This window comes from Clavelina lepadiformis, chromosome 3 (genome assembly GCF_947623445.1).
Source record: "Clavelina lepadiformis chromosome 3, kaClaLepa1.1, whole genome shotgun sequence".
Lineage (NCBI taxonomy): Eukaryota > Metazoa > Chordata > Ascidiacea > Aplousobranchia > Clavelinidae > Clavelina > Clavelina lepadiformis.
In genome coordinates, this window is record NC_135242.1 from 22,534,911 (window position 1) to 22,635,893 (window position 100,983).

Below are 100,983 nucleotides of genomic sequence, written 5' to 3' on the forward strand. Positions count from 1 at the left end.
ATTCATGTAACGCTGACGTCACAAGGGGTGCTTTTGCGGTCCTCGTGAATAGCATGGTTTATGTTTTTTATTGGTATAACAGAAACATGATATCGGTTTATGGTTTATATTTTATAGTTTTCAAGTTCTTTGAAAGTTTAACATGTTTGCTTTCTTAGGTTTGGTGGCTTCACTTACCTCCCATCATTATGACAACTCACCATGATTAATTTTATGTTATAGCATCACAGCAATCAACATCTCGGATATCTTATGCCCTAGGGGCCTTTTTCCTGATCGTTGATTGTTTGTGAGCGTTTTGTTCCTGGTTTAGCATGATACAACAAGGTTAGCACCGTATTTTTGGTTCCAGCAGTCAACGGTGACAAGAGAACAACAACAACAACAACAACAACAGAACGATACGATTTTTACCAATACGTTGAACATGTAACACCACGACCTTATATAATTAATCAATCGGTGTTTGGTTAACATTGATGGTAAAAACACCAAAGCTAGGGCTTTTCAGCTCACATGTCACGGCAATTAGGGACAATTCCGCCAATTACCACCAATCAGTTTCAATGAAAGCTGTTCAAATAAACTAAAGGATTTCAAGTACCGCCTGGTGGCGTTACTAAGCAATCGTTATCATTTGTATCAAGAGAGTTTATTTAAAGAATTAGCCTCCGAACATCTTTTTTTGTTTATTTTTTTGTCACAGCCTCATTTTGAAACTTTGCTGTAAGCCATCAACTTAAAAAAGAATTATTAGCTGATTGTTATGAACTCCTAACTGGAGTAATAATATAACAGTGTTTTTATTTTTTTTAACTTTAATTCTGACTTTTAAATTAGAGAAATTAGGGAAATCATTTGTGATTAACTTTTACAAACCCAGATCATGAGCAAGCGCTTGCTAGGGTTGTTGTTTTCTGTCTTTATCTTACTTCGAAACATTCTTGTTGGAGCCAACATAGGTCGGAAGATAATGTTAAGTACTCTCAGAAAATCGGCAAATATAAACGGTATTTTCGTCTGCTGGTTCGCAAGTGGCCAATTAACGCCGTACAATCACATTTCCGGGTGCACAATCTCCAAATTGTGCACCACTTCAGTTCCTTTCTACGATCATTAATTAGACCACTTCATTCGATAGATCATTGAAAGGTTTTTGTGACGAGATAAAAGGTAATTGTTAACAGCTTGAAAATGGCATACTTCGCCAAAAACGTGGCTAAAACAAAGGAAAAACGTATTTTAATTTTTCATTTTTGTTTTCCTATTTCTGTCAAAAAATCTTTTCACGTGCAGGTAGATGACGGAATCAATGCTGTTTGACCATTGCAACGGTGCATTGGTTTTTAGATAATTTCAGGACAATCTTCAAACAGTAGATATCAAAAATAGTGGAAAAATTGACAGTTTCACAAAACTAACCGAAATTTAGGTAAGCCTTATGTAATAAGAACAGCTTTACATAAACGCGGAACTCTTTTTAAAACAAATTTATCATAAACTTTTCATCTCTCTTTTAATCTTTTTTGGACGTTATGACGTAACAATACAAAACGTTTCGTCACAATGGCTGGTTTTGTTTTGCCAATTGGTGTCGTAATGTGAGTGGATAGCTTTTGTGTTGAGACGATATCAAAGCAACTAACGTCCGCTCAATTGCGTATGAAAACCAAACATCAAAGATATTTGTAACAGGGATTTCATAATGTTACTTTTTCGGCCCATAGCAGCTCATGTGAGCTACTTCACGACAAATTGTAACTAAAATATAATATACACGTGAGGCGTAAATCAATGTTGAAAAAACTGAAACTAAATGAATTTAAATGTGATTAAATTTATATTTTCAAAGTAAATCAAAATGAAAAATCGAGTACTTTTGAATGTTGTTTTCCGCCAAGCATGTATGATGTAACTAGTTTATTGTGTTAAGCTTATTGTTAAGATCAAAGAGAAAGCTATCCGTGTGGACCAAAAAACAACAAATAGTCATAAGAAATCCAAACAAGGATATGAGGCGAATAATTCTCAAAACTACTCGCCGGCGTGGGAGCAAATTTTACTTTCAAAGGCTCCGATCTTTTTCCAAGCCTAGACTTCTATTAGCAGTCTTAACATATAAAAGTATCTTTTCAAAACGCCTTGTATTTCTACTTGTGGTTTTAGTGTGTTTTAGTGCATTTTTTTCTTGGAAAAATAATCTCAGCACAGCATTAGCCTACATTAGCTTAACATATTTTACATTTTTGTTACATACGTTACAAGTAAAATTCAAACAAAAATACGAAAGCTTTTACTGATTAACAAATAGTACATTCTCTGTACGAGCGAACAATGCTTGGAGTTACGGTTTCCTTATTAAATTTTCCATCGATGGTATCCAAAAAGTCAATGAGAAAAGTATTACTTTTTTATTTGACCACAATATTGTAGGAGGTGACTGCCTACTAAGAGCATTGCTTGTGCATTGCAAACAAGATATAGTCATTATTAGTCAATACCGGTACAACACATAACCAATCTATAACACTAAACGATTTTCGATGACTGGGTTTCAACGTATCTATTGGTATGTAAAGTACAGTAATCGTACGAAATTCGTGGATTTTTCAACGTGAAGTATCAACTGTCTATGGTGTAACTTTATCTGTCCGAGATGTCAAACGTAATAAGCAAAACACACGCAGCCCGTTAGAATCGTTGTAATGTGTTCACCATTCAGCCCAGTACCGGCATTCTTGGCTGAATAAATCCGCAAAACAGGCGAGCACGTCGCACAGTGTAACAGAGGCTGCTCCTCTCTTCTCTCATTCGTCAAAGAGAATATGTTTTTCGCTTCCTGTAACGAGAGAGCTCCTGTTTATGGCAGCCCAGCAAACCATGCGTCGACATGCACAGTCGCAAGCAGCAGTTAACGTGCAGATGGCTGTGTTAGAATCGGGTCGACCGCGTTTGTATTATTCGCTTGTGTGGACATTCTGATTATAACTATGCACATTTTAAATTGCTAAAACAAAATGCAATAAGTAAGCTAGGTATCATAGCTAGCTAGGTATAGCAGTGATAAAGGCAAAAAGTAGTAAAATATTTAAGCCGTTCTAAAGTTTGTAAAAGATTAAGACTTTTTACAGATTCTTATCTTGACTTTTAGGTTATGCATTTTTGAAGTGGTGGTAGACAAGTTGCGTTAGATGCATCAGTTTTAGTTGAATGACCACCAGACAGATATATTGTACAAAATACGAAGCACTAAGACTGAGTAAAAACATATAACAGGTCACTTTTGTACAGCAGCCAACAAAGCAGGGAAACCTGCTGTTCCGTTTTGAACATTAAAATCTTGTCAGAAACTTTTCTTCAAATTTGTTAAAGTTACGAAAGAAAATTTCTATTTCAGATCGAAATTGTAAAGACTTGTTTGTGGTTAATTATGATGCAGTTTGAGAACCCGATCCAAGCCAATTACTCCGCCCCCGGTACGGGTATGACGTCAACACCATCCTACGTCAATCATCAACCAACCCCGTTTTACATCGATAATATCCTGGCCCCAACTCCCACTGCCAGCGAAGAAACTGACGCTTCGGCCACTCCAGGTGCGGCCAATGGCCTCAGCAATGAGCAGGACCATAATGGTTTAGTGGCGCTGGCGTCCGCATCACCAAATGGCCACATGAACAGCATGATGCAACACCAGCAGGATCTTTTGGTGCCCCAGAATGGTCCCTGTTTGCAGGACTCCGTGCCGCCCAACGACATTAACGGTCTAAGGCCCGGTAATTCCCCTTATATACCCAATCATTCTGCCGCTGATAGCACGGGTGCGAACGTGTATTTGAACCCCACGTCGCCAAATTTGCCCCCTGGCAGCTCACCCCCACGTCATAATATTACTAGACCCATAGTTCCGACCCCTATACAGGCTGTGCCGCCTCCTCATCATTCAGGAATGCTAAATTATCCAGGTCCCGGGGCGTTTTCCAGACCATCGACGATCTACGACTCACCCAGCGGGATTCAGGCCGCTTATAACCCGGCGCCACTTCAATATAATCCCGGTCATTACGCCACCTTGCCACCACCGCACGCACCGAGAATGGACCCATATTCTTACCCAAGTTGGATTGTTGATAGACCAACTTCGTTCAACAAAGGTATGAAAGATAAAAGTTTTTCACACGGTTTCCTTTTAATAATGTCTTTATGTTATGACGAAATATTACATCGGAACTCAATAACCACGTCATGGATATTTTAAATTAAGTTTCGGGTTTATGCCAGTTCCGTCAATACTGTGGACACATGGTGGACAAAAACTTTCGAACAATATTTTTTGTTAATATTTATCACCGTGCCCGTACTAGGTTGCAACACAACCCGAATAAATGAGAATTATATCGCAGCAAATTCTAAGAAAATAATAACATTTTAGAAAATTGATTTTAAAATTACAATTTTAGATACTGTTTTAATTTTTAGCATAGAGTCGCATTTTATTTTCAAAAAATTATTTGATCCGTCTCCTTAAATATGGCGGCGCTTGTTTTTCTCGGATACGTTCACCTGAAATCAAAGTGAACCCGGTCGGATGAGATCAATTGTGACATCATAGGTGAATTTAGAAACAGAGGTGATTCCACTGAAAGGTTGTCGCTAATATTTAGCCAGAGTGACAACTACCTGTTCCTTATTTGAGGAAACACTCATTATATATAGGTCATCATCCCTAATTCATTTTTAGCACCATGCCTTCAATCAAATCCTTTTAACGTATTTATGATGTCAAAAGAGAGGTTATAGATCAATCATATTTCGATGTGGAAGTATTTATAGCTTTGTTCTGGGATAGACTTTAACGGGAAAGGAATTATTACGTAATATTTACCTTGTTTGCGTGGTTCTTATAGTTTTTATTGTTTGGTTTTAAAAACTTGGAAATAATGTGATCACGTGGTCTGATAATTTATTTCTATAAAAACTATTGGAGGTTAAGTTGTCATATATTTTCATAAATAAAAAAATTCATTCTGCAAATTTTTTTACGTTTTTTTCGTAATTGGTAATAAATATTGCCTAAATGCTAAAACCCATTTTTGTTTTGTAAAGTATCGGAAATATTCTCCATCTACTTCCAGCCTAAATGTTCATTAACTTTATAAGAAAAGTGGGCTTGACAAAAATAAAGTCAGACTGTACAAAATACACCGAACACTATAAACTTGCGCATTGGAAACAAGTTAAAAGCTGTATAGCTCGTGTGGTGTAGGCTCGGTATAAGTCTTGCAAACTGCAGCCTATGCGTTTACTTGTGGAAGCTTAAAGTGTTGAATTACAGGATGTGGTCTATGCCAAACCAGACCCTTTATGAGCTTAATGGGTTATATGGCAACCTTTCCTTCTATTGCGACAAAGTTCTTTCAATAACTTATTTGCATTAATGCATATTCATCATCCTTAATAAATTGAATCATAATCAGAATTGCCTTCATGGCTTAGAATGTGGGTTGGCAAGTTATAAACTCTTGAAAAAAATGAAGCAGTATAACAGCAGCCTATACACCAAATCAATTTAACCCTTTCTCGAATATTCAAGTTGTCGCATATACCTAAAAAATAATATTTACGTCACAATGGCAAACGTCGCCTGAAGTTGCAAACGACAGGAGTCTTTCCCTGGTCCAAGAGCGTACATTGGTGCCGGTGTGTGAGAGAACATGACAAAATGGTGATGTCCGGCCGCCAAACAAAGTTATAGACAGCACGGCACCGGCAACCCTAGCTAAGATATGAAACCTTGTTACAAGATAAACGAACAGAGCGGCAGAATGTCGCGAGCTGTTACAGGCTTCGACGACAATTTTATACATTCTTGTTTGTCGATGCAATTAGTAGCTAGAGCATCGTTTTGTCGACTTTGCAACAAATATAACTTGCTGTTTAAAATTTTCCTGGTGGCATTTAGTTTTTTTTTTTGAAGTTGAAACAAGATAGAAAAAACTTCTTTCATAATCTGAGAAAATAGCTTTTGCCAAATTAATCTTTTTTTTATCAAATATGCAAAGTGTCTTTCCCCAAAATCAATTTTTTTGCAAGCAGTGGTAATTTATGGTTGGACAAATTGTGCTAAAACTTATTTCAAACTCTGCCCCCTTTGCATGACATCTTAAACATGAAATATTTTCTTAAAACAACTGAAGGAGTAAACTTATTTTTGCGAAAGCTCGTGTGGAAAAATCAAAAATAAAATTAACCTTCAGAGTGCCAACCTATATCTTGTTATGTATTTTATCTTAAACAATGCACCTTTACCTGTCGTTTTATCGTCATAATAGTATCTAATGTTGTGAGACAGACACTCATTGTGATGTAACAAAGTTGTCAAATGTCCGGTCGATGTTCAAATATTTTCCAACGCTCAATTGGCAAATATATGCTTGCACTGAACTCGAATAAGCAATCGGGGTATAATGTCACATATTGCTACTTTTAATGAGCAATCAATCATTTGGAATTACAGGAACGTCCATTAGAGCAATACAAGATTCTATGTGCTTACATAGCGCTCGTTCAAAAAGCCATAGTATTTAAACAACTCTGAATTCGTTTGCTTTATGATTTTTGGAAGAGATAAGAGATAGATGCGAACCAAAACACGATCACCGGTATTGAAGTTTTGCATTCACTGGGTTGTATTTGTAATGGAAAATATTATCCTTCGTTTGGATCCGGCAGGAAAAGCAGAATAACTTTTATCGAAAATCTAACGATAAATTACCAGCATTGACATCACTATTGGCTATATAACAAGGCAATTAATCGTCACAAGTAGCCTTCTATGACGACATAATGTCCCTGTAATGTTTACCAGTCATAAATTTCTATTTGAAAGTCCCATTCCAAACTCATAGGGCGTCTCGTTATCTGGCAAACCAAACAAACCCGGACACATTTAACCAAACATTTTACCATTTACCCATTTAATCCTGTAATTGCTTTTATGGGCTCAGTTGGTTGGCCGGTTTTATTTTCCCTGCTCTTGAGGTATGAATCTTGAAACTTTTCGAGTTTGTCTTAGATCGTATCCTCAAACGTTGTGGTTTTATCGCAGGAAATGGAACGAAATAATCGAGGACATCTTTTCATCTTTATCGATGACAAATGTTTTCTGTAAAATGTGACCGTTACATAGAAAATTTTGTAAAGTTTTCTATCTCTTAGCCATGACAAGAATGTATATTGCTTTAGAGTGACCGATTTATAAACTCAAATGACATCGGTGTTTACGGTTAAAAACAATTGTTAAAAGCTATTAAGCATTCGTTAAAACTGCCTATTTATTTAATTAGTTAACTTTACAAAAAGTGTGTCTCTAATTACTTGCGGGTGTAATTGTTGCAACTGCAGTTTTGCTTATTTATCTTTGTGCTTTTAAATGGACTTTACGTTTAAACCATGTTGAGCCGAGATCTTATCGACGCAGAAAAATGTAAGCAACTTTTCCCATTTTTCTTATATTACTGCTCAAAAAAGTCGTAACAATTTCAAATTTACGGCGTTGTTGCCATAATGAAATGGTTCAGCCCAGTTTGCCGGCGTAGCACAGACCTGACAAACACCGTGTGGCGCCCCCTCGGTGTTCTATGTCAACTTGAAGCAGACAAGATACATGGAAGTTATCGATCTGACCGAAGTTATGTTGTGCCAGCGATCCCAATATAACTTATTATAATCTGTAACTAGATCGCTAGGGTCAACTTGATGTTACCGAAACCGCAGAGGGCTGACACACAACGAAGTTATGGTTTTAAAATAAACAAATGTACCCTGTTACGAAACCATATGCTCAATCACAGACATTTCATAAGTTTCATTCCTCAAAGTTTTTGACAATCATCCGAAATTCTTGTCTTAATAAAAAAAAGAAACTTGACTACATTATGCGACTCAAAAAACAAACACTTTCTTTCATATGTTTAAAAAACCCTTGTACGATTACAATTACCGTTTTTGTGTCTGTTAAAAGATTTGTTTCATAAAATATTGGAATTGGTAACTTTTGCGAGAGTTCATCCGAGACTTTTATTTCAGTAGGTCGTCCGGTTTTGTGGGGTTCATTTGTTCACCGGAGCATGCACAGGAGAAAGGGAGGGCAAGTCCGCTTTTCCAACGACCAAACCGCGGAGCTGGAAAAGAAATTTGACGGACAAAAGTATTTGTCTCCGCCGGAGAGGAAGAAGCTAGCTAAAACTCTGCAACTTTCGGAGCGGCAGGTTTGAAAACTTTAAAACACTTTTCACCTTGACTAACAAAGTTCTTTGTGGTTTTCATGTCATTTTATTTGGTGTTTTGGAGCTTTTTCTGCCTTCACATGTGACCAATATATCGTTCTCGCAAACCGCTTTTCGTTGAAGCTATTTCAAGCTGGCATTAATGGCATTGCCTTAAATACCTATAGCTTTGCTTTTGGGTATCACACATCTCCCAATCAAATCGGAAACTGTACGGATGAATAAGTTTCGCATTTTTAGCCGCCGTCTGCCGCGCTTTCGCAATCGAAAAAAATTGAAAATTGCGAAAGCTTTCGAACGAAGCGATGTGAAATTACGCCATTCCCGCCCAGATGGCTGAGGAAGGGGATGTCACGTGACCCATACTTGCTTCCTTTTCAATCGAGCTGGGATGACAGGCGAGGCATTATGAGCGCATAGAGTCACATTATTCTACCGATAAACGGCGTTTATTGCGCGAAAAAGAAACCGCACTAGTAGGATAAGTCGACAGCTCCATTCTCGTTAATCTAACTTTTGTTACGTCATATACGATGATTAGTGCTGCTGAAAATGTAGAGACTCATTTTACGCATTTTACAGGTTTGTTTTAGTTGCTTTGATATCGCAAGAAACTGTGGAATGCGCGACAATTTGATACATTTCAGGTGCTTGTTTGCAGCAACTTTCGGTTGCTTTTTGACATCTGCTTTGAAACGTTGGTGAAACCTGCATTGAAGTTATGTTAAAAAAGTTCTGCGACTCTTGTAACCGTCATGCATAAGACATTTGTTTGAAAAAAAGAAAAATTGATTCTGAATTATTATTACCCAAACACGTTTTTCCTTAAAACGCTTTTGTTTTTACGTGTTTACAGCAATTGTAATGGTCGAAAAACAACAAACCCGTAATAAACCGGTTAAAACCCAGCTGCACAACCGAGGACCAGTTTTCGAAATGATTAATTCATTGGCCGCTAACAAGAGATGCCTATTTCCTGTTATAGAGGCAAAAGGAACGCGCGAGGTCGCGGATTCTATTGTGGGAAACAAAATATTGGTTTATGTGGAAATTTAGGCTTTGCGTGTGCGACTGGTTCAGCAGCATGTTCGATTCTGGTTTCTATTTTTACGATACAAAATGTCTGCTGACTCGAGCTGTAGTACTTCAAATTTTGTTCAAATATTCTCTGCGGTGATTATCGTAAATTCTGCCCGAATTGGCAGCCAATGCAGCAACCTTGGTGAAATTTGCTTAACCACTTGGCTGGTAGTGGAGCGAGTAATACTCATTTTATGACGACCTTGAAGTCAACATTTAACTTCATTCGAATGCTACAGAATGACTCATCGTTGATACGTCACGGCGCTGTCAACCAAAACGCGGAAAATTCAATCGCTTTATCAGCTGTTTTGGCGCGATTTTCAAATTTAAATAACTGCTGTGATGTCTGGCAAGTTTTATTTCGTTTGATGTAGCAGTGACTGTCTCTTGTACAGTTTATACGATGAGTTGAATTAGCGAGATCGGAAAACATATATGACGTAAAATAATCCCGTCTATTTCGTAACAACTCAATCGAATTCGAACAATATCAGTCTGATTAGACGTTATATAATTTCCTTATGGCCAGTTGTCAGACGCGTTACGTTAATTTCGTGATAATTCGAACACGATGTGTGATTACAATGTCGGCTAATTAATAAATTCAATGAATCATCTTTACCCGCATAAAGTAGATTAATAGCGCGTAGGAGCTGCTCGGAAATGATTACATTTTAACAACCCAATGCGGCATGATAGCTGTAACATGGAGACGTATTAGCCATTATATGCGGATATATTTGATGCCAACAGCCTATACGATATATGGCGTTGCTGAATGCTTTGCAAAGTAAATGTTTTTCGTTGTCATTCATTGCGCGTATTAGGGTTTGATAGCATTTAATATTGATGATAAGTAATCTACTACTTATTCACATTGAATTTATGACTTGTCTTTGTAATAATTACTCTATCGCTTTGCTCTATTTTCGTGCGCCACACAAATTTGCGTTTTAAATCAAATCAAAGCCTTTTTAGCAAGAAAAAAATGTAAGTGTTACGTTTCCATTTCATCTTGAAGTTGGGAATTTTTTTTTTTTGAAACTAAGGCCTTAAAACATTTTACCTTTAACCCTTTCGTAAAAAGTCGAGTCGCTTCCACGCATCCACCAACTAAAACGTCACAAATTGGTTTGTAACAAATAAAAAAGAATCGAAAATTTTTACGCAATTACTATAAGAATCATGACTTTCATGCAACAAGTAGATTGGTAGCCGCCGTTTTATCCCGTTTCTCCGCCAACTTATTTTGGAGTTGAAAGTGTCTCACTCTTATGACATCATAAACCGCCATTTTGTTTGTCGCTCATCCGAGTGTGACGTAGGCTTTGGAATTTTATCGGCTTGGTCATGAACATGGCGGGAATCTGTTTAAGTGATAGAATTCCTAATCGATAAAAATCTGAATTTGAACGAAATGGGAAAACATTTTGTTTTTTATTACCGCGCAATCGTCGAAGTAAGCACAATCAAAAGTACCAACTCCATCGTCACTGGCCTGCATGGTCTGACAACTGCTTGCGGAAACGCGTTTACGTGACGTTGGCACTTTTGTCAGATTGAACCTAAGCAAGCACGGCTCAGCTTGCCCTATTTTCACTGTGATTCAAGCACACTCACCGTGTTGGACAGTTTGAACCGATGTGAGTTTGCAAACAGTTCTCATATCGGCTGGGCCGGGCGGTGCGCGAATCTTGTTCTAAATTTGGCGGCGAGGAAATATCTTTTTCCACTTCCTTCAGCGTGGCCCGTGCAAGTCTGCGTGCGGCTGGTGCTGGAAACCGGTGAGCATCGAGCAGAGAAAAACAGGAAACTGCAAAGGGCACAGAACACACCGCGATACTGGATCTGGCACGCGACGGGTTCCGGTCCGCACGGGATTGACGCAGGGACCGAGAACAAATCGCGTTCACGAACTCAAATTTCTTCTCTACGCGCCCGGGCAGAGCTCCTCAGGCCGTAAACAACAGGAAGTGTCTAAAAGTAACCCAGAGTAACTTTCCCAAGTCTTATAAAAGTTTTTCAAATTTGACCGACAGCAAAAGCATTCGGACTTCGGGCAATCGAAAGCATTCCACAGAATTTTTAAATAACCGTTTCATTTCTACTCTGATTGGTCTGCAGCGTTCCAAAGGTCAAAGTCAATCGTTTTAATCGATAAACAAAAGGCAACCTAATTGGACAAGTTGGAGATTCTTGTTTTTTTACCAACAATTTATCCCATTTTCTTGGTTTTTTAGCGATGTTTGACTAAAAATCTAATATTTAATTTTTGTATTTACTTTTTGGTGTTCTGTATTTGTAATGCGCCTCCTACTTTACTTCGCGCTTGTAATCGAATGTGTTGTTACAATTTAGGTCAAAACCTGGTTTCAGAACCGCAGAGCGAAATGGCGGCGCTTGAAACAGGACGGAGGAGAGGGCGATAAAGACGGAGAAAATGCGGATCAAAGCAAAGACGAGAAGAGACGGAAGAAAGAGGAGACGGATGAAGATAACGTCTCCGCAGATGATGAAGCCTCTTCTTCCCCGCTACGCAGCAGTGAAAAGGCGGAAAAGGATGGAAATGCGGATGAAGGATCGACAAAAGATTCTGTTGGGAGCTGCAACAACGGACAAAATGACTTTTCAATGCAGAAACCGGCCCCTCAGAGCGATCCCTACTCACCCAATAATCCGTCTTCTTATAACGGTTTGCCTGGCTCTGCCCACGAGTCCGAATCCTCCCTGGTTCTTGGGCCGCAAGTGCAAAGCGCCGCTTACCATGGCCCCAATAATTCTTACCCTAAAGTACACCCCATGTCCTCGCTCGGGCAACACTATTACACCAACCAGATGCCTCTTATGCCACAGCCTTATCATCCTGCCCCATATCAACCGAGCCAAGAGTACCACTCATCCATACTTTCGCCCCATTTAAGCCAGCCCCTTTCGTCATCAATGAGCGCTCCGACCCAGTACGAACCTTACGCCACTTCCCACATCAATCCTGCAATCGGTCATCATCCCATTTTATCATCGTCCAATTGTCTAGCCGTAGAAAACGGGCAGCAGTGATAATCAGATCGAACATAAACGTTTCATGTTTTGAGAAGGAAAACCTTTCAACCATAATCCAGATTGTTATTGTACCAAATTTGGTTTTACATTCTTAACAATTGCTCTTAAACGATAAAAAGCGTTTGCTATATGCTTTGAGCTACACAAGCAACAAGCTTTTTTGTCTTTTGGTGCACTGCTGCTACTAGTTCAATTCATCTATAGAGACACAAGAAACACTTTTTATTGTATTTTTATCCAATTGTATTCTTCACAATACATTGTGCAAATCTTCACACACATGAAGCATTCTTCAAATTATTTACCTTGCCTGTACAAAATGGACATAATATAGTCGCCAGTGATGTTATTCTTTCTTCTTTGTTTGTTTTTAAAAGAAGTGTGCTCTTTTGTATTTTCCGTTGCATTTTATTCAACATATTTCATGAAAGGGTAGCAACTTTTTTACTGTTTTTTTTTAAATCGTAATAATTTTTAAATCGTCATAATTTGACAACAATAAGTTAAAACATGTTAAAATTAGCTCTAACTCGACTCGAAAAGGAGTCTTTATGGTGCCACAGACATTTTCAAATGATTATTATTAGATGTCTGCTGAAGGTGCTGCCATAATTATTTTGTAAGATGACGTTTTGTACATTGTGCTGAAAAGATATCAAATAAAAAAAGAAGTTAAATGTTAATTGCACTCTAGTGAACAATTAGGCCCTTACACCCGCATTTATACCGCGTCTAAAGAGGCCACATGCTGTAAGTATACATTTTCACCCAAATACTTTCTCTTGTGCACTTGTAGATAGTAGCGTTACGAAAATTGAAGATGATACCTTAGGTTAGCTGTGTTATTGGGAATATTCTAACACAGCTATTAAAGTATAGGGAAGGCACTTTTCCGAATTAAAGCTTTCAAGATATGGTTTTATAACAATTATGAGCATGACCTTTTAAAAAGAACAGCTTACGCCAATGACGATACATCGTATGACAAATCACTCAAATATGAGGCCGCGACAGCGTCACTTAGTGTTTAATAAATTGATGATTTCGATTCGCTTGGTGACAACTGCCAACACCAAAACCGGTGGAATTAGTCATGCTTCAGCTATTACCAATTACGGCGGAAAATAGTTTTATATACTGACAGTTTATCACCAATACAAACAAAACACGCTGTTTGAAATGTAACGTATATGGTGATATGGAGTATTAACATATTTTTATTCCATATATACAAATATAATAATAATAATAATTATAATAATTTTATATAATAATATACCATACAGCATACGAATACACTTTTGTACGATTCGTATTTTAATTGTTTGATCTCCGAATCAAACCAAGTGATTGGTTTTTGTTCTCTAAGAAAAACGCTTGCAACTGTTCATATGTACGTCATATCCATAAAAACAGTTCCAATGCGTCAGCCCTCTAACATCGAGGTTTTAACACGAAAAGCCGTTTTCAAATGGAAAGGTACAACCAGAGGCCTTTGGCTGATTTTTTGTTCGTTTCTAAACTTGATCAAAAATAAACAAACAGCAAAGATCTTCGAATCACGATTTAACTTCTTCAGTTTGTGTTAATAAAGTGACGTCATAAAAAGCTAATTTCTGCTTTGTGTGATGGCGGTAATGACTAAGTTTTAGGTCAGAATTCGTTTCTTTGATTTTAATGTGAATACGGAGCATTTTAAAAGCATTTTTGCTTGAAAACCTTGGTGGAACAGAATTCCACCCAAGAAAGATTGTAACCAGACATTTAAATGAAGTAATTAGCATTTACATAACCTACAACTACGCTTAATCGTGGAGATGGTGAGTCGCCTTTTTAAAGGTAAAATATAAAGTTAAACTGTTTTTGAATAAAATACGCTTTCTTAAGAGGCACTTTTTCTCGTATTTTTTTCTCATAAGAAATCAGGTTTCTCAGCAGATTCGGTTTTACCTCACGTATTTCGTGACGTAATTGCGCATCAGTTTACGATAGCCAACGATGATTATTGAGTAATTAAGGATTTAATTTTCCCTTTTTCGACCCACGCTAACAAAACATTTTCAGCTGAGATTGGGAATTTAGACTCGGCGTATTAACTGCTGTTGTTTATTCATCAAGACTACGGATGAATACAGGTGTATAGATAGGCTAAAAGTAATTTTGAAAAGGTTTTCAAAAATTAAGTAAAGTATAAACTTACAACTAATGGAAACAAAAATGTTAAGCAAGCAATACAAACATAACGAACAACAGGGCAGATAGTCATAGTATATATCGTTATATCACATATAGTTATCCAGGAAAGCTGCTTCTATTACCTTGTGATGAAAGTTTGAAAAATTTGCCTCGATTTTATAGAAATATATATTTTAAAAGCATATGAAATATATGCATACTTCAACCTCTGATATTATAGCTTTATTCTTGGCTTTCCTTGTTAGAAATGCTAATTACTTACTTTGACGTACTTTACAACGGCAATGTCCAATTACTTAAATATTTTATGATTTATTTTTACTGTATTTTGAATGTTTTCAGATAATTTAAGCAAGTTTAAGTAGCATTGCCTTCTTTTACAAAGTTCGTGAAAGCGAAAATTCCATCCAACTTCCCAAGTTACCAATAGTCCTTTATGGATCTCGCTGTTTTGACACAAGTTATAATTCTTTTAAACGTCGTTTTACATGCTCAGGGATTCTCTAGTCCTTTCTCAGAATTATGGACTGTATCACGTGAGTAGACATGAATGGCTTCATTGTAAGGGTCACACGGGTTGTTTCTGACAAATTGAATTCAAGTTAAATTTAGTATCGTGTTAAGCCGAATACAGAAGTTAATACAGTCATAATCGTCGAAACATAACATTTATTTGAAATCCCAAGCTAACAGATGTATCTCTTCAAATGCAGGCACCTTTGCAGACGGTGGATTTGAGGGAGATGTAAAGTTACCAGTCTTGCAAAGGACAACTTCCGGATGGGAATTGACTTTGCGCTTCGACAAGCCAGTGAAAGGACTGCAGGTACTTTTAGTTGGCAAGATTTTTTCAAGAAATGTGCCAAATATTATACTACTAGAAAATTACCAAACAATAAACAAAACACTTTTAGATCTGGCGTGGTGAAATAAATGATATTGCACCAGACTTTACCTACTACGTCATAACCAACCAACCGTGGAATGCGTATCTACAAAGGGGATCTACATTCGACTTCCACGTTTTGGGTTATTCTCAAGGTGGTTTGCCTTCGTTGGAGGTTACTTTCCAAAATGAAGTCTTTGGTAGGACATCGGCCCCTTCCGCAGGAGTGGACGAAAAAGATGAAAGTAAGAAACTTTGACAAAGCTGGAAATTTAAGCAGAAACTCTTTGCTAAGCCGCTATTATTACTCAAATTAAAGTTACCATGCAACCCATGTTCATGAAAGTTCAGAAAGTGACTCTTTTAACGTTAGTATCAAAGTTGATTTTAGGTGTTTAAGGTTTTATGGAAGTTGAATTCAACGGTTAGAAGGAAAATTCAGGTTAGGTTTAAGTTCTGAGCCCATAGGCTTATAGTATAAGCCTACTATGTTATAAAATTTCAGCAAAGTTGATAAAAACTGTAAAAAGTAGCTTCGAACGCACGATGTTTTCCGGTGAAGTAGTTGCAGCCAAAAGTTTCGCTGCCTGACCTATTGGTAGATCGTAAGTCGTACCAGTAGACCATGCAGCTTGCTGTTAAACGTGAAGGTAACACTTGACCAAAATGTTGATTTCAGTACTTCAAGGTTTAATTGAACTTGTATGTAGACTAGAAGATAGATTAAGGTCGGTAATTGCTATGTTATATAATAACCTTCAAATTAGGTTGAACTGAAACAGCGTTTCGAAGTAGCCCAGCTCCAATCATGTTATGGTCGAAGTAACATTGTAGCCTATGTCAGGGGAGACTTTGATGTGATAGGCCGTCCGCCTGACATTACAATTTTGAAACTATTAGTGATTTGCTTTTAGACTTTTTTGTCGACTATGACGAAGTAATTCGGCTATCACTGAAGTTTTTTGAGGCTAAACGTTCCGGTAAAATGCCAGAGGATAACAGGATCAGTTGGAAAGGAGATTCCGGTTTATACGATGGTGGTGCAGAAGGCTTTGACTTGACCGGTGGTTATTACATCGGTAAGACTTACTAAAACAAGCTTTTCTGCTTTTTCCTGGTGGTTTTAAAAAGGTTTATAAGTTTAACCTTTAAGTTTTCCTACTGTCTGTGTCCGTGCAATCATTTCATAGAGGTATTAGTCTACTTTTAGTATGCAAGCCATAGCGACGTTTTTGATGATATGCTTGTGACATCATAATACTGCAACGTAACAAGCAACCCTTGAAGTTCGTTTGGCGGAAAAGTGATTTGAATTTGTAGAGTCCAGTTAAAATTGTTTGGCAAATAGCCTTAATAATTACAATTGTCGGAAATCAAACCCGCAATAAGGCCTCGCACTCAGTAGGTTTCTAATTTCGTGCAATATTTAATAAAAGATTGATGTATGTCACATTAAACCATCCAAAGGTAATTTTTTGGAAATTTAGGCGGAGATTATATTAAGTTTGGCTTTCCTATGGCATTCGCGATTACACAGCTGGCTTGGGGAGCTCTGGAATTTGCAGGGGGCTACCAAAAAGCCGGAGAAACAGTAAATCTTCTGAAAGCGATAAAATGGGGAACCGATTACTTTGTGAAGGCTCATGTTGAAGAAAACGTGTTGTTTGGAATGGTAAAGTGACTTTGTATTTTAGTAATACAGTATAGAACTATAGACCACTAGCATATTAGCATAATTCAAGCTCTCTATTCTATAATTCATAATTCATATTAGCATAATTCAAGCTCTATTCAAGCTACTATTTAAACCTATATGGAGCTTGTATTTGAATAATAATGTACAACGATTTCATATTTCAAATATTTGTTGACTGAAATCTGTTTCCCAAAACATAGTCTGTAGCCAATTTTTTGATAAATGTCAAAGTTAATGTTTTAATTATGAGACCCAATCAAGCTCACATTTTTCACATGATTGATAGGTGGGCGACCCCAGCATAGGGCATGGGCTATGGGAAGGTGGATTTAACATGAACTGGAGAAGACCAGCTTTCAAGTTGACCTCGACCGACCCCGGATCGGACCTGGCTGCCGAGACAGCCGCAGCCCTGGCAGCAGCAGCACTTCTGTTCGCAAGACATAGTGAGTCTTCAGTGAAAAGGCTAAAATGCTGAACGTACAGAAAGCGTAATTATGACGTCACTCCTATACCTAATGGCTTATGTCTGATGGTTGATACAAATTTGATCTAAAATAATTTAGTCGTTTTTGTTCTGTCATGTTCATTTCGTGTATGAGGAGTTTTTGGGACCAATGTAGTGACGTAACAAACCGGCTCAGCTTATTTGTGATGACGCAATATATCTTAATTTCATTGTTTGATCGTAATATTTTCAAGGCGTACGAGCTACATGATATCATCTTTTGGTTGGTTATTATGATGCTAATTATTACATAACAAAGAAATAACTAACTACTTTAAAATACAAAATAACCAAATTGTTTTACGTCACGTTCAAAATACGTATAATTACTTATTTGTGACGTCACAATATTTATACAACACCGAGATTTAGGAACACGTGTTTCCACCGACAGCCGACAAGTTCAAAACCGTAATGATATGATTATAAAACAATGATGTAATTTTGCGTTTTCCTGCCCTAAATTATAGTAGATTATGATTCTTTAATAAAACATTTCATCTAACGGCTCCATTAAATAAGCGCGTGTAGAAGTGCATAATCACCTTGACGTGTAGAGCTCTGTAATTAGCTGCGTAGGCGAGTGATCATACGGTCAAAGTTTTTCAACATCGGCCGATATCTTTGTATAGCTCTATACGATATAAAGTAATGTTGGTTTTTGGGATAACTGCCCCTTAATTTGATCAATATAGTATTGCGTTTTAGCTATAATGTAGACACTGCAAGCTTTATGTCATTTTTAAACGTCCGTTTCGTTGATTTCGACAGACGAAGCGTATTCTTTTGGCTTGATACGTCATGCCGAACAGCTTTATCGCTTTGCTGACACCAACCGGGCAAAATATGACGCTTTTTCCATCCCTGGAGCTCGCGCTTACTACCCGTAAGTACTAAAATTCGTTTGTTTTTTTACAAATTTTAGCCTTCACGAGATGTTTGCCTCTTTCAGGTTTCAAAAAACTCTTCAGTTTTTATAGATCGCTTCATATTTGTAAGTTATTAAGTATGACAGCACGAAATCAACTTCTTACATCATAGATCAAGCGATTACGGTGACGAACTTGTTTGGGCAGCTCTCTGGCTCCATAAAGCGACACACGAAAAATCCTATCTTGATGACGCAATTGTTAAATACGACGAATTCCGGTTAGCCAAACAGAACACGGACAAAGGACTAAATTATGACAATAAGATACTTGCTGTGCAGGTTAGTGTGACGTCAAAAACGATATTATAAGCAAACAAATCGATAACATTAATTTTAATATTTTAAAAATTGTTTTATAGTAAAAATACTTCGTGTTGAATACGTATTCTGAAAATGAAAACGAGAAAATATTTTCCAAAGTTATAACAAAAAACATTGCACTATAACATTGTGTAAAGTTGCAGACAAACAAATTGAAGAGAAAAAGTTGTATGTTTAACTGATAATTTGTGTGGTTTTGCATGTGATCCTCTTCATTATAATTAGGTTCTTTTGTCCGAATTGACCGGTGAATACAACACTTACATGTCCCCCGTACTTCGATTTTGCGACAAGTGGAGCTCACCCATCGCCCCAACCACCCCAGATGGTTTACTTAGCATGCCGAAAGTGAAGGCCCCAATGGGGTTCGTAGGTAATTAGCCTATGTGGTTGTCTCTGACGTCAAAACCGTCAAACTGCAATCATATGCAGCGTAAAATGTTTACGTTAGAAGTTGATGTGATTAAACTTATTTTGCTGAAATAAAATCAGATGATCAATGCATAAAATCAACAGCATTGGTGTGAATTCGGTTATTCCTATATTTCGCAAACATTTAAAACACTTTCAAGGCAATATCAAAAAACGTTATCAAAACATTGTATAAGAATTTTGTCTAAAACAAAAAATGAATATTTTTCGTCGTTTCACAGCGAACACGGCGTTCCTTTGCGCGGTGGCCGCCGACCAATCTCTGAACGCGACTGAAGCGGAAATCTACAAATTGATGGCCGCAAATCAGGTGGCTGAGATCCTGGGACGAAATGAGGGCCGGAGCTACATGGTGGGGTACGGAAAAGATTTTCCCTCCTCCTTGCACGACCGAGAAAGGTATGGATGAACTTGTTAGGGTTTAATCGATTTGTCCAGGTAGGCCAACTTACATTCAGAAGATTGGACAAAAGGACAAAAAGCACTATTTAGAAAGTTTGAACAAAATAAACAAAACAATCTGCCACGTAAACATACATTGTTATTATGCGTCATTTTAGTTTTATTTGAGCGGTCTGATATTAGTAAACACAACCATGTAAGTTAGTCTTTACCTATAACCTCCATTACATATTTCTTGATGTCTTTTTGTATGCTTCGGCATTAAAGCAATTAAAATTGTTCTATAGTTCCTGTCCCAGTCCATCCCGCACGTGCGGATGGGACTTCTTTAAATCCCCCCATTACGAGAACGCCAATCAACTGACGGGCGCCTTGGTAGGGGGTCCAGATGCGAGCGGGAATCTTGAGGACACCAGGTGAAGCAGAACTTTTTTTGAGTAGAAAACACTTGTACTAATCTAATACTAATTTACTACACTACTATCTTAAGTTGAAAACACCAATGATTACTTAATACTATAGTTTATGTTTGAAAACCTGAGATTAATGTCTTCCCAGAACAGAAACACACCTTCATTGGCTATTATACCAACATGTTAGGCTTAAATTCTAATTTTCTTATTCGTTGATACGAATCTCTCATTCGACGAGGGTTTATGGCATTCATTCATAATAATCACCTTCTTTTCAGGAAAAATTTTGTCGGTAATCAGCCGCATATTCTGCACAACTCAGCGTTTCAATCGGCCGTTGCCGCCCTCTCGCAGTTTAACCTGGGATTATCTAGCGGCCCCTTGGTGGCGCTTGACCCCTCTACAATCCAAGAATTAGTTTTTCCAAATGAAGTCGTTGTCCAATTCGACGGTTGGTATTTTGCTGTTTGGATTCGGCTCTCAGCCGCCATTTATTGCTTCATGATGTTTCATGTTCATGTTTGATCATCATTAATTAAGTAGCCAACATATGTGTTTAGTATATATGTCTAACGTAAACTTATTTGTTGAATTATTGTAAAATTAGTTTCCAAGGTGTCAGCCTACATTGAATCTCAACTAACACCTTATACGCTATTCATCAACAGCCTGTATATCGGATCCGTGTGAAAACAACGGGGTGTGCAATAACATCGAAGGCCTCAATTATCTGTGCCAGTGCCCGGAAAATGTTTTTGGGAGAAATTGCGAAAATCGTAAGTAATGGTCATATTAATTATGCACAAATTTGCGGTCAGTCCAATGCAAAAACAATTTAACCTGTAACTTTTTTTTCAATACTGCGTAACAGGTCTGACCCCGGTGATGAAATGGGTGAATACCTGGAATATTGGGGCCGAAGTCAATTTTCAGTTACCCAACGTTCGTCCAGTGAAGCCTTGGCAACTGAAAATAAACTTCCCAAGCGACTGCCCATTGCAAGAAATCGAAGTAATAAGTTATGACTTAACAAGACAATTCCTATTACGTAATACCCCTCTTTATTTCGTCACAAAAGCTTTTGCTGACGTCGTAATGCTTTCCAGGTATGGAACATCTGCATAAACGTACTGGACTCAAGTAGGGAGAACGGAGAGCTGTTCCTCCAGCAGATAGACTGGCAACGAGACATGGACTCGCTCGGGATGAGGTTTCAATTCACCGATCCACGATTTGTCCGGAATTGCTTCCGGGAGGAGTCGTTTCGATTTCTCGTTGTAGAAGAAGGTCGGTGAAATTCGATTTAATTTTATGAAATATGACTGGCATCAACTCATCTTGACTTGCTTTGATTATAACCTTAAAGTTATAGTTATTTGGCGACATAAACCCTTCCTTGTTTCTGCGTTTCTAGAAATTGCATAACATTTTGGTGAAGTTTTGCACCAGGACTTCCTATACTAACAAAGTTGTGCTTCATTATCAAACTTAACGTTCTTAACGTTACAATAATTTTCATTATTCGATTCTGATATTTTGTATACGCGTTTGCGGTAATTTCATACCATCTTTCACACGTACCACAAATTACAATTTCTTTTTACGCGCAGGGTCTCAGTCCCTGGTATACAACGGAGCCGACGACTGTCCTCGCAACTTACCGCACGCGTTCGAAGGTTCCGGAAGCGGATACTTCGACGAACTCCAAGAACACAGCTCTTCCACATCAACCGATCACCGCACAAGCACAACGAACGTTTTCAGCGGCATCGAGGAACTTTTTGTCCCGACTTTACCGTCGCGTGAGTCGATCTTGTGTTGTGACTTTGGTCTCTGACTGTTATATTTACTTTTATTCTTACACGTTCGTTTTACGGTATGGCGAAATTTACTATGGTGTAGAATACAATTTGTACGATAGAGTTTGTCCCATTTCAGTTTTTAGACCGTGCGGTACAATCGAGTTCGGTTGAGTTCGGTTTTAAAAATCTTATGATTCGAAAATTTGTCACAAAACTGGATCGTTTAATTACCGTAACAGCTTACTTTTTTATTTTCAGTCGTATCTCCACCACCAGTAGTGCAGCCTACCCTGGTGCCAACCGAAGCACCCACCGCGCCTATATTTGAGTTACCGTCAGAGGTCGCGCCAGGGCAATTAGTGGAGCCCACACTGATTCCAACACCCAGACCACCTCCCGCTTTCGGCGGTAGTGAGTCAACGGAAGTTCAGCTTTCAGGTCAGATTTTAGAGTTAGCACTCGTTTAGGAGTTAGCATTTATTAGCATTTTGGGGTTAGCACTTGTTTTACTTGTCAGCAGTTCGCAATAACGACAATAACCTCACTAATAACAGCATTAAATACAAATTCAACGCTCATCTTTATTCCAACAACAGGGTTACCTGCCAAGCTTGTCTGGCAGTCGACCTGGGTCACTGGAGGTCAAGGTGAAGTTCACGTCGAAGATTCGCGTCCAAACGAAAACGGGGAATGGATTCTTCGGATGCAATTTCCCCCCCAGTGCCCCATAATTGGAGCCCAGTTCTGGGGTGCCTGCTCAATCGCTTCGTTAAATGACCCTCAGAACGGGGTCTTTGTGTTTGAGCAGGTAACTTGTTGCTGAAAACGACTGTGAAAACTTTACTTTTTTCCTGTTTTTAAACTTTAGTCGACTTCAAATATTCTTGGTATTTTGGACTTGCTACTTTATTTTACTTCACTTTTGGAAGGTTGTAAATTATTATATCAATTGGCCGCTCTTTTGTATCTATTCCCTGTTGGTTTCCTTTGGACGGATCTAACGTTTTTCTTTGACACTGTAAATTATCTTTTCTCGTTTAGATTGGTTGGCAAATTTATCAAAGTTTTTTCGGCTTCACGGTTTACTTTCAATCAAAGAACGGTTACACATCTCAAGAATGTTTCCTCGAAAGCGGTTTTACCTTCACTTATGAAGGTAAATATATAAAAGTTTCATTTGTGCCTTTTCGCGACATTTTCGGAAACTTCTAACGCTAGCTCTGTTGTCAGTTAACAAACTTAAACTCTGAATTGATATAAGCCACAAATACCATTTAAAATGACTGCATTTATACAGTTAGCGTCAAGGCTCATAACACAGATGTCAACAACTGCCCAAAAGAGTTCAGAGACATAAAACCCGAAAATTCTTCTCAACCGGACAATACGCTGGGCCGCGGTCTCATTGTTACACATGGAACATTGGTAAGTGTTCATTTTAGAGCTTAATTAGACTGATTTAGAATGCTTCTTTACACTCTAGGCGTTTAAAATAGCAAGGAGCTAACGCATTGTATGAGCCGTACGTCACTATAATTTAACCTTTATATACGCCAACTGTAGTCATCTTGAAGAAGCGTAGGCTACGTTGTAGGTTATATGGTTTGCTTAAACCGGGTTATTCATTGCTCCTCAAAGATTCCTCCTGATGTTGCACTTCCACAAACCACTCAACCTCCTGTTCCTTCGGGTGAGCATTGATCAGACATCCCAGCTCAATTTGCAAGAAATAGATAGAATTTGCAGTTTTCAAAAATTATATTATTTTGAACTGCATCAACCAGGTCCATTTAAATCTTCTTATTTCGTCACAGTTGAGCAACTTGAAGCTGACGTCATGTCCGACACCGAAATCGAGCTGAAATGGAACCAACCCGAACAAGGGAACGTCGAGGTATGATGACGTCACTTACTTTTTTGTATACGTCAGCAGTGTTCATGACAACCAATCTAAACAACCTAAATTTTATATTTTTTTCTTCTCTGAATGACTGAGTTAAACTCGCCGAGGTCATGGCAGGGCTTTCAGCCGCATTTACTCATAATCAGTCTTTACAACAAGAGTTTCCATTTTATTGTATAGATTGTCTACAATCCCTCTCCAACAGAAGACACCGATTCAAATGCGCCGGATGCGATCGTAATAAAGAAGTCCGCTCTTCCGGACTACACGGACATCAAATCTGTGGAGAGGCGGTTGCAGGTGCCAAAATATTCCTCCTCCGTTCTTGTAGGAGACTTGCTGCCGGGAATGAGATACCACTTTACCGGGAAGTTGGTGAAAGATGGAAATGCTGGACCTCCTACATCGCTCTTTGTGACGACACGTAAGAGCATTTGAGTCGCTTGGTTTTCATTGAAACTTTTGACTGATAAGTTTATATGCTTAACAAAATGGCTTATGCTTTGGGAAATTTGGTATCAATTGCCACGTATTACATGGTTAATTATATGTTATCAGCCTTTATGATACCAATCGGCTATAAATAGCAGCGTAAGAAGTTGTGTGTTTTTGTACCAATTTATCGTATATGGAAGGTTAACATACGTATCAATAATAATTGCTTTTCTGCGATCAGCGCCAAAAGATGTACAGAACTTCCGGGCGGTGTCGCTAAACGACTCCACCATAGAAATCTCATGGCTACACGGGGCAGGAGTCCACGAGACCTACAAGGTGACCTACTTTCCACAGGTGAGCAAGAAAAAAAGAGATTAAGACAGACACCTCGAATATTGCTTAAATTTTGTTTGGTTTAATCTACAATCCCATTTTTGTATTTTCGCATATGTCTAAAACATGTCAACAACAACAGTTCATGCAAAAGATGTTTTGTTTTGTCATAATTATCCTGTTTGTTAAAGGGAGACACCGGATATCCGAAATCTCCTTTCAACGTTCCTGGTGGATCGACCAGCGCTGTAATATCTGGTCTTAGCAAGGACACAGACTTTGTTGTTTCGGTAGTGGCAAAGAGCGGGAATTCTATGAGCGATGGGGTCTTCGAGTTCGTAAAAACAGGTTAAAAAACGCCTGCTTAGCTGAGTTGTTATGTTATGCCAGAGATTATTTGGTCTCCTTAAGCACTGGCATTACGTTCTCCGTGTTATGTCCTAAGTGTTGTTAAGTGAGTTTTTTAAGACTCAGTATTAGTTTAACTACGTGCAAGCACAATGATTTTATGCAAAATATAACTGGCATGTTACTGCTTAAGCTCTTGACATACTCTGAAGCTTAACGCAACAGCAGCATCAAAAACAAATATTTTTTCAAACATTTGAACACTTTCCTGCGCATTCAACGAACGGTCACGAATGAATGTTTTAAAGCCGTGCAATTAAATCGATTTTCACAAACCGACTCGTTGCAGTGGCCGACCAGTGTTCCAGCGCTACTTGTTCTTTCAACGAGATCTGCATAAACCAACCTACTGGGCCCGTGTGCGTCTGTCAGCGAGGATATGTTGGACCACCTTGCGTCGGTGCGTTTTTTTTTTATTCCAAACCTTGAATTTGTGGAAAGTGCTTCTTACATACACTTATTACGTATTCTTCGTTATAATGCTTTTCTATGACGTAATAATCATTGGTTTTAAATTAAATTTTTATCTTTCATCCTTTAAAATTCAATACGATGCAATTTGTTTTACAGATGTTGACGAATGTTCTGGGGTGAACACGTGTCATGCAAACGCTACGTGTCAAAATACGATTGGTTCATACAGTTGCTCTTGTAAGCTGGGTTTCAACGGAAACGGGGTGGCATGTTACGGTTGGTTGACTGCTCCGAAGACTGTGTTTTGATGTCTATGTTCATTTCTGACCGATTACTTTTTTTCCAGATATCGATGAGTGTTCGTCCGGGAATTCCCCATGTACAGGACCGTGCACCAATACAATCGGTTCATATTTCTGTTCCTGTCCAATCGGCTTTACCGGCCTGGTTGAAGCTTGCGTGGGTAAGTGCTAAAATTGCATCATTCCTCAACGAATAAACAAAGTTCATAAATTAAACAACAACATTTCTAAGGAATATTTTAAAACCTTTCTGCAAACAGTTTAGAGCTTGAACGGCATAAATTATGCAAGAACATTTAAATTTTTATGCACGTTTTATGAGCATAATACAACTTCAAATAACGCTTCAACCCCATTTCGTTAAGACATTGACGAATGTACATCCGGGATATCAACATGTCCAGTCCATACGACATGCGTCAATAACCACGGTTCTTACAGCTGCTCGTGTGGTGAAGGTTTCTCTCTGCTGGGAACAGAATGCATTGGTAAGTCGCTGTTTGTCATCGATCTATTCGATCAGCGATCTCAAATAGCTAATAAATGACAACAGACAGAAGTTCAATGCTTGTCTGTGTTATTACTTCCTGTAGCCTGCATACTTCTTCTGTCCAAACTTTAAGTCAGGTCTTGTAACTCCCGGCCTCTCTGTACAACCGAAGTATTTCAAATCGTACATAAGTTAATACAATTTTATGTAGTAACTTATCGTATATTCGGCTACTTTGTCACATTTGGAGCAGCTTGTAGTTCGAAGAGTATAAATAAAATGTTTTCTGGTTTGCTATAGTTGAAGTTTATTTGCATTCTGTCGCATTCTGGGTTTGGTGACCTCGCTAACCTTCCATCGTTGTAGCACCGCTGTAATTCACACATTGCCGTCAGGGCTTCACCACTTTTTCCCATTCGTTGATTGTGTGTGGGCGTGATTCTTGTTTGACTCGTCTACAACGAGGTTAGCGCCATACTTTTCACTCCCCACAGTCAATGGCGAAATATATACAATACAAAAAAACAGCCAAAATACATTTGTACATATTGGCAGCAAGACTTCCGACTTTCAGTCTGAAAACTTCTTCAATGCATATTTTACTTAACATGCAATGATCATTTTACTTTTCAAGATATTGACGAATGCGATGCGGGAATCGTCTCCTGCCCCGAGCATTCGATCTGCAGCAACACGGACGGAAGCTACTCCTGCGTCTGCACGAAAGGATTCCTCAACATCGAAGGAAATTGCGCAGGTGCTCACGTGCTATAGTTTATACTTGTGGTTAAATGTTTCCTTGTATGATTTTGACCGAGTTAAGTACACTTTGACTTTTATTATTCATTACAAGAACTTCGGCTTACTGCGATTCCTGCAATCGAACTGTGAACATTTTGAATTAATTAAGTATTAACTAGTTCGTTAATTATTTATTAAATTCGAATGAAGTAAGTTATGCGTTGAGACACACAATTTTGAGAATTTGAGTTAACATTTTTCAGCCATTTAAAAATTATACAAACTTTTTGTGCTCTAGATTTGGATGAATGCTCTATTGGCAGTCACGAATGTCACGTGAATGCGACGTGTCATAATACTATTGGTGGATTTTACTGTACCTGTGAAACCGGGTTTCAGGGCAACGGACAGGCTTGTGACGTTTTAGGTATACACGTCATTGAAACTTACAATTTGTTTTATTTCTTCATTGACACTACAGTAATTCACTACTGTGCTTGCTTGCTACTTTACTACTCTATGTTCATCAGCCTATGTGTTCCCAACTGCTTTCGTTTAGAATATAGATCATGAAAACATGTTATTGCAGCTAAAGTACGTCAAAATAAGTCATTTCGGAACGCTTGTACATATAAGTAGTAACAACTTCAAATCAGATCATTATATTTGAAACTCTCCTTGGAAAACTTTCAATTAATTTTTTGAAACGTCTTTTGGATTCAGATGCTGACGAATGTCTCACTGGCGCCCACTCGTGTTCGGTGAACGCGCGGTGCACTAAGACACTAGGTAGCTACTCCTGCTCCTGCTTGCCAGGCTACACTGGGGATGGTAGGACGTGTCAAAGTAAGTTAATTTAACCGTTAATGATTTGATTTCAAAAGTTATGTTTATTTGTATGACTGTAATACTTACGGTGTATGTTGTATAACTTATTGTTTTTTCTTTTTTTGTTTAAACATAACAACGCTGCCTTTGCCTTCTCTGTAGGCTACATTCGGTATTAGGTATAGTTTCAGTAGATTCGACGACGGCAAACTGTGATTCGTCTTTCTATGTATTTAGGTTTGTTCGGGGGACCTGAGGTGAACGAGTGCACGCTTGGAACCCATAACTGTCATGTCCACGCTAGGTGCACTGACACTAGTGACTCTTATGACTGTACATGTCAAACAGGCTACGTTGGGGATGGATCAATTTGTGAAGGTAAGATTTATGAGAAACACAGTTAATGGTGCGAAAAAAACATTTTTGAAATTGTTAACCAATTTCAGATAATTCAAAAAAGTTTTGTTTAAAATTTGAAAAACAAAGATCATTATGACGTTTATCACTCCTTTCTCCACCAGACATCGACGAATGTTCCTTCTCGCAATCAGCTAACCTCTGCCCGATTGCAAACAGCAAATGTTTTAACTTGGAAGGGTCGTTCAGATGCGAATGTGACGTTGGGTGGAGGGCCGAGGAAAACACATGCGTCGACACGGATGAATGCGCACTGGATACGCATGACTGCCACGAGAATGGAAGTTGCGTAAACACACCAGGTAGGATCAATTTTGTTGCATTTTTTGGAAATTTTGCAAAGGTTTAGATTAAGTTTTTCAACGCGTAATACAATAAAAAACAAGAAAAATAAATAACACTCTGGGAATAACAAATGTAACACGTGATGCGCGTTGTAACAAATGTAATGTAACAAATGCGCGCGTAACGTGTCGTAACACAACAGTAGATATATGCTGATTATTTTTTTGAATAAAAAATGGTTAAACGTAATAGGAAACCGCAATGATTAGCTTTATAAAAACTTAATTTGTCTTAGGAAGCTTTTCATGTTTCTGTAATCCCGGCTTTGAAGGCGACGGAAGACTGTGTGTTGGTAAGCAATTATTAGGCCTATGCCTTGTAGTTTATACCTAAGGCTGCCATTTTTTTTCAGAGCTTGCTGTTTGAAAAGTTTCCCTTAAACTTAACCGTTTTAACTTCTAACCCGGAGTTGACCTGAATCAAATTGTGTGGAATTAAAAACAGTCAATATTTTATTAAGCTTTCTTCTCCAGATACAGACGGTGAAAGAATCTTTTATACGTTTCAGTCGCTGAATTTGATGCTTTAGCCTCCATTCAAGCGTCTGATACTGCTTCAGTGGACGATTGCACGCTTGGAACTCACAACTGTCATGAGCACGCTAGGTGCACTGCTACGATAGGATCTTTTGACTGCACTTGTCGAACAGGTTATCTTGGCAATGGCGTTCATTGCGAAGGTAGGAAAGACAATAACTGTAGTTCTTCGAATATTTTTATTCCTATAAACACACTTAGTTTATTATTATAATGTCGTGGTTTAAAACTCACTTCGTGTTTAAAGGCAAATAGCTATAATTAGAAACATATAATACGTTGAAGAATCTACTGTTTTTATATCATATTAAAATTAACCAAAATTTCTCCACCAGACATCGACGAATGTTCCTTCTCGCAATCAGCTAACCTCTGCCCGATTGCAAACAGCAAATGTGTCAACTTGGCAGGGTCGTTCAGATGCGAATGTGACGTTGGGTGGAGGGCCGAGGAAAATGCATGCGTCGACACGGATGAATGCGCACTGGATATGCATGACTGTCACGACAACGGAAGCTGCATAAACACACCAGGTGAGTAAATTTTGAAAAAATTTTGTTTTGTTTCGAAAACCTATTTAACTAAGAAAGAAATGCATTTCAGGCAGTTTTTGGTGTGTGTGCCCGCCTGGCTACGAGGGAGATGGTAAAACTTGCACAGGTAAGCTCCTTAAGTTGTTTAAAGTGAGGGGCAAGTCCAAAAGCAGGTTTGCTTTAAATCAAAGAATACAACTTTTAAATCATGTTTAAACCTAAGGCATAATTTTTCAAGTCAACCAACACCAAACGTTGCTTATTGCAGAAATCATTCCTGCTGCCCCAGCCGCAGTGGACGAGTGCACGCTAGGAACCCACAACTGCCACGTGCACGCTAGGTGTAGCGACACGCTAGAATCGTACGAATGCATTTGTGAGGTTGGTTATGGGGGCAACGGAACTTATTGCCAAGGTGGGTGATTATGATGTAATGGCGTTGTATGAAACCTGAAATGAATCGTTGATATTATATCAGTACATAATTGTGGCATGTAGACAACAAAACAAAAAAACGTTTTCGTTAAATCTTGCTTGTAATAACTGAAACTAACAATACCAAAGCATGAGGCATTACATATAAGCAGAATATACAATTATTATAAACTTATTTCTTGTATAACTTTTTTTTTTCAAGTAAATACCTTTCACCACGATTGCCAGTATTTGTGTTTTTATTCAATACAAAAATGTCTTAGTATTGGCCTGCGTGTGACAGCAACGACCGGCGGTAAGAGATTTCTTAACCAACTACTTTATCGTTCCAGACATCGACAAATGTTCCTTAGACCAGCCTTTGGTTCGCTGTCCGATTGCAAACAGCAAATGTGTCAACTTGGAAGGGTCGTTCACATGCGAATGTGACGTAGGATGGAAAGCGGACGGAAACGCATGCGTCGACACGGACGAATGCGCACTGGATACGCATGACTGCTACAACAATGAAAGCTGCGTAAACACACCAGGTAAGTAAATTTTGCGACGTTTTCGTTTTCTTTCGAAAACCTGTTTAACTAAGAAAAAATGCATTTCAGGCAGTTTTTGGTGTGTGTGCCCGCCTGGCTACGAAGGAGATGGTAAAATTTGCACAGGTAAGCTCCTTGAAATGTTTTTAGATTATAATATTATACACTGTATCACAATTTTATACAAATTTTAGTTTTAAACGCAATTGGAAGACACTCTGCTTAATATCAAGTTAAAATCAGTCTCATGAAATAATAACTTTAACTAAATTAATTAAAAAGAGCTAGCACACATCAAACGGACCTCATGGGTGCAAATGGTCATAATTAGTTAAATTACAACAATATAATGTCTAAAACTTTTGTCAAACAACACTTGTTGTGTGCCTACTCTTCATTAAAATGTCAACCAACACTGTGATGATAATATAAAATTGCTTGCAAATCGAATGCCACATAGAATACGGAAATCGGCAAAGCAAAGCATTGCGTTACGTGTCGCCTATGCATGACTTCCTGTGTATCGTTATAAATCGTGACGTGAGTTATTCTTTCATTTATAGCTATTCATTGCGTCACAGTCTACTAAGTTAACCCTAGAAAGTGGTCGACTTTATTAGGTAGCTGTCCCAATGTCTTATTTAATGTAATCGTTTAAACAAGAAACAATATAATCAGTTTATACAGTTGTCATGGTGTACAATTAATTCTAAGATTAAGAAAAGCGAAACAACGACCTGAGACTCATTTATCATTGAGGACAACAATTCAACATACAGACTTTGTAATTGAAGTGGTCGTCCTTACAGGCTAAGGAACGATAAACAATCATTTCATTACAACACCAAACGTTGCTTATTGCAGAAATCATTCCTGCTGCCCCAGCCGCAGTGGACGAGTGCACGCTAGGAACCCACAATTGCCACGTGCACGCTAGGTGTAGCGACACGCTAGAATCGTACGATTGCATTTGTGAGGTCGGTTATGGGGGCAACGGAACTTATTGCCAAGGTGGGTGATTATGATGTAATGGAATTGTATGAAATGTGAAATGAATCATTGATTTTTACTCTATCAGCATAGTGAATGTGGCATGTAACATCCTTACAAGCCAAGAAGTTCTAAATTAATCTTTCTGATCTGATCTGGTAATTTAAGTCACCGTTTAAACCATGAGATGTTATCTACTGTAACGTTCTGTTAACCTAATACATACATGTAAACAATTTTTCAATATTTTACTTTTTATAAATAGTTCTTTTTTCACGTAGATTTTTCTTCCTCTTGCTGTCAATATATTTCGCTTTTTTATGAAAAAACGCTTTAGCATTGACCTGAAGCTTATATAGCTTATGTTCACATGTCAATAAACATTTTTCGTTTCTTATCCAACTACTTTGTTATTCCAGACATTGACGAATGCTCCTTTGCTCAATCTTTGAACCTCTGCCCGATTGCAAACAGCAAATGCGTCAACTTGGAAGGGACGTTCAGATGCGAATGTGACGTCGGATGGAAAGCGGATGGGAACGCATGCGTCGACACGGATGAATGCGCACTGGCTACGCATGACTGCCACACAAACGCAAGTTGCACAAATTCGCCAGGTAGGAAAATGTTCCGCTGATCAACTGAATTCTGTACATCCATGTAACCTGTATTAAAAAATGAATCATCCTCAAAGCGAAAGTAGGTACTTTTATTCACCATTCAGAATACGAAAGAGAAAATTGTGATGCTCGAGTGGTCTTAAGCCAATGATATATCTTTAAGCAAGCTTGGTAAAACCTTGTTTCCACCATTCCGATAAAGAGACCCTCTTTTTGTACTCTCAATTGTGAGTAGAATGCTCAAACCAAAATGAAATGGTATTTTGTAATATCTTGTTCTCCGATTCCAATCACAGGATCATTCAACTGTTCCTGTCACCCTGGCTTCAAAGGCGACGGCAGAACTTGTACTGACGCATGTGCCAGTGGCCCCTGCCATGCCAATGCTAATTGCACCAACGCCACTGGTGGTCACAGCTGCGCGTGCAAACCAGGTTTCGCAGGTGATGGCGTCAACGAATGCTCTGACGTCAATGAGTGCTTGGACTTGGCCAGCAGTGGCTGCCATTCGAAAGCGATCTGTATGAATGGGAATGGTTCCTACCAGTGCATTTGCTTCCCAGGGTTCACTGGAGATGGAAGAACGTGCACCGCAATTTAATTGTTGCCTATTATATTCCACGTATTTTTCTCTGTGTTGTTTTCCTGCATCATGCGTATTAAACCTTTTATTTATTGAAGTCCATTACATGAACGAATTGTCAACATTACATTGGGGCTACTGGTTAAGCCTCAAATAAAATTGAAATATCAATATACACCTTTTTATAGAAGCTTATAAGTCTAATTGTCAAGTATGTACAAGGTAACACCGTAATCGTAATAAGGATCAATTGTGTAGAAGGTAGCGTACCCTTCTGCGTATGGTTACGCAAATGTCATATCTTATGAAACAGTGCGATTGTTTTATTTAACTCTGTTCGCTGGTAGAAATGCGAGCTTATAAAACGTGAAAGCGATGGGAGTTAAAATGTTTGACAAGAAAAACGCAGCAATTCGTAACCGGTGCGAACAATGTGAGACACATATAGCGAAAGCTGACACATTGAGATATAGATAAATAATAATTAATTAATCAGTGTTAAAGTTAAGAAGCGGGCATTTCCAATAAAGACTTCTTATAAGCATAAAAGCCGGAAAACAACCTGGAAACATAGGTTACTAAAAGAAATGTTTACATGAAGTTATTCAGAGCAAGTTTCCAAATATCAAACGACAGTTGAAGTGTTTATCAAAAAACAAATTCATAAACTTCAATCAATTACTAGAAAACACTTTTGCTAGAAATGATGTAATGGTATTAAAAAATACCACCCTGGACGTTACAGGTCAAGTTTTGACATCAACAAAAGATTTGTGGTGTAAAAATTTGCAGGGAACCTAATTTATAACAATCTCTGTTCCAAACTGTGAATACAATTCCTGGATAATGACCAACAGAGCCCCATCACTAGTTCACTATGACTCAAAAATTCGGATTTTAAGGTTTCAAGTTGGAAACCTAAATGACCAAATGTGTGTCATAAACTTTTAAGAAGCTTTTGGTTTACCGAATTGTGACGTCATTGGGGGGAAGGCATGACCACGTCAACAAAATTCTTTTATGAAAGAAATACTGCATTTATTATTTATTTGTTTCGTCAAATATTTAACGTTTCTTATGCGTATATACAGTAATAAGCAATGAAATGTCAGATAGTTGTCGTCATTGTATTCGTTTCAACTATCGTATACATACGTTATTTCCGCTTGAGTTAACCGGCATCCGACAGCTAACACGTTAAATGAGATCGCGGCTCCACAGTCCACACAGACTGCCAAGCATTGCCACTGCATGCAATGAATCATGTCGGTTTTGCCTTTGCTGCCGATAGTGTTGGGTTGCTGTAACAGTCTATAGCTGAAAAGGTAAAGTAAACAGATGCTGCTTGGTACGTATTACAATCATGTCGTATTAGGGAAAGTAGTTTAGCCAGATCGGCAGCTAGGCTACGGGCTGCTGAATCAAAAAAGCTGTGTGCAATGATAAAGATTGACTAGGAAGTTATTAGTTTAACTATGCGGTTTACTAATGTCAATTTAATCTGTAACCGGATAAACTGGTCTTCGCGTAAATACGACCGAACGAACATAGATCGAAAAATGACAATGAAATTTTGCTGATCGTTTAAAGTTTAGACGTCATTGCATTGTTTGTTTTTGACCAGTGTTTTTTTAACCTGGAAGTTAATTTAAGAAAAGTTTCCGAAATGGGTTTAGCGAACGTAGCTTGGTTAGTGCTGTTGTCTGCTGCATATGCCGGCGGTCTCTGGGCTGCGGCCATAAGATGTTACTCCACTTTGTACCAACCTCTGATGTTCGAATTCGACTTAAAGTACGGGGACATGTCCTGGTTAAACGGTTTTTTTCAAGGTGGTTACGGACTTGGAAGTAAGTTGCCGCAATGCCAACCCACGGACCGCATGCGACTCATCCAGTTGAGCAATTTGTGGGCTGCGGTTACGTGGTCTTCGTGGTTACATAAGCCAACTAATATAAACTGCTCGTTGTCGAAAATACCATAGTTGGTGAAAATTGACCGAAAACGTTTTCATCTTGAAATGCAATGATTGAGCTGGCCTGCCACTCAAACGGCTTTCATTTAAAAAATGACGTAATTTTTGGTCAAATTAACTGTTTGTTTTTATAGCTGGTTTATACATATATCTTTTGATTGATAATTCACCATGTAACAAAAATTTAGTTGTGACGATTTTTTAATATTTTCTGAAACATATTACTGAGTAAAACATATTTCTGGCAATTTTTTGTCTCAAGTGTTGTATAAAAATGTTATTTCAAGCTTTTTAAACTTTCAGCACCCTGTTTTTTCTAACTCTGATTGTAAATTCGTTATAACATTGGTGCAGTCACTGCAGTGTGACGTCACAATGGCCCAACATTTTAACTTCATAATTGTAGCCTGTATCGTAACAATGATCATTCTTGGCATAGTCTCAGTGAGCCAGTATACCAGGGTTGCCATATTGGCTATTTTATTGTTACTGGTATCTTATCAGGTTAATTACAGGTAGCGTGATTCTCGATAAATTGAGGGATGTCATCATCACGTAAATGTAAGCTGTCTGCTGATTGTTTTTGCTATGTCTGTGGTCTATACATTAGTTTAAAGCAAGTGAAATACAGAATAAATGTAAAAGCAAAGTTTTCTTACGCTCATGAAATGTATTTTGGCATGAAAATTGGTGACCAAGATAAACACTGGACACCTTGTGTGATCTGCGGAACATGCCGATCAAATTTGAATGGCTCGCTTAGAGGAGACCGGCATTCGATGCCATTTGCTATTCCGAGAATCTGGAGAGAACCCCAAAATCATACAGATGACTGCTATTTCTGTATGGTTGACATTTCAAGGTTTAGAAGAACTAAAAACCGACGTGACATTGTATATCCTTCTATACCGTCTTTTACTGCACCTGTTCTGCATAGCACTGAGTTGCCACTGCCCAAACCACCGAGCAAAAAAGCTCCAGAAGATTTAGCAGGGTCTGAAGATATTGAAAAAGACTCCGATGATGAATTCAACATATCTCATACAGACATGATTTCAGAACCACACTTCCCAAGCCAACAAGAATTAAATGATTTAGTTAGAGACATGGGGCTCACTAAGTCAAATGCCGAACTTCTGACTTCAAGGTTGAAACAATGGAACTTATTATATTCGTCATGTCGATGTTCTTTGTCGAGAAAAAGGCATGAAAGATTTTCAAGGTATTTTTCTGTGACAGGCTCTCTTTGCTTTTGTAGTAATGTTGATAACCTTTTTGAAGAAATAGGAATAGCTCGATCATGACCCAAAGGAGTGGCGCCTATTTATAGACAGTTCTTCCCGAAGTTTGAAATGTGTCCTCCTTAACAATGGAAACCAGTATCCATCTATACCCGTTGGCCATTCTGTCCAAATGAGAGAAGATTACAAAAATGTAAAGTTTCTTCTTGAAAGTATTAACCATGCTAGATACAACTCTGTGGAGATTTCAAAATGATTGGGTTCTTGAAAGGATTGCAAGGAGGTTATACAAAACATTCTTGTTTTCTTTGTTTATGGGACTCCCGAGCTGACACTGAACACTACTCTAGAAAAGATTGGCCAGAGAGAACGTTTTTCGTTCCTGGCACACAAAATGTGAAGCACGATCCTTTGGTTGATTCGGAAAAAATTTTAATGCCTCCTTTGCACATCAAGCTTGGCCTTATCAAGCAATTTGTCAAGGCCATGAATAAAGATGGAGATGGTTTTAGCATATTTCTGCCCCTTTTCCTTTTTTGTCAGAAGCTAAGAAGAAGGCTGGAATTTTTACTGGGCCGCAGGTTCGACTTATGCTCCAGTAGTCCAGTGTAAAGAACTTGAAAATAAAATGACTACGAGAGAAGCAGAAGCATGGAATGCATTTCGAGAAGTAGTTAATTTTTTTCTCGGTAGTAAACGAAGCGATGACTATAAAGTTTTGGTGAACAATCTGATGGAGGAATACGAAAAATTGGGATGTCGTATGTCCTTGAAAATACATTACCTACACTCTCACCTTGATTTTTTTAGTCCAAATATGAGTGTGTAAGCGAAGAACATGGTGAAAGGTTTCACCAGGACATTTCTGATATGGAAAGAAGATACCAGGGAAGGTGGAGTCGCAACATGATGGGGGTTTATTTGTGGTCATAATACGAGAAGATTTCTCAGTTCATAGATGCAAATCACGCAAACAAAACCACTTCTGAAGTTTTTTGGAATGTTTGCAATATGGATCCTTACATAATGCATTACTAGGCTATATTATGGACAATACTTCTATGTGTTAGCGTGTTTGTGAGTCTTATACAAAATAATGCTTGTTAATAATGAAAAATTTTGGGTAAAATCAGAAAAAGCGATATTTCTTGAAAATTTAGGACACTTCAGGGAAAATATTTCCATTTTTGTGATTAGTTCCGAGTAGCAAAACACAATACACAAACATTTTTATGCAACTAAAAATTTTGCAAAATTTTGTTACATGGTGAATAGGCTAATAAGCCGTAACTAACAGGATTTCCAGAAAAATGAAAACACAATAAAATATGCCTACTCAAACAAAATGTTACGTCTTTGTTCATCAAATACAGCCAAATAAATGAAATCTAAATCGTTTTTTACAGATCTACTTTTCCCGGTCATTTTCAAATACGTCACCTTCAAAGTTGGAGTGATGACGTCAGTCCTTGTGTCATCAACCGCCATATTAGTTTCTTCTTTCGCTGTAACGATTTGGCAAATTTACGTTTGCTGTGGATTAGTGAACGGTAAGAAAAAATAAACAAGTTTTATTGAAGACTTTGTTTACAAAAGACTTGGCTTATTGCCAGGTCTATTTGCTACTGCGCTTGTTTTCTGAACAGGTTTTTGCATCGCTGGTTCCATTATTGGACTTTACGGAGAAGTCGCTCGTTGTTTTAACAAAAATCGCGAAATCGTTTACCAAGTTGTAGGCAGTGGAGCGTCCCTGGGCGGGTTTATCTTTTGTCCCCTTTTCCAACTTCTAATCAACGTCTATCACTGGAGAGGTGCATTATGGGTAAACCATCATCGCCATTAAAGCCACTTCTTGGCTTGAAAATTTGAAATAATAACTAAAAAGATTTCGTGGTTTTCACTGAGTTTCACTTCCTTCTGAGTTTAATGGAAATATTTCTACAGATTATTTCGGGAATTTATCTTCAACTAGCAGCCGGTGGAGCCATTCTAGGATTGACTTCAACTTCTACCGAGAAGAGTAATCCTCATCAATCTGCAGTCACTGAGGTGATTGAACAAGGTGAAATAGTTTTAAAACTCTTCTTACGTTGCAGTGAGAAAGATGAGTGGTTATTTTATCTTTAAGCTGCAGTCGACTTGTAACTGTCTTTCTCTGGGACCAATTGTTTTCTTCAATAGAATCTTCTCACAAAAGAGCTACCAAGAAAGTTCAAGATAACGGAAATTCACTTATTTCTCATATTTGCAACAAATTGGATTTGAAACTGTTTCTTCGAGTTGAACTTTATCTTTACGTCTTGGGCTGGTTTTCCTTTGCACTGAGTTTCTATTCCGCTCTTCTCTTTATGATTCCATACGGAAGCAGTGAGTTGATTTGATTTAAACTTTTCTTGCGTGGAAGTGGCATCCAGGCATATCTCTGAACTCTTTTAGGATTCATTGCATTTTCTTAACTATACTTTCTCGTAGAAATTGGCCTGACCGACATTCAGGCTTCTTCGCTCGCTTCAGCAGTCGGTTTCGGTGAACTAGGGTCAAGGATTTTCTACAGTGTCGTCATGAACAGATGCCCTCAATCTTATAAGTACATATTACTGGTAAGAGTGAAAAAAGCTATTATCCGGGGTCATTTGTTAGGTTGACCAAATTACTTTACCACATGTTTGTGTTCGTTTCAGTCAATTATTGTCGCAACGACCAGCATTCCATTCTTTGGCCTGGTGACTTTGAAGTCCTACCCCGTCCTCCTGACAATTTTTGTAGTCGTTGGCGTCATGGGCGGTGGCATGGATGGCGTTTATAACAACCTCCTGATTGACATCTTCGGTGTAGCCTTGTATCCATCGGCGTTAGGTTACGGAAATGTCATGTCCTACCCAATGGGAATGCTAGGAACGGTGTCTTTAGGTAGAAAAACTTGTGTGCTAAGTTTCAACAGCAAGACAACTTTTCAAAAGATTTAAGACAAAATGATAATTATTTAATCATTGTTTTTCAGGATATGCCATAGACATCTACGGATCGGAAACAATCGCTTTTATTATTGGAGGTTGCTCTCTGATGCTCTCTAGCGGTTTTGTCTTATTATTGAATCAACGAATCAAAAAGCTAAAACTTGTGAACGGTACAGAATAACGTTTGAGCCCTTATGACATCACCAACTACAGTTAGTTGGAGCTCGTTATAAAGAAACCTTCTCTGTCACCAGAATATTGCCCATGAGCATATGAGTGAAGAAATGAAATGTCAAATACGAAATACTTTTCATTGAATTTGTTTTATGCAACAATTATTTCACCCTTTTAGCTTATGTCAACAAATGCTAAGCTTTGCTCATAATCCTTCATGTTAAAATTGTCCACCTTTTACTGTCGGTGTGTTATAAAACTAGAAATATTCACATTAATTCCTAAAATTGCATGACTGAATTCGAAAATTAACAGTAAACTCTCATGTCCGAACTCCGTAAGAAACTAATATCATAAAATCGGTGCAAAAGCTTCCAAAATTAAAGACCTTATAGGCTACAGACCTTTTAGTGCGCAGACACAAAATTTCTTATAAAAGTGAGTGTAATGCAACCTAACAATAACCGTTTCAAAGTTTGCCGCTCTGTTCGTGTAATCTCGGTAGTCGGTTGTGTATTCACAATACTATATACTCAGTATTTGTTCCAATAAATATTGATGAGAGTGTTGATGATGTCGCTGGTGTGCTGTCACTGTGGCTACCAACAACAACCATTGACTGACGAAAATGGGTCAAAGTAGCAAAAAAGGAAGACAATCAAAATTTTTTACCAGCACTTTGCTCCAAATAAGGTTGCTGTATTAAATCAGCAACGTACAATATTCAACAGTACAGTCCTAGTAATTTTCAGTTACGTTACGCTACGTACGACTAATATAGCCTACCACTGCCAACCTTTCAAAGCTTCCCTCTAGTTACCAAACTTACCAATTTTAGAGTATCTATCAGAATCTCGTTTATTTAAACACAATACACTAGTGATATACATTCGCTTTTAATCAATCTACAGTAACCTAATCAATAACCTGGTAAATTGGTCGCGGCACAATCGGTCTACGGCCGAATGAACATGGACCACAAAGTGACTAAACCTTTGCTGATTGTGAACAATATACATAGAAATACAAACTATACCAGGGCTTCCCAAACTTTTTCGCTCGCGACCCCTTTCAAATTTCTGAAGTTTTCCGGGATCCTTCACGTTTAAATTGATTAGCAGTGCGAAATATACATTAGTCATTAGTGACATTTATTGAGATGCAAAGACTGAATTCAAGCAACCAGAACTCAAAGCCTACTTACTACTTTACACATATGTAGGCTACTGGAAACAAAAAAGCACACACATTTATTCAGTGTGATTGGTGCGACTGCTTTCTGCTACAAAGCAAGTCCAGCCGTGGCTCAATATCTGTTAATGCTGGTCTCAAGGCGGTTTCAATGTTGATTAGGCTGGAACGATATTTTGTTTTGATTGTATTTTATACTTCGTGTAAAATTGGTATACGCTGTGCGACCCCTGAAGTTCGTTACGCGAACCCCAGTTTGGGAAGCCCTGAACTATACTATACAAAGAAAGGTGCTCTTGATGGGTCGCTAGGTGGTAGTAGAACAGTTGTATACTATATTTGCCATTTAGCTTACTACATTTAATTGCAGGCTAGACGAAAGCAGTTACCATGGCAACTATACCAAGCAACATATCTTACAGTGCAAACTACAAATTATGTTTCAAAGAAGTACTGTAACTGGATTCGAAATACTGAAACAACACAGTTTGCGATTGTTACAGAACTGCAAGCGTGCAAATTTTTAAACAGTTGATATTCCACAAACACCTTGCAAAGTTAGTGGTTTGGGCCTGGCATGCAGTAGACTAGCTGACAGATACCGTTTCTTACATGAAGTTTCCTGCATCGTCTCCGCGGTTACAAACTGTTTTGTTAATTGAATTCAAACTGGCATCCATTGCTTGGTAGCAATTGGATCTCAACAACTACGCTGCAATTGCAAGATTCAGTAAATAAACAAAATACCCTACTTCAATTAACTTATTGCGACTTAGTGAGCCGTAACCAAAGCGCAAGCGCAAAATTCTCCAAGAGAATAAAAGAAACTAAATTGACATCATGCGGAAAAGAGAAGCTTCTCTTTTTTTGTTGTTTGTCCTTTACGAATCGTATCGTTTGCCTTTCGCCATTGATTTTTTTATAGGAAGCGAGATGTATGTCACTAACCTAGTTGTGGGCAGGTCAGGCAAGAACTTGTATTTTAAGCTAAAGGTCAAGTTGAAAGCTTAGGAGAGGTGCTAGTGCCAAACAGTCAATTACATTTATATGTAGGCTACGTAGGCCTCTGTTCGAGTTATAAAAAGAATTATATTTTATCATTGCCGAAAAGTTTTCCGAACCTCACATCTCATTACGTTATTGTTGTGACGATTGTTATCTTGTCTTTACATTCTCAAGACTTGTAACACATGCTGATAATATTGACCTAACAGTTATGACGTAACCATCGTCGAGCAAACAGTGAGCGAGAAAGGCCAGAGATATTTGGTACCGTACATACAGCCTTCACATTTGTCGCAATCACGGCTAGCATTGTAGAATGAAGTTAAGCGCAAAACGCGGCATGCACATTGAAGTTTATACGAGCCACATACATCAGCTGCACGAACCATATCCCGGCCCCCAGGCTGGAGGTTGCACACTTCCGGTTTAGTCATATAAATCTAACAACAATACATGGATGTTTCGTCACGGCTAGATGCATCGAATTGATTCTACCGTATGCCGATTGTGACGTTGATTCGTATGTCAATAATTTGATTGTTGTTGAGTGTTGAAGCCTTAAAAAACATTGTTGGATAAGCTGAGGTTGCAACGGTACTGTCAAATGAACTGGGATATTTCCCAAGTTGACATGACAATAATACAAACGCTATGATTCTGGAGTGGTGGCCACTATTTTGTATTTCGAAAAAATCATTCGTTCGAAGCTGTTTTTCACAGTTTCTTGTTGGCCTAACTTAAATGTTATGACTTAGTAACCTAAATCTACCTTCTAATCTAACTTCAATAAAACCTTAAATAACTAAAATCTGTTTTGTGCATACCCATTCTCCTAACCTAACCGCTGAACTTTTGACAAAAGGCTGCGTGACCTACATCTGGTGAAATAACCACTCACTTTGGAGTCGGTAGTAAAAACCTCTTAGCGTCATGAGTGCTGGTTTGGAAATTGGCTAGACGTAGGCTGTAGAGTGTAGAGGGTTCAATGTGTTAAAGCGGCAGGTTGAATAACCGCAATGGGATACGCCGTTTGCGTATGAATACTGTACTTACAATTTTGCGTTATACAGTCAATCATTAATTACACTGGAAAAATTACCAAATAGACCAGAGCTTCCCAAAGTGAGTTACATAAAAAATTGTAGGGATTCCATAAAAAATGGTTAAAAATCGCAATTTAGTACAGAAATGTCGTGTAATAGCCTAGCCAAATTATTAAACAGCACTAATATCTCTCGGCGGAGGAAATATTTTGCTGTGGGCAACCGTCCCCACCCCTTGCCCCTCGTTGACTAGGTTGTTGTCACGTAAGTTTTGATAGTCGTGTCTACTGGCCAGACTGCAATATTTGTCGATATTCAGTTGCACCCGCACACAACCAGGCTAACATCTCAGCCGCGCATATCGTATGTGCCGCCGTGGTTTTATTCTGTTTGGTTTTTTCTGACGCTACTTAACGGGAACTAGAGGAAACATGGAAAAAAGTAGCCTACAAAGAAATATATAGGGAGTAGGCTAAGTGGTATCCGTGCAAATTTGTTGAAACTGATAAGGAAATTGGTCAACCGCGCATTACAAAAGTACGAAATTTATTTCCGCCGTCCAGTATGCAAAGAATGCAGTCTGGCCTACCAGTTCTGTTTGAGTAAGCAAAAGTTACAGTAGGCCTACTGGTTGGTAGCCTAGCACTTAGCCATCACAGTTGGCACGGCAAAATGAACAAACAGATATAGTAGCCTACTGGTAAGGTAGTTAGTTGGAGACGAGTGCATACACGATTGAAATTAGTGCATAATCTTTATATACTGTGTTTGTGTCAATCACGCTTGGCTCTCTGTTAATATATAAACTTACATTTTTAAACTATAGTGTATAAATATGATGAAACCATGGCTGAAATTAGGAAATGAAGAAATGAGTACTTCTATAGCTCCATATACTCCACACTCAGGTGTCAGAGCCCACGGAAGCATAACAGGGTAAGCGTGTGGTGCGTTGTCTCAAGTTCTCAACTGCTTCTCAAGCACGATAATACGGAACATACATAAGCTACAATAAATTAATGAATTAAGCTATAACAAACTTTGTTGAGTTGAATGCATGGACAATAATATTAGAATTCTGGCTGCTGAAGATTTCACGACCGATAGATTCGAGACTCGTTGAATTTAGCCTAAACAACTCAAGCTAAAACCACGTAACTATGATAAAGGCAAAACAAAAATCTTCGTCTACGAAGCTGGACATAACTCAAATCACTTGCGCGAGTTTAGTTTGTTTTATTGTTGCCAGTTGTGCGCTACGCTGAATTGAGTTAAGTTACGACAGGTTCAAGCGCACATTAAGTTGTGCAAAGACGTTTTCCTGTCCGAAGATGACGATTATGATACCATACATACCATACCGTCTTTCCGTGTATTGTTTATAATATTACAGTTGTTAGAGAGCTATAAAACACACTAGCGTTTGTTGTTTCTCTCGAACAAACAGATATTCTTATCTGCAATGTTTGTATGAGGTAGGAAGCATTAGCCGTCTGCCTATGTGCAGTAGTTCAGTTACGTTTGTAAATGCATTTCTCTTGTTAATGATATTGATATGAACACATTGCAGGAAATTCTGCAAAATGCATGACAGTGACGACCACCTCTTGGTGGTTTAACTTGAAAGTCAATAGAAATAGTTGCCGAGATGGCTCCAGCAAATGGAGCTTGGTTAGTGCTGTTGTCTGCTGTATATGTCAGTGGTCTCTGGGCTGCGGCCACTAGATGTTATTCCACTTTCTACCAATCTCTGATGTTCGAATTTGACTTGAAGTACGGCGACGTTTCCTGGATAAATGGTTTATTTCAAGGCGGCTACGGACTTGGAAGTAAGTTTTTAGACAGAACATTTGTGCCTTCTCAAACAAAATTTTATTAGTTGTGTTCATCACATTTTGTTAAACGATTTAGAAAAGATGTTTTTGTTCAGATCTACTATTCCCAATTATTTACAAATACGTCACCTTCAGAATTGGAGTGATGACGTCAGCCATTGTGTCATCAACTGCAATATTCGTTTCGTCATTCGCTGTAACGATTTGGCAAATTCATGTTTGCTGTGGTCTGGTGACCGGTGGGGATATAATGAACGTTGAATATTTGGTTTGTTGTTCAACCTGTCACTGCGTTTGTTTTGATTTTGAACAGGATTTTGCATTGCTGGTTCCATTATTGGACTTTACGGAGAAGTCACTCGTTGTTTCAAAAAGAATCGCGAAATCGTTTATCAGGTTGTGTGCACTGGAACATCCCTGGGCGGGTTTATCTTTTGTCCCCTTTTCCAACTTCTAATCAACGTCTATCACTGGAGAGGTGCATTATGGGTAAACCATCATCGCCATTAAAGCCACTTCTTGGCTTGAAAATTTAAAATATTAACTAAAAAGATTTCGTGGTTTTCACTGAGTTTCACTTACTTCTGAGTTTAATGGAAATATTTCTACAGATTATTTCGGGAATTTATCTTCAACTAGCAGCCGGTGGAGCCATTCTAGGATTGACTTCAACGTCTACCGAGAAGAGTAATCCTCATCAATCTGCAGTCACTGAGGTGATTGAACAAGGTGAAATAGTTTTAAAACTCTTCTTACGTTGTAGTGAGAAAGATGAGTGGTTCTTTTATCGTTACGTTACTGTTGTAGCGTTACTTGTACCGTTTTTCTCTGAGATCAATTTTTTATTAGAACTCAATCATGACATCGCGACAAAAGAAATCAAAAATGAAACACAAGGAGGCAAAACAACGCTCATTTCTCATCTTTACGACAAATGGGATTTGAAACTATTTCTTCGAGCTGACCTTTATCTTTACGTCTTGGGCTGGTTTACGTTTTCGTTGAGTTTCTATCTGGCTCTTCTCTTTATGATTCCATACGGAAGCAGTGAGTTGATTTCATTTAAATCTTGAAACTTTTGTTTTTGACTTTGTCCTGCTGGTATGGATTTGAAATGTCCAGACTTATTTCGGGACTATCCGTATAATTTCTGTTTGTTATGTCAACTACATGTTCTCGTAGAAATCGGTCTGACTGACATCCAGGCTTCTTCGCTCGCTTCAGCAGTCGGTTTCGGTGAACTTGGGTCAAGGGTGTTCTACAGCGTTGTAATGAAGAAATGCCCACACACATACCGATATGTGTTTTTGGTAAGATTTAAAAACGAATTTTCTGTCTTGGCCGAGACGTCTCTATTTAATTTAACCAAGTTACGTTCATTTATTTTCAGTCAATTATTGTCGCAACGACCAGCATTCCATTCTTTAGCCTGGTGGCTTTGAAGTCCTACCCCGTCCTCCTGACAATTTTTGTAGTCGTTGGCGTCATGGGCGGTGGGGTGGATGCCGTCTATAACAACCTTTTAATTGACATTTTTGGTGTTTCCATGTACCCTTCTGCGTATGGTTACGCAAATGTCATATCTTATCCAATGGGAATGCTAGGAACGGTGACGTTAGGTAGAAAAGTTTTCATCTATCGTTTCGTTGATTTAGTGCGTGTGCCAAGTTTCAACATCAAGACAACCTTTCAAAAGATGTCAGACAAAATGATTATTAACTAATCAGTGTTTTCAGGACACGTCATTGATCTTTACGGATCGGAAACAATCGCTTTCATTATCGGAGGTTGCTCTTTGCTGCTCTCTAGCGGTTTTGTCTTGATAATGAATCAAAGAATCAAAAAGCTACAACTTCTGAACACTGCAGAATGAGGTTTGGTGTCTTGTGGTGTCACAATCCTCAGTTTGTTAGAACTCATTATAAGGAATTCTCTGTCACCAGAAAGTTGGCCATGATCTACTATTTGAAGAACTTCCTTGTATTTTCAATGGTGCTATTGCATACGTTGTCAATTGTCAAATAAATTTGAAATGGCTATAATCGAAGTACATTTGCAATGAATATTCCATTTTTTCACCCAATATATTTTTTTACAAATGTAAAACTTATCAACGGGCGGAGTGTGTCAGTTTTATACTTTTTACTCTTTGTGTGTTATGAAAATAGAAATGTTCACATTAATTTTCACATTGTTGGTTCACAAAATTCTATAGGTGTAAAAGGTAAAAAATCTAATCTAAAGGTATAAAAATTGCGATAGACGACGCAGTGGCCGACACCCATATATTCAAGCGTTGAAAAACTCATCTATAGACATGAGACACCCGAAAGGTTTCTTTGTTTGTTCATAATTACTACGTTAGGAGATCCCTCACTGGGGTACGTAAGTCCATCCCAGGGGATTGGCGAAGCATTTGTGAATATCAAAAATAGAACACAATGTATTGCAATAAAAGAGAATATTTCACCGTAATTGTATGTCACGCTGTCCGTAGGCAAGTAGGCATTTGAGTTGGTCAATTAAGCATGGAAATAGTTGGTTTTAATTAATTAGGGGTATTATTTAAATTAGAGTTATCAAGATTCAGTTTAGTTTACTTTGTTATAAATAGCATTAAAAGCAAGATAAATAAGAAGTGAAAAACAACTTTGAGAGTGATGGCAGCCAATAAATATATTTAGAGTGTATATAGTCGTATGGAGGTGTATATATAGGGTGTGATTTGCAATACAAACTGCAACTACTGTATGATATCGCGGAACTATGTGATCAATGGTAATGTACTTGTGACTATTCAGTACTCACTGTATCTGAAGTTACAATGCCTTTGATTTCAAACTTGTGCATTTGTCTGGTAAAGTATCGTTGAACAACGAATAACTTCCTTTTGGACGTGGTGGGTTTGAAAGGATTTGACGTGATGTCATTTAGAAATTCGGTGAGTATGTGTTCTCTTCCTGTCTGCTATATTTTAATAAATGTTGTTGTCACAAGTTTGATATCTGATATGTCACTGTTATATGATGTTAAAAGTTGGAGGGCACCTAATTTATAACAACCTCTGTTCCAAACTGTGAATACAATTCCTGGATAATGACCAACAGAGCCCAATCACTAGTTCACTATGACTCAAAAATTCGGATTTTAAGGTTTCAAGTTGGAAACCTAAATGACCAAATGTGTGTCATAAACTTTTAAGAAGCTTTTGGTTTACCGAATTGAGACGTCATTGGGGGAAAAGCATGACCACGTCACCAAAATTCTTTTATGAAAGAAATACTGCATTTATTATTTATTCGTTTCATCAAATATTTAACGTTTCACAAATAATTATTAACATTTCTTTCTGCGTATATAATACGCAATGAAACGTTAGATAGTTGTCGTCATTGTATTCGTTTCAACTATCGTATACATACGTTATTTCCGCTTGAGTTAACCGGCATCCGACAGCTAACACGTTAAATGAGATCGCGGTTCCACAGTTCACACAGACTGCCAAGCATTGCCACTGCATGCAATGAATCATGTCGGTTTTGCCTTTGCTGCCGATAGTGTTGTGTTGCTGTAACAGCCTATAGCTGAAAAGTTGCAGTAAACAGATGTTGCTTGGTGCGTATTACAATCATGTCGTATTAGGGAAAGTAGCTTAGCCAGATCGGCAGGAGGTATGCTAAACGATAGAGCTATCATAGACAGATTGCTTTTTATGTAAGGTGAGTTTATATTGTCGTAACTCAAAATTCCTTTGAAGTTCTACGCTGAAAAGAAAATTAATACTTGATTGGGTTAAGGCTACTGGTAGCTTATAACGGCCTGTTTATGTGCTTTGATATATACACAATATAAAAGTATTATCTTACAACCAACAGAGCTCCTTTGTCGTGACAGGTTAAAGCATAGACTTCATAAGTTCAGGCAACCGCCTGGCAAAAATTCTCAATTAGAATATTCATGTGAAAGAGTTTTTTAATTGCTTGACCCCAACGTCTAGCATAAGCTTAAGTACTGGTATGACTTCTGCGAACGTATCTTTACTTATCCTTGCCTCTGGCGTATTTGTATGGACGCTGTGGTCGGCTGCCTTTAAATGCTACTCAACATTTTATCAATCTCTGATGTTTGAATTCGAGCTAAAATACGGCGATGTGTCATGGATGAATGGATTTGCCCAAGGCGGCTACAGCCTTGGAAGTGAGTAAAATACTAGAGCTACTGAAATACTGTCTCATGACCCTGTAAACAGGTAACCACACCCAAAAGCTAGAGTGTATTTATATTGTTTATAATATGGAAATATATTTATAAAGCAAACATTGTAATAACGGACTTTATTGGCAATTTTAATCTGAGGAATTTAATTGTAATCTTATCAAGCTATGATTTTCCAATCTGATAACACCAAACAGGAAAACGCTTGTGCTCAAATATCGTACCGAGCGACGTCACAATATATTATAGTGATTACGTTATTTATAAATTCGATAACAATCCAACTAGTTCAAGCTTCAAGTGCTGCGTTCTGTCTACTAATGCATGCTTTACGCGCAGTGTTTCCCAATGTTTTCAGTCAGCGACTCTGATTACGAGTTTAATATTCGGCAACTCTTTTTCCTGCACTCCTATGACGTAGTACGCAACAGTTGCAAGCATTTTAAAGTCAAAACGGTTTTATTTTGAAATGTGTACAATTAGTTGCAAGAAAAATGAAATGAAGACTCGCAATTATAAATATAATTTAAGAACTTAAATTAGAAATTACATTTGCAAACGTCCCTTGTGACCTGTACTGCGTGGAACGCAGCAGTCTGTGACACCGTTTAGTAAATTTACACTAATCACAGTTAAATTCATTTTGACTGTGATTATTGTGACGATTTGGCTTATGAGTTCTTATAAGAAAGAAAAATGCAGATTTGATAATGTTTACGTTAAGTATTGCCCGTTGCATTCTTTTGATGTAGCCTACAGTGTATGAGCTGTAAAGCTTCCTATGACGATTAGTTACTTCGGTTTATATCCTTTTTTTGCCAATAGAGTTCCTGTTGACATCTTCGTGACGTTACAAAAGACTCGTTACGTAATTGCAGGAAGGCTACAGCTGTTACCATATGAAGAACATTTTTACTTTATTCAGATCTGCTTTTCCCGGTCATTTACAAATACGTCACCTTCCGATTTGGAGTGATGACGTCAGCTATTATGTCGTCAATCGCAATATTCGTTTCATCTTTCGCTGTAACGATTTGGCCAATTTACGTTTGTTGTGGATTGGTGACAGGTAGGAGAAAGCAAGAATAGAAAAGTAATTGCGATTCTTCACATTTTGTGTCGTTATCTTGTGCACGGCAGAATAAACACAAGGTTTTTGAGCCACAACACTTTTGGCTTTCGCCGACCAACATCGGTGATTGAATCGAAACAGGAAATAACACACTTCCATGTAACTGGAAAGCGCTGGCGGTTTAACGCCGATTATGACAGCACGCATAGTTTACTTCACAGCAACTACCGTTCCTCATTTGTACTGTATTAGTATATATGAAATAATCTATGCCAAACGATAACGAGCAACGGACAATGAAAACCAAGTTCAATTTTTTAAATCATGAACAGGGTTTTGCCTGGCTGGTTCCGTCATTGGAGTCTTCACAATGTTGCCTCGATATTTCAAAAAGAATCGTGAAGTTGTTCTCCAAATTGCCTGTGGTGGACTTTCAATGGGCAGTTTCATCTACTGTCCACTCTTCCAGGTTTTTATCGACGTCTTCCAGTGGAGGGGGGCGCTGTGGGTGAGTCAAGTTTAACAAACTCACTTCGTAATTTATCAACGGTGCAGAGGCAGGTACGTACATGATGTTAATGAACGTGAGCAAGCTATATTATAAACAGCCACATACGGCAACGGTTCCTGGTCATTTAAGTCAATGGACGATTCAACTCATAGTGATTAAACCAAAGACGACCCGATCAACGTCTGGGGTTAAATAGTCTTCTGGTTAAGTGGTCCACTTGTTGAATCGTCCATGCGTTAAATTGACCGATCATCATACTACAGCTCCTATCAAAGCTCTCTGCCTTGCCACTGGAAGCTGCAAATGATTTTGCATGTTTAGATAATCTCGGGCATATTTCTACAGCCCGCTATTGCGGGGGCACTCCTTGGTTTTCCGCCACCAGTAGGAGAGGACGTGACATTAAGAGAAAGGTATACGTAATAATCATCATAATCATCTTTCCTTGGTGAAGTAATTGTGTTGTAATAACAGAGACTTCGTCCAAATTGAACAATTTGATACGGAGCTGAAAGAAGTAGAAGGTGGCGTTTCAAGGAACGTCCCGTGGCGTCTGCGCCTGCGTCACCTATGCATACGCTGGGATTTTGTTATATTTTTAAGACCGAACTTTTATCTTCTGGTCTTAGCCTGGTTTACCTACACGTTGTGTTACTATTCCTCTCTGCTCTTTCTGATTCCTTACGGGAGCAGTGAGTTGCTTTTACTGTTTTAACAAAATAGCTTTTGTTTAGTGTTGAAATAATATATTGCTGCAGCATATTGCTGTTTGCATTTTACGCCAAAGTTGTAAACGGGCCTCGTGCTTTCAACCCAAACACGATCCGAGCCCAAAAAATTATTTCAAGCCCTGTCATTGTCATCCTTTTCTAGGTAGCGTTTTGCTTTCTACGGGAGGTTTTTAACACTCTATGCGGAAAGCGCATGCACTATCGTGTAAAGAATGCGAAATTACTGCACAAATTTGGCAAAATATCTGAATAGAGTACTCCGCTATTCAATGGGAGAGACTCGGTACCCTAATTTAAGCCCGAACCGAAACACGGCCGAACCCAAGCTTGATCAGAAAAGCCCGACCCGATTTACAACTCTGATTCACGCAACAAATGCCAAACAGCTCATAGGCCTAATACAGTAATACATATACAAGTCAAATATACTAGTATGCAGCAAGCATGCATTCACAAAGCAATTTTGTTGATTTATCATGCATAGTGTGACTTTGAAGATATGTTCAACTATGCTTACGTTTGTGCTGGCCTACCTATAGTAAAGTTGTAAAATTACTTTTCACAATGTTTTGCAGAAATCGGCCTGACCGACATTCAGGCTTCTTCGCTCGCTTCAGCAGTCGGTTTCGGTGAACTTGGATCGAGAGTTTTCTACAGCGTTGTAATGAACAGATGCCCTCACACTTATAGATATATTTTCCTGGTTTGTTATTTTTGATGGTATATAACTCTGTCTTTCAATTTTGCCATAATGAATTAAAAAACTAAACTGTTTAAAATGAACTTTCTAGACTGGAGCAGTTGCTCTCACCGGCTTCATAGTTTTTCCTTTGTCGATATTGAAATCCTATGCTGGCTTGATGTCAGTCTCGGCCACTGTTGGAGTTCTCGGCGGGGGTGCGGATGCAGTCTTCTCGGCCATCATGATTGATTTGTTCGGTGTCGCAAAGTACTCATCTGTATTTGGCTATACTAACGTCATTACCTATATAATGGGAATGCTTGGTGTTGTCGCTTTAGGTAAATAACTTGAACTGGACTCAGTCTATAAACGGCGTGGGACGCCAATTTACCAGCGTATGCGGTATAGGCGTTACGTCCATACGTTTCCAGTGTGTGGTTTAAGTCAAACTTGTTTTTATGCATCACGCAGGTAACATCATAGATTTGTTCGGATCGGAAACAATCGCTTTCATTATCGGAGGTTGCTCTTTGCTGCTTTCTAGTGGTTTTATTTTACTGATCAATTCACGGATTAGAACAATGGCCACTACGTGACGTCAGCAGTATAATGTACTTGTGGGGGCTGAAGAAATAAATCACACTCCAAAACCTAACTGCCGAAAACGTATTAATGTCTTTGTTCTTTTACCATTGTCGTATCATCTTATTTACAACGTCTTATTAACTATGCATGTTGCTTTGCACAGTAAGAGCCAAAATATGCAATTTCCATTTGACATTAACGTCGAAAAAATCGTTTGTTGTTGTCTGATACAGAAGGCTATTTTTGTTGTGGTTTACTAATGGGAAAAAGATTGCAGTATCTAGCCCCTACCCCTCCGAAACTTGAGATGTCTTCTAACTGATAACTGAAATATTATAGGTACGTTATCATTTATCAATATGACTCAAGAAAGATTGGTATGCCAAAGCAACCGGTTAAAGACCAAGAAACGGGTCGACCACATACCAAATTACATAAGTAGTTGAATTGTTTTTTCGATACAAATACGACACTGCATGACTTGGCCCTGTCACGCCTGCATACGTATGTATGCTATAGCGGCTCAAACTGTTTAGTATAGACGAGGCATAAAACGGCGAAAGTTTTAGAAATCACTTGCTGCACCAGTGATAAACATATTTTGAAGGGATGAGAAAACATCGGTATTTCGAAGAGTTTTTAACTCTAGTTAGGTTCAAAGTTTTCACCACAGCTTTACTGCTGGTTTGATGGAATGAACAGGCCCTTCCTGTATTGTTAAAATCAACATTAACTACAGTTAGGCCTCAGAAAACTCAAGTTGTATAACTGAAGATAACTGTAACAATGCAAATTGAACACTTACCAAAAATTGTTCCGTAACTCAGATGTCATGATGGTAGGCTGATTATTTATTAGTCGCGCGGTCCCATACCACACCTCTCAGTATTAAATAAAACCTATATGCCTTTCGATTATAATTGCAATGGATGTTTTCAAATTGTGTGTAATCAATATTTGACATGTGTATACTATAAAAGCATACTGCACAAAGAAAGGAAATATTTTAATCCTGTGCGCAATTTCCTGCCCGCGTTCTTGTTTACAATTTCTCCGCATTGCAACTGTAGGCGATTTCTTACCATCACTTGTTCTCCACTATTTCAATAGCTTACAAGGCGCTATATCTATCTAGCGATAGCTGCAATGTCATAAAGTGTATTATAAGTTTTATAACCTATCGGCTATCAGTCAGCCGAAGATTTGACGACCGAGTTGAGATTTATCACATAAAAGCCAGAACCGCGCAAACCTTCACTTTAGCACAGTGGACATCATTCCTGAATGACGTTTTTGCTATTGAACTTAAACCGAAAATTCAACTTACTTTTAGTTCTCGCTTGAAAAAAACACCAAAGTAAGGTTAGGGCAACAGCAATTAGTACGATTACTGCGTGACTTTTGCTCATCATTTATTTAAGCACAAGGTATTGGAGTGTTTTATTGGAAGTCAAGTATACATACCTGACTATAGATCTACTGCTAGATGACCTCATTAAATATATCCTTTCTAATCCTTGCCTCTGGCACATTTGTGTGGACGTTATGGTCAGCCGCCTTCAGATGTTATCCAACATTCTATCAGACTTTAATGGTGGAATTTGAACTAAAATACGGTGATGTGTCATGGCTAACTGGTTTCGTTCAAGGCGGCTACGGCCTTGGAAGTAAGTAACATACGATTTTCTTGTATACTTTACAGTTGAACACTTTTCCTCTACAAGTAGGCCTATAGTAGCTTATGTATTGAGAATGCAACAAGTAGCCTAGCCTATATTTACCGAAACCTTATTCGCTGTGCGTTATGTACGGTATTACCATTGCTCATTGCAAACAAATTATGTAAGTTGTTATAGCTATAAACTACATTATAGCTTACCGCAGTAAAGAAATTTCTTTTTTTTATTCAGATCTGCTATTCCCGGTCATATACAAATATGTCACCTTCAGAATCGGGGTGATGGCGTCAGCCATTGTGTCGTCTGCCGCGATTTTTATCTCGTCTTTCGCTGTAACGATTTGGCAAATTTACGTTTGCTGTGGATTGGTGATTGGTGAGAGAATTAGCAAAAAACAAACTTCAACGTTCGTAAGAATTCCAACATCAAAGAACTATTTGTATCGCTCTACCTTTTAGTTTGATAGTGACTATTTCACCGATAGTAGGTCACGCAGATAGGCCGTTAAGTCAGGAGAATTGGTAGGAAAAAAGTTGATTTTATTTATTTAGGGTTTAGTTGGAATTAAATTTAGATTGGAAAGAATTTTTAGGTTAGGTTTTGGTTACTATGGTATAAAATTTAAGTTAGCTTGACACATAACTGTGAAAAGGGGCTTTGAATGCACAATTTTTTTCTGGTGAAATAGTGGCAGCCTTTGATTTTAAGACTGGAAATCAAAAGAATAGTTGAGTTCTGACTTGATTTAGATAAAAGCAAACTTTTAAGGCTATTTCATTTTGCGTCATGCAAATCTTGTTGTGGTCTGGTCAACCGCCTTTAATTTTTAAATAAACAGGATTTTGTCTAGCTGGGACCATCATCGGAGTCTTTACAATGTTGCCTCGGCATTTTAAACACAATCGTGACGTTATTCTTCAAATAGCTTGCAGTGGGCTTTCAATGGGCAGTTTTATCTACTGTCCACTGTTTCAAATTCTTATCGATGGATTTCAGTGGAGAGGAGCATTGTGGGTAACTTAACCTCTAAGCTTCATCGAAATTTGTGAATCAAAAGATGAAATTTAGCAAAAACATTTTACGCAATGCTAGTGACCGCGAAAGATTTTGTTTACTTAGATAATCTCGGGAATATTTCTACAACCTGCCGTTTCTGGAGCGCTTTTAGGTCCTTCGCCGCCAGCAGCAGAAGACGAGCCACTAAAAGAAAGGTTCACGCAATAATCTTTGATGTCATGATCATCTTTCCTTGGTGAAGTAATTGTCTTGTAATAATAGAAAATGCGCTCAAGTTGAGCAATCTGAGACGCCAGTGAGAGAAGTCAAAAATGGTGCCACGTGGCGTCTACGCCTACGCCACTTATGCGAACGTTGGGATTTAGTTATATTTTTAAAACTCGAACTTTACCTGATGGTTTTTGCCTGGTTCACTTTCGCATTGAGTTTCTATTCAGCCTTCCCCTTTATGATTCCATATGGAAACAGTAAGTCGCTTGTATTACACGATTTTTATAAATTTTGTTCATGGTTTTTCAGAGTAAGCATGATATATCCCAGTAATCATTACAAGCTCTGTGGGCATAATGTCAACATTGAAAAGAATTTTGTATATAGAAATCGGTCTGACCGACATTCAGGCTTCTTCGCTCGCTTCAGCAGTTGGCTTTGGTGAACTAGGGTCAAGGGTTTTCTACAGCGTCGTAATGAACAGATGTCCTCAATCTTATAGATATATTTTCTTGGTAAGAATGTTTTCACTGTTAAATGATCCTACTACATTTATTTCGCCATCACATCACAAAAATAAGCTTACAACTTAATCTTAAAATTTAGACGGCAACAATCGCTTTTGCTGGCTTATTTTTTTTCCTTCTGGCTATTTTGAAATCCTATGCTGGCTTGATGTCGGTCTCGGCCATTATCGGAGTTCTCGGCGGGGGTGCAGACGCAGTTTACTCGGCCATCATGATTGATTTGTTCGGTGTCACAAAATACCCGTCTGTGTATGGCTATACTAACGTCATGTCTTATATAATGGGTATGCTTGGTACCGTTACTTTAGGTAAGTTATCGCTTTCCCGATTCTAAGTAACCGGACATCGTCAAAATGTAAATATAGTAATTGGAGCAATTTCCATTGTAGAACTTGTAGTGTAATCTGCTTTATTTTTATCATGTAGGATACGTTATTGACTTGTGTGGATCAGAAACGATCGCAATTGTTATCGGAGGTTGTTCTCTGCTGTTATCTAGCGGTTTTGTTTTGCTGATCAATCGAAAAATTAGGAGAAAACACGCTGAAAACTGAAAACACAAAGGAACGCCAGCAAGCAATGCTCTAATGTTCTCTGTTTCCAAAATGTCTGCATGAGATTGTTTTTAGTTGTTTAGTTTCTTCATTTTTGAAAAATATTTTCCCTTGTAACTTGTTGGTATGGGCCTAACGTAAGGCTATGCAGAAACTGTTCTTAGGCTACGTTCTGCGTTCTTCCAATTAAATTTTTGACCCCGAATGAACCTCATCAGCCAATTTCCATATCATTTTTACATATTACATGCTATAAGCAGACAAATGGTTTAGTGGGTTTTTTAACCTATGTCCTTACTCTATTTGTTGAACATCTATTTGGTGAAAATCGAAAGCGCATATCGAAATTGTGTTAAAAAGGTATTTTGTTTCTGGAATCGTCAATCGCACTCTAAGTCTACATTATATGTGAAATTAAATTTATTTTATGGCCAATGTCCGAGTCTTTGTCTAAATAAATGCCAATCATTTTACGTGTAATTGTCCAATCGTACAATTTTTTTATTCGATGCCGGATTGGTCATCAAGCAATTATTGCTTGCTTACTTACCTTTTGACTAACAGCATTTCCATCAAGAAAGCCGTCTTGGACGACCGTTGACAGAGCTTTGTTGACCGTTGCCAAAAGCGGGAGTGACGTAGTCAATTTTCGAAGAAAACATTCGTTCAAGTGATGCGATTATTTTCGAGGTCGCGTGTCTTTTTGGCAGCAGGTCGACAGAAGTAGATCAAACTATACGGTAGGCTACTTCCACAGAATTCACAGAAATAAATATAACTGTCTTTGAACAGGAAGAGCCATGCAATTGTTCACAAAGAAATAACCCGGACCCTAAAAAAACTTGAGTGGAAGCTTTAGAATTTATTTAAGCTATTGATAATTAAGTTTTATAAAATGTATCAAACACCCTATTTTTGTTTTGTTGTTTCCATATTTTATTAGTTTTAAAAATGCTATCTTGTCAAATTTTGAACTGGAATTTTACAGCCTAAACAGTTTGTTATTTTCATGTTGTATTTATCGGTTAAACATTTTTTTGTTTGAAATTTTCAGGTTTTGTTAATTCTGTAGCTTACTGATAATTTACAGAACCCTTCATTTTCTCTTATGAATATGTCTAATTTAGTAGTTTCCTGTTTTGAACATTTCTATATCCTAAGGATTTATTTCTGTCCTGGAACATTTTTCTTTTTTCTTGTTTGGAACTATCCCGTTTGACAAATTCCTGTATAAAAACGCAATTTGTTTACAAATGTTTTGTAGCATACTGTTTCACACATGTGTTTATAATGTGTTTATTGATGAAAATTACTCTTCCGAAACCAGAATTGGACAATAAATTGCTCTTTCATCAAGCTCAGGGTAGTTATCGTACTAGGCCTAACTAACTGTTGAGTAGTCTGTACGCTTCATTCTCACACAGATATTGTTCTGGGTAGGATTTTTCGTTTACATAATCAGTATGCTCCGTTAAGTTAAATAAACTTAGAGATAGTTGGCACAAATTTTAATGAATATTCAGCGTAGCCTAGGCTGCGGGTAAAGCTGGATACGGCGCAATCCGACGATCGTTTAGTGTTGAAAATGGACGATTTTACGCAAATTGGATGTTTTAGCTTAATCGTCCTAGGGCGATTTCTGAGACAGACTTAAATCAGTCGTTTAGAAAAAAAACGTCCATGGACGTGGGCCGGTTGGAACCGTGTCAACCCCACGTCATTGGACAATTCCCATTAATTTCTTTTGTTTTGCTGAATCCTTTACATGGCTTAATTTCGCGTTGATTGTTTTGTTTAATATTCCGTTCAACCTTTATCAAGTCATTCAGCTGTTCATTTGGTTCTAAATTTATGGGTCCAATACAGTTTTATTTTTTAACACGCGTTGGCTGATCTATCCCTGCAAAAGTGCTGCCGTGAAAGACACGGCACCTCATAAGGAGAAGATGAGTTCCGCTCTTGCTTTAGGTTCTGAAGACGGTCAAGAAAGCTCTGTCAGCTGTCATCCAAGTCGGCTTTCATGATAGCAGGCTGTTTGATGAAAGATTCCTGGAGAGCCTCATTACTTACCAACAGGGGTGGCCACAGACAGTATTTAGGGAAGAAGTGCCCAACCAATCGATTGTGGTCTACCAGTGGTCCGCCGACAGATCCCAAGTTGACTGCGAGGCCTTTAGAAAAAATAAAGTTTTTTATGTGTAACAGTTTTTTTGTGACTTCAGACATTTAGGCCTATACGTCTACCAAATAATCGAGTAAGAGTTAAATAACTTGTTTTATTCAATTTTTAATTGTCGTTGTGGACTAGTGTTACAGTATGTTACTATTGTTGCTTTGGCGATGTGACCAACACAAATTTTTATTAGTTGCTGTGTCAAACACAAAACTACTTAACCTTAAAATTGAATCTTCAACCGATTGCTATGTGTTTGGTAAATAAAAAATCCAGTAATCAACCGACTTCCAATGGCGAATCCTGATTAATTTATTCAAATAAAATTTAATTACCAAAAATGTTAACGATTGACTAACTTACACTTTACGAAAAACGATTCACCTTAACTCTGTTTATAGAAAGTTTTCTGTTTGTATGTACTTGAGAGAGGTTAGGTTTGTGATGTGATGTCTACCTGCAGCAACGGATAGATTTAAATTTCGAAAAGAAATTAAATGCAAGGGTGTAATGAAGGAAATGGTTAGGATTTCAGTTTTATTGCTTCTGCACTCATATCAACCTCACTTCTCACTCATATCGTTTCAATAATAAAATCTATACCCGCTAAACCACTAACGCGGTGATTGCATTTTTAAATACGCTAAACGTCTCATCGTTTCATAAAGAAATTTAACCTTTTCTTATAAGGTTTTGAGCGCATATTTATTCGCTCGAATTTTGCGTTAGAGTTAAGTTTGCTATATAAATTTCATTGTGACACCACAATATATTTTACGTTACGTGAAACGTTATGTTGGGGGGACTTGAAAATGTTAGAAATTACCAAGCAAGAAACATTGGAAATGATTTATGTGGATTTGCGATGTTGACACTGGATTGATAGACCGCTGGAGGTGGTTATTTGAAAAGTAGCTGTTTGGGTTAATAAACATTGGGCACCCCTGATTTAGGGTATACTTAAGTCAGTAGTTTCGAGATGAAACAATACCCATTATAAATACCCGCAATTAATTTTAATCCCCCATGCGCTTAGCAAACTTTCCAATCTGTGGTATATGTAGTTGGTACTAATCTTAAACATGTTTCAATAACTTTTAAGTAGATTTGCATTTAAAATTGCCAATAAAGCAAGAAAGGATTTACTATGGTTTGCCAGTTTGAGTTTTGCTTTTTGGCGTTTGTAGGTTAGGTTTGGATTCAGAAAAATTTAGTACATTGGGTTCTGGTTTTGGTTCGGTTTTCCGAAAAAATTTGCTTACATCGATTTAAGCATTCAGCCTTTCAGGTACAAAAGATTTTTGAGGTCTTCTTGTACACACCAAGCTTGTTTGAGTCATATGGAGACTTAAAGTAGATCCGCCCCGCCATAGAATTCATTTCTCCTGGAACGGAGGTGGATTTTATAAGCGGCGACTACTGTATAACCATTTTACTGATAAAACGCCAGCATGTTTCGAACAACATTTGTTCTTCATCAAAACTAATCCCTACTAATACAACATAGTTGGTGACATTGAATGTTCATTTACGGAAACATAACGTTGCTGCATCAATATTGTTTCATGTCTCTACAGCAGTTGCCTGTTTTTTTAACATTTGCTTGCTATTTTTGGGTCTTTGATTTCTACAAGGAAGGGTGGGGTTTTAATGGGTGTCCTGGTGCAACCAAATGTTGTATTAGAAATCCAAAATTGACCAGAACAATTGCCCACTGGGCACCCATTGTTTTTTTGAGGATCAGCTTTCACCACACAATGATGTTGCTCTTGCAAATGATGTCTGAATAATGCCATTGTTTAAGGCTTGATTTGTATCACACCATGCTATGCGCACAGCATGAAGAGATTGTATTAAGTGATGTATTTACAGGAAATGACTCTGGCAATTGTGACCATACAATTAGAGATGGGAAAAGCCAAACGTTTGTGAAGCAGGTCTCAAAAGAACTGCATTGTCTGATTGTGTCTGTTGACAGATTAAGCTTAGTTTACCAGAGCTGGGTATCCAACTTTTTTGAGGGCACCCATTTTTACAGAGTCAGGATGCCCAGGGGAATCCACTCAGAAAAATAAAAGTTATTCACTGCAAATGTGTAAGATCATCGGCGTACTAAGTTTCTGTTACATGGTTTTTGGTTAGATACAAGTATGATACATTTATTTATATATATATCATATATATTTAGTAATATAGTGGGCAGTTAACAAATGGGATTGATTTTTTGGATTGCTTGGACTTGGGTAGCAATAGAACAGGACTTAAGGTGGTTAATTCTGCCTTGTGCAGTTTAATTTTAGTTCACAATCTAGTTATGGCAATTGGTTAGTTAGTTAGTTAGTTGGTAAGATAGTTATGGAAAACTACAATACTACAATTCAGCCTTTTGTCGTAGCATCAACAGAAAATTAACCCTGGTGATTGACACTTGTGGAAAAGTGTCACGTGTTGGTTTATTTTTCTTTCTTTAAAAATAAAATAATTACGCACGTACACAGACAAAATGAAGAAAAAAGAACAAAATGGTGCTACATTTTAAAAAGGTCCACTGTAATATGTCTGTTTGTAACCTTTATTGCCCCTTGAAGACTTCCATGGCAGTTTGATTAACAGAATAACCGTGCTTGATTACATTCCTTTATTTGTGCCTTCAGGTTTCAAAACCCTTCCACTGCTCAAGACTAATTGCGTATATCGAAAAGGAAATTGCAACATATACTTAGCCTGATATATAGGGTTTTAATTGCATCCTTCCCAGCAATGCTTAGAGCTAAACAAACCTACAACTGTGATAAAATAAAAACAAATGTGGTTATCTTTTGTTGGACTTCTTACCATGCCGGGAGCTATTTGTTATTGTTGGATTTTGAGTTACAGAATCCATCAATCAATCTTTTTGCAATCGGCAGAAGTGTTGAGTGAAATTGCAGAACTTCACTCTCTGAAGACAGTTGAGCTATAAAGCTAAAGTGTAGAATTCTGCTTACGGTAAACCTGTATTACCCAGTACCCAGCCTGTTATACAGAAAGCGTTCTCTGTAGGTTGTGCAGTGTGATGCTTGCACAAAATGATCCAAAGCGACATAGATGAGATGTCTTCCGAGCACAAAATAAAATTTAGTTTGGCCTGTTGTTTATATTTAAAATTTTAATATACATACAGTATATGTAAAATTGCAGGAATAGTTGTTAAGAGAAGTTTACTTGTTATTTAAATTACAAAATGTTTCGCCCCATATTTGACGATGATCCTTTTTTTCGGTAAGTCGCTATCTATCTATAACCAACTGTTTTCCTCTTAGTAATGTCAATAACAGGTTAACAGTATTTGTGCTGCAGTTATGTATTTTGTAATATATGTATTTCATACTATTTGAATACTGGCTTTATTTTAAATTATGAAATTGTTCAATATGGATACTAATACTGATAGTTAATATTGCTGATACTGTATACTTAACTACTATGATACTTTGTGTACCCATTTCTAGGAATAACCAATAAACAGAGTTTTATAACTCTAGATAACTTTTCACATTTTATTTCATCAGTGACCCAATGCAAGACATTCACAGAATGATGGGTCAAACAATGGATATGTCCACGGGCAGGAATTACATGTCAGCAGGACGAAGGCACACAGAGGTTGGTTTGTTGCCCACTAAAAACTATAGGGTTGTCATTGTAACTATTTTGGTTTTTAATTATTTTTTCTACTATTATTTAATTTTCTGTTTGTGATTTCAGCCTACCATGACGTTGTCTCCATTTGGGATGATGTCACCTTTTGGCTTCGGAGGCATGGGTTCAATGTTTGATCGAATGAATCCACTTATGAACAATATACAGGGCTCCATGCAGATGATGTCATCGTCACAAGGCGTGAGTTACTTCGCTTCCAAGATGCCTTTTGGGCGAATAATTTGATCACCCACTCACTATTGCAATGTTTTTCTTTCACAATCAAAAATTGTTTCTAAAATGATTGTGACCCACAACGCAAGAAGGATAAATTATTTCACTTGTATGATGATGGCTGCTTGTAAGCAAAACAAAGTCTCGACCCATCGCAGTATAGTCCTGAGACCCATTGTTTGAAAAAGACTGCATGGCGGTGTGGTTGTGATACTATTGTTGTTTTATTTCAGTGGATCAGGCTGATATCACAATTGCATGATGCCTAAAAAAAGACACTTCAATGTTCAAACTTTGGCATAGTGGCTTAATTAATATCACATGCTTATAATAATTTTTTTTTAATATATTACGTATAACCAATACTTTAAGATGCCTGGCTCCTCATTCCAGTCCTCGTACACATCCATCTCATATGGTGGAAACGGACAGCCCCAAGTCTACCAAGCCACATCTTCAACCCGAGTCGGACAGGACGGGGTTAGTTGACTTCGATTACTTTTGTTGGAATAACATTCATATTCGTGTTACTTGTATTCATATTCGTATTACTTGTATTCATATTTGTGTTACTTGTATTCATATTCGTGTTACTTGTATTCATATTTGTGTTACTTGTATTCATATTTGTGTTACTTGTATTGTTTATGTTAGAAAAGCAGGATTAGTGCAATGATCGTGAAAAAATGAAAGCTTTTTCTTTATCCAAGGTCAAAGAAACACAAAAAAGTGAACGTAATTCAGCTTCTGGTGTTCATAAAATGGCAATAGGACATCACATTGGTACGTACTGAGTGGTGTTTGTGTTCTAATCGTTTCGTAAAATTAAAATATTCTGGAACTCAGCTTGATACAACTGTACATTAAAGAGAAGCAACTTTGTGTGGTGTGTGTGAAATCAGGAAATGTTACACTGACCAATCAGGAAATGATTTGCTGCATTTAAAATGTGATAAAGTGTTGACTAAATATTGCTCAGTTTGTGCTGTATGTATTGGTACTTCACTTCTTACATTTGCTTACATTTCGAGTTGCCAAACTGTTAAAGAGTTACTTTGTGGACCACTTAATATATATGTCTTGGTATCGTTAAGTAGAAGACTGAAAAAAAATTTGTTTGCAATTAAAACTCTGTCTACTTGAATCTGCTTACATAAATAGGGCCAAATGTATGTATATATATATGTACATGGATATATAATTTAGTTTCTCAATCTTCTTTTCAAGGTGACCGTGGACATGTAATTGAAAAATCAGTCAACAAAAAAACTGGCGATAAAGAAGAGTCGCAAGAGTTTATTAACATTGAAGAAGGTTGGTCGCACTTTTTCATATTTTTTTATACTGAATTTCTAAGGTTACTGCGGAGCAAAATCTTAAAGTCAATGTTATTACTACGGTGAATTCTTTGCACTAAATAACATTTTGTAACTCTCATTCAACTAAGTTGTTATACTTTGATTGTTTGACATGTTGTACTTGTGATGGGTGTGTGCCACTACAAAAAGACTCCAAGCTGTAAACTGTTGGCTGTGTTGATTGCATACCAAATAATAATGTGTTTGTGCACTAAGCCTGTGAAAAATGGCCATAGTCATGAGTCAACTTCCTTCCTCAGCTTAACATTTATTGCATGGCAAAAAACGTCCAAACAAGTTTGAAAATTATATTTAAGCTTAGTAGCAATAATGATTTTACGACATTTATGGCTTGTACGTTAAAGTAAGCTTACAAAGTCCTAATTTTAAGCATAAAATCCAACTATTTTGTGTGAGGTCTAAATCAGGAAAAATTAGGCAAAAATTGATGTTTTTGTCAAAGTAGATAACAAAGGACAGCATTTAGGTTATCATGAAAATGAACATACGTTTGTTGAATCGAATTAAAATAGTTTTTCATGTAACGGTTTCATTGGTTATGAAACTTTGACACTTGTTTTGATAAACATGTCCAAAAGTGTCAAAAACATCTTGTATTTTTGTACATTTTTGAAGCCTTCCAAAGGGATGTAGCAAGTTTTGTTGGCAAGTTGGCCATTTTTGAGTACAAACTGGTGGCATTTGCAATTGTCAAAAAATTCACCCTCAGTGTCAATGCATTCATGGGAATTGTTACATTACCTGCGCCAAAATTTTCTTGTGAGGCTTTAGATCATTAATTTGTTTTGAGTTTGATTTCATGTAATAAAAATCTTGCAAACAAGAAGCGTAAAGTTATAGAAAGGAAGCAAAGGAAATATATGTCCAAAAACTGTGTTGATTGCAAGTTGATCATTTCACTGTCCCATTTGAGCCTTTTGGTCTGACTTTCAAATCACAGAGAGTATTATTAATTAAGACGTTTATCTTCAGAGCAAGCTGACGAGTTTGATCACGAATGGAAGCAAAAGACACGCTCCCACCAACCGCATCATAGGAGCGTCGCGTATCATTCAGTCGGACGACACTCCCCCTATTCATCCCATCATCGACACGCCCCAGCGGCCATAGAGTACCACCAGAGACCTTCATCTTCTTCAAGTCACAGGCAACAGAGAAGAAGAGATCAGAGTTAAGGCGTAGGCTATTGTGCTACATTCATCGAAAGCTTTGGTCACATTGGTTCTTTTAAAACCTTGCTCTCATAACGTTGTTATTGTGCTTACCTACTCCACTCTCAAACACTTTTGGAATTGGTTTGAGACGGATGATGTGTGAATGGATTAAAAATGTGGGTAGGAGAATATTTTCAATAAAACCGCTACCCTTCTTTCAAATAGCAATGGCAAATTCTTTTCTTGTATATCTCATTTTCGCAATATTGTGTTTTTGTCGTTTTGCCTGAAAGGTTTTATTTTTTGAAACCCCATTTCTCATGTGAGCATTAACTGTTTATTAAGGCGAGGTATGAATTACGTCACAATACGTAGCGGCGGAGATACCATTATGATGATATAAAAGGTTTTGTTGTTTCTGGCATTGCGTTGTGTATCATTTTGTGTTAGTGTTAAACGTCGTGATAAACGTGTAACATTACGTAACAATGCAATATTTGACGGCTGAAACTGCAGGAGGTTATTTTTGGGTGGGTTTCCCGTTTTCTATTTATTTCATAGTTGCGAACCTGTTGCTGTAGTTTACGTTTTTAATACATGTCGAAAATAAATCACACTCAACTTTGTAACAAACCAGTTATTTTAAGGTGAAATTTGCAAAATGCTGTTGGATGTTTGGTGTATTTGTCTTAAATTGTTTATTTTACCCCAGGAAACAGGTGATTGTATTATGACGTCATACCGAACAGCGAGTAGGTTTGAAGTTACACTTGGTCGAAGAGCGGTGGCACCGGCCCCATAACATAGGATTTCCCTTGCGTTGGTTAATTAGATTTCGGAGTTATTTTAAGTTTCTCGACTTCCTTTAGAAAACGGTATAAAACACAAGCGCGCTCATATATACGCACTTGTTGTACACATTGACAGCACTAAGTCAGTTGTATTAGGACTGCAAAGGTACATTTGATCAATTGCAAGCTATTTAGTTAATATGTCGGGGGTTAAAGCTCTTTGTAACAAACTGAACGAAGAATTCCTGACCTGTCAGATATGTTTGAATATTTACAAGGAACCGTTACTGTTAACCTGCCAGCACTCTTTCTGCAAATCCTGCGTAGCGCAGTGTGTCCACTCTGGTACGACCACGGCGCTGCATTGTCCCATATGCCGGCAGAAAACGGTTTTGCCGAAAAAAATGGGTCTTGGCAATCTGAAAAAGAATTTCTTTTTACAAGTGAGTGCTACCATTTTGCAATATTGAAAGACTAGTTGTTTAGGATTAGGCTGGCAATTTTCTGTGTCGATCGATAATTAACTGTTCGATCAAGGAACAAATCCGTTCAAAAGTGAGGTAACGTCAAATGAATATTGTCCCTTGTGTAATTACAATCCCAAATGTTATATTTACTTGGTCAGAGCCTAATAGAAACACTGAACGCGCGGCGGCACTCCCAGCACTCAATTTCGCCCTTTGATGATCTTGTCGTGGGTAAAGGTAATCAGGATAGTGACGTCATAGACAGTATCAACGCAATAGACGATAGGAGGTAAGTAGCTTCCATTGTGGTTTCTTTTGTTGTCAAGGAAGGATGTGAGACGTAACTGTAACTGTGTATGCAAAGGACAAGTAAAAAAATTATCGAACCAATTTCCCAAAAGCCAAAATCGACTAAAAAATAATTACAAAAACCACCCTAACTGATAGTTACGTCACAGTGAACACAACGGAAATTTCGATTGTGAAAATTGCGAGCTTGAGACGAAAAGGAAAGCGGTCGCCCGTTGCTTAGACTGCACTGACTTCCTTTGTAGAAATTGTGAACTGATTCACTGTCAAACCAAGCTGACCAAAAAACACAAGGTAATCAAATCACTGGTCACTATTTGCCAGACTGCCTGTAATTACTGAGACAAGGCGACAATTGGTATAATTGTTAAGTTGCTGGCCTCAGTAAATTGGCATTGATCATTAATGAACATTCTTTTGACAGCTGACATAATGACTAATCTGTTTTTATGACGTCATAGGTTGTTCGGCTAAGCGAGTTGGTAAGTGGCCAGTATGGTGATGAGTTTCTCGCTAGAGCGAAGATCTTTTGCCCGCGGCACGTGGATGAGGTAATATAATGCCAATTAGTGGAAGTAAAAACTTTCACAGTAATTCCCTAAATTTTGCGTAAATGTGTGAAAATACGCACTAATATAGTTTCCGAAAAAGTTGTAATCATGATTATTTCTATACTACAACTAAGAGTTGCCTCCGTCAGTCAAGTTTCACTACCCCATTGCTTTTGAAGCTTTATGCAAACTTTGTTTTATCTCCAAACCAAAATTATCTCTCTCTACGCAACTGTGATGTAATTGTCACGTGCTTTCGTTTCGATGGTTATAATTATAATAGATAAAAACGTCATAATTAACCCCTTATGACGCCAATTGAGCCGTTGATAAATAGTAGATAGCACTGTTAGCCAGTATAGCCACTCATTGAACTTGAAATTCTATAAATCAAAAATGTTCGCAATACAAAGACAAGACATGAAACCTACGCTTCTTGACGCTGTAAAGGACATAAATAGAGAAGTACTTACGACGTTTTGACTTAAACGTGATTTGGTACAGGTTTGTCGTGAAATCTGCGAAGATTGTTTCGCGGTCGGATGTTCGTCGTGCTTGAATGAACACCATAAAGATCACAAAACGAGAGATTTGAAAGGTACCGGTCACGCCTTGGGTCACGTGTTAAATGACTATGTTATCTTATAGCCAATTGGGACATCATAAACATTGTTGTGCTAAAAATTTTGACCTTTACCTTTAAAGATGCTGTTTTACGTCATAAACGAAGAGCGATTGAGCTCCTGGATTACTCCTCCAAGGAAGAAACGAGAATTTCTGAAAGTCTCGAAGAAGTGAAGAAAATAACAGAAAACATGAAAAAAGAAAAGAAAAGCGTTTGTGACGAAATTAGGAACAGGACCAAGAGCTTAATCGCTGCAGCCAAATCATACGAAGAAAAATGCTTAAAGGTAAGTTGTCCACATAATCTTTATTAATTTGCATTGAGTAAAAATCTGAAAACTTGTTTTGATTTTTAATACCTTGCTTTAATTTAAAGTTTACCTACTTGAAGCCAAACCTAGCTATATTTGTTAAGGTAAACTTCAGATTTGTTTGACAAAATATTTTTTAGGCCGTGAAAAGTATTTCCAAGTACCGCAAAGCTTCTGTCAACGAAATTGAAGAAGAGCTTCTAAAGAAAAAATCGGAAATTAAATCCAGGCGAGAAAGTCTTAAAGAAAAACTTGAAAACGTGTCAAAGTTTGGAACCCCGTTGGAAATTTTGGAATTAAAAGCGCCCACTGACTGTTTAGAGGAAACGACGGAAATGGAAGAAAAAAGCACGAACTGTACTACAAGCTGCAGTGAGTTAAACTAACAACTTATTGCTGTGTATTGAGTTGACTCTGAACAGTTGTTTTTAACGTCATTGTAATTCTCTTCAGCGTGGTCGCTGTCTCCACCTAGCGACCAGTCTCCGAGCGATTTTTTGAATTCTATTAAAAGAACTTTGATGCAAGTGATAGGACGCGTCGAATGCCGAGGTATATTTCATTTATCATATTATCATACAGTATTATATGAATTTCATATAGTCATTGTTGGTTATGTTTCCTACAATTGCTGATATGGTGTAATAACCAATGTTGTGCTGTGTAATAACCTTTTTCTCAAGTGTATGTTCTTGTTCTTTTTAATTTAGGCGCCAAAGAAAACTTTCAAAACATCGATCAATTTCAAGATGACGCTGACGTCATATCTTTCGTAGGAAGAGCTCAATCGGTGACGTCAGAGCGTACTGAAAGCGATTACTGTCACATGCGTACCCGTAAGAACGACATTGAGTGTGACGTAAAATGACGAAACAATAGACAAAAGTGTTTTAAAATCTATGTGATGCTATAACTACTGTGATATTTTACAAGAACAGTACGGAAACAGATATTGGGTTGAAATTTTACGTCAAATTTCAATACTAAAACGTTGTCGAAAATCGGGTCATATTCAATATTCAAGCAAAAATAACTTATGCTTTGCAGTGCTGCCATTAAATCTTCCAGCGAAGGGAAACATCGGTAGAAATGTGGATAAACCAATCCTAGGTACAAATAATTTCTTAAGACTGTAAGGGCTGTAAAAATTTTCTAAAAGAAATTGACAAGTAATTTAAACAGATCCTTACACATCGCGTAAGGATTGAGCGCTGGAGATTGAGTTTAGTTTCATAAATGCAAAAACACTGGAAACACCTATTTTTTATCTCAAACATAGCCTAGTACAGTAAAATTGAGTCTCATTACTCAGCACTCTCTGCAGACAAAGCAGCAAACGACGTTTTATCGCCGACCACGGCCGAATCCCCGAGTCTTACGATGATGAGAAAATTTCCCCCGTCGACAAAAAAGGAAGTCTCGCGTGCTCATTCGATGAACGGAAGATCGAGATGCAAGATACCGGAGTGGAAAGAACGAAGCAAGAGCGCCGAACGATGTGAGGATAACACACATTATCATAAGATAAACGCAAACTATGAGGATAACTATGTAGCTCGCTCGGAAAATTTATTAAAATTTTTGCACTGATTTGTGCAGTCGAGCTTTTAACAGTAAAATAGAGTAATAAATATTCTTAATTTACCGTTAGTGCTGACAATATGTTGATTTACTCAGTTCTAGACGACAATACTTTTGCCAGCGTCGGAAATAGCCAAACGCGTCCAAGATCCGAGTACGCGACAACATCGCGCGACAACCCTGCAAGCCGCGGGAGAGAACGTATTAGAAGCCGGCCGAGCGGACCGAAACTCTCGACCTCTTTATCTTCGCGAAACATATTTTCTCCAGGCGGAAGTGACGATTCCCTTTTCTCCTTAGCTACATCACCAGTTGCAGCCTTAGCGGAAAACCCCGCTCGTTTAGGGGTCTACGACACCCAGGATCCAACTTCCAAAGGGGCAGTGGCCTCCCTTGCCAGTAAAATGGCTTCGGCGCCCTCTTTGGATGACATAAACGGAAGTTGGTCACCATCCCCCGGAAGTCCAAGAACTCACGCCTGGAACTCCGACAACCAGAACAACAACATCTTCATCAGGTCGTTTCAAGTGAACGGCAAAGTAAAGACATTCAAATCCGCCCCGAAACTGGCCCACAGCGCATCGGGACATCTTCTAGCGACAGACTACAAGGTGACGGCAATTGGATACATTTGGTCGCTCCTATAAGTTCCTTATTATTGTCCTCATTAGCATGTGCTACAACTTTAAGCGTTTAAGGTGATTATAATGTTGCTAATACGAAGTGGTTTGTCTTATTTTCGTCGTAATTTATCTCCAGGCACAACGCGTGTTTGTGTTTTCACAATCGGGAGATTACCAGAGTTCGTTGAAAACTAAGGGATCGAAAAATCTTCACCCAATCAGCGTCGTTTCGACGAAGAAGAACAAGTTCTTGGTCGCTTGTGGAGAAGCTGTTTATAAGTTCAATGCCGGAGGAAAAATAAGCAAGTAAGAAAAAATTTGTTTGTTCCCTCAGTTCTGGACAAAAGTTGTGATACTTTTATCATTCATTTGTTGTGACAAGAATGGGTTGTTTAATTGATAAATTCTATTGAATACCTACATAGATGACTCTGAACAAAACTGAAATTATTAATGAATTCTGGCTCCGTTAACTGCCATTCTATACAGCATTTCAGTAACAATAATTTTGTTTTTTCTAGGAAGTTGGGTTCAGGCAAGTTCAGCAAATGCTGTGCCATTGCAGTATATCACAAAACCAATAAGTTATTTGTGACAGACATCGATAAACGGTAAGCGGTACATCAGGTCTTTTGTGAAATCAACTAAACGACATTTAAATGGTCGTTGCAATAAGAGCTACCCATAGCGGTTTTTCCATCTTTCTTGTGGATTGTTGGCCTACTTCGTTTGCAAGATAAACGGAGACTGGAAGTCTCATCAAATCATCGTATTTTTAAAACAACGATTTTGGCAGATCCGTGTCTATTCTCAACATGGATGGTGGGCTTGAGAATATATTTGGATGTGACAATTCGCAAACGAACCACCAGACTCCAGATTCTGAAAGTTCTCTCCAAGTACCGTACTTTATCGCTGTTGACCCCAGAGCTGGCAATATTTTCGTCTCTGATTGGGCGAGCAACAATGTTAAGGTGAGGTGTGATTTTACCAAGAAGAAATGTGTCATAACTGTCTATATAGGAATTTGTTTTATGCAATCTATGGTTGAAGATGTTTCTTTTCATCCTCGACCTACATTTTACGATTTCAGTTATTAAATTTCAATTCAACACCTAACTTTGCGGTTGAAATGTGTTGTATGGCCACTGTTAACTTTAAACAATTACCTGCGTACACCAATGAGGAATTTTTTGTAATCTTGTTATTGAAGCCAGCCTAAGAAGTTATGGGCCACTTGCTATCATACTTATAACGACAGAAAAAGATTTGTTTAACCACGTCTAATGTGTCTGAGACCCGATAAGCAGAAACCTTATAATATGTTATTTTCATGCTGTAGGTATTTGATCAAGACGGGAATTATCTCCTGTCACTTTCCTCATGTGTATCGAACTCTACCCCTTTCTCACCCACCTCCAATGACGTTTTATGCAATCCAGCTGGAGTCGCCTGTGATGACAGGGGGAATATTTTTGTTTCTGATTATGGTAATCACCGGGTGGCGATGTTCGACAACAACTGGCAGTTTCGAAAGTATGAAAGCAAATTCCAATATTATGATTCAAAAACATTTTTGGTTTAAAAAGGGTGAAGGCTACTCCCATATTAACTATACGCACACTTATTTTTATCAAAAAGAAAGCCACCATAGGAATCTGTTAAGCCCTCTTTCTGAAAAGCTAAAGCGCCCTTGTATTGTATGAACTCATTAAAAAACGTTAATTGTTTGTTACATGCATAATCGGTTGTTAGTTGTGTTGGTTTTAAATGCAATGTGTATAAAGTTGTGTGATTATATTTTAAAATTTGCAGTAACTTCAATTCCGCTGTTTTCTTGACTGCAATCGGCTATGTCTGCCTTTGCCCAGTGAAATGTGATTTAAAACATGTTCACGTATTGATAAATTAAGAAACTAGGCCCAAACAAGGAAACTACAAGACAAAGTTTCTTATAAAAACGAATGTACATGGCTGAGTTGAAAAATTTATTTGGACGGTTCAATAATAAGACAACTTAGAAGTAGGCAAGTGTCACAAGAAGATAATTATGTGGGGTTTCTCCAAATACCCAGTATTCAAACCGTCGCAGTGTTGCCTATGTGCACTTGATTCAAACTAGGCGTCGCTCTGAACACCGAATAACATTGCTAACTCTGCAAACACTGGATATTTAGACGCACTGCAAATATGTGAACTATTACGTTTTGTTCCAGGTTTGTAGCAACTGAAAAAGATGGATTGCAGAACCCATGGTCATTGGTGACGACTCCAAACTCCAAAGTAGTCGTTTCTGAATACTGGAGTCGAACTATAAAAGAATTTTCGTATTGAACAACGACCGAGTTGCATGCGTGATGTTTTTTCATTGATTCCTTGTGCGTTAAATTGCCTTGATTGGTGATATGTATGTAATAAATAAATCAACGATCACAGTGCGTTGTGGTATCAAATGAATCGCCATTTCAAGCATATTAGTCAACAGCAGCAAAAAACCGATTCTTTAGTTATCCAGGAACCATATTGAAAACATGAAGAACACAAACCATGCTCATCAAGTCGATTCTTCTTCGATTGTGTCATGTTTTTGCCTCTCCTCTGCGTAGAAAAGTATTTTTATGACAAGAAATGATTTGTATCTATTGATGTCGGGTTTCTAACCAAGCAAAATAAAAATGAAGTGTAGGGATCATTGCACGAAAGCAACTTGTCTGGTACTTGCACCAATGCAATGATATTGCCTTTCTATATATTGCAATTAAAAAAGAAGTTATTTTCACAACAACTAATAATCAGGCTTAGAAATGAAGGTTATAACTCAACTTGCTGAAAAGATTTTAAGTTTTAAGTTAAGGGTGCAATTATGTTTTGGGTCACCAGCATCATGATCACTGAAATAAACAATTTTTTGAAGATTTACCTGCCAGTTTCTTCTCTCTGAACTCAAGAACATTCTCTGTGTCGGAATCAGGTGGAAAAGATGTAATTAAGGCGGCTCCAAAGCAGGCAAACACTGAATTGCAGAAAATGTTTAAAAGTAAGGCTTCATGAAGAACACATTTCGAACATGATTATTCTGAAAATACTCTATTTTGGGATGTTCAAGCAGCCAATTTGGGGTCCTTGCTATTTTTTGGTACAACCTAGACTATGACAGTTTTTGAAAGTATGATAGTTTTTGATGATTAATGGCGGCTGAATCATGTTAACTTCAGTATATTTTATAATCAAAAAGCAAAATAAATAGCCGATTAATCTGTAAAGTTAACTGTTAATTGATCAACACAATGTGATCCTGATTAATCGAAAGTTAGCCTTTACAGTGCTATTCGTTTTCCTAATTGATTCGTTTTTGACAAGAAGGTATTTATACAGAGACACAAATTTTTGCATGATGGCAGGCACTGATGCCTCAAGTCTTTAGGTAATATGAATTGATGTTCAAACCAACAGACTAGTCTTGCTCATAAATCGACCTGAACATATAAAAGTTCAGCATTAATGTTGATGGGTTTTCCGTGGGTGCAACATTCATTTTTTACCAAAGGGGCAGAATATAAGGTAGGGGTTAACTTTTGTTTACTCGGCATAAGTTTTACAAGCTTGAGCTTGCTTCATTAGGTGTACTATGAGATGGAAAAAATTTTCAAGTTGCAAGGTTAAAGTCTGCACATTTTTCACTATCAGACTATGGGATAACAGAATAATTTAATACCATCAAAAACTATCCTATTAAAATCATCAGAAGTTGTGACATAAATGACATCAGTAAAAGAAAAACTATTAAATTAAAAAACAACGTAGTACAATAACATGAAAAGAAATAAAATAAAGAATTTAATAAGTAAAATACAATTGAATACAAAGAAAATTGCTCTCACATGATCCGACAAATGCTCCGGTGACTGGTTGAATTCTACCTATTTTTGTAAGATGCCAAACATATGCAACTGCACTAAATGATGCAGCACCGCCCATAATTTCACATTCACGACAAGATGATTTCCTTGGCTTTGCTTTCTTCGGAGGATCCATTGAAAAGGTGTTAACCATTCCATTTGCAATATCTGACAACTTGCCCATTGATAAGATTAAAACAGAGTGATATGAGCTAAAAGTAACACTTATTTTGGTGCTTAAACAAAAACCTTAGTTCAGTAAAAGTTGCTGTCTAGTTTTGTATACCAGATAAGAATCGCTGCAAAAAGCACCCATAAAATTATTGGAAGCTACCGTACTTACACACCCAATTTGAAAAATTTTGTTAGACCAGTATACAACGAAGTTTTTCGCTCTCCCCAGTCCATGGCGAGAAGTAAACAATACAACACAAATAAATTTGTATGTGTTTTTAGCAAAGTTAATAGACAACACAGAAGTCATGCCTTTGCTACAGATTAGGGAAATTCCCTCTATAATGATATCTTGAAGTTGGCGCCATCTTAATTTTTGGAATAAGTCAAATTTCGGTAATTTTCTTAAAAAAATAAAGTTTGAAGATGTCTGCGATATTAAAACATCTTTAAATCCATATTCTTGGAAGGTAAATTTTATTTGCATTAAACCTAAAATGCATTTATCATGAAAGTTTTCTTGATTTAAGTGGCAGGTAAATATTTCCTTAAATTAACTCGTAACACAATGCATGGATAAATCTCAATAGCGATATATCAAATTATTACTATAATTGATTACTTTTGCAAAATAATATTTAACCTGTATTATACAACATTTTCTTAACTTTTACTAGTTTTTTTAGGTTTTAAATAGCTTTCTTCAAATCAAAAATTTTCTAAATAGGCTAAATGAATATAGGAGAAAAAAAGCTCACGCCACGTTTTGTATACCATAAGCCATGTTTTGAGCAGTCATCAACGCGCGATTCGTAGGTAGGCCTATAGCCTAGTTAGTAGGCAGAAGCTGATTTGTGCAACACGGTAATAAAGTCCATGGCGGTAAATGTAAGTTTCACTGGCCTAAGACTAGATAACTCACGGGCCTATGTAATTTAACTTATGTTCGTTACTGTCTACTTTTTACTTGTAATTATGTCTAGCTAGCCCAATGCTTATTTGAGCAAATTATCGTATTGTAACTATAAGTACGGTATAAGCTGTAACTGTAACCTATTAGCCAGATACAGAGATAGGCTAGGCTATACTCTAGAAATAGCATACGGGTAATGCATTTGTATAGTAGACGCCAGCTACTCAAATTGTGACGTCATCTGGTTGTGCACTTGTATACTAGACTCTACAAATGCATCCTGTTGTTATGCACTCTCCTGCACTTGACCCGTAAAAAGTTTTCTAAGTGCGTTGTGGATTAAAGTTAATTTAGCGTATAATGGCTAATGTTTCATCTTGTGTGGGGATTTCTCGTCCAAAAACAGCAAACTTTCCAATAATCCGGCCTGCAGAGTATGGCAGTTTTCGCCGAGATCTCGTGTGCAAAGAAGCAGCTGGTATGCACTGCGACTTGTGGACCAAAGCTGCCCGGCGTTTGTGATAGGCAAGATGCGGCCCCTTACAATATAAATTGAGGGGGAAAATCTTGTGTTTCCCGTTTTTATTTAGAGTCATATATTGCTTTTAAACACGGAACAATGTGCTCTTGCCATACTCCGCAGTCCGGCCAATAATCTGATTAATCAATAGGCCTAACACATGCAGAAAGTCAGACAACCAATGGTTGGTTTAATGGTTAGCTTACCACAATCAAATCTCTAACAGATTTTGAAATTAAAAACTTCAATAAATGGATTTTACGTCTATTTCCTATCTGCCTGGCTATAGTCAATAAACCTATAATGGCTAACAAAGTAAGAATTGTATAAGAATAAAATACTGGTATATATATTATAAACTTCTGTAAACAGTTAGCCTCAAGTATGGCTTGGTACAGGGTGATGGTTCTGTTGCCTATCCTATAGGTTAGTAAAGTTATATTCTGGTATTGTCTGACTGCATGCATGTGCAGTGGCAGTTCTTGCTTGGCGTTGGATTTTTCAAATTATTACTTCCTATGGATTATTACAGTATTTATCTGTTAAGTGAAAAGTACGAAAAATAAATTAAACAAAAGTATACAAGTGGAAGAAGTGCGGTTGCATACACACATTGACTATACCAGTATAGTCTGGCAGTATCAATGGAGAACATACTTCATGCTGAATTGAACCAAAATGCTTCGTGTGTCCATTCTGCATTCGCTAACAAAGGAAATGACAAACAAGGAGAGCAGATGCTTGGTGGATACTTAAATGGTATGGCATGATTTTAAATTTCACAAAGTTCTATGCTATATACAGTATTCATTCCTGTGTTAGTTTTCATTATTAGGCTATGTACAAACATATAATGGAAGAGCATATTTTATTTTAACTACCCTCTAGACTGGAAAGTATGCCAATTTTTAGCGGGAGATCATGCATGAAAAAACACAGATTTTGCGTGGCGGTATGCACCAAAGCCTCAGTTCTTTATATATTTGTAACATTGTTCCCTCTAATTTTTCACGAGTCTGAGCAAACACACTAACTCCCTGAGCGGTCCCTTGGACCACTGTGAGCAACATCAGACGTGCGCACTGTGGCCATTATTATGCGTTTATTTTATTTTCAATTCAGCTTGGATTTTTTTTCTTGTGCGCAGCACAGATTTTCTGTGCGCGGAGACCGTGTCAGCAGTGCGCATTTGCGCACGCGCGCGGCTTAGAGGGAACATTGATTTGTAATAATTTTTGTTTAAACAACAATCAGGTTTGTGTTGTTGGTTTAACAGAAACTGGCATGAACGAAAAATAGTGTCGTACTCGGGCTTATTAATCTCATACGATTGTATACAACACTTTCTTTTAAGGTAGTTATGGACTATGCTAACTTGCACACCCAACCAAGTTTGCTTCTACACCAACACAGTATTGAAACTATAGCACGACTTAACAGTATAAACATTACTATTTGAAATCGCACGTTGAGTTTGAGACAACCTTGATGTACCTAGATTCTCTTCTTTGCAAACCACCAAGACTTCAAAAATACTTTCCAGTCTGGTATAGGTTTATGAATTTGGTGCTTCCAAGTTTTGCGGCCAAATGTTGGCAAAATAACTGTATTAACCTTGTTGTGTTGCAATATTTTGTAGATGAAAAGCTTTGCTGGATTGCTAAAGGTTCAGCTCTGTCAGTGATATATCATGGCACCAGAAAAGTACTTTCGTACAAAAATTTTGCCAATTTTGTCTTGGAAGAGAATTGTCTGACAATAACCTCGTGCAAGGTCTTAAATATTTTTACATATATGTACTGTAGTAAAACTGTAGTCTCTCACGTTAGCGTACTTAGGGGATATGGAATAAGCTCTGAACGTTCTCTTTGTTGAGCTGACCTAGAATTACTACCATTTTGCAATGGCTGATTGACAGGTTTAATTAATAAGAGAGCGCATTGCACACGAACAGAAGAACTTTGAAATGCATGAAAGGTGATATTACATGGATTTCATCATGTATTTGTATATACAGAATTTATCCAGTGTGACGATGATATGAGGTAGACCCTCTCGGCATGTTGCTAATGCAATAAGTATCCAATTCTTGTCGTTAGTGTTGTGTAAAATTCTTTTCCCTAGCCTGTTCTAATAATCTACTGTATATACACAGTAAACACTGATAAGTAAAATACATCCATCTTGGTCCAGCGGATCTCAGTTATAATGAGTGACTGAATTATTAACCGACTCATCTAGACCAACAGCAAGACACCACGACAAATAGAGTGCACAGAGAATTGAAAATTAATTCATGAAACAGAGTTTGGATTTGTTGGTTGAGAGTAATAATGTATGATTTTTTGAATAGTAAATTTCCATCTTATGTAATTCGATTTAATAGACGGGTGGATCTACTATCCATAGATTTATTGAATGGCTTCCATTGTTTTTTCGTGTAGATAACGACAGGTCTATAGTATCATACAAATCAGTTAAGAGGTAGCGTGAGCTTCTTTATACTGGGCCAAGTTTAAAACAATTTGTACACATATAAGTATATTTGTATACATCTTTCTTCTGTTTTATTTTAGTCGATATGTATGTCAGCATATAAAAAGAAACTGTTTATTAACTGCTATATTTCGATTTTGGTTTTAGAAATATGCAGACTTATTGTTGGTTGGAATGCGAGTCGATGACAACAAAGGCTTTGTTTGTTTGTTTAATCATAACACAGGAAAAGTGTTGAAAGTCATTGAAATACCGTATCCTGTAAGTGGTCACTTGTACATAACGCAAATATCTTGCATTGTCTTTTATTACAAGTATTCTGCAATGTTATTATTATGACAAATAATCATGTAGCCTATGTATGTATATATTCTTTGGTAATGGTAAAATATTAGTTGCAGTGGTTTACTAAATCATAAAATAACTAATGCGCTCTGAAAGCTTAAGAGTATTGTGCGAAAATTTACAGGTCACTTGCATGGAAGTGGTTTTGGAGGAAGGGGGTGCCACAATGTTGTCAAAATCCTTTGCTCAAAATTTACGCTGGTTCTTCGGAATTGTTGCAGTCGGAACTGACGGCGGACATTTATTTTTAATAGACTTGAGGTTCTTTTAGACCCAAAGCATTGCAGATTGTTTGCTCAGTTATCTGAATTTTGTACGTTATGTTTGGTGTTGTATTTTTAGGTTAGACGATTCCATGGATGAATATTCGCACCCTTCGCCCATCCAAACTGTGCCAACTGTAGTTAGAGACGTGCCTCAGATTAGAGATAAAGTTCACGAATGCAATGCACATATTGCTTTTGAACTATTAGGTAAGTTTTTTTAGAAACCCAAACCCTAATACTCACTGCTAATGCACATTTGTATATGACTTACTCGCACAATTGCTTGGAAAAATTAAGTGTGAAAAATTGTCCTGTGCTTAATTACCCAAATTATAATGACAAACTACTGTCAAAAATTTACTTTTGTAATTAACGTTTCACAGATCAAAGCCATGAAGAGGAAAGTTTTCATTATATTGCCCCAGATGACCAGATAATTGACACATTTGATGAAAGCGACATCAGCATCACTTCTCTGCATTTCGAGGAGCGAGTTACTTCACTTTTTGTTGGGTTTTCATTTGGACAGTTTCATATCTTCGACCTTCAGGACATGTCGTTAACGTAAGTGATGACGTCAATGTGTGTGTAATTAGTAAGTAAGTAATTTTAATAACAATAAAATCTAATTTACATTTCAAAACATATTTTACGTTTTTGTTTGAGAAATAGTATTGCGATTTTTGTTTGTTATGTTATGATATGCATATCGCATTGTAATGCTATATATATGTTTTGTTTTTCAGGTTTAGCAGCGAGTTGTCAAATTACAACGCGACGATAAAGAAATTTGCCTTTCAGGAGCCAGAAAATGATCCAAGAAATTTTTGTTACCTTTGGATTATTAAAAGTTTGGAGGATGGTGTTTCGTAAGTTTTCTTAATAATTTTTTATGATATTTGGAGATTTGAGCGTTTGAACATTTATTTTTTGCTATTCCTGCTTTTTTATATGTGGTAGACTCGATACCTATAGTGATACCGATAGGCGGTAATTATTTAAAATTCCCATATCATAATGTGTTTTGACTTTTGCTATAATTACTATAAGTCTTGCTTGAAAGCTATGCTTGTAGTAGACCTTGTGAGATAATCGCAGTAGTAATGAAAGAAAGATCTTTTGTCAACAGAGATGCGTCATCATTAACGGCAACTATGTTTCAACTCATGTATCAAAAGAAAGAATCACTGACTCATCTTAATCGACAAACTTCACTCTACAGCGGACTCGATTTCTGTGGCATCCGTTTTGAATTGATGCTTGATCCTACGTTAGGGACTTCCCCATCAGAGGGCAAGTCAAACCTGCTCCAGTGTTCCACAATAGGTACTTATGTGGATGTAGGGTATTCCTTTTTTGTGAATGTGTATTGTAGATGAGTTTTCTGACCAGAATAGCTGATAAAAGATACATACGTTTTGTATTATTATAGTATACATACATTATATTTTATATATTTCGTACAAGTCATAGTTTTGCTTATAGTTCTAGCACCTTCTATGGCAAAGGTGGGCAAACTGCGGCTCGCCAACATGTTTTTTGTGGCTCTTCCAGCTGAATAGTAATATCCATTTTTGTTCATTGTCCATGCATTGTTTACCGTATTTGTATTTACAATGCCTATTTTGTTGCTTGCTGTTTTTTTTTTCTGCAAGTGACTCTTTCATTGAACAAGTTTGCCCACCCCTGATCTTTGGTGCGTCAAATGTGATATATATATAAGTGTTTTATTCCTACTAAGTTTGACTTCCCCGTACAGACACCATACCTTGTAAACTTTGTAATATCGTGAATTATTGGAAACTGAAAGGCTGTAACTTTAATGTTAAATGTTTTAGCTTTGTTTTTCAGAGCATTATCCTTCACAGAATCGCACATGCATAATTGACAGTGAATGGTGCACTAATCCAAGTACTAGTCTTCTCTTGGTTGGCTGGGAAACGAAAACCACAATGGAACATAATGTTCAGATTATCCTGTTTGACATCAACAATTGGTATGTGGCCCACATGCCAGCTAACTACAGGTAGGTTGTATTGAAGCGCAGGTGTCATGATGATGTTGCAGGCCAATCTCAGTTTGATGTGCGGCAAAAACTATATTGTGTCGTTGTGGTTACTCTTTATAGTTTTTTTGAAAGCTGCTGTACGTATGGTGCATCTCTGTTTACGGTCACAATCATTTCTAGCATAACATTTGTTATCAAGTTACATAGTTTGCAATGTTGTTGTACATGGATCAAAACTCATATTTTTTTCTGACGTCTAGGGGCTATGATGAAGACCAAAAGTATCTAGTGACGTGGAGACTTGGTTCATTACCGTCTCCTAAACACTTGCTGGTATGTCCTCTTTTTAGCTCTTGATCATGCTGATGGTTTTGTGTTGATCCGGTACTTTATTTAGCAACCTGTCATAATGTTTCTGTCATGTTCATCTAGACCATGCACTCCCCTTCTTCGTCGCTGTGTCACTTCCGGTCTAAAAAACACCCAATTCCACTTCAGTTCTTGCAGCCCTCAGCGTACAGTTTTAGCACATACTGCCTCCTCTCTACTGACACTGTAACTTTTCAAATGCCGGGCATACAGCGTCAGGTAAGTGCTAAAGCTTCGTTGCAAACATGTTTGTTGTCCTTCTTGTTCGTCTAAGTTTGTTTGAATTAAAAAAAATTATGCTTACGTTGAAATTATGCCCATTTTCGAAGAGAGTAAAATTACATTGCTGGCTTTCAAATTGTATTCTTTATTTTTAACCAAAGTTTTTCTTATGCTGCAATGATTCTAACCATATTTCCTGTATCTTTGCCAAGGCCATTGAGTCTCTACTTGAGAATCGAGTGGATTGCCTCATAGAACCCAATGAAACATTTCAAAATTTGGCTGAAGTAGGTTTGATTGAAATCTCTGGTGTTTTAACAATCGATCAAAAACGAGAAAACATATTATCTGCAGGTTTGTATTTTACTTTAACCAAGTCTTTGTTTACCAATTTCTTTTTAAAACGTGAATGTATTATATTGGTAAGCTATTACTTGTCTAGTATAAGTTCAAAACTGGTTGTTACAGCTTTGGATCAGGGAATTTTCAGCTTCTTATCACGGGTGATCAGTGATCTATCTTCTGGAGTGCACGCAGCATCCGGATGTACTCTCCGCTTTGTTATGGACTGGGCATGGAAGACTGTTGCCATTGTGAAAGATTCAGTCGATAACTTATGTGAGTTCCCAACGAAATTAAAAATGCTTTCGTCTCATGTGTAAAACAAGCATGGAACATGAAAAAAAAATAGCAGCCTATTTCCTTGCAGGCTTTTGGTTGATACTACAACCACCATATTTTAAGTTATCTCATACTCATTACTATTAAATATTACTGCACTTTTTCGCTATGCCTTGCTAATGTTAGTAGTACTCTATCAAACATATTTACACTAAGCGGTTGTTTTTTCTTGTTTTGCTATCCTTTCATCTGCATCTATATCACTAAGCCAACCGTATTATGTGAGTAGCTGTGTTTTATTAAGTAGCGCAGAAACTGGAATAGTTGGGAAGCAAACGCCTTTAATTTAAGGTTAATTTTGTTTTCAGGCGTACCGATATTTGACTGCTCAGCCGTCGCACTAGACGCAGCGATGTTATCACAGCTAACATTACACACAAATCAATTGTCTGATCTTGAACTTGTGTTTAAGGTGACTGATTGCAAAGTTATTTAATATTAGCGTCTTATTAACCTCTCGCAGAACATTCTACTTATTATCTTTTATTTCATCACAATAGGCATTATTTCGCGAAACGAAAACATTAAGTGACCAGAGCGAATCGGAATTATTACTGAGAATGAATGTTGTTCAGCTTATCCATGGATATCTTAAGGTGCTAAAACACTGAACAGGCTGTTTCTTGTGGAGTTCTAATTGAAACACTTTTTATTTGCTGCAATGAGCTTAAGCACTTGGCAGTGTTAGCAACAAATTCAGTGACAGTATTTAATTATTATATAATATATAATTATATATGCATCAAACTACCAAGATTTTAATGTGAAGAATATCACAACTAGTTAAATAACTTTTGCCTTCACCATTCGATTATCTGATACTGATTTTGTGCTCAGATTCTGCGATGGTGTATTGGTGCGCGGTTACTACCTGAGCAACTGGAAGGACATACGATAACTGAACTGGACGAAAACGATGAATTTCACTTTGTTTATCGGCAAAAAACTTTGAAAGAAATTTTTTCCCGTCGGAGAAGTGAAATCGACCATTTAAAGAAGTGAGTGTGATATGAAACAGAAGTGCAAGATAAAATTGTAATATATTATCAGAAAGCTATTTCTTGAAAAGTACACCACTATGTAGTTCTAAATATTTTTCACCCAAAGACTGACTCCAGTTGATTGAAAATATTAAGGATCAAATCTTACCGTATATACCACTATATATTTAAACATATAAAATGGTACGATACAAAAACATGTTTCGCCCTATTTGGTGTCATGGTAATTGTATTTTGCGTGTTAATTAAGATGTCTTTGTTAACATAGAGCACCATCAACGGGCCTTCTCATGATCGACGGAATAATTGACCACACGGGGGAGCACATCCTCGCACAGTGGAGAAAGATGAGCGAAAACGAAGTCGAAGCGTATCCACCACCCAGTTTAATGGTTATTATTCTACTTGGGCTTGTAGTAATGCGGAAATATACCTGCTGTGCAGCTTACCTTGCTAGTTGTTTGGGATTTACTATTTTTGTTCGTTATTTAAAAATACGAACTACTTTTTCTTAAATAAGTACATTCTTTGGTTCTGACATATTTGCTGCGTGTAACAATTAATTAGGCTCTGCTGGACATGTATTACTTGGACAACATTGACGAAGTTTTGAAGCATTCGATAGTTACATACTTTTTAATCGATGTTCTAGCCTTGGAAGAAACACAAGAGGTAATGTAAATAATACGGAACTTAAAGGTTATTATTTTTAAACAAAGTAATGGAATAGCAATCTTATAATGTACCATGAAACTGTTTAAGTTTGTATTTACAGTATGTTCTTTCCTATGAGCTTGTCCTTCTTTTTTTTCCAAAAGCATCAGTCAAAGCACAGTGTTGAGCTCATACGCCAGACCGATAACCGATAGAATCTGTTATAAAAATTTTTATATTTCTTTGCTGAAGTAGATGCAATAAACAGAGCACACGTCTCTATGTAATAAAGGTCTCTCTTTAAAAGCCAAAATTCAGACAATTTACTCGCAAATTGAATGTGTGTGTACGTTTGAAAATGATGGACCATCATTGCAATGGAAATACTTACGGTGGCGTTTAACTTTCCATATTTTCATGCGTAGGCAATTTATGTTTGGGTTCAACGGTTATTGGTGAAAATTAATGAAAGTCAATGTAATCTCGACGTTTGGCTCTATGATTAATGATTAAGACATATGGTGTTTTTGTTTAAGTACTTAATCTGCATTTGAATTGTATAGTTTTGGTTCACTTTTCGGCCTGGTTTTTTATGATAATTTTATTTGCCTTGGAAGCGATACTGTTAATCTTTTTCTGTACAAAATGCCCAACTGCCATGTTGCCTGTAAATGCTGCAATGCTGCTTACACTACACGCTGCTTCACTTTGCAATTTAAGACTTTGAGGAAAATTAACAGTTCGTAAAGTCATAAAGCAAAAAGGCACTTCGTATTCTGCAGCTGCTGTGCCAAAATACCATGTTGTTAATTATCAGGCTAAAACAATCTAAGTGCAATAAAATCGAAGCTGGTAAGACATGTTTTGCGACATCATTATCTAATTGTCATTTTAACTATAATACCTGAATCATGATGACTTCATTTTAATGACTTTGTTATGGTTCTGTATGATACTACCTCAATACCAACACAATCTAATTGATCTGCAAAGTTAGGCCAACGCTTGGTCGACAGCTAAGAAGCTGTATATTCGCCAGATACATGGTACAAATAGGCTTTCAGGATGCTGCAATTACCAAATTAAATTATAGTAGCTCTTGTTAATCAACTTTGATTTCTTTGGAATGTCTCAATAACACAAACCCTATAGTTATCAAGCAACTTTGCTTAAATATTCAACCATGCAAAATTTTTCTTTAGCTGGAAACTGAAAGAAGTAACTTTTATGAGACGACAAGATTTGAACATCGAGAAATTGTCAGTTTTTTCCCACAAACATTTCAGCTCTCACCGGGCGCAACCAAGCTTATTAAAGCGTTTTGGCTTCTTGATCACAAGGAATTCCAGGTAAGATTGCTACGAGCAGAAAGTTATTCCGTGGACTCTGTGATTGTTCTGATATCTCAAGCAAAGGTTTGTTTGCTTGTCGTATCTGCAGCCAAAAGTACAAAATTTTTTGTACTGTAGTAAACTGTAATCACCCTAAGTTTCAAAGAAATTTTGTTTCATTTCACAGTAAAACAATTGACCTATTTCTGTCTTGAAACTGTGTGATGCGGTCAATTTTCCGTAGGTCTATATTTTTCATAGTAAACTGGAACACATTGGCAAAATTTTTGGTTAGAGTAAACATGGGTTTTATGTAGACAAGTTATTTTATTCAAAGTAGATTAGACATCAATATTCATAGTAAATCAGTGACGTAACTGTGCATAGCATTCTTAAGTTAAACCTTATATTCATCGTTGAAATGGCAAAATCGTGGATAAAAGAATTTTTTTAGAAGTCATTATGAATAGGCTAAAATGATAATTACTGTCTAGCACAAAATTTGCAAAAACTTAAATGTAATATGCATTTAAATGTATTTGTAGAAGAATAATTAACATGTGACAATGCATGCCGCTAGTTTAACTTGAAATTTGACACAAACTGTATCGATCATTAAGTTGAGTAGACAGTACATCCGGTTGTAGGCTTACTCATCTACATTATTTGAAACCTGCAAGCCTAATGACCCAGGCCCACTGGCACGGCAAATCTGAGGCCGGAATATCTGGAAATGTGATCTGTAGTTGCTTGTTGAACACCATCCAGTTTAGAGGCTCACTTCGTCCCAACATTGTCACCTTTCCTTCTTGGCTGCTAGCAGTTGGTGAACCGAGCACCAGGAGATTGTCTTTCGGCCACGATAACACAAATGCGTAGACGTACGAGTCCTTTGTTGTGTACCATATGTTTGCTGTGTAACTGTCGTTTTGTGCTGTTGGCCAGGGTTTGCTTGAGTAAACGGCTTCTCCGTTTACTTTTAACCAACTTCCAATTTGCTTGAGTCGTTCCTGGAATATTGGGACTATGGTGCCTTCGTGTGTGGGCCCCACATTCATCAGCATGTTTCCTCCGCAACTAATTGTGGAGGCGAGCGTCTGAAATTGTAAAGTGTTGCTTGAAACTTTTTTACATTTGCAAAAACTTTTTATTTTTACAGTTATGTGTTGCAACTTGCGAGGCTATCATCTGATTGTCTTAAAATTGATTTTGCGTTGCTAGTTAGTTCAAAAGTGTGTAACAACAGTGGGGTGCACTTCGTTAGACTAGGTAGTGTATTTATTGTAACTTCTGCTTTCATAGCTATTAAAAACTTGAACGTTGTGGAAAAAACTGTTTAAAATTGTTCTCATGACAAAGCAAGTACAGTTAGACCAAGATTACAACTTGCAATACAATTTACCAAGGCGGTCAGATAATTTGATTATTATCGTAATCTTTAATGAAGCATGACAGATGTAATACTTGTAGCCTATCTGTCCAGTTGCTAGGTAACTCTTCACGGCGCTCTACGCTTTTACAGAATATGCTTGGTAACTCTATTGCTCTATTGCCGTCTTTAAGTACATAATTACTGTTCTAGTCTATCTGTATCTTATCTGTTATTGGTTTGAAAACTTTTGTTACAATAAATGTATTAGATTGTCTATCAATTTGCACCCTGCTCTCAGTCACATAAAAGTTAGCTGCGAGTTTAACAACCGTGCCTATGATTTTGTAATAAGTAGCATTATATCATTTTTTAGAAGGGTGTAATACTTTTGTGTTCATACCGACAGTATCTCTTCAATGGTCAGGTATTCATCGATGGTGGCATCACGTCGATAGCCCCAGGATCTCTTGTCAATTGTCATGCAGTTTTCCCATTTATGATTCTGAAGCTTGCCTGGATTGTACCTGAAAATTTAATTGATTCATGTCAAATTGTTAGACATCAAAACATGTACGGCATCCCGCTGCTGACTTAAAATCATCTTTGTGGGTTACACTTCAGTGAATGTGATAAATTATTGCCAGTAATTTCTGGCAACTTGCTCACCTATCTTGACAAGTGTAATATCCCCCATGTTTGCAAGCTGTTCCACTGCCCCATCGATCATTTGTTACCACAGTGTCCTGTCACGTAGCAAAATTATGCCCGTAATAATATAAGCCATAAAACCTATTCATTTATTAACATCGCTCGTAAAGTGAAGATTACCTTCACTGGGCTCTCATTGTAAAGCCATGCCAGAAAACCAGTCGAATTCCAATATTCGACGGGCCCAGCGTCTCCATCTGACCACACGATGTCAGGCTTATATGTGTTCACAATTTCATAAAGTTCTGGTATTGTTTTGTCGTTGACGAAATTTTTTCTAGTGAAGTTGGTTTCTTTGTCTCTAAAATTTGTTCAGTTAGATTTCTAACAAGTGTCTGTTTACTTTGTAGTTTTTACTGTCATTAAATTGTTAAGCTTGTAATCTGGCACCGCCTTGCACCAGGATTTGTGTTAAATATTTGCATTCCTGGATACTCACGCCAAGTATACTGGATTAAACCATTCAAAGAGGGAATGATAGAGACCAAAGTGTATGTTTGTTCTATTCCTTATTGCTGTAGCCAGCTCTCCCACGAGATCTCGATTTGGCCCCACGTCTTTTGAATTCCAGTTCCAGGAAACCGAGGATGGCCAGTTTGTGAAACCCTCATGGTGTTTGCTTGTCAGCACAATGTACTGTGCTCCGGATTCTGAAACAAAAACATTTCACAAATTTGTTGTGTTTCTGCAGTTATTCTTGCAGGGAACAGGGATAATAAGTTTGTAAATCATTCGGTTATTAACTGGTCATTGGTGAAGTCCACCTGGCTTTTATTTGGTATTTAATTTTGGCTTGATTGTGTTTGACAAAGTACCATAATGGAACAGCTGATAATCACAACCACTATGCCATTTTCATTTTTGAAGTCACAACACTGTTTAAATGTGATTTTTATAAATAGACATACGCACAATAACGGTATCAGGTATATATATATGTCAGTTTCCATAAATACAAGCACTGTGTACCTTCAAATAAATCTGCCCACTGGTTGGGATCGTAGAATTCGGCTTTGAAAGACTTGGCAAAGTCAGCATAAGTGAATTCTGGTGGATAATTTTTACTCATAAAATCCACCACCTTCTGTTGAGGGCTACCCTGTAGAATTTGTAAGTTAATATATAATTGTTAGCTTGTATGATATATATATATATATATATATAATGATATAATGTATATATCGAAAAGTATTTGTATAAAAACAAAAGAAAACAGTTACTTATATTTATATATCGCCTATAAAAACACGCCCTAGTCGAGCTTTATTTTTGATTAACCTGTTTTATTTAAGAATTAAGACTTTGACACTTAGTCGAAAGATTTCTTATTTGCAACTATAGATTTAGAATTTAACAATCATGATTACAATGCAATCAAAATCAAATTTCAGTTGCCTCAGAGAACTTTTCTTTTGGTATGATCTTGGTGATTTATTACCAGTACTCTAAATCAACTTGATCTAGTATTTGCACACAAACTTACTTTCCAATACCACCAAAACCATTCACTGACAAAACTAGGCACTGAAAAGACGCCCCAGTGAATGAAAATTCCAAATTTTGCTTCGTCGTACCAAGCAGGAAGAGGCCTAGAATCCAGCGAGTCCCATGTCGGTTGGTAGGTATGCACTGGCTCACTCTTACCCTTGCTTTCATGTGTTGTGTTTGCCCGATCTACAGCATTTTGTAGGTTTCTTAATGAAAAATCAGAGTCGTGTTGACTTGGTTTGGTAGCTAGCACCAATATCGGCAGTACAAGTGCAAATAAATGCTTCATTTTCCTAATCAAAGCTCAAATTCTGTTGAGCGTAAAAGCAGAGATTGATGATACAGAATGAACACTTGAGTTCAAATTGCTAAAAATTATTGGAATATCATACGTTTTATTTCAAGCAAAGCGCGTATACTCTTGCTGTCGATGTAAAATGGCATGAAGCAAGGATGATGAGACATAAAACAAAACAATCACGCACCCTGCATTTATTCTGGCCACCAGTATATTTGCTCTATCTTCTTTGTATCAACCTTAATCTAGCCAAACTTATTCCCTGCCTAAGTACAGCTATAACTTACACATGAGATTTCTATATACTGTATATGATAATTAATCTACCCTGTTCTGGTTGTGGTTGTTCCATACCATGCAAATTCATTTTCTTAAGAACACTACACGTTAGAGCGCCACTACTCCAAAGTAAACAACACTGAATGGTTTGAAAGTATGTTGTTGTCAATGAGCTTTTTTTCTTTTCACGCTTCATTGATGTCAAAAAGAACCTTTTTCCTTTCTTATCTGCTTCTGAATTGGGTTGCTGTGTGGTTAATGTATGGTTAAGTATTAAGTGGGTTATTTTTTCTGTGTACTGTGCTTCAGTTTTGCATTATCACTTGCTTAGTATTGCTGTATTTTTAAAAAGACAAAATCCATTGTCTATTGTTTTGTCACACTATAATACTGGTCCTAAAGCTATTGTTGATGTCATAAACAATTAAACACAGCAACACATTAAAACAAGGTGGCCAATATGCACAATATATCATCAAATAAAAGGCACTACTGGTGAATGCAGAACTTTATTGTCTGCTTTTATTGAATGTTGAATGTTTATTGAACTATTATCTTGAATGATACCTTGAATGATGCCTACGGCAGACAATAAATTTCTGTATTCACCAGTAGTGCCTTATATTTTATGATTATTATTATGCCTGTTGGCAACCATAGTATATGCACAGTAAAAATGTTTTTCTTGTAATCAAATTTAAGCGATATTTTCCTTATTATGTAAGTTCCTAGATAAGTGCCCAAGCTTTAATTTGCTATTTTTCAGTGCTTTTTACCATACTGCACTGAATGTGGCTTTAAACGTTATGATTCAAACCACGAGCGTCAAAAAGTGCGTAATACATACGTTGCATAGATTAACAGCATTCTGATACTTTACACAGGAGTCCCTCGCAATTTTCAATGAAGCAGGCACTGATAAGCCGTCAGAACCTTGGCAGGAAACGCGAATATTGCAAGCATACTTATTCCAAGGCCATGAGAATTTTGCCCTTCAATATCTGACAACTCATCAGTTGAACATTGCTTCATTTGATGATGTCAAGCTTCACATAGACATCTTTATTAAGAATGGGTATGAACTTAATATTCTGTTTCTGTGTTCTACGGTTTCTGGTAAATTGCTTTTATTTTTTGTCCAATGCCCTTAATAGAATGCTATGAGTTTCACAAATCACAAAAAATTCTGATTACAATCATTAACTTCTAAACGGCGTTTATCAAATGTCTGAAGTGCCCTTTCTTTCGGTATAAAGCATAGACATGATGTATAAAGTGTAAAAAGCTTTCTGTTTCTCGAACAGCCACTTATGAAGAAACCAATCAAAGCCTGTAATGCAGATTAACCTTTAATTCTGAGAAAAGCTGTTGGGTGCAATAGTTGAATTTAAGGTTAAAATTCGTAACTTTACTAGTTTAAAATTATTTCAGCTGCAAGCAATTGCAAACTACTTTGTGCTTATCTCGTTTTCCACCCACAGACTTCCACACCATGCCTTGGAAGTCGCTAGATTGAGACCGGACACGCAAAGCCAGGAATTGGCCTATTTTCACTTGTTTTCATGCTGCTATAAAGAAGAAATGCTAAACGACGTCGTGAAAATATCGATACTTCGTGGAGAAGACGTAAGCAACAAATTATCATTATCCCTCTGTCTTACAACTATACAGTTATTTTTGTAAACTTTCGTTAATCATTTACAGGATTTACTCGTCAAATATCTTCAAACATCCAATATTCCTCACTTTCAAGATCTACTTGTTCTACATCACCTGAAAAACTTCCGATATCTCAAAGCGATACAGACCTACAGACAGAACAAACACAATTACATCATGGTAAGCTCTATACATTGCACCTGGACACATTGCTTTTGTTTTGTTCGTATTGCAGTTATAAAATAGTTAACTGTACATTCCGTGCTACTGGTTATAACCAATAGTCACGCTGGGCGTTGAATTGGCATGAAATTGTATACGCCATTTCCTGCTTGTGTCTAATTTTTATTCTTGCTAATTGTTGTCGCTCATTTCCTCATTTCGCAGTAAACCTGAAGAAGCTTATGCTTGCGAAAGCTTGTGTCGAAAACTATAAAGTTAACCTTAAGAATGTCAAACTATATCCTGTTTTTTATTTTACTTTAAAATTTGGTTAAAACGGTTAAGACAACATCAGTTATTGTTGTGCAATTGATAACATACTTGTTATTTATTTAGGCTGAGCACGACCCATCAGCAAAACAGCAACACGCGACCCTGAACCATATAATCCAGGGATTTACCAACATATTACCTGATGTGCAGAAAGAGGTGGCTTTCTCTGGAGGGAAGTTGTTTGAAAGGAATACGATTCTCAGGAAAGAAGGTGATTTGAATACTTTTGTTGTAAACTTCTGCATATAAAATGCTGCCAGTGCTGTTTTATTAACGGCTTCCGCTGACAATATTTTCAAGTAATTTCTATTCCATTAAGTATATACTTTATGTGATACTAGTAAATCATGTCATACCTGTTAAGATTTAAGTTAGCCTTCACATTACATAGGTTATTATTTATTATCACTATGTAACAGAAATTTTGTTTCGCTACTTTTTGTAATGCCCCTTTATGTATTTTTGGGTGCTAAGTTCAAAAATCCAGTTAATTTTTTCATACCTTCGTAACTTTTTGAGATATTCAAACTTTTTGTTTCATCTGATGTAGCTGTAAGTAGCAAATTGTGTTGTACTCTAGCAGTAGATTTCAACTCCACATCAAGGTTTTGTTTGGTTTATTAAACGCAAAAGCCAGTTTAAAAACATTACATAGGTTTTTACTTACTATGTACGTGTAGAGAAACAATTTCTTTGTCGTGCAGTTTATGAACCGAAACCATTATCAGCAACCCTCAATTCACAAAGCAAAAGTCTTCCTCTCTCTCACGCCTCTCTACTGTCAATGGTTTTAAACAAAACTAAAGACATTGATGAAGGAAACACCATGTCACCTTTCCAGCAGAGGTTGGTGTCATCTTATATTATATTCGCAATGGTCTCTCTGTTAAAATGTCGGTGTAGCTGTGACCCATAAAAATATGATATTGTTGAGTTCTGATTTGCTTTTAAAAGTTTTTTTATGGCTTATTACCAGTATTTGATGTGTGACAAACACATTACATTTGCACGAGCTTTTATTCTTAACCTGACGGAAGTGCAGTGACCCTCCTGACTTAATTCTGAGGATGTTGTTTTTAATTATTTTCAATGGCGTATTTTCTGCTCATTCTTTTCCCTAAAGTTAAATGAATCTATTTCTATACATCACTCGTAGCTAGAAAAGGATCTATAAATTCATTTGCATATAATAACCTTACCTCTCAGACCAATAAAAGATTTATCTTCGCAATCTTTGACTTCATTGATGGACGAAGAGAAAGCGACAACGACTGGAAAAGGAGCTGAATCAACCACAGTGAAAATAACATTTCAGCCGACTCCCATAAGGTTGTTCAACTTCTATCCTTTTTGCTTAAATTAACACATTGATTTGAGTTTTTATGACTCTGCTCATGCAAACAGTGACTTATGTCATAATTCTTGTTTTATTGCAGAGCCATGAGAAGAACCTCCGTTGGCGGTGTAAGTGGCACCCCCTTGTGCCAGCAGAAATCTATTTTGCATAGTGCACATGGAACGCCCTTAGCAAAGGAAAGGGAGACAAGAACAAAGTATGTTGTTTACGCAGTGTTACCGGTATATTGCTATTACCTTGTTTAATAAATTGTATATAAGTTGTTACATGTTTTGTTTTGTACAGTTATGAATAGTGTATCATCATTGTAACATTGTCATCTGCAAATACAGTCCGGTTCTTGCAGTCGCCGCAATGCTACTTCAAACGCCTCCGATTAAAAGGAAGCCCACATCGCCAGACCCGAGGATGAAAATGCTGGAGATGTTCACCCCACAGTCCATTCTCAAAGTTAAATTGTTAAAGTGAGCCACCGTGATCAGTTCTTAGTTCGTGGCATTTAGATTAATTACTTTATGCTGGAAATATCGATTCGGAACAACTGGATTACAGTATATATATAATTTGAATTTTATGCAGTTGTGGACTCCATGAATATTGACCATTAGAATGTTTTAATTTGAACAGAGGAAAATCCCCTTCTCTACCATGTATTTCCCAAGAATCCTCGGTGAGAAGTTTGCCAACAGAGACCGGAAGTCTGACCTCATTAAATGTTCAAACGAGTGAAAATCGCGACTTTTCCAGGTATGTGTTATTTTGCTAAATTATGCCTCATTCTTTTTTCTCTATTCCTCGCTCTGCTAGTACCATAGGAACGGTGCTTAAGCGTTTAAAACTCTAAGTAGAATACACATTTATATATTTATAACTAATTCTCCAACACAGTGATTTGAAAGCATAAGCAATTAATTGCATTGTTATGACGTTGTACGTTGATTTACTACTGTAGCCAACCATCTCTCAACTCGTCAGACTCAGAAAGTGCTGAGCAGACAAACCCAAGTGTGATGTCACGATCAGACACCCAGTCATGCATGGATCGATATGTAATGTGAGTGAATTTATTCCTAGCAGGCATAGCATAGCAGCAACAGTTGTCTTTAGTAGAGCAAGTGATCTAATGTAGACAAAGTTGTTTATCAGTAGAAAGAAAATGGGCAAGTTGGGAAGTTTTAGAAAGACAGAAAAAAACGATAGTAGTTTCAGACTTTTATGAAGAGTCAGAAGTATGTTCACGTCGTATAAATTCAATTTCCTCAGGATAAATATCGAAGCATTCCAATGTTTTGATTTAAGAAATATTTTGTGCTTCTATTAGTTTCCAAGCAAGTTGATTTTGAGTTCTGCGTAATTTCAGAAAAGCATTAACTGGGATCTCTACGCCACCTGTGAAGAAACTTTTGACAAATTTTAAAGGACTCACTTCCAAGAATCTGGATGAAGATGCAAAACCACAGTAAGTGAAAATCGACTATTCAGTGCACATGTTGCAGCTGTATGTGATATTATTGGCTGTTTTGATTAAAACTGTTTAGGCTAGTTAGGCTCAGTTGCCCAGTGTCGCTGCATAAGTGTGTTGAAGCTGATACGTTTTTATTGTGATTTTCAGAGCTTTCACGCCTAAGAAACTCAGATTCATTGACCTGAACAACAGTGAGAGCAGTGAACAGTACGTTTTCAATGTCTCAGTGTGTTGGAAATTTATAACATATTCGTAGTACTTATGTAGTAAATGTTTTAAAACTTTCTAATTTGATTTATGTCTGTGATTTTGTATTTGTTTTAACAAATAGTTCATCAGCATTTGCGTTATGTCATTTCTGTGTTCATTGTATTGTTGGTGTAGATTTGAACCTATCGAGCAGCAGGAAAGTGCATTGGTTGATCATGTGATCATCACATCAGCGAATGAAGATCTTGATGTCGACATCACTGGGGACTTTACCAATGACATCACTAACACTGAACAAACGACAGGTAGCACAATATTTTTTTTCTGATTTGTGCACTGTTTTTTTTGTATTCAAAAGCGTAATATTTAACATCAAGATTTATAACTAGTAACTGTAGTGAATGCAAGTAATAATGATTATTCTCTGTGGTTGTAATCATATGTATTCATTCACAGACATATCATTATCTTACCAGATTAATATCCTCATTATGTAATTACGAATATTATGTGACTATTACACGATTATTGAGATTTCTGATGTATGTGATGATAAAAATGTAGGTGGAACACCTCAGAACACTTCAAATATGTCCGCTGATGAGTACCATGATGTCAGGGAGTACAGTGACGATGTTTTGGATGAAAAACCGCCTGATGCTTGTCCTCTAGATGCCTCTTTAGTCCGAGATGATGTGGATATGTCAGTTGATATCCCGTTGGTGGAGGATGATCTTTCAGAAGATTCAGAATCTAAAGGCTTCCAGTATGCAGATGTGGTTCCGGTGATGGTGGCTGATCAGGAGCAGCCAGCCATCGAGGAAGATAGCAACATTGTTGATCATCCGGATCAGTTTCTTGATGAGGAAGATTACTCAAATGATGAAGTTGTAGAAATATCAGAAGATGAAGTTTCTGAAAACAAAGAGCAAGAAAAGGATGAATGTACATCACATGACGAAGAGCAAGAGCCTGAAGACCGTGATGCAGAACAGACTGTTCTTCCCTCCTCGGATCTAACTCAAGACCGTGATCTTGGAGAAGATGTTCCTCACCAGCGGACTCAGCTCGATGAGACAACTTCTGTTGATAACGTTGCTGGAGGCGAAGTCACCCAGTCTCTTGCAACTGAAGAACAAGCATCTCAGCATCCAGATCCTCAAGATCATGAACAAGATCTCGAGCTTCCGGAAACAAATCTTGCGGTTGAAGCAATCGACAAAGAGGGAGAAGTAGAGATTCCTCCAGAAGTGAAGATAGCAGCTGTTGCATCTACTCATTATACTGAAGTGCAGCAAACCACACTTTGCACAACTGAGCTTAGTGCTCAGGGTGGTGGTGTGGTTCATCTCAAAGCAGTCCCTGATGATGTATTCTCCAAAGATGCCAGCATCCTGAAAAGTCTTCCAGAGTTTATCGTTGACGATGGCTTCTTAGTTGCAACAACCATCTCGCAACGTCGCATCCCAAGTGATACGCGCATCCCTGAGAAGACCCTACTTGATGAACTCAACTCCCCATCAATCAAGGAAACCTCAATGAAGGATGACGAAATCCTTGCGTCCCCAAGTGAGATCCACTCGGAGCAATCTGTTGAGCAGGAGGAAGATGCAGATGAAGGGTCTGGCGGCCAGTCCAATGCTCTTCAAGACTTCAAACTTCCAAGATTTTTTGAGTCCGAAGATGACAGTGATACGGACGTGGTTACCGAGAAACCAATCCAAGAAGAACATATCATTAAAAACGGTAAGGCTTGGTTCCTACAAATTTGTTTAACGTCAGTGTTTGTCGTCAGTATGGTTTGCACAAGTTGGGTGTTTAGTTTCTCATTTGGGATTAATCACTGCAAAAGAACATTCGACATAGTTTATGTTGAAGAAATATGAAGCATTTATACATTTTCTATGAGAAGTAAGTAAAAAATCGCTGCTATCCACAGTTAACGAACAAACCACTAATCGCTTACTAGAGGCGGTCAAAGTAAGCAAATAAGTTGTAAATGCACAAATTACCACGAGCTCGCTAAAAGCAATACAACTGCTGGGAAATACATAATTTTGTGAAGCTAAATAGTTTCAGGCATACTACTGTCCTTCGTCAGAGCATTGTTACATGTAAATTAAGTTGTAGACTGAATCTAAACGCTTTATGCAGATGTGGTTGCAAATGAAAATTACTGCAAATTATTTTCAAACTAAAACACTTACTATTTTCTACTTCGGTAGTTGGTAAAACTGCTCAAGTGCGTTACTTTGGCTTAAAAACTACTTAAGTAAAAGTACTCATGACAAATCTACTTAAGTGAGTAGCTAAAGTAGAATAAATCTGCTTAAGTAGACTACATGAGTGAAACTACTCTGTTACTGACCACCACTGTCGCTTACTTCTCACAGATGAAAACCCAGAAGACGATAAAGAAACGGTCCAAGCTGTGACAGTTGCCAAAGTTTTGAGTGACCCTGTCTTTATTTTGTCTCCGCCTGCTTTGATGAGAAGTCGACAGCCTGGTATGTGGTTTGTAAAAATTTTGCCTTTAACTCTAGTCGTGCACTTTTGCAATCATAGTCTTTAAATTTATCAGAATAAGTCCTTATTTCTTAACGATTTTAGAAGTAGCAGTAAATTGTTTTAAACTTTCTCAGTTGCTTAGTTTAGAAGTATTTTGATAATGTCATAATATGCCACTATCTACAATCCTTTACTGGTCAGTGCCTTGAATCTGTAACTTTCCTCAGTGTCAGCATCAACGTCTACGAACCCACCTAAGTTCACATTCTCGCCGGTTTCAACCAGAGTTTTGAGAAGTCGACGTGTGCAACCACACGATGACGCTGCACCACCTGCCAAGACCCCAAGGTTTTCTTTTTAATTTTTTGTTATTATCTTTGTTCAAGGCATCTGGGTGCGTCACTTTGTATCTTGCGACTGCATTGGACATGTTTTTAATTTATAAATACTCACACAGATAAAACGTGTGGTCAGTGTGATTTCTGCACGAATAATGATTGAAGTATGCAGTGTTTTTAAGCTGTTTTTTGTGACCGAAACATTGCCTTTAATTTCTTCAACAGAATTTATGCTTCTGCAACCGCAGCAGAAAAATAGCAGTTATTTTTTAAAAGTAGCGTCTCTCAGAATTTTTTAACGTTCGTCAAAGTTAAACTTTAAAAATTGAATTGTGGTGCTTATTTATTTTAACCGTACATCTCACACAGGAAAACCAGCTCTGGAGAGCAAGAAGTAACCGGACGACCTCCACTGCCAAGTTCTGCGAGAAAAGTTCAGAAAACTCCCTCAAGGAAAACTCCAGCCAGATCCAGCACTTGGCAGAAGGTGGGAAATCAAACTGTGAAATGTGGTTTTTTGAACTGATTATGTGTGGATATTGAACAAAAAAGTTAAATGTTGAACTTATTGAAACGTCTTGAATGGAAAATTATCCCTTTGCCGATTTGAACTTCTGATATAATCTGAGGATGGGTAACGTCGGACTCGCAAAATAATTTTATTGGGCTCTCGAGTTGTCACAAAACAAAACTCCTTAATATGTAAAAATCTAACCTTACTATCATACGTCATAAACGAGAAACCCTCTCACCAGATAATAATGGTAACTAGTGTATTAAATTGTTGTTGTTTCTAACCCATGTTCATAGAATTTTCACGGCTCGCCCAACATATACCACAACCAAACCAAAGTCCATAGAGAAACGATATCAACGATCTGGTCTTTTAGCTGAATTTTATTTTGTCAGACTTACTTAATAGAAGTTTAATATTCAAATTGAATATAAATTCATGGCAAACGTTTTGCATCGACCTTGATGTACAAAAACATTTCTATGTTTAGAGTGAAACTTCTTAGTACGCAAAATCATTTTTCTTCTTGATGTGATGTCTTTCTTCTTTATAGTTAAAGCAGCTTGCTTCAAGCGATTGTGTATCATCTGCCCAACCAGATCCCGAACCTATTGTGACGTCACAAACACCAGCAATTGCTACGGAAGCATCAAATGCAGAAGTTTCTCAAAGTGCATCAGCGAGCACTCCGTTGCGGAAGAGTTCCAGGGAGCGGAAACCGAATATCAAGTATCTCGAGGAGACAAAAACCTCGTCGCAGGAGACTGCGGAGGACAAGAGCTCGACTGAGGACGTGCAACCAACCGTGACAAGAAGTTCCTCGAAAAAAAGAACAAAAACAAGCGCGGAAGCCAACAACCAACCCACAGTGACGCGGACACCTTCCAGGAGGAGCACACGGACCAGTGAATCAGAAAAATATGACGAAGTGTCAGAAGCTGACGAGCAACCTTCGGTCCGAAGAACTTCTTCCAGACCAAGGGCTCGAAGTAGTCGGTCGAACGTAGACGACGAGCAACCAACCGTGACAAAAACGTCATCAAGGAAGAGAGTAAAAAGTGACGTAATTGAAACTGAGTTGCAACCAATAGTAACCAAAACTCCGTTGAGGCGAGGAAGAAGCAAAGCGCATGAAACCACCGAATCAGAACGAGATGATCCGCCAACCGTGACAAAAACTCCTTCACGACGGACCAGGTCGAACTCCACTGCAGATGATGTAGAAGTCCCACCTACTGTCACAAGATCTCAATCCGGTCGTCGAAGCCGTGTCAGCCAACCTCAGGAATCAACTGAACTTCAAAACCCACCAACAGTGAGTCGGACTGCATCACGAAAAGGACTTCGATTGAGCAAGATGGAAGAGGAAAAAGACCTTCCGCCAACTGTTACTAGATCCTCATCACGTCACAAAACGAAAGACAACCAATCAAAAGAGATGGAGTTGGAGGTGCCGCCAACTGTAACGAAGACGCCATCGAGGAGACGCAAGCAAAGCAGCGACTCGAAAGCTCCTGCATCCACCACAGAGTCTGTAAAAGAAGAAAATCCTCCCACAGTCACCAGGACGTCATCGAGAAGACGGACAAAAGCGAATGAGACCCTGGATAGCGGTGAAACTGAAAATGAATCGCAACCAAACGTAACTCGATCCTCGTCCAGGAGAAAGACTCGCTCTAGTGAATCCCAGGACACAACAGATCCCGAAGCCCATCCTGTTGTGACGCGCACGCCATCCAGAAGACGTAACAAAGGGTCTACAGAAATAGACCAATCCAAGCAACAAAGCATGAAGAAAGCTTTAAAAGAACAATCTGGAAAGAAAAAATCCAACTCAGACGTTGACTCGCATCCTGTTGTAAGTAAAACGCCGTCCAGGAGACGCCAAACCCGCGTCACAGAATTTGAAACTATCGTAGAGGAAACGTCCCAGACCGTTCAAAGAAATGAAAGCGAAGTCGCCTATCACTCCCCGAGCCAGGATAAAATAAAATTAATACACCTGTCACCAGGTGGCGATGTGGCAGAGAAAAAAAGAAAAACAACGGTAGGTGGATAACTGGCCGTTGTACCAGTGGACTGTGTGTTTATTTAACTAAATTGTTTACCGCGAACGACGACTTATGTTCTCATGTGTAGGACTCCAGCAGTGGCGAAGACATCGCGAAACGCGTCACAAGGTCACGTAAAGTTCATTTCCCTATTACGTCACGTCGCAGGGCTAAAGTTTTTCAATGGGAAAACAAAAAAAAGTGAACAGGCGCCGCCACACTCTTTGGACGCCACCTTTTACCAGCACTGCCAGGCCACAAGCAAGCGGCTCACTTCACGAGAATAAAATTGAACTGCTTTTTGTTGGAACTTATTGGTGCACACAGCCTAATCACTTCGCAATAAAACAAAATTAACAAAATGTGTAATTTCGCGCAAGTAAAGCTCCTCTAAAGCTTGTATGAGACGCTGCCATCGTCTTGTATTATAAATCGATGCAACCAAATGATATTCGTTTTACAGACGTTTTTAGAATTGTTTTGCGGATTGTTAGCTTTGCAACTGGCAGGAAGTTGTGCATCGGTTCGTCATGTGATCGTCGCCTCAGGTGATGAGATTTTTGATGTGTAATTACATCATTGGGAATTTGACCTTTGACATCGAACATCGTAAAGCTTGCAAGGTTCGGTAAACATAACAACGGAACGGTAAGTTAAGATAATGCTCGGTTTAATTTCTTCAGCGTCTGCCGAATGACCTACGTTTCAGTAGCAAATTATTGGAATAGTTTATTTCATGGAGAATATTTAACCGGTCTTGAATGCAACCTGACAAGTTTAAACACCAAGCTACTTAAAAGAGTTGATATTGAGGTTTTACTGCCCTGCTCGCAAGTGGATTAGTTGTCTGGTAAGAACAGCAGTTAATCTATAAACAAAGCGGTCAACAATAATCTGTGGAAGTCCAGCGCGGTGTGTGCCCACATTCTCGCCTAATTAAATGAGCCTCTGTCGGGGGTGAATCATTAGGATTTGTCGGCACTTACGTCAGTTTGGTGGGGAGAAAACACTTGAACGCAGTTGTTTTAGTAAATATTTTTTGAATCAAAAGTAACAAAAAAGTTGCTACACTCTAGCATATCAAGTCAAGACTAATATATAACAGCATTTTTACAGACTGCCACCCTTCCGCAGATTAACTTCTTGTTTTACTCAGAAAAAAAACCCCAAGAGGCAGATATTTTTTTGTAACTCAATCCATCGGATCCTGTATTGCAGCTATGGAGTCGCGATTGCGCTCGGACACATCGAGAAGCCGCCCTACTGGCCGACTGTGAGCGAAATGGGGATAGCGACCCCAGAAAAGGGCTGGTTTACGATGTGCTTGGTCTGGGCAGCATTTGCAAGTCTGGCCACCACTTATCGTTATTACGAGTAAGACGATGAAGAAGGTTACATCATAAAATGCGAGAATATCGT

The 100,983-nt window shown here is 37.7% G+C and overlaps 11 protein-coding genes across 17 annotated transcripts; 9 read left to right on the top strand and 2 right to left on the bottom strand.

Annotated features, from left to right (window-relative positions):
- Window positions 1-3,164: 3,164 nt before the first annotated feature.
- LOC143449611 (uncharacterized) lies at window positions 3,165-13,114 on the top strand. Of its 2 annotated transcripts, none has more exons than XM_076949878.1 (3): window positions 3,165-4,154; window positions 8,092-8,270; window positions 11,730-13,114. In XM_076949878.1, exons 1-3 carry the CDS (start codon window positions 3,431-3,433, stop codon window positions 12,426-12,428), a joined length of 1,602 nt encoding a protein of 533 aa, XP_076805993.1. In that variant the 5' UTR covers window positions 3,165-3,430; the 3' UTR covers window positions 12,429-13,114. The 2 variants fall into 2 exon arrangements, with proteins under 2 accessions (XP_076805993.1, XP_076805992.1); XM_076949877.1 differs by having other exon boundaries at window positions 3,269-4,154; window positions 8,089-8,270.
- Window positions 13,115-14,974: 1,860 nt separating this feature from the next.
- LOC143448219 (uncharacterized) lies at window positions 14,975-33,039 on the top strand. 2 transcript variants are annotated; one of them, XM_076947845.1, is made up of 44 exons: window positions 14,975-15,163; window positions 15,341-15,453; window positions 15,542-15,758; window positions 16,428-16,592; window positions 17,001-17,185; window positions 17,496-17,655; window positions 18,489-18,603; window positions 18,759-18,927; window positions 19,195-19,342; window positions 19,623-19,800; window positions 20,091-20,219; window positions 20,495-20,667; window positions 20,885-20,992; window positions 21,088-21,227; window positions 21,323-21,503; window positions 21,827-22,018; window positions 22,277-22,456; window positions 22,615-22,826; window positions 23,060-23,174; window positions 23,316-23,443; window positions 23,657-23,708; window positions 23,833-23,912; window positions 24,102-24,345; window positions 24,598-24,713; window positions 24,884-25,040; window positions 25,390-25,500; window positions 25,671-25,790; window positions 25,861-25,977; window positions 26,182-26,304; window positions 26,941-27,063; window positions 27,346-27,474; window positions 27,771-27,893; window positions 28,113-28,253; window positions 28,397-28,594; window positions 28,873-28,929; window positions 29,146-29,316; window positions 29,509-29,706; window positions 29,777-29,833; window positions 29,975-30,121; window positions 30,474-30,671; window positions 30,741-30,797; window positions 31,536-31,682; window positions 32,081-32,278; window positions 32,578-33,039. In XM_076947845.1, exons 1-44 carry the CDS (start codon window positions 15,064-15,066, stop codon window positions 32,880-32,882), a joined length of 6,477 nt encoding a protein of 2,158 aa, XP_076803960.1. In that variant the 5' UTR covers window positions 14,975-15,063; the 3' UTR covers window positions 32,883-33,039. The 2 variants fall into 2 exon arrangements, with proteins under 2 accessions (XP_076803960.1, XP_076803961.1); XM_076947846.1 differs by lacking the exons at window positions 28,397-28,594; window positions 28,873-28,929; window positions 29,146-29,316.
- Window positions 33,040-34,222: 1,183 nt separating this feature from the next.
- On the top strand, window positions 34,223-39,777 carry LOC143448221 (monocarboxylate transporter 12-like). Its single transcript, XM_076947848.1, has 8 exons — window positions 34,223-34,711; window positions 37,484-37,627; window positions 37,724-37,899; window positions 38,022-38,139; window positions 38,259-38,444; window positions 38,550-38,677; window positions 38,759-38,987; window positions 39,079-39,777. Exons 1-8 carry the CDS (start codon window positions 34,531-34,533, stop codon window positions 39,213-39,215), a joined length of 1,299 nt encoding a protein of 432 aa, XP_076803963.1. The 5' UTR covers window positions 34,223-34,530; the 3' UTR covers window positions 39,216-39,777.
- Window positions 39,778-41,365: 1,588 nt separating this feature from the next.
- Window positions 41,366-46,465, top strand: LOC143448220 (monocarboxylate transporter 12-like). The gene is made up of 8 exons (XM_076947847.1): window positions 41,366-44,276; window positions 44,378-44,521; window positions 44,596-44,771; window positions 44,894-45,011; window positions 45,132-45,329; window positions 45,465-45,592; window positions 45,673-45,901; window positions 46,019-46,465. The coding sequence occupies exons 1-8, from the start codon at window positions 44,096-44,098 to the stop codon at window positions 46,153-46,155; spliced, it is 1,311 nt and encodes a 436-aa protein (XP_076803962.1). The 5' UTR covers window positions 41,366-44,095; the 3' UTR covers window positions 46,156-46,465.
- Window positions 46,466-48,143: 1,678 nt separating this feature from the next.
- LOC143449920 (monocarboxylate transporter 12-like) lies at window positions 48,144-52,318 on the top strand. Of its 3 annotated transcripts, none has more exons than XM_076950256.1 (8): window positions 48,144-48,479; window positions 49,423-49,566; window positions 49,902-50,077; window positions 50,402-50,493; window positions 50,555-50,772; window positions 51,387-51,514; window positions 51,603-51,760; window positions 51,965-52,103. In XM_076950256.1, exons 1-8 carry the CDS (start codon window positions 48,299-48,301, stop codon window positions 51,966-51,968), a joined length of 1,101 nt encoding a protein of 366 aa, XP_076806371.1. In that variant the 5' UTR covers window positions 48,144-48,298; the 3' UTR covers window positions 51,969-52,103. The 3 variants fall into 3 exon arrangements, with proteins under 3 accessions (XP_076806371.1, XP_076806369.1, XP_076806370.1); XM_076950254.1 differs by having other exon boundaries at window positions 48,147-48,479; window positions 51,603-51,831; window positions 51,965-52,318; XM_076950255.1 differs by lacking the exon at window positions 49,423-49,566 and having other exon boundaries at window positions 48,147-48,479; window positions 51,603-51,831; window positions 51,965-52,318.
- An 862-nt stretch (window positions 52,319-53,180) lies between these two features.
- On the top strand, window positions 53,181-58,794 carry LOC143449921 (monocarboxylate transporter 12-like). Its single transcript, XM_076950258.1, has 8 exons — window positions 53,181-53,745; window positions 53,989-54,132; window positions 54,596-54,771; window positions 54,877-54,968; window positions 55,036-55,241; window positions 55,372-55,499; window positions 55,591-55,819; window positions 55,938-58,794. Exons 1-8 carry the CDS (start codon window positions 53,565-53,567, stop codon window positions 56,063-56,065), a joined length of 1,284 nt encoding a protein of 427 aa, XP_076806373.1. The 5' UTR covers window positions 53,181-53,564; the 3' UTR covers window positions 56,066-58,794.
- Window positions 58,795-61,373: 2,579 nt separating this feature from the next.
- LOC143449443 (myeloid leukemia factor 2-like) lies at window positions 61,374-65,319 on the top strand. Its single transcript, XM_076949653.1, has 7 exons — window positions 61,374-61,499; window positions 61,790-61,883; window positions 61,986-62,120; window positions 62,526-62,633; window positions 62,864-62,936; window positions 63,381-63,467; window positions 64,505-65,319. The coding sequence occupies exons 1-7, from the start codon at window positions 61,462-61,464 to the stop codon at window positions 64,705-64,707; spliced, it is 738 nt and encodes a 245-aa protein (XP_076805768.1). The 5' UTR covers window positions 61,374-61,461; the 3' UTR covers window positions 64,708-65,319.
- Window positions 65,320-65,569: 250 nt separating this feature from the next.
- LOC143449442 (uncharacterized) lies at window positions 65,570-72,294 on the top strand. The gene is made up of 17 exons (XM_076949652.1): window positions 65,570-65,920; window positions 66,103-66,233; window positions 66,403-66,547; window positions 66,715-66,804; window positions 67,309-67,402; window positions 67,510-67,715; window positions 67,880-68,111; window positions 68,193-68,291; window positions 68,450-68,575; window positions 68,787-68,849; window positions 69,064-69,237; window positions 69,417-69,931; window positions 70,080-70,249; window positions 70,465-70,554; window positions 70,740-70,917; window positions 71,286-71,479; window positions 72,160-72,294. Exons 1-17 carry the CDS (start codon window positions 65,678-65,680, stop codon window positions 72,275-72,277), a joined length of 2,868 nt encoding a protein of 955 aa, XP_076805767.1. The 5' UTR covers window positions 65,570-65,677; the 3' UTR covers window positions 72,278-72,294.
- Window positions 71,822-74,231, bottom strand: LOC143449444 (uncharacterized). 2 transcript variants are annotated; one of them, XM_076949655.1, is made up of 4 exons: window positions 73,825-74,231; window positions 72,864-72,956; window positions 72,490-72,541; window positions 71,822-72,254 (listed from the first exon to the last, which is right to left on the bottom strand). In XM_076949655.1, exons 1-3 carry the CDS (start codon window positions 74,024-74,026, stop codon window positions 72,498-72,500), a joined length of 339 nt encoding a protein of 112 aa, XP_076805770.1. In that variant the 5' UTR covers window positions 74,027-74,231; the 3' UTR covers window positions 71,822-72,254; window positions 72,490-72,497. The 2 variants fall into 2 exon arrangements, with proteins under 2 accessions (XP_076805770.1, XP_076805769.1); XM_076949654.1 differs by having other exon boundaries at window positions 71,822-72,541; window positions 73,825-74,228.
- A 1,579-nt stretch (window positions 74,232-75,810) lies between these two features.
- On the top strand, window positions 75,811-99,926 carry LOC143448335 (uncharacterized). Of its 2 annotated transcripts, XM_076948029.1 has the most exons (38): window positions 75,811-76,208; window positions 77,089-77,222; window positions 78,093-78,206; window positions 78,415-78,551; window positions 78,633-78,763; window positions 78,940-79,120; window positions 79,303-79,425; window positions 79,686-79,882; window positions 80,408-80,582; window positions 80,825-80,897; window positions 80,997-81,152; window positions 81,368-81,509; window positions 81,624-81,773; window positions 82,145-82,248; window positions 82,337-82,432; window positions 82,674-82,834; window positions 83,106-83,229; window positions 83,405-83,509; window positions 84,694-84,840; window positions 89,852-90,042; window positions 90,449-90,593; window positions 90,672-90,806; window positions 91,185-91,332; window positions 91,826-91,967; window positions 92,328-92,450; window positions 92,558-92,674; window positions 92,811-92,942; window positions 93,106-93,225; window positions 93,431-93,532; window positions 93,839-93,937; window positions 94,091-94,150; window positions 94,328-94,458; window positions 94,718-95,899; window positions 96,547-96,660; window positions 96,889-97,009; window positions 97,369-97,486; window positions 98,067-99,560; window positions 99,653-99,926. In XM_076948029.1, exons 1-38 carry the CDS (start codon window positions 76,094-76,096, stop codon window positions 99,767-99,769), a joined length of 7,356 nt encoding a protein of 2,451 aa, XP_076804144.1. In that variant the 5' UTR covers window positions 75,811-76,093; the 3' UTR covers window positions 99,770-99,926. The 2 variants fall into 2 exon arrangements, with proteins under 2 accessions (XP_076804144.1, XP_076804145.1); XM_076948030.1 differs by lacking the exon at window positions 93,431-93,532 and having other exon boundaries at window positions 75,812-76,208.
- Window positions 85,130-88,719, bottom strand: LOC143448336 (alpha-L-fucosidase-like). Its single transcript, XM_076948031.1, has 7 exons — window positions 88,386-88,719; window positions 87,872-88,001; window positions 87,342-87,552; window positions 87,023-87,203; window positions 86,861-86,937; window positions 86,595-86,718; window positions 85,130-85,919 (listed from the first exon to the last, which is right to left on the bottom strand). Exons 1-7 carry the CDS (start codon window positions 88,677-88,679, stop codon window positions 85,485-85,487), a joined length of 1,452 nt encoding a protein of 483 aa, XP_076804146.1. The 5' UTR covers window positions 88,680-88,719; the 3' UTR covers window positions 85,130-85,484.
- Window positions 99,927-100,983: the final 1,057 nt, after the last annotated feature.

Bases quoted from the DNA above. Each gene is read 5' to 3' on its own strand.
- LOC143449611 (XM_076949877.1), top strand. From the start codon at position 3,431: ATGATGCAGTTTGAGAACCCGATCCAAGCCAATTACTCCGCCCCCGGT. The intron at 4,155-8,088 runs GTATGAAAGATA...CTTTTATTTCAG, and splicing joins ACCAACTTCGTTCAACAAAG to TAGGTCGTCCGGTTTTGTGG. The intron at 8,271-11,729 runs GTTTGAAAACTT...GTTACAATTTAG, and splicing joins TGCAACTTTCGGAGCGGCAG to GTCAAAACCTGGTTTCAGAA.
- LOC143448219 (XM_076947845.1), top strand. From the start codon at position 15,064: ATGGATCTCGCTGTTTTGACACAAGTTATAATTCTTTTAAACGTCGTT. The intron at 20,668-20,884 runs GTTGGTATTTTG...ATTCATCAACAG, and splicing joins AGTCGTTGTCCAATTCGACG to CCTGTATATCGGATCCGTGT. The intron at 25,501-25,670 runs GTGCGTTTTTTT...TTTGTTTTACAG, and splicing joins TGTTGGACCACCTTGCGTCG to ATGTTGACGAATGTTCTGGG.
- LOC143448336 (XM_076948031.1), bottom strand. From the start codon at position 88,679: ATGAAGCATTTATTTGCACTTGTACTGCCGATATTGGTGCTAGCTACC. The intron at 87,553-87,871 runs GTACACAGTGCT...TTTTTGTTTCAG, and splicing joins GTGGGCAGATTTATTTGAAG to AATCCGGAGCACAGTACATT. The intron at 86,938-87,022 runs GTAATCTTCACT...GCTACGTGACAG, and splicing joins ACAATGAGAGCCCAGTGAAG to GACACTGTGGTAACAAATGA.
- LOC143448335 (XM_076948029.1), top strand. From the start codon at position 76,094: ATGGAGAACATACTTCATGCTGAATTGAACCAAAATGCTTCGTGTGTC. The intron at 78,207-78,414 runs GTAAGTGGTCAC...GAAAATTTACAG, and splicing joins TCATTGAAATACCGTATCCT to GTCACTTGCATGGAAGTGGT. The intron at 99,561-99,652 runs GTAGGTGGATAA...TCTCATGTGTAG, and splicing joins AGAAAAAAAGAAAAACAACG to GACTCCAGCAGTGGCGAAGA.
- LOC143448220 (XM_076947847.1), top strand. From the start codon at position 44,096: ATGGCTCCAGCAAATGGAGCTTGGTTAGTGCTGTTGTCTGCTGTATAT. The intron at 44,277-44,377 runs GTAAGTTTTTAG...GTTTTTGTTCAG, and splicing joins AGGCGGCTACGGACTTGGAA to ATCTACTATTCCCAATTATT. The intron at 45,902-46,018 runs GTAGAAAAGTTT...CAGTGTTTTCAG, and splicing joins GCTAGGAACGGTGACGTTAG to GACACGTCATTGATCTTTAC.
- LOC143448221 (XM_076947848.1), top strand. From the start codon at position 34,531: ATGGGTTTAGCGAACGTAGCTTGGTTAGTGCTGTTGTCTGCTGCATAT. The intron at 34,712-37,483 runs GTAAGTTGCCGC...CGTTTTTTACAG, and splicing joins AGGTGGTTACGGACTTGGAA to ATCTACTTTTCCCGGTCATT. The intron at 38,140-38,258 runs GTGAAATAGTTT...TTTCTTCAATAG, and splicing joins CACTGAGGTGATTGAACAAG to AATCTTCTCACAAAAGAGCT.
- LOC143449442 (XM_076949652.1), top strand. From the start codon at position 65,678: ATGTCGGGGGTTAAAGCTCTTTGTAACAAACTGAACGAAGAATTCCTG. The intron at 66,805-67,308 runs GTAATATAATGC...GATTTGGTACAG, and splicing joins GCCCGCGGCACGTGGATGAG to GTTTGTCGTGAAATCTGCGA. The intron at 70,250-70,464 runs GTAAGAAAAAAT...TGTTTTTTCTAG, and splicing joins GCCGGAGGAAAAATAAGCAA to GAAGTTGGGTTCAGGCAAGT.
- LOC143449920 (XM_076950254.1), top strand. From the start codon at position 48,299: ATGACTTCTGCGAACGTATCTTTACTTATCCTTGCCTCTGGCGTATTT. The intron at 50,078-50,401 runs GTGAGTCAAGTT...TTGCATGTTTAG, and splicing joins AGTGGAGGGGGGCGCTGTGG to ATAATCTCGGGCATATTTCT. The intron at 51,832-51,964 runs GTAAATAACTTG...TGCATCACGCAG, and splicing joins GCTTGGTGTTGTCGCTTTAG to GTAACATCATAGATTTGTTC.
- LOC143449921 (XM_076950258.1), top strand. From the start codon at position 53,565: ATGACCTCATTAAATATATCCTTTCTAATCCTTGCCTCTGGCACATTT. The intron at 54,133-54,595 runs GTGAGAGAATTA...TTAAATAAACAG, and splicing joins TTGCTGTGGATTGGTGATTG to GATTTTGTCTAGCTGGGACC. The intron at 55,820-55,937 runs GTAAGTTATCGC...TTTATCATGTAG, and splicing joins GCTTGGTACCGTTACTTTAG to GATACGTTATTGACTTGTGT.
- LOC143449444 (XM_076949655.1), bottom strand. From the start codon at position 74,026: ATGGGCAAGTTGTCAGATATTGCAAATGGAATGGTTAACACCTTTTCA. The intron at 72,957-73,824 runs GTGAGAGCAATT...TCTGCAATTCAG, and splicing joins CGGAGCATTTGTCGGATCAT to TGTTTGCCTGCTTTGGAGCC. The intron at 72,542-72,863 runs GTAAATCTTCAA...TTTTCTACGCAG, and splicing joins CAGAGAGAAGAAACTGGCAG to AGGAGAGGCAAAAACATGAC.
- LOC143449443 (XM_076949653.1), top strand. From the start codon at position 61,462: ATGTTTCGCCCCATATTTGACGATGATCCTTTTTTTCG. The intron at 62,121-62,525 runs GTGAGTTACTTC...CAATACTTTAAG, and splicing joins TGATGTCATCGTCACAAGGC to ATGCCTGGCTCCTCATTCCA. The intron at 62,634-62,863 runs GTTAGTTGACTT...TCTTTATCCAAG, and splicing joins CCCGAGTCGGACAGGACGGG to GTCAAAGAAACACAAAAAAG.